We start from the raw sequence: 110035 nt of genomic DNA, 5'->3' as shown, positions 1-110035 counted from the left end.
TCTCTAAAAACCCCTCCCGACTTTTACAAAGTTTTTAAAAGGTATTTATAGATATTTATAGCTATTTATAGATATATAATCTGGCTTTGTCTGGCTTTGCAAGGAATCAGCCTCTGGTTCCTGGGGGTGTTTCTGGGTTGACCTGACAAGCGAACTGGATTGTTGTTGGTTTTGCTGGTGACGACAGGTGTGTGTGTGTGTGTGTGGGGGGGGAACGTGGGGGGGGTGCACGTGACGGCCACAATCAGCTGATCGATTTTGCTCATGAAAATTTTAAACAACAACAAACGTTTCCCAAACCGACCCACTCCCCCCAACCCCCCCGGAAACACTTGAAATGCAACTCAACCAAACGACACTTCATCTTCACATGGGTGCAGCGCCCCCCGGCCGTGGGCCGGACCCCTGCGCCAGTGCGCTGGGGGGGCGAGTGGGGGGGAGCGGGGCGCTAGTTTGCTCCAACCTGGGTACGAACGTCCGTCGCTGGGGGTCTGTAAACCAGCCCCAGCCGATCCCAGCGAGGGCTCCGTGCCCCCCGCAGAGCCAGCGGCCCCCTGGCAGTGCCCACGGGATCCACTTCTGATTCTACAGAGGAGTCCGTCACAAATCAACAGGGAAGCCATGGCCACGGCGTGTGCTGGTACGGACAGGAACGGGCTGGGGCCCGGGGCCCGGGGCGGGGGGTGGCCCGCGGCCGCGTCACCTCCTCCCCCTCCTCCTCGGCTTGCCATGCGGCCCTCGGGCCTGGCAGCAAAGAGCAAGAACGGCGTCCTGCCGCCGGCGCCGGCCGCGGCGTCACGGCGAGTGGGTGGCCGGGCTGCTTCTGTTGGAGCTGGGCGACAGGCTGGGGCTGCAGCTGCCGGGGGGCGGCGCCAGGCTGCTCACGCGGGAGGCGCCCGGCTGCCCGCCCAGCGTGTCCAGGCCCTCCGAGTTCTCCAGCATCTCCTGGATGAGGGGCGGCATGGAGCCGGGGATCTCCATCTTCAGCGTGATCACCCGCTCGGCGCCTGCGGGCAGACGGGGGCAGATGGCTCAGCGCGGCCCTGCCGGCTCCTAGCCTGGCCCCCCACAGGGGACGGCGCGGGGCCAGGCTCCGGGGGCCTGCCGTGGGGGGCAGAGGGTACACGGGGGTGGGGGATGCTTGGAGTCACCCTCTCTGCACTCAGCCTGCGCCCCCCTCCCTCGGACACACACACTTTGGGGGAGAAACCCGGCCCCACGGCCCGACTCCAGCCCAAATCAAAGTGCCCCACTGCCTGGTGGGAGGGAGAAGCACCAGCCCCAGCCCCTCCCCTCGGCACCCCCCCCCAGGCTCTCTCCCCTCACTCCCCCCAGCCCCTCCCCTTGGCCCCAGCCCCCCCAGGCTCTCACCCTTGGCGCTGATGCTGCGCAGGTCCGTGATCTTCATCAGCATCTTGGGGAACATGTGGGGCTTGGTGGGCCTCCTCTTCCTCACGTAGATCTTCAGCGCCTCCAGCAGCGGCTCCTGCAGCTTGTCCACCGTGTTGGCCTGCTCCAGGTCCTGGCGATCTGGGGGGAGCAGGGGGCGGGTCAGTGCCGGGGCCGAGCCCCCTCCCCAGGCACCGCAGTGCAAGGGGCCGGGATCCCAGCCATGAAGCCAGAGTCTAGTGCCCAGCTCCCCACCAGGGGGTGCTGTCGAGCAGGACTCGGGACCCCAGCGGAGGGAGCTGGTTTGTTGTGGGGGGGGGTTGTTAATCAGCCCCGAGAGGGCCCAGAGCCTGCTGGGAACCCAGCACCCATCCCCCCCCGGGCCCCCGGTTTGTTATTGTCGGGTCCCATCGGGACACTGGGGAGACTGCAACAGACCTCCCAGGGGTAGGGGAGCCCTGTCCTGGGCACCGCCAGCACCCCCCGGGCACCCCCCGCCCCGGCTCTCACCCCCGCAGATGAGGCAGATGGCGCTGAGCAGCCCGGTCTCCGCATCGTCCATCTCCAGCGGGAGCAGCTGGTTGGCGAAGGCGAAGACGAGGTCGGTGAGCGGCCCGAACCCGGCGTTGTGCATCTGGGTGCGGTTCAGGGTCAGCCCGTCCGAGAAGGTCATGGTGTCCTGCTCCGGCGTGTAGCGCGTACAGATCCGCAAGATCTGGGGGGAGCTGGGGTGAGTGCGGCCCTGGCCCTGTCCCCCACTGTCTCCCGGCCCTGCCCCCTGCCCTCCAGCGCTGCCCCCCCACTGTCCCCAAGCCCTGCCCCCTCTGCCCTCCAGCACTGCCTCCCAGCCCTGACCCCCAATACTCCCCAACCCTGCTCCCCACTGCCCCCTGGCATCAACCCCACCCCATGATCCCTGGTCTGCCCCATCTGTGCCCCCGGCACAACCCTCAGTGCCAAGAACCAGCCCTCCAGGGGACACTGCCTGCAGCTGGCCAGGCAGGGAACAACACAGTGCCCAGGGTCAGTGGTGCGGGGGGGAGCTGGGGGGCTCACCAGGATGTCCAGGCAGGCGGCCTTGAGCAGGGTGATCTGGTCGGCGATGGTGAGCGTGGTGAAGCCGGGCAGCTGCTTGGCGAACTCCACCGTCTTGATGATGCACTTGGTGGAGAGTTCACTGAACTTGTCCCACAGGTCGATGTCCAGCGAGACTCGCTGCTCCGAGCTGTTGTTCTGCAGGGACGTGCCGGCCACGGTGAGCGGGAAGGGGAGGGCCAGGGGTCGGTTCCATCAGCCTGTCACCCCACGGGGCGGCCCTCACGTACCCCCCTGTCCCCCGGCATGAACAGCGCTCTGCCCTCGCAGCACCTCTCAGTCAGCACTTAACTAAAGATGCAGGGGGCTCACTGTACAGCTGAGGAAACTGAGGCATGGGGCGGGGAAGCAAGTTGTTCAAGGGCATGCAGAGAATCAGGGACAGAGCTGGATAGAACCCAGGAGTCCTGGCTCCCAGCCCCCCTGCTCTAACCACTAGACCCCGCTCCCCTCCCGGAGCTGGGGATAGAACCCAGGAGTCCTGGCTCCCAGCCCCCTGCTCTAACCACTTCACCCCACTCCCCTCCCAGAGCTGGGGAGAGAACCCAGGAGTCCTGTCTCCCAGCCCCTCTGCTCTAATCACTAGATCCCGCCCCACTCCTGGAGCTGGGGAGAGAACCCAGGAGTCCTGGCTCCCAGCCCCCTGCACTTTTTGCTGTCAGCCCCCTGGGCACCCCAGGCCAAGGCAGCAGGGGGCTGGGAACACAGACCCTGGGTAGAGCGTGGAGCAAATGGGGCACTGGCAGGGATGTCAGGGGATGTCGGGCCGTGCTCACAGCTAGGCCAGCTGGGGGAGTGAAGCTTCCCAGATGCAGCCTGCCCCCCGGAGCTCCAGCCCCACTTCCGTGCACCCGAATCCTGATCCCAGCCCCCCAGGCTGCTGTCCCTCACTCCCGGCCCGCAGCAGTGTTCCCCCGAGGCTGGGGCGACAGCCGGGCACTCACCGTAGTGTATTTGCCGAGCTGGCACAGGGCGGGGAAGGTCTCCTGGTGGGCTTTGCGCACTTTCTCAATGAGATCCTCCACCTCGGGCGTGAGGACGTAGCTCTCCGAACACTCCTGCTTCGGCACCTCCTTCTTCTTCTTGTTCCTGTCGTTCCGGACGGCTGGGGGGGGAGGGCAGGCGGGTGAGCGGGCCGGCCCCGATGCCCCTCGGCGCACCCCCCCTTTCTCACCGCCATGACGGGGGGGGGGTCACTCGCTGGGCACCCCCCCGGCGCCGAGAGCTCAGCGATCACAGACTGTGGCGGGCAGCGAGCCCAGCCCCTCGGGGCGTCGGTATCAGCAGCCCCCCTAGCATAGGGGGGCGGGGCCTGGAGAGAAGCCCGGGAGGGGATTGGGGGGGCTGTATGGGGGGTGAACTGGGGGGACTGCATGGAGGGGGGAGGTGAGCCCCCTGCACGGTGAGGACCAACAGCAGACGCTGCCCCACAGCAAGACACAGGCTGTGCCCCAGGAGCCCCCGGGCTGCACAGACCCAGGCCCGGTGACCAGCCCCACACAGCAAGTGGCAGAGGCAGGAATTGAACCAGATTCCCCCAGTCGGATGCCCTAACCGCTAAGCCAGCCTGCCCCTGCCCTGTACAGAACAGACCCGATCTCCTCCCCTGGGGGCAGGGCGAGCACCGCTGGGTGGGCCAGGAGCTAGCTGGGGGCGAACTGGGGCGATCAGGCTCCTGGGGGCTGAGGCGAGCTGGAGGCGAGTTGGGGCCGCGGGGGGAGCTGGGGGACGGGCGAGTGGGGCCCGCGGCCTCAGGCGGTTGGAGCAGCCGAGCTGACAAATGGCAGCGAAGCCAGAAGCCGCGCACACGGCTCTTTAACAAGGCGCCGGGGCCATCAGCAGCCGATTACGGTGACAGGCCATCGCTCAGGCCGTGCGCCGAGGGAGGGGGACCGGGGCTGCGGGAACCACTCACGGCTGCTCGGCAAACCCAGCACCGTGGAGAGGAGCGAAACGCGGGGATCAGTCGGGGTGGGAACACTGCAGCTGTGACCCGGCGTTCATCATCGGGCCAGGGCACGGCCCAGAGCCAGCCGCACCGAGGCCTCAGCTCATCCCCCGCCCCGGCTCCATGACACCCGTCGCAGCCGGCGGCTAGCACCCCAGGGCGGGGCAGGCTGGGAAGGGCCCCCAGCTCCAAGCTGGCCCCCTCCCCACTCCCCGGGCAGGGTCCCCCCCAGCCGGTCTCTGAGCACACTCCCGCCCCGGCTCAGGGGCACGGCCGGGCCACCGCAGCGGATGGGGCAGGAACCTGGGGGGCAGGATGCCTGGGTTCTCCTGGCGGGCCCCACGAGGCGGGGGGCGGGGCCAGACAGCTGCACCCCCTTTGGGCTCTGCAGAGCCAGGCAGCCGCGAGGGCGGGTTTACAGGCGGGCGCCATGACAACTGGCCTGCAGACGCCGGGAGGCCCCTGTCAGCGTCATTTATCTCTGACATCATCAATCACGGGTTGCCGGGGCAACGGCCTGGATCCCGCAGGAAGGGAAGGGGCCCAGCTCTTGGACTGACTGGGAAGCCCCCGACCCTCAGCCTGGGGGGGGGGGGGGTCACCGGTGCCCCCCCACCCGCCCGGGCCGGCTCGGTGACTCCCACGCCGGCCTGCTCCCCGGAGGGTGCAACGCCGGCTTTCAGCCTCCCCGCCCCGGGCGCCCCCACGCTCCCCTGTGGCCCCCCGCGTGCTCGGAGGGGGGAGGATTTCAGACCCACGGGGGGGGGGGAAATCGGCTCTTTCCACCTCTCCCGCCTCCCGTGAAACGAGCCTGGGGTGGCTCAGCAAAGCGCTCGGGGGCCTGTCTCCACCCCCACCCCCCGGGGCCATAACCCCCCAGCCTGCCCCCCATGCCACGCCCCGCCGGGGCCATAACCCCCCAGCCTGCCCCCCATGCCACGCCCCGCCGGGGCCATAACCCCCAGCCTGCCCCCCATGCCACGCCCCGCCGGGGCCATAACCCCCCAGCCTGCCCCCCATGCCACGCCCCGCCGGGGCCATAACCCCCCAGCCTGTCCCCCATGCCACGCCCCGCCGGGGCCATAACCCCCCAGCCTGCCCCCCATGCCACGCCCCGCCGGGGCCATAACCCCCCAGCCTGCCCCCCATGCCACGCCCCGCCGGGGCCATAACCCCCAGTCTGCCCCCCATGCCACGTCCCCCCCCCAGCCTGCCCCCCATGCCACACACCGCCGGGGCCATAACCCCCAGTCTGCCCCCCATGCCACGCCCCGCCCCGCCGGGGCCATGACCCCCCCCCCGCACTCACACTCCTTGGACATGCCGACGTCGAAGCACTTCTGCAGGCGGCAGTACTGGCACCGGTTCCGCGTCACCTTGTTGACGACGCAGCTCCTGTCGCGGTGGCAGGTGTAGGCCATGTTCTTCTGGATGCTGCGGCGGAAGAAGCCCTGGAAGGGCCGGTCAGAGCCCCGGTGAGCGAGGGGGGGCAGCCGGGGCACCAGCTGCCCCCCCCCGCTCCGGTGCGGCGCCATGGCAGGATGAGGCCTCCCCCGCCCACGGGGTTTGGCTTTAATTACCATTAAAAAGGCCCCCCCCCGCCCCCACCCCTCCCGCCGGTCCAGACCCAGCGGCTCCCCCTGCTGGCTGCATGGCGGTAAAGCCGGACAGGGTCGGAGCTTCCGGGGGGCAAAGGAGCAGCAGGAGCCCGGAGCCAAGTCTGGAACCAAGTGTACAGCCCCTGGCGCCGGGGGCCCCCCGGACCCCGACCGAGATGGGGGCTCCCCTGGTGCCGGGGGCTCCCCAGACCCCGACCGAGATGGGGGCTCCCCTCGCGCCGGGGGCCCCCCGGACCCCGACCGAGATGGGGGCTCCCCTGGCGCCGGGGGCCCCCCGGACCCCGACCGAGATGGGGGCTTGCTATCAAGAACAGAAGCACCCCAGGCAGAAAATGGAAAGAGCGTCACCAGCTTTTCACGGATGGGGAAACTGAGGCACGGAGCGTCTGTGGCAGAGCTGGGAAGTGACCCACCCCCCAGCCCCAGCCCCACACCTAGGCCGCAAGGTCCCCTTCCTCTCCAGGAGCCAAGAGGAGAGCCAGGCCGGTGGGATGGGCCCAGGGGAGGGGAGATTGGCCCTGGGCGCTGGAGCCAGGAGACGTGTGCGACTCCGCAGCCAGACGCTCCTCCTCCCCCGCCCCCGGGCTGGCCCCGGCCCAGCCGCTGCTGGAATGTAACTCCGAGGTGCTGAGGGATGCAAAGCAGCTGAGCGAGGAACCCCGCACATCCGCGCTGAGGGATTAATCCCGGCTCCCATGCGCCCCCCTCCCGGGGTGGGACACACACACGCACAACGGGACACTCGGGGGCTCGGTGGGGGAGCTTTAACCGGCTGCGCTTGAGGGCACACGAGAGCAGGAGACTGCGTGTGAGCGACTCTGAGACACGCACCCAATCCGGCGCCCTTCACCCTGACCCCTACGCAGAGACGGTGACGCCAGCCGAACAGGGCCGGAGCCAGCGGCTGTTGCACTGTTTAGCGCTAATCCCCGGCAGAGCCAGGCTAAGCTCCACACTGCTCGCTGATCCGCGAGGCTGGGGCAGGGGGTGCTCTCCTGGGGGGCCCTGAGCTGCACGGACTGGGGCAGTGCCCCAGTGCAGATACACGGCATGCCACCCAGCGCAGCCCCACTGCAGGGCTGTAATGGGTGTGCGTGGGGGGTGTCTAGCAGTTAATACAAGGAATGGGGAGCCAGGACTCTGGGGTTTTATTCCTAGTGCAGACACACTGGCAGACCTTGGGGAGGGACTTCACTTCTCCCCATGCCTCAATTTCCCCCTCACCCAAGGAATGGTTTACGCTGCCCTCCAGCCTCAGGGCTGAACAGTCAGCAAAGCCCCTGGCCTGGAGGCTGCTGCCCAGCGGGGATGGAAGAGGGAGCCCCCTGCCCTGGCCAGCCACAGGCTGGGAGCGTTTTGCAGCAGGATGCAGAGCGCAGGGTGCCACGCCCAGGCCAACCACGGGTGATGGGCACTGGGGACAGGCGCCTGGCTGGCGGGGGCGGGGGGTCCTAGGTGTGAATTGGGTGGAACAGCCAGAGATACACCACAGCCGCCAGCCCCCCATGCCAGGTCCAGAGCGGGGTGGACACCTGGCGCCCCCTGGGGGCTGGGCTAGGAATGGGGTCACTGCTTTACGGGCAGGAAAACTGAGACTTCGAAGGCCTCGTTCAAGCGCGCGGGTTCCCGTGACTGAGCACGGAGCTGAGCACGTGGCCCGGGAGGCCCATCAGCAGCTGCTTTGAGGCGAAGTGACCCACGGCAGGAGTGGGGGCGCGACTGGAACCCAGGACTCCTCATCCCCTTGTCTGAACCAGACCTGGGGTCACCCCTCAGGGAGCTGTAACCTGTAACCATCAGCCCCCCCTCCATACCCGCTACCCGGGGCCCCCCAGCCCTGCCCCCCAAGCTCCCTGCTAGCCCCGCACTCACCTTGCAGCCCTCGCAGGCGCTCACCCCATAGTGGTAGCCCGAGGATTTGTCCTGGCACACAAAGCAGGGCTTGTAGATCCGGGGCAGCGGGGGTGGCGAGGGGGGGCTGGGGACGATCTCCTCGGAGCTGGTGCTCTGCGTCTCGATGGCTGTGGGGAGAAGGGGAGATGCGCTCAGGGGTCTGGCTGCTGCGTTTGGAGAGGCCTGTCCCCACCCACGGGCACCCAGAGGGACTCTGCCCCATGGCGGGCGCCCCACATGCAGCAGGGCATTGGGAGGAGACATCGGGGAGAGGGGAGTTGCGGCAGGAAATTGCGGGGCAGGGCAAAGTCACTGGCAGGGAGGACGACGAGCCAGAGTCTGCTCCCTCCCCACTTCACGGGACCCTGCCACACGGCTGGCTATGCTGGGCACAGAGGGGAGATGCCTACAAAGCAGCCATGGTCTGCTCTTGGCATGGGGGGCTGCCCCTGTGCTGGCCTGGCTGGCTGTGTGTGTGTGTGTGGTGGTGGGGGGTTTTATCTCCCTACTGGACGAACGCCAGCCCATGGCCCTGCCCCTGCGGTGCCCAGTGCTGCTGGAACCCAGCCCCACAGGCCCCGTCACGACAGTATCAGAGCGTCGCGAGAGAGACACCAGCCACAAGGACACGCGGCTCCCTCTGCTCCGCCCAGTGCCAGAAACGCCAGGGCAGCCTCCCCCCAGTGCCAGCGACACGCGGGTGGAAAGGAGCAGCCGGGTACAGGAAGCTCACGGTGCTCCGTCCCCTGCACGCCTGGCCGCCGCTGGGCGGCATTCCTGGCAGCAGGGTCCCCCCCTCGGGGCAGTCCCGGGGCCCCCAGGAGCCCATGTGCCCGCCAGGGAGCTGCCAGCCCTCAGCGCAAGGGAGGGGGGAGGAGGATTCCCAGCCTTGCAGATTCAGCTTGACGTTTCCAGGCCATAGGATGGAGCCTGGAATCGAGTCAGAGACAGCCTAACCCAGGAGCCGCTCGCTGCCTCTGATCAGCATCTGAAGGGACCTGCTGGCACCCCCCATCCACCTGGCACCCCGCCCCAGCAGCCCAGCACTCCCCACTGTCTGCCCGGCACCCCGCCCCAGCCGCCCTCGGAGCGGCCGGATCCCTCCACGGGACGGAGGGGTGGGCAGGACTGGCTTTGCCAGCCGCACCCTGGAACCAAAGTGGCCTGGGCTCCCCCAGGAGCTGAGAGCCTGCTGTCGGGAGATGACGGGGTTCGTCTGGACACCCCAGAGTGTCGGGGGTGTGCGTGCAATTGGGTGAGTGCAGGGGTGTGTGTGTCTGCAATTGGGGGGGTCTGCAAAGGGGTTGGGGGGGCCTGTCAGGATACGACCTTGAACTAGAAATTTGAAAACAAATCGACCCAGCCAAACCCTCCCGTCCCACCCAGGAGACATCCCAGCACCCAGGGCCCCAATGCCCCCTGCGACTGACCCTAACAGCAGCAATCGCCTGGCCGAGCGTCTGCTCCGGTGCTAAGGGAGCCTCCCGCATGCCGGGCACGGACGGCCACGCGCCCACCCGCACGGCCCACACACTCTGCACAAACAGAGGTTGGATGGGGAAACTGAGGCATGGAAAGCACAGTGACTTGCCTAGAGGCCAGCAAGGGGGCGAGACCAGAAGCCAACAGTCCTGCAGCTAGTTTCTCCCCGGAGTGCACAGAGCTCCCCTGGGCCCGGCTCTCTACCAGCCGACAGGCCTGCGCTGGGCCCATCTCGAGCTGCCCGTTCACGGAACCACAGTCCCCCAACCCGTCAGAGCACCAGGGAAACGGCACCACAGACACGCCCCCCGCCCGCCCCAGCCCAGCGCCGATGGGGCTTAGCCGGGGAACGCGGACCAGGCCCTCGCTCCCCGAAGGCTAGGCAAACGGGGGATGTTGCTGGACTCCCTGGAGTCAGAGCGGCACAGCTGCCCCCGGGCCACACCCTGAGCTCACCCTGCCAGCGAGCGGCAATACGGTGCCTATGACACAAGGCGGGGCAAGTCCGACTCCAGCCAGCAGAGGGTAGCGGCGCGCAAACCCTCCCCGCAGCACACTGCAATGCCCCCTCCCTGGGGGTGCTAGCACTGGGCGGGGGGGGGGGGGGGGAGACCCAGGGGCTGGCTCTGGGGGGGAGGCCCAGCAGTACCCCAACCCCACCTGCTCCCCGCGGGCACGGGGCCAGGAAGGGGTTAAGGCGGCGATGCCAGCCGCTCAGGGTGTTTGCACACGGTGGGAGCCAAGCGAACCAGTCGAACAGGATATGACGGGCCTGGCCCCGCGGGGTTAACACACCAGCCCCCACCCCCCAGGTCTGCTCTGCACAGGGAACAAGGGGGCCCTGCCTGCTGCCCATGCGGGGATCAGACCGCAAAGAGCAACGCGGCCCTGAGCACAGGGGAAGCCACCCCGGGCACTGCTAGCCCCTTCCAGACGGGCCCTGCTGGGGGATTCCTGGCCCCCAGCCACTGCGCAGCCGGGAAAAGAGGGGGGTCGTGGTTAGAGCAATGGGGGCTGGAGGCCAGGACTCCTGGGTTCTGTCCTTGCTGTGAGATAGGCCAGGGGCAGGGCTCCCATTCCCCCCCAGGGGCACGGAGCATCTCTCTCGGGCATTCACACGCCATCACGGGGCCGGCTGCTGCCGCTGCAGGTGGGCACCAGGCACACGAGGGCTAAAGAGACAGGACCTGGGGTGGGACACCTCCCATGGGGCACTCGACCAGAAGGGAAAGGGGGGCAATAGGTGGGGGAGTTACATGGCACTTGCTCCCCGCAGGGGGCTGCTGAGAGACGCCCCCAAAGCGGAGCCCCCAGAGAGTGGCTGTCTGGGAACGCCCAGGGACAGGGCAGCGCTGGATGGGCATTTCCCAGGCCCCCCACCCCAGCTCAGAGCCTTCTGGTCACAGCCACAGGGGAAGCCCCGGTTAAAAATGGGGGACCTGTTCCCATCACAGGTCCAGGCTGTCGCTTCTCCTGAGGGTAACGAGGGAGGCTGCGCTAATTACTCTGCAGTGAGGAAACCCAGGAGCTCGGGGCGGGCACAGTGGGCAAACATAGGCACCGTGCTACGACGAGTCCAGGCGGGCCCAGAGACAGGCAGAGGCAAGGGGAGATTCCCCGCAGGCCAGGGGCTCCCTGAACGACACCGACAAGGTGGGGACCCCAGAGCCCCCCGAAGGGGGCTGGGGCTCATACCGGCAGCTGCAGGGCACATCCTCATTGGCTGCATATGGGCAGTGCCAGGGCCCCTGTGGCAGACACAGGATTCCAGGCCTGAGGACCCCCCCACAGGCCACAGCCCCAGGAGACTGAGCCAGGCGCCCCACGGGCCAGCGGGTCAACCATGCTGTCAGTGGTCAGAGCAGTGGGGCTGGCAGCCAGGCCTCCTGGGGTTGCCCAAGGGCAAGGGGCTGTCGGGGCTGTGCTGTAAGCACTAGGCTGGCTGCAGATCTGCTGACACTGTCCGTCTGTCCATCCCCCCGGGCCTTGAGGGGAGGGAGTCAGGGGCTGGAGAGCAGCAAAACAAGCAGCCCCTCGCCAGCTTCCAGTGCCCACCAGGACGCAGCAGCTGCTCAGGAGCGTCTGGATCCCCAGCCCCCACGGCTGCAGGGGCTCCCTGAGGGGCAAGGTCCATTTGGGACAAGCAGCAGGAAAGAGATGGGCTCCCTACCCCAGCATCAGCTGGAGCCAGGCCCAGCAGCGCAGCCGGGGTGAGGGGCTGGGGAACAGGCCTCGGGCTGGGCTCAGAGCAGCGAGAACGCAGCTGCCCGACGCCCTCCTGCAGGGCAGGAAGGCGTCTCGGCCCAGGGCTTCCCCCGCTGCACGCCGGGATCCCTGGGCAAGCTCAGGGCCAGGCGCCAAGGAGCTGGGGCTTGGGCACTCTGTTCTGGCCCCTGGGAGGGAGTGGAGTCTAACGGTTAGAGGCGGGACCTGGGGCCAGGATTCCTGGCTTCTATTTTTGTAGCTGAGAGTGCAGCCTAGTGGGTGGAGCAGGGGCTGGGAGTCCAGGCCCAGCCCTGCCAGACTGTGCAATACCTTCGGAGAAGCACTGTGTTTGGGCCTCAGTTTCCCTCTCTACAAAGCAGAGAGAACACGGGTCACAGAGCCCCAGCCAGGGGTGTCCAGATGACTGCCATGGAGCCCAGCCAGGCCCCGCGAGCCCCCTGCCCTGAGCAAGCCACCCTCTGGCCCCAGGAGGAGTCCGCCTGCCCCGCTGCTTTGCGGGAAGAGCAGCTCCCCCCGCCCACACTGGGGTGCAAAGCCAGGCTGCAGTTCCTGGCCTGGTGTGGGGGGATCGGGGGGGGCTGACCTGGACGAGCTCAGAAGCTGGACAAACCAGTAAGCTACTGACAAGGACAGGCAGGGGGAGCAGGGGGCTGAGGCCGGAGGGGGGCAGTAGGGGGCAGAGCAGGAGGAAGCAGGGGGGCTGTGGGGGGAGCGGGGGGCTGAGGGGGAGACTCCAAAGGGCATGTGACAAAGGCGCCGGAGGATCGGCACAAAGGGGCCATTGTTGGGTTAGCTTCTGCCAAGACCCACATTCTTGACAATAGACAGCCCAGCCCGGGGGGGGGGATCCTTCCCCTTCGGCTCTCCCAGCCATTCCTCGCATGCCTGGCGTGGGGGGCTTGCGTTCCGGCAGGCGCGGGGTGGGTGCTCACACACACGGGGCCCAGGATGCACACAGGAGGGGCAAGGCCCATGGGAGCATGGGGGGGGGGGAGCCCGGGGGTGATGCCAACAGGAGTGCTGGTGGGGGCCCGGGAGAGGGGGAGGCCCGTGGGAGCAGCCCGGGGGTGATGCCAACAGGAGTGCTGGGGGGGCCCGGGAGGGGGGGCCACGGGAGCACGGGGTGCAACCCGGGGGTGATGCCAACAGGAGTGCTGGTGGGGGCCCGGGAGAGGGGGAGGCCCCGTGGGAGCAGCCCGGGGGTGATGCCAACAGGAGTGCTGGGGGGGCCCGGGAGGGGGGGCCATGGGAGCATGGGGTGCAGCCCGGGGGTGATGCCAACAGGAGTGCTGGGGGGGCCCGGGAGGGGGGGCCATGGGAGCATGGGGTGCAGCCCGGGGGTGATGCCAACAGGAGTGCTGGTGGGGGCCCGGGAGAGGGGGAGGCCCGTGGGAGCATGGGGGGCAGGCCAGGGCTCGCACTGGGGCCTCTGGGCAGACTCGCGCTGTTTCCGTGCCCAGCCCCTCCTCAGGCAGCCCAGCCCGGGAAACAGGCGCTCGGCCCCAGCCTGGGCAGCACCCGCTCCTCCTCCCCCCGCCTGACAGGCCCTGAGCTCTGTGGGGCAGGGGCTGAGGGACCAGCCGTGACGGCTCCCACGTCCTCCCGAACTTCTCCCCACAGGGACTTAAACAACACTTTGCCCCCCCGCCCCGCCGGCAGAGAGCGGGTCAGCCCCACGAGAGAAGGGGAAACCGTGCAGCCCGGCCAGGTGATCAGCTCCCCCAAAGAGCCCTGGGGTAGGAGACGCTGCTGGTGGCCCGGAAGGGTCCGGCCTGTGTCCCGCGCCCCCCACCTGGCTCCCCCCAGCCCCACGCCACTGCCAGCTACGCTCAGGCAATGGGGCTGGGATGCCACCGTGGGAGGGAGCAGGCCGGGCACGGAGGGAGAATGGGATCCCTACGGGGCAGGGGCTGGAGGCTGCAGGGAGCCTGAGGGACCCGATACCTGTCGGTGCCCATGGTCCTGTGACTGCAGCCCGAACCAGCACAGCCCCCTCGCTCTGCCAACACATGCTGGCACCAACTTTCCAGCGGGAGAGGAGCCGGCCTGTTCCAGCCCCACACCCCCCAGCTACGGGGCAACGAGACCCCACCCAGTCCTCACCCCACCCCCATCCACCCTGGCAACGCAGGCAGGTGCTGCCCATCTGGGGTGGGGGCTAACCCCTCCCTCGTTCCAGCCCAGCGTGGCGGCCAGTGCCCAGGGCTTCCCGGGACAGGCCCACTTGGCATCTGGCCCGGGCTGCGGGGCCAAGAGCCAGGGCAGGGGGCAGGAGATGCTGGCGTTCGTGACGAGCGCCGCACAGAACGTGCTGGGCACTGATCCCCAGCGGGCGTTGCCACTCCAGGGAGCGGAGCCAGCCGGGCACCAGCAGGCCGGGGTCCACCACCCTCCTCGGGGAGAGCGGCGCTCACCCAGCGCGGCTGACAGCCCGTGCCACATGCCACTGAGAGACAGACAGAGCTGCCCACGCCCCCCCCCACACGCATGTCCCCGCGCCCCCCCACACGTATCCCCACACGCATGTCCCCGCGCCCCCCCCACACGCATGTCCCCGCGCCCCCCCCACACGCATGTCCCCGCGCCCCCCCCACACGCAGCCACCCCTGCACGCACACGCACACACTCACTCCAAAGGGACCCTGGCAGCCGTGAGCACTCAAGGCGGCTGGGGCGAGGCTGACGCAGAGAGATCTGACGTAGCAGTGGGTGGGTGGGTGGGTGGGTGGGCATGGCACCAGTGCTGGCCTCCTGCCCCCTCACCCCCCATCAGACCACAGAGGGCCTTGCAGAGCCGAGCAGACAACTCCTCCCCCGCGTCCCGCCCATGCCAACACGATGGCAGCAGCTCCCGGCCTCCCTGCCCCAGCCCGGACCCCCGGGGCACATCTGCCGGGTGGGGGGGGATGTTAAGGGATAGGGGGGACACTGCCAGGGGAAAGCTGCCCACCCCAGCCTGGGCCCCGGCAGGGATGGGAAAGGAGGGCGGGGTGGGGCGGGCGCTCCTCACGGCCCAGGCCAGGCACAGCCTGGTTCCGGTTCCCCCAATGTGCCACTAGGGCAGGAGATTTTGGCGACACAGACCCAGGGCGCTGGACCAGTCGGGGGACCTGGTCAGCCCCCCCCCTCCCCCCCGGCCCCACATTCCCCAAGCCAGCTTTGCCCCGCCACCCGCGCCAAGCTCCAACAGGCCTGGCAGGGGGTCCCCGCTGCTCGAGCTTAGTCATGCACGGGGCACGGACGCCAGCTGCTGCCAGACGTGCAGAGCACCTACCGTGGCGGTGAGCTGGAGTCACTCACTGAGTCCCCCTGGCAGCCCCGACTGTGCCAGGCTCGCGCCATCTGACCGAGCGGCTGCGGGAGAGCAACACTGGTACCTGCCTGGCACAGAGACCTTGCAGAGCAAAGCGGGCACGTCCCTTCCTTCCCGGAGGCCCCTGCCCGATCCCAGGAGAGCAGAAAGCCGGGCAGCCCAGCCCGCTCCCCACAAGAGCTCCGGGCACATGGGGCCGGGGGCATCGGAGAGCAGCACCCCCTCCCCGACGTACCCTGGGGAGCAGGGGACGCTGCTCTTGGAGGGAGGGGCTGGCATGTGAAATAACCCAGGGGGCGGAGGGAGCAGGAATGGGGTGGTGGTGCAGGAGGGGCCCCACGAGAGGGGACGGTACAAAGGTGCCAGGAGGGGGGCTGCAGGCGACTAGAACCCAGGAGTCCTGACTCCCAGCCCCCCTGCCCTAACCACTAGACCCCCCTCCCCAGGAGTAAGAGGGGAAGCAGCTGCAAGCCAAATGCTGCAGCTCAGAGCTTCCCTGGGCAAACAGGATTTAAAAGCCCCCCACCCCCTCCCTTCCTCCCACAGCCCTGGCTCTATTTTCACTCCTCATGGGTTTGCTTTTCCTGAGTCGCTGCACAGGAAATCCAGCGAGACACGCCCCAGACCTCGCCCGGCTGCCCAGCCCCCAGGCAGTGCCCGGGCTACCAGCTCCGCCTGGCCAGGGAGCCCCCGGGCGGGCCAATGTCACCACCGCGCTGGCGTGGGAAACCAGGCTCCCGGGCAGCGGGGCCGGCCAGCATTCCAGAGACAGCTGGGGAGAACCCAGGAGTCTTGGCTCCCAGATGTCCCCCCCCCCGCCCCAATCTAACCACTGGACCCCTCTCTCCTCCCAGAGCTGGAGAGAGAGCCCAGGAGTCCTGGCTCCCAGCCTTCCCACTCAAAGGAAGAGACAAACACTCTCTGCCAAAGTCATCCTGCACTAACCCCTAGATGCCCCGTTAGGGGAATTCCCCATCCTGCAGCACTGCTCCCCCCACAGCCCCTGGCAGGCCCAGGCAAGCACCCCCTGTGAACCCCTTGGTGGCCTGACCCCTTCCTCCCCCCACGCCAAGGAGGGTGCATCTGAGCCATCTGTCCTGGAGGGCCCATATGATCCAGGGCAGCCTTGAACCCCATGACTTTAAAGGAGGGCAGCATCAGCCCCCCGGGTCTTGCCATGGACAGACAGACCCCTTCATGGCTTGGAGGGTGGCGGGGGGGCTGCAAGCTCAGCCATCGCTCTCCTGCCCTGAACTGCTGAGCAGCTGGAAGAGGGTGGCCCCTGGGCGCAAACAGCTTGGGGCCCACAGAGCCCCTCAGCTCTGGCCCCACAGCCCACACCCAGTGCAGACCCGGCCTGGCCTGCCCGAGGCAGGCTGGGCCACTGGGCAGGGCGACCCCCCCGAGAGACCCTGGCTGCAGCACCCCTGGGAGCCTGAATCAAGGTGGGGAGACCAGCCCCCTCCTGCCATGCTACCCCCTCCCCCAAAGCCTGGTACGCCCTGCCCAGCTGAGCCATGGGGGGGCCCTCGGGTGGGAGGTAGCATACAGCAGAGCCCTGCTCGCAGAGTGCCCTCGGGTTCCCCCACCTGCAAGGGGAGAAAGGTCCGAACTCACCAGGTGCCCCCGACCCCATCTGCCCGCGTCCCGCCTGCCTGCCTGGCACCGCCCGAGTGCTGCAGCGCCGGGGGCTGGCTGCGGCAGAGCCAGCCGGGGTGGGGGCGACGGAGCACGGCTAATGTGAGGAGACTGCGGGGCCGTCCCTGCGCCCGCCTGCCACGCTGCCCAGGAGAGCATCGCCCCCACCCCGCACTGGCTGCCGGGAGCGGCGAGTGTCCGTCACCCCCCCCCCCCCCCCGTGGGCACACACAGCCTCCCCCGGCTCCTGGAACCCCACAGGAGCCCACGCGGGGGGGGGGGGGGCTGCCTCCCCCTCCCCGGCTGAGTCTCAGCTGGAGAGCAGGGGGCAGTGCCCTTGGCAGGGTGGACGCAGGCTCTGAGGAGTGGGGCAAGGCAGGGGAGAAGGCTGGGAGTCAGGACTCCTGGGTTCCCTTCTTCGCTTGGACGCTGGGGAGCAGCAGCGGACCGGTCACGTGATCTCTCTGCACCACAGTCGGTACCATGGACATTCCCCGGGGGACAGATCTGCCCCGGCCCCCTACCAGCCCCACCGCCCCCAAAGGGAGGGATCCCAGCTCCCTGGCTAGAGAGAACCAGAGTAACCCTCGCAGAGAGCTCCACGCAAACCGAGGAGGAAACTGAGGCACAGAAGGAGGCAGTGACTTGCCCTCAGTCACACAGCAGGTCAGTGGCGCAGCCAGAGATAGAGAGCCCAGCCCACTGCTCTAACCACTAGCCCACGCTGCCTGCCGCAAATAACCATCCCCAGGGCTGGCCTGAAATGCTCTGGCCCAGCTGGGACTGGCAGGAGCTCGGGGGTGGGGTGGGAGGGCCTCGCGTGCCAGCTACATTACCCCCTCACCCAGCGTTCAGACCCAGCCGGAGTGGGGTGGAGGGTGTCGTATCGGCCTGGGCCAGCTACCCGCAGGGACCACTGCAGTGCTGCCAGCCGGGGGGAGCAACCCAGAGCAGACCCAGGATGGGCAAGGTCAGGGCACCCGTCATTTGTTGGCAATTCACCATGCGCCCTTCCATCCACCTCCACAGCAATGCCCGGCCCCTCCAGCCCCGTAGGGACTCCACGCCCCTCGCCCACCATGCAGGACAAGCACACCACGGCCGGACCACTGACGCCTGATCACACGCAGTGCTGGATCCCCCCCCCCCGCCTTTCCCACACGCTGCGCCGGATCCACCCCCCACGCACCACACCGGATCCACCCCCCACGGGTCACGCTTCCCCACACCGGCAGGTCATACGGACACCTCACACAGCACACCCCCAGGCCCTAGATGGGATGGGGGGGCAGGGAAAACTGGGGGGGCAGGGAGGGCAGCACCCCCAAATCAAGAGAGATACCTGATCCGCTTTGGGGCGCTGGGAGCTGCAGCTCCCCTGAACCAGCCATCAATGCCCAGAGAAAAGCCAGGCAAGCATGGGTGCAGGGCGCAGACCTCTTGGAGAGGGGCAGGCACCGGCATGGGGGGTCCCCAGCCCGCTGGGAGAAGACACTCCCCTGCAGGGGTGGGGATGTGGAAGCCACCCCGGCTGTACCAGCTTTACAAGGTTCCCGCCTGGCCAGAGGGTTACAGGTTGGACAAATTTTCCCCTCGCAAATTGGGGCAAAAAGTCAGAAGTTCAGAACATTTTCATGCCCTGATCAGTGATCCGGCTTGGGTCAATTAACACGTTTTGTTTCCATTTTAGCCGTTGTTAGGGGGTGTTTGAGAAACTACAATTAGCTCCCCATGTTAGGCAGGAAAGCTTTTTTTTTTTTTTAAATTAAAGTTTCTGAAGTCGAAATGGCTCTTTTCACAATTTCAAACCCTTTTTCTCTCCCTGCAAGTAAGTTTTTAGCGTTAAACCCAATAATAAATCGTGGGAACCGGCCCTCAGCCAAGTGTCTGGTTTCCATGAACTGGCACTGCCCAGAGACAAACGTCCGGCGGAAGAGTCGCGATCAGCCGCAGGAATCTGAGCAGGGCTCCCGCAGGGGTCTCGCCCACCCCCATAGCCTCTCCCCCGCCCCCCGGACAGGCCCCAGGGCCCATGGGGCAGGACTTGTGCCCCAGTCTGACCCGTCCCTGACTAGAAATCAGCAGGCTCCTGGCCCCAAGGGGCTGAGAGGTGTAGCCCTTCCTCCTCACAGCCCCCGGGCGAGAGCACAAGGGGGATCGGGGAAAGTGTTGCCCCCCCCTCCACCATGCCTGGACCAACAGGTTAAGAGAGGCTCTGGATTTGGCATGTTACTGGCTGCCAGTGCCAACGGGAGAACCCAGGAGCTGCCAGCCCCACTCCGCCAGGCACCCCAGGCTCCTCACCAGGCAGCCAGGTTTCTGCCACGACTTCTGAGGAGTGTGGGTCCAGCGCCCAGAGCGGCCCCGGGGCTGAGCGCCCGGAAGGGACACTGTCAACCAGGCTACTCCACACCCGTCCAGTGCGGGGCACCCTGACGCCTTCCTCACAGGCTGCCAGAGACCAGGCACTGGGACAGACAGAGCCTCCTCCCCAGCAGGCTCTGAATCCGTGCCCCCCTCCTATTCTGAAAGCCCACCCCCCAGCCAGACACCGGCAGTTATTAGATGGTGCTAATTCGCTTCGCCCGGCACCCGCCCCACCACCAGTGGCCTCCACATCCCGGCCTAGGCTTCTCGGAGCAGGACAAGCAGAGCACATCCCATTCCTGCAAGCTACCCCCACCCGACACCAGGGAGCCCCCGCGCACCCGGCCCAGGCCAGCCGAGATCAGGCCAGAGCTGCCAGTGCCAGGGAGGTGGCCAACTCACCCTTCCAAACCTGCATCCTATTTCCTGCACCAGCAGGCGCCTGAAAATAAACCCCATCAGCCCCAGGCTCTGGGGCGCAGCCAAGGCCCCCCCAGGGCCCAGCCCAGGCCTTTCGCAACACCTAGAGGGGGAGGGGAAGGCAAAAGGGCAGCCCCCCTCCGCCCTCTGGACACAAACCTTTTAGAAGCTTTAAGCCAAAAAACCAACAAGCTGCCCAAGGAGCTTCCCACCCCCCTTGCTGACAAAGGCCCCGGAGGAGGGTCCTGTTGACTCCCTGATAAGAGCAAAAGGTCAAAGGGCCCCACAGACAATGGCAAAAAGGGACTTTGTTCTCTGGAGATTGGGTCGGGGAGGCGGGTGTTAGGAGACCAGGAGGGCAGGCAGCGCCCAGGGGCTGGGCATCGGGGAGGGGGGGTCGTGTCTGGGCGACCAGGAGGGCAGGCTGGGCACGGCGGGTTTGGATGGACCGGGGCTGCACTCCAGGCCCAGCGCTGGCCTTGGGAGGTTTTATTTAACGGGCCCAGTTCAGGTGGCAGCTAACAGCTCCAATGCCAGGCAGGGTCTCGGGCATCGCTTTGGCTCAGTAGTACAGGCCAACCCAGCTGGGGGGGTCCCCCCATCCTTGCCCCTCGTGGATCCCCCAGCTCAGGCTGCCGCCCTGACACTGGAAGACAAGAGAGTCCCCCGGGTGCACTTGCTCAGCGCCTCGGGGCTCTGCCCTCCTGCACAGCCCGGGGAAGGGGGAGGCGACTGGCCCGGAAGAGGCTGCCCGCCCCAGAAAGCTGGCATCCAAGGGGGTGTCACTTTCACCCTCCATAACAAAGTCCTGGAAAGCCGCCCCGCTCGGCAAGGACTTTCCCCCAGCATGGCGCCGGCTGTTTGCCATCCAGACCAGTATCCCCGGGGAGCCGGGCAGGGCAGATCATTCTGCAGGGAGGGCCCCAGAGCCCCCCCCAGGCGAAAACAATCTACAAAGAGCCCAGACACAGAGCAGGGCGGCACGTTCGCCCTGCGTCCAGCCCAGCGCCTCACAAAGGGGGGGATTGTCCCTCCCAAAGGACGGGCCTCTCATCCCACTAACCGGGCCGAAGGCTCTGACCTCAGCAGTGCTGCTGGCTCCAAAGGGCCTTGGACCGGATGCAGACGCACCAGGCCCAGAACCCCGGGTCCCACCAAGGAACCCAGCTCCCAGCCCCTCTGCTCCCCACACGTCTCTGTGCCTGTGTGTCTCGGTTTGTTTTTCTCTCCGGTTTCGCTCCGATCCCAGCTAGCCTGTTCGGAGCAGGCGATAGCTGCCTCTTGGGGGACTGAGCCGATTTCTAACCCACTCCGCCCCAGTCTGCGTTTCAAACACCCCCCCCAACACACACACACACCCCCATTCCAAGCCTCCTCCTTGCCCTGCCTGGCGCTGGGAAAGAACCAGCAGCCTTAAACTCACTCTGTTTCAACTATGTCTTGACCCCACGCGCTCCAAAGGGGCCCGGGACAGTTCCTGGGGGGCTGCATGGGGGCAGGGTGCGAGGAATGCATCCCTTGGCACCCTGGCTGTCCCACACTGCTGTTCGCCTGCCGGGGGCGTATGGACTCTTGGCAGATCTGGTGGCCCCAGGCAAACTGAAGTTTTGGTCTCTACTCCCCCAGCCCCAGGAGCGGTGGAGCCCTGATGGGCTTTGACAACCCTGCTCCCTGGGCTGGTGCGAGCCACCGAGGGCGGGGGGAGAAATGGGTTCAGCTCCCTGGCTGCCCTTCGGAAAACAGGGCACCCGGCCTCTTCGTGTTAGGCCTGGGATGTGAATGGGTATGGGGGGGGGTGGCTTTCCAGGAAACAATGATCCCTCCTGGGAGCTCCACCCTGCCTCCACACACGGCCCCCCACACATACCTCGGATAAAGCCACAGCAGACTATTTAGTTAATTGGATTTGGTCAGAGAGCTGATCATGGGCAGTAAATACCCCGCTCATCCCCCTCCACACACCTCCCGGGCCAGGGAGCCGCTTTTCAACCCCAGGCTCTTCCCAGAAAGCCCAGTGCAGCCGGGGACCCCCAGCACCCCACCAGCCGCCTGCCCAGGCGAGGCAAGGCAGGGGGAGGCGGGAATTAACTAGGCCAAGGGTTGCTTATGGCGACGGCGCGGGGCATTAGCCCTAGCAGTAATCAGGAGGGATGTGCAGCGAGGAGCCGCAGAGGCCCGGCGAGGGGAAGCCCGTTCCCAGCCCAGCCCTTGGATTACAGCCGGATTTTCAGGAGGCTGCTCCCAGCCAGGAGCCGAATCTACTTCTGGCCCCAACCCCAAAGGCCACACAACGCTCCCCTTGCACACCGCTGCCTCCAGCCAGTGCCCTGCCATCCCCCATGCAGAGCAGGGCGGCCCCTGGGGCCAGGAAACCAAGGGGGGCTGGCAGGACCTTGGAGGCCTGGCAGAGATCAGGGCCCCCTACGCCCAAGCACCCGATCGCTCTCCACACGCTCAGGGGATGATACCTACAGTGGCTGGAGCTGCTCCAGGGCTGGCTCCGGAGCGGGGGGCCGTACGGGGTGGGGGGGCCGATCCCTTTGTCCTGGAGCAAGCAGGCCCGAGTCTGGCTGTAAAAATCCATCATGAGGAAGGGGTTGGGGCTGGGGGTTAGCCCGGCGACGTCCACGCTCTCGTACATCTTCCCGGGGGCTCCTTCACCCGGCCCAGAGTCGGGGTCAGGCGGGTCAAGCCCCTCAGCAGGCTGCCGTCCAGGCGCTCATCTCCCACGCAGGGGCCATGGGGGGCCCCGGACCCCGCTTCCGCTCGCCGCACTCGGAGACCCACACCTGGGGCCCGGGCCCCGCAGCGTGCGAAGGGGACTTCCCCAGCCCAGGACCGGCCCCAAATCCACGGCCGGGGGCGCTGGGGAACAAACCCCCCCGCCCCAGCCGGGGCCCCTCAGACGTGGGCGCAGCAGCTAGTTCCCCGGCGAGGAGCCCATCGCTCCGTGCGCTCCCGGGGGCGCGGCAGCCTCCAGCCGGCCGCGGGCTGAGAACCGCGCGGGGCAGGAGGGGCGCTCCCGGCCCGGCCGGCCTCCAGGGGGCCCCTCCCGGGCTCGGCTCCGCGGCTCGGCCGCCCGCAGCGCGCTGCGCCCCCGGAGAGCCGGGCTGCGGCCGGCGCGTCTGCTCTGCGCACGGAGCCGCGGCTGAAAATCCCTCCTGCCACGCGGCGCCTCCCAGCGGCCTTAACCCCTTGGCTGCCTGCGCGGGGCCGCCGCGCTGCGCCACGGCCCGGCCCCGGGGCGCCCCTCGCCGGAAGGGCCTTTTCCGGCGCGGCAGCGCCCGCCTCATTTGCCTAATGGCATGCGGCTGAACTCCGGCTGAACCCGCCGCAAGCGCCTCACCTCCCCGTGACCCCCGGCCCCAGACCCCGCCGCCCCCGGGCCCCCCACCCCCGCTCCAGCCACAGCGACGTGGGTGCGCCCCGCGCCGAGCTGCGCCCCAGCGGTTCCACCCGCGCACGGGCCCCGATCCTGCGCACCCCCCCCCCCCGCCGCTTCCTGCGCGCTCACGGCACCTACCGCGGGCCCCAGAGTTTGCAAGCTCCTAATTACCTACCCCCCGGAGGATTACATCACATCACACAACATAACACAACCTAGCTCCTCCCCAGCACGGAGCAGGAGCGCTCACAGCCCCTCCCCTCCTGACTGTGTTTACCCTCCACCCCCTGTGCGGCAGGGCAGGGCTGCTGGCCTCGCTGGACAGCGGGGAAACTGAGGCAGGCAGAGCCTAAGCCACATGGGGAGCCTGTGGAAAAGCTGGGAACTAGGCCCAGACCTCCCCAAGCCCAGGCTAGCGGCCGAACCGCATCCTGGCTCCCCGCCACCTGGATTCACACCATCTCCCTCTCCCATTAATACGTGTGACACCCCCCCACACCCCCCATTCGTATCTGCAGCTACAGAGTCTGAACTGCCAGGTGCCTCAGAGCCCCCAGCCCTGCACCCAGCGGCCCGAGAGCAGAGGCCAGCGCCCAGCGCAGGATCAGGGGGTCACGATTCACATGGGGCACGGACACGGCCCAGCTCAGCATTTCGGTCTGCTTTGTATTAAGGTAGCACCGGGCGCCCCCGTCATGTCCAGGACGCCCCCCCCCCGGTGTCCGGCTGCACAAACACCTGACAGACAGAAAGGGGCGGGGGAGGGGAACTTGACTTTGTAAGCGCCCAGTGCTGGGTCCCGTTCCAGTTCGTGCAGCGGCAGAGGGGGTGCGAGGGGCGGTGACGGATAGTCCAGCCCTGCTGCGGCTCCAGCCAGCTCCAGCCATACAAGGCAGACAGCGAATTTCTTCAGGGGTAGAAATCTATAGAAACACCCCCCCCCCCATTGTATGCTTTCCCCAGATTTTTGCAGTCCTTGACCCTGGCCAGGCCCCTGCTGCCCGTCCTAGTGCGCGGCCGTGCCGGCTCATGGAGCACTGTACCCCCACGCGCCTGCCCCCTTGCAGGAGGGGCTCAGGGGCACCAGCCCCATCTTTGCAGAAGAGGAAACGGAGCCCGGGGTATTGCCCTGTTGCTCAGCCCTGTCCACACCCGAGTGCCACCATTACACCAACCGAACCCCCGGCGCTGCTCCCGCCCCTCGGGGAGGTGGGTGAGTGAACTCCACTGACGGGAGACACTCTCCCCTCGGTTGGGGCTTTGCTGAACCGAGCCCCTGTGCGGGGCTGTAAGTGCAGAGCTGCCCTAGATGCGGCCCAGGGAAGAGACTTGATCCCCACACCCAGGCCAGGCAATAAGGCCGGGGCAGAGACAAGAACCCAGGAGTCCTGGCTCTGCCCCCCCCATTGCACCCACACACATCGACTGGGGATACAGCAGCAATGCAGACTGCAAAGCCATTTGCAAGCTACAACCTGCCCTCTCCCCTCTTCTCCGTTTCCAAGCCAGGCCAGGCAGTGTGCCCCTGGGTCCTGCTACCTTCTGCAGAAAGCAGCCGCCTGGCAGGGGCACCACCAGCCCGCCTTGGCACGAGGTGCGACAGGCAGGGAAGAGCTCACAGGCATTTCAGTTCCTTGCCCAGTCCAGGCTGAACCCCCTTCCCCGAGCCGGCTGCCCTTGCCTCACGGAGCAGTTCACAGGGGGGAACCACTAGGAGGGGATGGAGAGTCCTGCTCCGGGGCCCAGGGAAAACGCAGGCTCCTTAAACTGCAAGTTTGAATCCTGCCAAGCTCCGCTCGGCTGCCCCATGCAGCGGCACAGCAAGCGAGCGCCACCCTGCGACTTGTGCTGCCCGGCGAGTCTTGAAACAGCACGGAGACTTCACCGTTCTTCCCAGCACGGGGCGCCCCCACCAAGATCAAGGCCCCTGCCTCAAAGAGCTTCCATTGAAAGAGACAAAGGGCAAGAAGGGAAACTGAGTCACAAAGGGGAAGGGACTTGGCTAGGGCCAGCGGCAGAGCCTAAAACTCCTGGGTCCCTGGCCAGCACCTGACACAGTGCTCACCCCAGCTGCCTCGTCTCCCTGGACTTTGAGGATCATGGCCTAGGAAAGGTCTCGCCAGAAGAAGACCAGCTGCTCACCCCACACCAGAACTGGAGCTGGGGGGGTGGGTGGGTGGGGAAGCTGTGGGATCTTGCCCCCTTCCCCACAGCGCCCCACCCCACCCCTCCCCCACCCCGGGCCAGCTGGGCCTTCAGAAGTGGTCCGGGGCCAGACTCCAGCACGTCCCAGACAGCAGAGCAGGGCGACACCCAATCCCCCCTCCTCGCTCCCTGTCCTCCGGGAGGAATCCGGCAGGACGCCAGGTCCAGGAAGCTGTGGGCGCGTCCACAGGACGGCACCGCTCGCTGGTCAGTTGAGTCGGGATTCCCCCACCCAGGCAGCCGCTGCCCCTCCAGCAGCCGCACGGCTGCCGGGGCTGATGTGCGGGCCGCAGGATCGGCACCGTCAGTGCCCCGTGGCGAGGCATCCCAGCCAAGTCCCCCGCTCAGAAATCTCCCTCCTTCTCTCCGGGGGGGGGGCTCACAGTGGATTTCAGCGATGCCAGGGTCTCGCACGTCTGTTTGGAGACCCCGGGGCTTTGTCACGGGCGCTGGGTGCTTCGCTGGACCTGCGAGCTGCGAGAAAGCCTTTTTATAACCTTCCCCCCCTCCCCCTCTGCCCTGAAAGCTGCAATCGCGTGGCCATGGGGCGCAGTAAAAACCCACCCCCATCTCCTTCCGAGGAGCAGGGGGCCTGCGGGAATTCAGCTGAGATATACAACCTGACAAGGGCCTTTATGGTGGGCGTGTGGCGGAGGAGGGTATCTCCCAGTTTCTTTCCACCCCACTCCCCTTAAGGGAACAATGCAACTCCCCCAGAGTGACCCAGGCTGGGGTGGGAGGTAGGATGGGGTGTAAGGCACTCCCCCCCAAAAGGTCAGAGAGGCACAACCTAACTCCAGTGCCAGCCCCCACATCACTGCCAGGCCCCTGGGGTCCCTGCCCCCGCCCCAAAGCCTCCTGGTTAGTTTCGACCTCCCAAAGCAACCTGATGAGTCCTGGGGTTTTTAGCAGCCATGCTGGGCCCATTGGCCTCCTGCAGGCTCCATGCAGCTGAGTGAAAGAAACCAGGTCCCCTTCCTCTCTGATCTCTCGGCCTTATCTGCATGTGACAGGGCTGGGCTCCCCATGCATTACCCCGCCCCCCTGCAACTCCCGCTCCCTTCCCCGCTGGCCTAAAAAAGTGAACAGTTGGGCTGAGCAGGCTTGTCTGAAATCTGCCCCTGAAAAACCTGGAGGCATGTGTGCGCCTGAGAGAGAGCAAGGCATCAGCAGCGCCTGTTTAAATAATAATAGAAAGTCAAAGGTTTTGCTTAGCCAGCAGGTTTCTGAACAAAAGCCCAGCACTCTTCCAACTTCCTGCAGCGAACATGACAAATGTCTGCTTTGACTCATTTACTGGGGCTGGAAGGAAAGCTGGCTTCAAACACACGCCGGGAAAGAACCAAACAGGCCGGCCTGCGGTAGGAATGCTTCACCTTGGGGGGAGACGCACACACAGAGCCCCCCGTCCCCCGTACCCCCCCAAATCTCTCCTCCTCGCACGCATGCCGTCAGCCGCTGCCCACTTCGGTCCCGGGGTTCTGGAGTCCTTCCCCCCTCCCCCGACAACAGGAAAAACGAGTAAAAATTGTGTTAAAGATTTCAACGCGAAAGCCAAACTCAATTGGGCAACTGGGAGCGACCGGCCAGCCAGGCCCAACTGCGCTCCTCATTTGCTGGCACACAGAGCTGGCCCCCCCGGGTGAGCCTGGTACAGGGCCAGGGGCTGACCAGCCTACGGCAGAGCCAAGCCCCGGGCCTGGCCCCTCACACCCAGGGCTTGCAAAGGCCCTTTGGGATGCTCCCTAGCGCATATGACCCCCGAGCGCTTTTGCTTTTAAAAACCCCCTCAATCATTTCCGGCCCCCCGGAAGCCCCGCTGCGCTCTAGGAGGCAGCTCTCGGACCCCCCGGCTGCAGGGGCACTGGTGGGTTTGGGGGTGTGGTTTTTTTTGGATTATTTCTGGGGCTGGTGCTCGGCCCTTTGCCAGGAGTTAGCACTCTCCCGGCGCTTCGCTTGGGAAAATCTTGGGCCCCTTGTTTATTCTGTCACCAGCTTCCCCCCCCCCCCCCCCGAGGTCCGGCAGCGTGCCAAGCAGGCTCAGACAGTGCCACCTTCACGGACCCCGGCCTGCCGCTTGCGCTGGGGAGCAGCTGCCAAGCCCCGTCGAGGAGGAAGGGGCTGCTCGGCCCGAGCACAGCGGCAGAATTTGGCACCCAGGTTTCTGGCTGGGAGATGAGTATCAATCTGGGTTACGCAACCCCCCCCCGGCCACAGAATCCCGGAGCCCTGACTTGTGGAGCCGGACCCGGAAGGGCTGCTAGAAACCTGCCTTGTGGCAACAAATTGAGCAGTCACAGCTCAGAAAACAGCCCGCAGGCCCGCCCTGTTTCTCACCATAGCCAGGCCGGCCACGGAGCCTAGTCCAGAACAGGGCTGACTTCTTCATCACTCCTCACAGGCAGCCCTGCTCCCGAGCAAAGGGCCCTGGAATTAGATGGGCTTCCCTCGCCACCCCACGGCTGCAGACAAGGGAAACCCACTAACTGCCGGGAACGACGCAAACCCACAGGCTCCAACCAGAGCCGCCCCAAACATGCAATTTGCTAATCACACACCAGTGCGACGGTGAAAAACCTGCTCGCACGCGCCGTGCAAATGCCTCTAAAGCAGAGGGCCATGTCCCGGCTGTTCGCTGCTCTACCCTGCATCAGCCAGGAGAGCCGCCGGTCAGAGTATGGCAGTCCCAGCAGGGGCCACAGAAACAGTCGGAGGAACTGGGCATTTTCCATAAAGCACTTAACATCGAGCAGGGGAATGCACTCCCCTGGCCGGCTGGCTGCACACGTGTGTGCATGCGCACACTCATTCACACACACATGCACGCACACGAACTTCTCTTCCCAAAATAAAACCGCTAGCCCCCCAGTGTTTAATCTGGAACCTGACCCTGGACGTGTGAAACATGGTGAGAAAACATTTCTCTGGTTCTCACCAGGCTGTTAGTCATGCAAAGTCCCTGTTGCAAAGGCAGACTGAGCAGAAGGGGGGGTGGGCTGGGGAAGGAGAGAAGAGAAAGAAAACAAGCAGAGAAGGGAAGAGTGGAAGAACCCCCAGCCTCTCTGGACTCCTCTGAGGCCAGTCGCGCCCTAGGGCATGCGGGAAAGTTGGGATCTTGCAGGTGATAAGCCCCCTAGAGATGCACCTTCCTTAAGGCCCCGCTGCAGAGCCCTGGGTGCAGCATCGGCCCAAAGCACCCCCCCGGGGCGTTCAGTCCCGCCCCGGTATCACTCCTGCTCTTGCGCCCATAACATTGTGCCACAGGCAACATCTCCACGGAGGGGCTCTGCTTACGGGGCCTGAGCAGGCCCCGTTTGGTCTGGTGCTGGGCGTCTCCAGCCCTGGCGCCGGGGGCAGAACACGGCCCCGGCCAAACCCAGGGCACAGGCTGCCCCCCTCCCCAGCCACCACTTTCGAAAACGGTACCAGCTGTCTAGTCGCTCATCACAACGCATGCGATTGGCTGCCTAAAGTCAGGTGGGTGCGTTTCCATTCCCTGATTGGATGGCAAAGGAGGGGGAATCAGCCTCATTTGCATTATACACGGGGTCGGCCTCAAGGACTTTTTCTAACCGAAGATTCTTTGAAGAAAACCTGGATGGGAAAGTTCCCGCTCTGCCGTTTGCCATCGCCTGGCGCTCAAACATTCAGCTACTTACAGCCAAAGAACTACCCGTGGTCCGAGCCCCCACAACCACCTCGGCCAGTGACCCAGGGCAGAGATTTTCTTCCGATTTTTGGTTCAAAACATTTTTGAAACTTTCATTTTTCCCCCTGATTTGGGGCAGAAAAATCCTTCGATACACTGAAAATTTTGGCAGGCCGGGAAAACTGCTCCCACGTGTGAGCTCACTCGGGCGGGAGGCTGCCAGGGCATTGCCCGCTGCTGTGCCCAGTACCACAGGCAGTTGCTACCCAGGGCCAGAGTCTCCCAAGCACTGAGCGCCCACATGCAGCCCTGAGGGGTCAGCACCCGCCAGGCCGAGGGCATTGGAGAACAGGAGCGGAGACCCTGGGATCACTCTGGGTCCAGCGAGGCGGCCCGGGGCAATCACTAAGCAGAGCCGGTCGGCTTTTTATTTGTAACGTGACAGGATCAGAGCCCTGGATCGGTGCTTTCCCGCTGCCCCTTCCCAGCCCCACGGCGCGAACGCGCACTGCCCAACAAGCAGCTATTTGAAGCGGGCGCCCCACTTCCCCAGTGACCGGCCCTCGCAGGCAGACAGACGGTTTCTCCTACAGACCGGGCCGGGCCAGGTGTGGGACTTGTGACCATTGGCACCGGCAGAGGTTCTCGCTTGCCTGCATCTCAGCTGGTCCCCCCCGACTTAGCACAGCCCAGAGCACCAGGAGACAAGACCCCCCTCCCCAGTAGCACCCGCTGGGCTGAACAAGGGCCCCAAGCCCACTCCTGCAGCCTTTGGAGAGTTGGCTCCCGCAAGCGACCCCAGCGGGGCTGGTGCCCAGAGCCCGCCCTGTGCAACCAGAGGGGATCCCCAGAGAGAAGGGGACACCCCAACCCAGCCCCAGGAAAGGCAGGCATTCCAGAGCAGGGCAGGTCACCAGAGTGTAACATCCAGCCGATCACCCCGAATTCCCCAGGGGAGTCTGCGACTTCCACTGCAAGAGACCCCCCCACCCCCAATACTATCTAACCCAGGGGAACCGGACAGCAGAACGCCCTGTCCCCTTCCCCTCACTGCAGGCAGGGCCATTGTCTTGCGCTATTCACCTCCCTCCTTTCCCTCGCTCGGCTTTTGTTTCTCCCTGCAGCTCCCCCCACCCCCCAAAGGGGATCATTTATCCAGCTGGGCAGGCCTTTTTGAGAGGCACATTCCAGGCTCTCCCCAAACCCGCCCGTGACAGGATGATGGAGAAGCAGCCTAGTTAATGGGCTTTCCCATCCGCTGGCGGTGCAGCCGGGCGCTCGTTAATCTCCCCGCCCCGGCAAAGGGGGTGTGCGGAGAGAAAGGACAGTCCAAGGGAGTCCTGGCAGGCACGGCCCGGTTCTCCCCGGCCCCTGCGATGATTATTAACCAGGGTAGTTAGGGTGGCACCGGGGACACCAGGGAGGTTCAGGTCCTGCTGCACAGAGCTGGCCGGCCAGGCACAGGTAACCAGCAGCGAGGACGGCACAGACCTTGGGGGCACACTGCTGGCATTCCCCACGCTGGCTGGACTCCTCGGGCGTGCCCAGCTCGGCTGTTGGACAAACCCGGAAGTGCCCGGGCGAGCAGCCAGCTGCAGGCTGAGCTCCGGGAGTTCTGGGCTGTGGCTGGTTCTTTACATGATGCCAGCAGGGCCGGGCTTGGAGATCAGCTCCGCCCGCCATGTCCAGACTAACTCGCGCAGAGGTGCTGGCCTGGCAGGTTGGCACCAGGGCCGTCCCCATGGTGACACGGGCCTGGGCTGTGCCCTCAGGGAAGGGACCCAATGGCTGATGGGGTCATGCCCCCGCAACCATCACCCTCAGATTCCTGCCTCTCTGGGCTGGGGTCTTCCACCCTGCCCCCAGCCCACCCCACACCGGCTAGGATGGGATGGGGGGGGATTTCAAACACAGCAACTGCATGGTACCTTCCCCCCACACACATCGCGTGAGGCTGGGCTCAGGTAATTTGAATAAACTGCTAAACTAACACACAGGGCTCCCCCAGGCCTAATTTATGGGGCTCCCAACACCCCCCCGCAAAGACACAAGCGCCTGAACCCCAAAGGTGACACCCCTCCCCCACCGCTTCCCAAAATCACCCCACTTAGCAGGGGTCCCCCATAATCACAGCCATGGGCATGTGGGGAAGGGAAACTGAGGCACAGAGCCGGGAAATAATTGGCCCACAGTCACCCAACAGGTCAGTGGCAGAGACGGGAATAGAACCCAGGTGTCCCGGCTCCCCGGCCAATGCCCTACCCTCTAGACCAGGCTGCCCTGTGTATTGGGGCATGGCCCAGGGTCCAGCCCCAAAGCGCAGTCACAGCCCAGCTGGTGAGGGGACATGGGGGGACGGGGCTGGGGCTTCCAGCCGGGCCCCCCATGGGGTGCCCAGCGCTCCCTGGGATGAGCAGAGGGACTCAGCCAAGGACGGAGCCATCTCGAGGCAGCCCCCACCCCCCGCAACAAGGAGGGGAGGGGGGCAAACGACCTGAACCCACACTTTAAACAGAGGGAAAATGTCAAGTGATTTTGCTAAGAGCCATCTAATGATTGAGGGGGGTGTCATTTGGAGAGAGACTACATATCCCAGCATGCAGCACTCCTGCCCCCCCCCCCACTGCGTCCTGGCCCAGGGCACGCTGGGAGATGTATTCTCTGCAGCCTGTCATGCGCGTGGCTTTGCTGGGAGCACGGGTGGACGTGCTGCCATAAGGAGTCCACTATGCACCCCCGCCCCGGAGCTGGCAGGGCCCCCCCTGGGGCAGCAGCGCTGAGCACAGAGCTCCGCAGCACCTGTGGACCGTGCCAGGGCACTGATGGCATCCAGGGTCTGGGCAATGGAGGGCTGCCCCCTAAGCTAGACAGGCTGGGGATAACCCCCGGTGCCTGGAGGTCCCCCAGTGGGCATTTAAACCTGCCCCCCCCCACACACACACCCCCCACGGCTGCCGCAGCGGGTCTGGCCAGCAGGCTGCACCATGAAGCCGGATGGATGCGTGGGGCCTGAGGACCACAACAGCTCCTCGAACCAGGGCCCGAGCTCCACCCGAGGGACCAGGCTGCCCCAGAGCCAGGGTGGGAGGGGATGGGGCTACAGAGGTGAGTGCCCCGCCCCCCACAGCACACGGGTTGCACAGGACCCACCCATGCTCCCCCGCCGCCAGGGTCGGGGTTTTGGCTCGAACGCTGCTGAATGTGGCAGACCTGGGCCAGCGGGGGCGATGGGGCCTGGTGCAGAGCGGGCGAGGCGGCTGGGATCACCGAGCAGTTAGAGGGCTTCAGCTGAGCCACCAGCCCAGACAAAGGTCAGGGAACATTTCTAGGTGGCTGTCGGGAGAGCCCCCCACAGCCCCCCTGCCAGGGCACGGGACTGGGGGCCAGCGGGGGAGGTCATGCCCCAGCTCTGCCACCCCCCATGAGGCCTCAGACACGTCTCCTCCCTGCCTTGTGCCTCAGTTTCCCCACCAGGGAGCTGTAAATGTCCCATCCCCCTGCCAGGCAGGGCAAGGTGCTCGCATCCCCTCCCGGGACATCCTGGTGGCTGCAGGCCAGTTTCGCCCTCACCCAGCGCCCACGCTGACGGCCCCACCCCTTCCCTTCCCCAAAACCCACAATACCGCAAGCTCTTGTGGCAACCGGATTGGGGGGAGGGTGGGGGGAAGAGACTCCCTCCAGGTGGTCAGCAGTGAGCCCCAGGCCCAGGTCTCGGGAAAGGCGGCTCTTGGCTGGGCATTGCTGGGATGGGTGTCCTCCCAGCTCCGGCCAACACAGGCTCGGTTCCCCTTTTCTGGGGGCCCTTACGAAACTGCACAAACCAGGTCACAGGAACCTGCCAACGCCCTGGCCTGGGAGCGGCCTGGGCAGGAGGTTCTCAGAGCGGCGGGGCCCGGGTGGGAGATGCTGGGGGCCTCTGACACTCGCAGTGCCCTGACCCCTGCAGCCCTGCCAAGTCCCCTTGCCCCTTACAGCATGACACCCCCTTCCTGCCCCCCTCACCGCAGCCCCCTGGATTTTCCTGAGCTGGGCCGGCCCCACTGGCCGTATCCTCAGAGCCCTGGGGCGACCGGCACGAAGGTCTCATGCAGGCCGGTGGGCTCAGCTCGACTATCCCCTCTGCCAGGGGGCTGGTCACAGCCACCAGGACCACACGCTCCAGCCAGGTACCAAGGGGCAGGGACCCAGGAAGCTGGCAGGGCACGGGCCCCCTGGCTCCGCTCCTTCACAGCCAGAGCAGGGGGCGGGGGCCAGGACTTCTGGGTTCTATTCCTAGCTCTGCCACCTACTGCCCGTGTGACCTTGCGCAAGTCCCTGCCCCTCTCTGTGCCTCAGTTTCCCCCCCAGAGGTGGAGGAGAGTGCCAGGTGGGGCAGGGGCTCTGGGAGCTGTGGCAGGCCCCCAGGGACAGAAACTGGGTTGGATTTCTGCGCCTTTCCCACCCAGCCAGAGACGAACTGCTCACTTTGTGGCAGGGGTCAGCCCGGGATCCCTGGAGGAAGGTACCGGCTGGCCATTGTGTGTGTGTGTGGGGTTACGAGCCACTGCCGTCAGCCTCCCCTCCCCTGGGCCAGACCAGCATGCAGCCAGGGGGCCCCCCTTCGGCCATGCCCGGGGCACTGGTGCGAGGCAGTGGGAAGTGATACGGCTGGAATCCGATTTCCTGCCCCGTCACTCAGCGCGGGGACAAAGCCCTACAACCCCCCAGGCCGGATCCACTGCCGGCAGCTCCCTCCGGCCCCGAAAGGTTCATGGAGACAACGGACCCTCCCCCTGACACACTGATCTCAATACACCAGTGGCTGAGCTGGGCAAAGAGCTTAGCTGGGGGGGCCCCTCGCTCTGTGTCCATGCAGCATCTGACATGATGTGGGGGCCGCGGCACCCAGCACAAAGGGGCCCCCCCATCAGCCTGGCCAGAGGGGTCTGAGCTGTGCCCAGCCCAGCAGGGCCGGCTCGGCCTGGTGCCAGGCTCCTGGGGCGGGAGAGGCTCGGGGGTCCCAGCTCTGAGTTGTCTGTCAGCCGCCCAAGGACAGAACAAACCCAGAGGCCGCCAGGCCAGCTGCAGCACAGCTGGGCCGCGGGGGAACGACCACGCACCCGCCCGGAGCAGGAGCACAGGATGTGCCGGGTCATGTTAGGGCTTGTATGGGGGGGAGGGACACAGGACAGAGGGACGGCTACTTACCCCCCCCCCCCCCCTGCACCGGGCCCCCTGCTCCGGGGGACAGCAGCAGCTGGGCCACATGGGGCTGGCACAACGCCCCAGACCCAGGGGCTGCCCAGCTGCGGGCGTGAGGGAGAGGGTTCAGGCCCAGGAATGGGAAAGGCCAGAGTCCTGGGTTCCCGCCCCCTGGAGAGTGCCACACATGGGCAGCGTGTACTCCACCTACAAAATAGTGTAGGTCCTACCTAAACGAGGATCCTCCCTCCCCACCAAACTTCCTTGGCAACCAAGTGTTTCATCACCTAGAGACAGGGCCTGTGACAACAGGCGCTGCCCAGACCCAGCCTGGAGCAGGGGCCCCCCATGGCGGCTGGCACTGCCCAGACATTGTGAGTCACCCCCTGACCCAAAGAGCTCACAGTGTAAATATACAAAGGATTGGAGAGGAAACCGAGGTATAGAGTGTGAAGGGACTTGGCCAAGGCCACAGGGCAGGTAGTGGCAGAGCCAGGGACAGAACCCAGGAGTCCTGACTCCCAGCCCCCGGCAAAACCACAAGAGACACACACAGGAAAGGGGCTTCACCCCTGCACCCCATAAACACCCGCCCGGCTGAATGTGGGGTGACGCGGAGGCAGCTGGCATCATCGATGGAGTTGCCCACTTACGCCGGTGCCATGGCTCGGCGCCAAGCCTGCACTGCCCACGGCCCCACCCACAGCCCCAGGTGGTCTGTTTAAAGCAACTGCATGAAATATTCAGCCATCACTTTCAGCGGCACATTAAAAGTGCAGGGCTGGCAGGCGGGGGGGGAGGGGGGGGAAATGGGGCCACTGGTGATATGTTCAGAGAGCTTCCCTGCCCCATGGGCACTGCCAGCCAGGAGAGCCCCCAAGGACCCCACACCTGGCCAGAGCCTCAGCCTCTGGAGGAGCGCAAGCAAGCAGCCCCCCTCGCCCCCAGCACCTTCCAACGGCTCCTGCGCCCACAAATTAACGCCCCGGCTCATGGCGAAGAGCCCCTGCCCCCCAGCACAGGGGGATGTCTGGGCGCACGCAGCGGCCAGCCAGACCCCACAACAGGAACATGACGAGCACCAGAGCAGGGCCCCCACGGGAGCTCCCCGCACCCCGAGGCTCTGCAGTCATAGCCCACAAAGCTCCCACGAGCAGGCTGGGCACTGGCCTGGGAGCGAAAAGAGGCAGCCGCACTCGAATTTGGACACAAGCCCCCGCCCCGGTCCCAGGCTCCCCCGTCCCCCCCGCGGCGGGTGTTTGTGATTATCCGGGGCCGGGTGATGAACGAGCCTGTCAGGGTAAATCGCAGCCGCAGCCGAGAGGCCGATTCGATTTGTCACTTTCCCTGAGCCGCAGCTCGGGGGCCAGGAGCCGCCGCGAGGGGCTGAACAAAGGGCCCATTAATAACCCGGCCAGGCCCGGGGCACCGGAATTTCGCCTCCATCCCCCACCCCGCTGAGCCACTTGGTCAACCCTCCCCCCCTCCCCCCCCCCAGCCCGGAGAATGGGGGGAGGGGGCGTCTTTCGTTGTAGTTTGTTTTTAAATCGCATGAGGGGCCGTGGAAGAATCGGCCCCGATGGTGGAGAGACCTGGGGGTCAAAGCCAGGCCCCAGAGCAGAATGGGGGTGAGGGAACCCAGCCCAGGGGGAGGGGCACTTCCAGGGAAACAGCAGGGGTGTGAAAGAGGGAAGGGTCCTGTGGGTCAGGAGTGAGGGACACCGGCAGAGCTGGGGAGGGGGAGCCCAGGGCTGGGCTAGCTGGGGGCTGCGGGTTGGGAGCAAGGGGAACCGGCAGAGCTGGGGAGGGGGAGGAAATAGGTCAGCTGATGGCTGAATCCCACTGGAGCAGGATCTGGCCAGCCAGTTCAGGCAGGGGGAGCCACGCGCTGTGCCCAGCCACCTCCCGCCCCAGGAGTGGGGGACAGTTTGCAGCCTGAGGAAGGAACTTCATACAGGGGAGTGGGGACCCCCCTCCACGCCCCCATCCCAGTGCCACACGCTGATCGGGAAATTAAACTGGAGCCACGCAGGCAGGTCCCCGCGAGAGCGAATGCTGCTGCAGCTCCGGGCCCCAGCAGGCCTCTGTGGACCCCTCCCTTCCCCAGGGGGCTCTGCAGTGACTAAGCTGGGGCGCTGAAGCCCGAGACCCCAGGATCTGGCCCCCCCAGAAAAGTGGGGCATGGGGGACAGAGACAAGCAGGCCTCCTTTGCAACTGCTCACACGATGGATGGGGAAACCGAGGCAGAGGTCTCCCATTCCATGGCAGAGTGGGGAATAGGACCCAGAAAGGGGGACTTGGCTGAGGGGGGAGGGGTGCAGGCAGGAAGGGGACTGGTCAGACATCTGCCCCCCCACCCCCCATCAGGCCAGCAGCACCCCCCCCTTCCCAGCCAGGCGTAACGGGCTCACAGCAGGGCCACACTAATTGAAGCAAGATTCCCCCTAAGCAGAGCCAGCTGGGCAGCTGACGGGTGCGGGGCATAAACACGGCAATTATCAACTCTCCGCGAGCGGCTCCAATTAACACCCCGCCCCGGCTGCAGGCAAGGAGCACCCACCAGCCTCGGCACGGCACAGCACTCGCCCCCCCACCCCCCCAGAGGGGTCCCCAGCCATGCTGCACCCCCCGGGGCCAGTGTCAAGGGTCCCAGCCAGACTCCAGCCACCCAGGGCCTCGTCCTGGCTTCAGCACAGCCCTGCAGGCTGCCCACACCGGGTGAGCCCACGGCCCAGCCTCCAGGAGGAACAAGCCACAGCAACCACACTGTGGCTGCCCTTTGCCCCAGGGCAGTGCCCAACCCCCTGCAGACAGCCCAGGGGGCACCCCACAGCACAGGGCTGGGGGCCTGGAGGTCTGCAGGGTCCTCGATCGGCACGAAGCACCAGCTGCTCTGGCAGGGAAAACGCTCTGGCCAAGAGATGGGGTCAATATTGGGGGTGGGGTAGGGGGCAGATCCCCCCCAGGCCAGCCGATGGCTCTGTACCCCTCCACTCCCCCCCCGGGGGAGCCCCCCAGCTCCTGGCACCACGGACAGGCCGTGAGAGCGTGAGCCACTGGGGGCTTCCCAGGGCGGCCCCCCCCTTGTCTGGGCCCTGGGGCTGCGCTCAGAGCGCCCCCGGCATGGGGGCTGGGTGCGGCGGCCCCCCGGGCAGGGCAGCACTCAAGGTTTGTTCACCCTTCGGTTCCTGCCGCGAGGCTCTTCACCAACCCTCTCCAGGCGGGCACGGCCCGGAGCCGGATCACGAGGCACCGACATGCCGAGGGGCCCCAGTGCCACCGAGTCACCAGGCCGGGCACTGCCCATGCCTGGCACGGCACCAGTGCCCGGGCGGGGACCAACCGATCTAACTCAGTATTCCTGCCCCCCGGAGCCGCCCCAGCCCTCCCCCCTTCCCCGCCCGGCCGCCCCCCGCCCCCGGAGCCGACCCAGCCCTCCCCCCTTCCCCACCCGGCCGCCCCCCGCCCCCGGAGCCGACCCAGCCCTCCCCCCTTCCCCACCCGGCCGCCCCCCCGGAGCCGACCCAGCCCTCCCCCCTTCCCCACCCGGCCGCCCCCCGGAGCCGACCCAGCCCTCCTCCCTTCCCCACCCGGCCGCCCCCGGAGCCGACCCAGCCCTCCCCCCTTCCCCGCCCGGCCGCCCCCGGAGCCGACCCAGCCCTCCCCCCTTCCCCGCCCAGCCGCCCCCCCCCCCCGTAGCCGACCCAGCCCTCCTCCCTTCCCCGCCCGGCCGCCCCCCCCCCCCCCCCCCCCCCCCGTAGCCGACCCAGCCCTCCCCCCTTCCCCGCCCAGCCGCCCCCCCCCCCCGTAGCCGACCCAGCCCTCCTCCCTTCCCCGCCCGGCCGCCCACCCCCCTCCCCCCGGAGCCGACCCAGCCCTCCCCCCTTCCCCGCCCGGCCGCCCCCGGGAGCCGACCCAGCCCTCCTCCCCGCCCCCACGGAGCCGACGCAGGCTAACGCCAGCCCCGGGACAGTGGCCCCCCACCCCCAGCTGGGCTTACCGGCGGGTCCGGGGCCTGTGGGGGAGGGAAGGGGTGCTGCCTTACAAATGGTGGGGGTGGGGTCTGTGCAGCCAGACACTCCCCCAGCCAGAGGTGCCGAGCCCCTAACTCCAGATGCCGGGCATGGCCCAGCGGGCACCGACTTTTTGCCCAGGCTCTGCTCTGACCAGCTGCGAGTTCCAGCCCCCCGAGCTCCCGGTCCCCCAACTCTGCTCCCTGAGGATCTGAGGCAGGGTCTGTCTCTGGCCAGGCAGCGCCCGGTGCCAGCTGGCACCTCCTGGCACTGCCGCAGAGCCGTAGCTGGCTCGAGCTGGCAGCCCAGCCCAGGAGCTCACCTGCCCCAGCTGCTGGCAAAGCCGACGCCAGGATCCCCCTTAATTTCCCACCTCATTCCAAAGAGCAGCCTGGCACGCTGACCCCCAGCACCAGCTGCAGAGTCATCGTGCCAGGGTCCTTGCACAGGAGGGCAGCGTACTTCAGAGCTCCGTGCCCTGAGAGCAGCCCCCCATGGGGTGCCCAGGGCCAGCGCCCCACAGCACCCAGTCAGCGGGGGGACCCCGCAAGGACAGCCCCGGAGTGGCTGGCGCAGGTGGACACAGCCTGGCTGCAGGACGGGCTCTGTGCTCCCAGGCGGGCACCTGGCCCCCGGCTCCTCCCCAGACACAGCAGCTCGGCCCCGAGCACCACCCAGCCGATCAGCAGCTCGGCCCCAAGGCCCCCCCCCCCCACCCGCTTTCCTGCTCTGAGCCCCAATTGGCCAGCACGGACCTGACATCACAGCTAGGGTGAAGGGTCCCTTTAACCCTTTGAGCACTGGAAGGGAGTGAGGGAGGGCGAGGCCCTGGGCCCTAGCCAGTCGTGGATGCCCCAGTCAAGGCCCTGTGGGCAGGCGCAGGGGGGAAGCATATGCTGGGATGGGAAGGGGGCGGAGGGAGAGGGGGTTAGCTATAAACAGGCATGTCCCCAGCCGGGCAGCATTTCCTGGTGCTGAACACGACGATTTCCCCTCCCCTAAAAGGGGCCAGGACAAGGGGGCAGAGCGACCCAGAGACCCCCACCCCACCCCACCAAGTCTCCCCCTGGCCTTTCAGCCCAGCCTCACAAACCAGCACCCCACTCATTGGCAAATGGGGGAAACTGAGGCACAGAGAGGCGCAAGGAACGCGCCCGAGACACATGGCATGTGGCCAGCAGAACCAGGAGTCCTGGCTCCCAGCCCCCCCTGCTCTAACCACTAGACTCCACTCCCCTCTCGGAGCTGGGAACAGAACCCAGGAGCCCTGGCTCCCAGTCCCCCTGCTCACAGATGACATCGCTCCGCCAGTGCCCCAAAATGTGCATCACGGCAGCTGCGCCCGGCGTTCCCCGGGGCGACAGAGGGCACGACCCGGGCACGGTACTCACTGGCTGGCGAGGGGGTGCTGTATCCACTCACAGGCAGCTGGTGCTGCATGCCCGCCAGCGCGCCCGGCGGCGAGAGGCCCCCAATCATGTGCGGGAAGAAGAAGGCGTAGTGGGGCACCGGGTACCCATTGAGGTGCCCGCCCCCCGGCGCGGGGCAGGAGCTGCTGTTGCTGGCCATGGCGTGGATGCACAGTCCTGGCAGAGTCACATGCGGGCAGCTCGCAGCACCACGGGCAGCTCCATGGGGCTGCCCCGGGAAACAGGGCCTTGCTGCCTCCCCGGGACGCAGCGCTCTGCGGGGCTAGGCCGGCGCCCACCGGGGCCCAGGAGCCAGGGCAGCCTCCCCACTCCTTCCACGAGGCCTCTGGGGCTGCAGGCAGGTTCTGGCACCAGCGGGCAGGGTCCACGCCACGTGCGTGGCGTCCTCTTGGCGGCTCCTGGCCCACGTCGGCGCTGCAGCTGTAAGGGAAGCAGAGACAAACGAGGGCTGGTTAGCGAGGGGGCAAGGGCAAGGGCTGAGGTGCTGCAGGAACCCAGCCTGATAAACGGCCACAGGACACCTGGGTTCCAGCCCTGGCTCCCAGGCAAACCCCTCCCCCTTCTCTGTGCCTCAGTTTCCCTGCTGCAGACACGGATGTGAAGCACCATGTGAATGAAAACTATCAGTATCCCAGGACAGAGATCACAGGTGCCCCAGGCCTGGCCCGGGCAAAGGAACAGGGATACCAGGGGGAGGGATCTGGGGCAACAAAACGGGGGTGCTGGGGCCAGGAGGGCTCCCGGGCGACAGAACCGGGGCGCAGGGGGTTAAGAACGAGACAGAACCCCCACCCCTCCAGCCAGGTCAGCACCCAGAGGCCAGGCTGCCCCAGCCAGCACTGAACAGGAGCATGGGGGGAGGGGGTGGAACCAGGACACCTGGGTCCCACCCCCAGGTCTGCTGCTGGCTGCCAGCCTTGGCCCTGCCCCAGCCTCCAGAGCCCTTTGGTCCCAGCGCTAAGGGACAAAGGCACAGAGCTGCTACCCTCAGGCCACAGCCCTGGCAGCCTGGGCGGCAGGGGCCGGGCCCAGCGCAGACGGCAGGGCCCGGGCCCCTCTTCCGGGTGCCCCCGACCCCCAGGCTCCCTCCTCCCCCAGCACCTCTCGACCGTGACCCGCAGCCCCGCCCCCGGCTCTGACCCACAGCCTCGCTGCTGGGCACAGGGTGGGCACAGGATGGCAGCGGGTTGGCAGCTGTGCTCAGCCCCGCCTGGCACGATGGGCTCTGCCCACCAAGCGCACACAGGCGTATCCTGTCCAGGCCCCGGGGACTCGGCTGCAGCCGCCCAAGCGCAGGGGGCTGGGCAGGGGCCGTTTCTATTTTCTGGTGCCAAGTGCTGCCGGACAATGCGTCAGGCTCAGCCAGAGCCGGACCCCTCAGCGCTGCTCAGGCCTCCTGGGCTCCAGCCAGCCATTCCCCGCCCGCAGCCCCGCCAAGGATTCCTCCTCCGCCCCCCGGAGCCGCCCCAGCGCGAGTCACCCAGCACATCAGCGACTGAACCCAGGAGTCCTGGTTCCCAGGCCGCCGCCCCTCTTTCCCCCTGGGCCAGCCCTGGCTCCCCACTGTGACCACTGGGCCACGCTCCCTTGAGAGCCAGGCGAGGGGCAGAGCCGTGGGCTGGGGGAGGGGAGCCCACAGCTGGGGCCAGGGTGGGCACCCACTCTGTCCCCTGCTGGAGCTGGCCGGGGCGGGGCCGGAGCCGGAGCCTTTTCCTCCAATCCCACAGCAGGGCCTGGCTGGGACCCGCCGCTTCCTAGAATCCAGAGCTGGGTGCCAGGAGCCACGGCCAAGTCCCAGCCAGCCCCGGAGTCCCCCAGCCCAGGCCCCACCGGCTCTGCCCCCAAGGCACTGGGCTCAGGACATGGCAGGAGGGCACCCCCGCACCAAGGGGCACGTGCCCCCCAGAGCCCTGTCCCCGGCCCACCCCATGAGCCATTGGGCCAGCTGCCAGGGGGACGTTCAAAGGGGTGGGAAGGCAGGGCCCAGCTGTGACCCAGGAGGGCCCCACCCTGACCTGCCTGGCACAGGAGCTGCTGAGAGGGTACCCCATGGCGCTGCCCCGAGTGCGAGACCTGGGGGGAAGGGGGCAGGAAGGAACCCAAGTAGAGCCAGGAACAGAACCCAGGAGTCCTGGCTCCCAGCCCGGTGTCCTAGCCCTGGGCCAGACTGCCAGGGGCAACACAGCCCTTCAGCGAGTTCGAGACCCATTAGCCCCAGGACACCTGCTGGCACCTGTGCGTGGCTGCCTGGCCAGGGAGAGCCTGGGGCCACACCAGCCCAACGGGGCACCGCCCTGCCGTGCCCGTCGCTGCTTTGCCTGCACCTTCCCGGGGCGCCCCAGCGCAGATGCAGGCTGGATCGTGTTCTGCACTGGCAGAAGGGACTGTCACCCCCGGATGTGACACACGCCCTGCGGGCACGCGCCACACGGCAGGAAGGCAGCCCCATGTGACAGGGCGGGCCTGGCACAGGGGCAAGCCGGTGGGGGCACCGAGCCAGGCCTGCGCCCGGGACGGCAGCTGCAAATCCTGGAGGCTCTTCTGCTGCGGGAGAAGCCCTGACCGCACACTTCCCGTCACGCCTGCGACCGCAGCTTCCCCTTCAGCGCTCTCGATTCCTGGCCGGGGCAGAGCCAGGGCGGCTCGCGGCCGGGCTGGGCGCCCTGGTGCACTCCGGGAAAGGAGGCACTTAGCCTGACGCCCCCTCCCGACCAGCTGTTTATGGGGCCGTTGATATGGCAGCCGCCCCCCCTCCCCGGGATGGAGGGACAGCAGTGCAGGAAGTGCCCCGACAATCTGAGGTGTGGTCACAGCCTGTGGCTTCCTCTCTCCTCTCGGCTATGCCAGCCTCACGCGCACGGGCAGGTGCTGCCCAGCCAGGGGCATGGGCAGGACAGGGGAGCCCAAGGCTGGCAGAGCAGGGGGCTGCAGGTCGGGCCTGAGGGGCTCCCTCCCACCCCGACTGGGGCAAACCACAGCAGCTGAGACCCCTCCAGTCCCAGGGGCTGTTGCACCCGGAGCCTCACGCCAGCCGGGGGGGGGGGGGGGCAGCACCCCGAGCAGCCTCCAGGCTCTGAGTCACCTGCACATTTGTTACATCCGATGGGGATGAATCACGCCCCCGGGCAGGAGGGGGCCCAGGCAGCTGCTAAAGCGGCTCCCGCGAGACCCACCCTGGTGGCATTGCCGGGGCAGGGATCCAGCTGCCTGTGCCCAGAGCTGCCGCTGCCGCCCCCACCCGTTAAATCCAACCAGGTCAGGAGCCCCTCCCGCCCCACTCCTGCCCTCAGGAAACAGGGCTGGGGGCCAGCTGAGGCCCCCACCCCAGCCATCAACCAGCAGCTGGCACACAGAGACACCCGCCGACAGCGCCCAAAGACAGAGGGTGAAAATCCTGCAGCAGGCTCGCACCCCGGGGCAGCGCCCGCTGGAGGGGCAAGGCGGAGGTACGATCTGCCAGAGCGACCGGGGGGGGGGGGGGGGAGGGCTGCTCCCCTCCCACACGGGCTCCAGCAGGCCCAGAGCCAGCCTGGCAAGGCTCCCCAGCCCCCGCGCCCCACCCACCCAGCACAGATCCTGCCCCCGCCTCCTGAGGCTGAAGCTGCAAAATGAAATTCCACCTGTCCCCGGCTCCAGTTACTGCCAGGAATGCGCCCCCCCCTCCAGCGCCCCCCCCCCCAGCGCCCCATTCTTCTCCAGCGACAGGTGCTGCCCCCGCCAGCAGCTACAGCCACTGCTCCGGCCCAAGGAAGAGGAACCGTGTGGGGCCCAGCCAGAGCCCCCAGCCTCGGCTGGGGCGGCAGGGGGCTGCGGGTCAGGAGTGAGGGGCACCGGAGAGCTGAGGGGGCCCAAGGCTGGGCTAGCAGAGGGCTGCAGGCTGGGGGGCGGGAGAGGGGAGCAGCCCTGCAGCTGCCCCTTCTCGCCTGGCCCTTGGAATCACTTGTCCGGGCTCCGAATCTGTGGTTTTAAATCGGAGAGTTACTGACCCCCGCCCCCCCACCCCCCTAAGCCCGACCCAAGGCCCCTTCCCGGGGGACACTGGGCTGGGGGGCAGCTCGGTGCAGCGTCACCCCGGCTGGGTTTGCTGCCCACACAAGCCCAGCGCCCCGATCTCCCCCAGATGAGGGTCGGGGCTGGGCCATGTGGACGGTTCCCTGCAAGGCTGGGGCCTGAGGGACGCAGGATCCCGACCTCTGGGGCCAGGGCCCTCCAGGTCATACCAGAATACGACAAATACCAAAGACTCCGAAACTGAGGGGGGGGCCCTACCCCATGTCCCGGCTTGGGCTGCTGCTGCGTTTCCCATGGGGGCCCCGGGCTGGGGTCTCCGCAGCCTGGCGCAATAGGCGGGGGGGGACACCACCATTCGCACCCAGCTTGAGGGAGGAGCAAACGGCAGCTCAGCACCCCAGGCACAAGGCAGACCCTGCTTTGCCCCGTCCCTCAGCCTGCAGCCCCCCCAGCACACCAGGCCCGGCTCCCGCTCGATGACTGGGTCAGGGACCCGCGGCCCCTGGAGAGGGCAGGACTCCTGGGTTCCCTTCCCAGCTCTGCCAGCCATCTCCTCCCACGGCCGAGCGCGCCCATACTCACCCAGCTGGCATTGCCGCAGCGCCCGACGGCCAGACGCAACCCACCACGCCTTTGGTCAGACAGGGAGGGTGAGGCAGAGCTGGGAACCGCCCCCCTGCCCCATCTCCCAAGTCCCTGCCCAGCCTTCCCCTCGCAGGGACCCTAGGCTGGCAGAGGGCAAGCGACAGCCCGGCAAGCTAGCATCCATCCATCAGCTGCAGCATGGGGGGCCAGCAGGCCAAGCCCCGCAGCACAGACACCGGACACGCTGCCCTGGTCCCATGCCAGCCCTGCTCATTCAGCGAGCTGGGCAGGAGCCCCAATGCAAAGTGGGGGGACAAGGGTCTCCAGCCAAGCTGGGGGGTGGGATTCTCAGCGCCAGCGATCTGGATGCAGCCCCCGCGCTCCCCACCCCCGCTGGACCCCAGCCCCACAGCAGTGGCTAATGTAGATCCAGGGACGCCCCGGGGCGGAAAAGGAGAAACAGAGCAAACAAACCCAGCTGCCAATCAGCTCCTGTGGCTGGCGGAGCCTGCCCGGGCACTGCCCACGGGGTCCTGGGAGCTCCCAACCTGGGGCCCATTGCGCCAGGCCTTGCACAGGGCGCGAGTGCCCCTGGGCCAGAGAGCTCACCAGCCAGGCGGGGCCATGATCCCCATTGCAAACGGGGGGGGGGTGGAACTGAGGCACAGAGCAATTGAGTGACTTGCCCAAGGTGACACAGCAAGCCTGCAGCAAAGCCTGGGGCTCCCCCGCCCGAGCCCAGCTCCATGCAAGGGGTTAAAACACTTTTATTTATTCCCCCGCCCCCACACTAAGCTGCCTCCTGCGGCGGGAGAGATTAACCCATTTTCTTTAATCAGCACATTTGTCATCTCGATGTGTTCACACCCGGAGGCAGGCGCAGTGGCCGGCAGCGTCATTACTTCAGCCCCAATCCTGGGGCGGCCGCACCTCCTGCCAGGGCAACTCCAGCTGGCACAGCCCCACCTGCTCCATGGGGTGGGGGGGGGAGACCATGCCCATGGCTGCTGCTAGCCAGCCCCCCAGCCCACAAGGGGGAAAGGTCTAGGCAGAGCCCCTGGGCGAACCCGGCCTGGGCTCTGCTCCAGAGGGGATCACAGGCAGCCCTGGGGACGTGGCCGCCCCTGCTCCATGCGGGCAGAGAGTCACAGGAGGGAGAACCCAGCCCAGCACAGGGTCAGCAGGGCAGGGAGCATCCCTGGCATTAAAACGCCCAGCACCTCCACTCAACCCCCACAACACGGGGCCACTGTCAGCCCCGTTCTATAGGTAAACTAAGGCATATGGTGGCACCCCCTGCTCTACCCACTAGTCACTACTCCCCTCCCAGAGCCGGCAGAGAACCCAGGAGTCCTGGCTCCCCACCTGCCCTTGCCCAGGGCTGGCCGTCAGGCCGGGGAGAGGTCGGGGGCCAGGCCAAGGCAGGGAGCAGGGGGAAGTGAAATAGCTGGTTATAAATAGAATGGAGCCAAGCCAGCACAGGGTCTGGAGACACCAGCGGTGCAGCCCGGGGGAAGGCAGTGCCAGACAGCTCCAGCCGGGCCCTTTCCAATGCCGGGGACACTGGCCAGTCCCGACCTGAACGCCGGCTGCCCGGCCAGCTGACGGCTCCGGGCAGGGCTAAGCCACAGTGGCCGGCTTCCCGAGTGTGGCTGAGCTGGACGGTACGACGGGGACGGGGCGCTGAGCCCTGGTGTTATGCCTGCAGAGAGCGCCCCCAGCCGAACCTGAGAGCGGGGCGGGCAGAGGAGGAGCAGACGGAGGGTCCAGACCCTCAGGGGACAGACATGCGCCGCTGCTGGGCCCTAGAGCAACGGGACACCCATCAAACCAAAAGGCAGCTCAACCCTCAGTTACCCCGTGGAACTCCCCGCTGCTAGAACCTGACGGGACTGGGGAGGCCTGGCCCTGCAGTAGGCGGCAGCGGATCCCAGGAACCCACCTCCCCCATGACAGCCAGGGCCAGCCCCAGTCCAGTAGGATATGGGGTGGCACTTCCCACAGGCAGGGCAAGCCAGCGGCTGCCAGATGGGATGCCGGGCTAGAGGGGGCCCTGGTGATGACGTCCATTCTCACCTCCGCCAATGAGGTGCTGGGGCTCCCTGCTGCCCCGCAGACCCCCCCCCATAGCACGGGGAGGAGCTGTTCCTATGGCGTGGAGCAGGCATGCGGCAGAGGGGCGCAAACCCCTGGCTTAAAGCCAGTCTTCTGGGGTGGGGGGGGTGGGGAGAAGAGAGGCAGCGAGGGGGGCGGGGGGCAGCTTAACAGCCTTATCTCGGAAATCCTCTCAGAGCAGATCGAGGGATTACCGAAGCCAGGTGTGAACCAAGCTGCGGCCAGTGCTGGGTGGGGACCGGGCACCCCCAAAGAGAGCCCCTCTCCCCCGGCCCAGCCAGCGGAGTCAGAGCCCACCTCCTCAAAGACAGGGGGGATACCCGGCCACAGAGCTGGGGGGTGGGGAGGAGAGAAACACTCAGCAGTCCCTTTCCCCAGTGTCCTGCCAGAACAGAGACCCCAATGCCTCCCCGGGAGGGCAGAGGGGACAGGGTGAAAATTGGCTGCCTAGACCCCCACCCCATGGCAATCTACTGAGGCTCCGACCCCAACCCCGGGCCAGTGCTACCTGTCCACCAGAGGGGCACGTGGGGGTCACTTCACTGCATCCTCAGCCCGGCAAGAGACGCTTGGATTCTGTCCCAGCCACCTGGGGCTGGGCCCCCCACCTGCACGCAGACAGGCCGGGGATGAGGGATAGGCAGCCCCTCACTCCCAACCCGCAGCCCCCGGCTGTCCCAGCCCCGTGGAGTGCTGGGGTGGGTGCGTGTTGGAGGAGGGACAAGGCAGGCAGGAGGGTCCCGGCTGGTTCCCCCGGCAGTTCAGCACCTTCCCCCAAGGCCCCTGCTTGGAGCGTGGCCAGGCACCCGCAGCCCAGACTCATGACTCCACAGACTCGTCTGTAGTGTCGGGACTGGCACTGGGCAGGCACCAGGCCCACCCTCGCTACCGCTGCCCCGGCCCACGGGGCTACCCCAGGCAATGGAGTCTGGGGCAGGGCTGGCACAGAGCCCAGGGGGGCTGGGAAAAGCAGGGTCTTCTCTCCCGCCCCCATCCCGCCCAAAACAAACTGCATTTATATCCCACTGGGAGCACTTCTCTTCCCACCCCCTCCCAGAATGCAGCCACTTCTGGGGCAGAGCACAGTGCCAGCAGCACATGGACATACCCCCCTGCATACAGAGGAAGCAGGCCAGACAGCCATCAGTCCGGCTGCCCCTCCAAGGGCAGGAAGGGCTGCTGCCGGGAGTGACAGCCCCCTCCCTGGCAGGGGGAGCCCCCATGAGAGCCCCGAGTCAGGAATGGAGCACGGTGCCATTCCCAGCTCCAGGCTCGCCCTGCAGGGGAGGGTCCTGCCAGGCAGCCGCTGAGTGGGAGCCAGGGACAGACGATGAACAGAACATGGACTACGGGGACTAATGCCACACTTGAGTCTGCAGACAGCCTGAGCCAATCGCTCCAGGGCTCACGCCCCTCTTCATCCCAGCTGGTGGTTGACTCTGAAACCTAACGACAATGCTGATGTTGACAATAACGACGTCACTGCTGATCACTTTGGCAAGACATATTCAGTCAATCCCAGTGTGTCCAGCCCCCTTCCTCTTTGGCCAGGAGCATCCACACAAAGACCACAACAACGATTTATTATCTGGGCCGCGGCTATCACAGACCCCGTTGTGCTACGAGCCAAGATCCGCAGCTCACTAGCACCTGGGCATTCAGGGGTCACGGAAAATAAATGAAGAGAAAGAGCAGAGGGGCCCTCTGCTCCCTCACTCCGAGAGCTCAGTAAATACCATCCATGCTCCCATGCACACGCAGGAATCTGAAAAGGTCCAGGGTCTAATGGCCAGGGCATCTGGGTTCTGTTCCCAGCACTACAGGACTTAAGGGAATTCGCTCCCCCCCATGCCTCAGTTTCCCCATCAGCACAGCAGAGATCGCACTGGGGCTTGTTGGAAAGTGCGTGGAGACCCTCGCTCGAGGAAGTGGCACAGGGGTCTCACCACAGGGGATGCTCACTCAGATCCACCCTCCCTGCGGCCCAGGGAGTCGGCACCTACCGGGCAGGGTAAGGCCACAGCAGCCTCTGCTGTTCTGCCAAGAATTGCTGTGGCCACGGAAACGCAGTGGGCTAGTTCACACCTACCCAGGGTCCCAGCACTGTCCGTCCAGGGGGCTGCAGGCTCCACAGGGCGGGGGGAGGACACCCACTGCACTGGCGTTGCCCGGGACCCACCCCCCCGGGCTGGAGAGCGCCATGCTCACACCTCGAGTGCGGCGACGAATTTGCTGTTCTCAGCAGCGCGCCAGACAGACAGAGACCAGGACGCAGGTAACACACAAGGGCTCCCCCCAGCCCCAGGCCAGGCTCCCGGCTTCTGCCACACAGGAACGGACCTGCTGCAGCGGCCCACGAGTGACGCAAACACCCCCCCGCCCCCCCATGGGAGGGAACTAAGGGAGGGTGCCGGGTGTGAAGCTGTGCCAGCGGGTTGTCTGTCGGCAAAGAGAGGACTTCCTCCTTGGAGGATCACCTCCTCCAGTCCTGAGCCATGCCAGGAACCACCCCGGCCCCCCCCCGACCGCAGCAGGACAACGAGAGCAAGCGTAGCGCAATCCCCCACCAGCGGGAAGGTGGCCACCATCAGCCCCCCGGTGCCACGCCGGAGAGCAGAGACACGGCAGGGAGCGCCCGGACCAGCCCATGCCACTGCCTGGGGCATTCGGACATCCCGCTCCTGGGGCATGAACCGGCCTAACCGCGCAGCTCCGAGCGCATGGACCGCGCCCGACACCGGGCTTATGGTAACGGCCAAGCCAAACGCGGGTCCCAGCAGGGAGTGCCCAACACCGGCCCCCCAGCCGAGACCTCCACATGGCCCCAGGTCCCGCAGCTCCGAGGGCATTGTCCACGCCGCAGAGCCGAACGATGCATCCCAACAGTCTTGCGGTAACTGTCAAGCCAAATGCGGTGTCCCAGCAGGAGGTGCCCGACACCAGCCCCCAGCCCTGGCCGAGCGCCACGCACCGGTCCCCGCAACACACGCAGCTCCGAGTTCAGACCCACACCCCCAGATGCTGCAAAACCACAGCCTGGACAGATCCTCTTACCCTGACCCACGGGCTGGGTTCGCTGCCCCGGTTCTCTCACCCCCACCCACGGCTGTTCCCAAGTCCAGGCCCCAGGCCCGGCTGCAGGACACCTGTTGATGGATCGCAGCACACGGGGGAAGGGAGCGGGCCGGGGCCCCATGCTCGTCGCCGTGCAGACGCCTTTTGGAAGCCGCGTCGAGCCCTTTAAAGATCGCGCCAGGCCAGGGAAAGTGACACACAAACGAAAGTGTCTTTTTGAAATCTTCCAAAGCAGGCGGCCCCCTGGCACGGCACCAGCACGGGCCCCTGGAAAGGCCAGAGCACAGCAACTACCCACCACTTCGCCTCAGATAACACCAGCTAAAGGGGAAGCAGCCCAGTGCTCTCCGGATGGGGCCTGGCAAACAAATCTGAAGGAGTGAAAAGCTGTGTGTGAAAGCGCTCAGTGCAGCAGGGCGAGCCAGCTGGCCAAACCCACGCCCACCCGCTCACCCCGGCGCCCCTGGACCGTCTGGGAGCAACGGGGATTCCCCACAAAAGGCCCCGGTTCTCTCCCAAACGAGGACACAGCTCGAGCAAGGTGCAGGCGAGGAAGGAAGCCAGAGGTTACCAGTGGTCCCTGGGCAAAGGACGCGCTCCCCAGCCTGGCCTGGAAGCTGCCCTGGGGCGGTTACCCCTTGGCAGGGACGGAGCTGGGGGCGGATCCGGTGACAGCTGGGAATGCTCCCAGCCTGGAGCAACTTCTGCAACAGTTGGGTTCAGACATTTCCAGCTGGGGAGGGGAGGGGAGGGGAGACAAGAAAAGGATCTGCCCCCCCCACCCCCCAGCTGTTCTAGCTCAGAGGCATCGAAGTACCCCACAGCCCCCGGGGTACCGGGCACGGCAGGATCCCCGCCCCTCGACACAAGCTTACTAGGGGCCGGGGGGAGATCAGCGAGAGACAGGGGCCTGCAACGGGCGCTGCCGTCGGGGGGGGGGGGGAGGGCGGGCGGAAGGAGACCCCCCAATCCCCCTTCTCCGCAAGTACACCTAGTACCCCCAGACTCCCCACCCCCCCCAAACACACCCGCCCCGCAGCACCCCCGCCCCACAAACACACCGAGCACCCCCAGACTCCCCATCCCCCCCGAACACCCCCGCCCCGCAGCACCCCCTCCCCGAAAGCACCCCCAGCACCCCGAGAGCGCCCCCAAACACCCCGGCAGCGCCCCGTACCCCCCGCCCCGCAGCAAACACCCCCGCCCCGCAGCCCCCCCAGCGCACGCAGCCCCCCGCGCCGCTGCGGGCGGTACCTGGGCCGGGCGGTGGAACGTTGCGCGGGGCCAGGCGCGCGCTCAGCGCTCGGCGGCCATGGCCGGTCATGTGCTCGGGGAAACTTTACACGGGGCGGGGGGAGGGGAGCGGCCGGGCCACGCCCCCTGCGCCAGCCGGCCAATGGCGCGCGGGGGGCGGGGCGGCGGCTCCGGAGCAGCCCTTTGAAGTGCCTGGCGGGTTGGGGGAGGGAGAGGGCTCTTAAAGGGACAGGGGCCCCGCCTTGGTGGGCGAGCGGGGCGGGGCCTGTAGGGGGCCGGGGCCTGTAGGGGGCGGGGGCCGGGGCCTGTAGGGGGCCGGGCAGGAAGCCAGGACTCCTGGGTTCTACCCACAGCTCCGCCCCTGACCGCCCTGCGTGCCCGTGGGCAAGTCCCTGCCCCTGCCTCAGTTTCCCCTCTCCAGCCATGCCAGGGGGTGGTGTGTGGGGAGAGGAGCTGGCGGGCGCTAGCCTGGGTAGCCAAGACGGCAGGAAACCCCAGTGAAAATCCCACCGCCGGATTCACAGAGAGAGCTGCAGTGTGCGGAGATGGACAGATAGACGGACAGATGGCTAGACAGACGGATAGACAGACTGACAGGCAGAAAGATGGACGGACAGACAGACAGATAGATGGACAGGCAGCTACTTCGCAGCATCCCGTGGCGCTGGGATTTTCCGAGCTGGGGCCCCGAACGCCCAGCGTCGAGCTAGCGGAGGAGTCATGCGAGCGATCGCGAAGCGCCGAGTCTTGTTACCGACCCTGGCCCCCATCGGCCTGAGGGAGTCGCTGGGCCCTGCTCAGTGCACGCAGCTGCCGAGCAAAGGCCCACAGCGAGCGCGGAGCCGAGCGAGACGCAAACCACAGAGCGGTCGCTCTCGGCTGCAGCACGCGCCTGCCGGCCGTCGGACCCTGCACAACTCCAGGCCTGGCTGGGGCTGAATTAATGACTTATGCCAGGGCCGGACAGCCTGGGAATTTGTCTCACTCAGAAAGGGGAAAGAAGAAAAGAATCCAATGGGTTCCCTCCCGCCAGGCCGGCCCCAGAGCCAGCTGCTCTGCCGGGGAGCCCCCCCACCCTGTCCTGGGGCTGCCTGGGGCTGGCTGTGCCCCCCGGGACGGAGTGCAAGACGCACTGTTCTCGGATCTTAATGGCTGGCCAAGGATCGGAAACGCATCCGAGCAGGGGAGGGGGAGGGCTTCGAGGAGCAGGCCCTGATTTATGGGCTGCCTCTGCTGGGAGCTCCCCCCAAGGCAGGGGGGCTGGGTGAAGCTCACTTCCGGCTCATGGCTGCCCACCTCTAACTCATCCCACGTGGGGAGCAAAGGCCGAAGGACCCCCCGGCCTCAGTTTGGGCATCCCTGGGGTCTGCAGTGCCTGCAGTTCGGACCCTGGCTGGCTCCATGCCAGGGGAGGGGAATCAGGCTGCCCTGGCAGCATGTTGCAGGGGTCCCGGCCCCTGGAGCCCAAGACGTCAGACGAGAGCAAGGTGCCAGCCGTGTGACACGATGGCAGCTCCCCTGGCACGTTCACACGAGTCAGGGCGTTGGCCCTGGTTCAGATCAGCCCTCTCCCTGAACTCCCCCAGCCGGTTCTGCTGCCTCCCACACTCGGCCCTAAGCCAGCACCACGCAGCTGTACACAGCAGCCACTTTCCACCCCAGAGCTGGCTGCATTTCACTGACTGGTGAGTGAACCCCCCCCGCACACACACACAGACAACATAAAAAGACCCTCATTTGGGGTGCAGTCGGGCTCTCCACTGTCAGGACATGCCAGAATGCTGGCTGCCATGGTACGAGACGTGTGGGGCAACCTTCCTACCAGGCCCCCAGAGCCAGGGGAGGGCGGGATGTGGCAGTTCTGTGCATTATGGTGCCACCCGTGGGGCAGGGCAGATGCCAGCACTCTCACCAAGGCCGGGACCCAGCTGCCAGCACCAGCCTCCTTCCTGCTGCACCGGACCCGCCACCCCAGAGAGGCTGGAGGTGCTTGGAGTCACGACCCCAGGGCCTGAGCCCGCCGCCCTCACTCCCAGGGTGACAGATTGATCAGTTCCTACAAATGAAACCTCCTGGAGCCTTTTAACCTGCCCGGTGAGGGGGCCGGGCATCCAGCGGTCTGGAGTTGGGCCCCACACCCCAGCAATTCACCCAGACCCCCCAGGCTTCCTGCTCACATCTAAGTCACACACACCCCCCCCGGGATTCTTTGCAATCGGAACTCGAACCCGACCATTCTGTCATGAGACTGCTTCATTGCACACAACCAGCAACAGCCCCCCAGGGACCCCCAAACCCCAGCGTGTGTCGGAGACACCAGCAACGTCCCTCGCCCCGCAGGCTGGGATCACAGGAGCCTTTTCACAGAGCGGGGAAACTGAGGCATGGAGCAGGGCAGTCACACGCCGAGTTGAGGACGGGGCTGGAACAGAACCCGGGGGCCTATCTAGCATCCCCCTGCTCTAACTGCTTGACCCTGCACCCCTGCCGAGCACGGCCTGGGGCAGCGAGATTGGGGGGAGATGATTTCATTCAACTGAGATGAAAAAGGCACCAGCAGACCAAGTCACAAACCTGTGCGTGTGCACGTGTGTGCATGTTTGTGTGTGCATGTGTGCACATGAACCTGCTCCCGTATGCCTGCATGCAAACACATGCACATCTGTGTATGCGCTCACACCTGTGCACATGCGTGTGCATTAGGACCCCTGCTGTGTCTTGCACTGCTCCTGTCGGTGGGGGGGGTCCCTGGGGTGCAGTGCTGGGTAACACCCAGTGGGACGAGTTTGGGAGGCTCTGTGGAGAATGGCCCCGGCTGGGAGTCACCTAGACACAGGTCGCGGGGGGTAGAAGCCGGGGGAGCCAGGCACCCGGATGCCTGGGTTCATTCCTGACTCACTGCTTGACTTTGGGCACCTGGGTCTCTGTGCCTCAGTTTCCCCAGGGGGAGGGCAATGGAGCCTGAGTCCGTTCAGGGCAGGGGAACTGTACAGCGGCAGCGCAGCCCCCAGGAACCAAGGCACAAGGTCCCATGGCCCCCCGACGCAGTGAAGACCTGGAAGGCGCTGGCTCCATGTGGGGGGGTGGGGAGACACGGCGGGGGGTCCCTATTGTCGAGGTGACCCCCCTGCACTGTGCTGGGAGCTGCCCGGGCGCTGCACCGCTGCATGCGCTCAGCCTGCAGGAATGTCCCAGATCACTCCCAGATGTGAGGCAGCCCCGGCAGCTCCCGCGCCAGCCGCCCCCGCCCCCCTCAGCAATCCCGGCCCGCAGCCCCCCGTGGGAATCCAGGCCACGTGCCACACAGACCCCGGGCACGGCCGTGGGTCAGTTCCTGAACGAGTCCCTGGGCAAGCGCCCCCCACGGCCCCAGCAGCTCAGGCCCCAGGCATCTCTGGGTGGGCTCCAGCTGCTGGGCCTGGGGCGGGCACGGAGCCTGGCAGCGAGGCCAGTCAGTGCCAGCAGGGGGCAGAGGGACACACCTGGCCCCGGCCCAGCGAGTTTGGCCCGGAGTCCCCCACACCAGCTGGGAGGGATTGACAGCCAGCTGGAGCGGGACAAAGCACGAACACGCAGCCCAGGGAGCCGGCCCAAGTGAGGCCTGGGCGCCCCAACTCCCTCCCGCTGCTGGGGGACACGCCCCAGGACCCCACGCACGCAGCCACCCCCACCACCCCCACTGCACCGCAAGCTCCCCCCAGCAGCCACAGGGGGCTGCGGGTTGGGAGTGAGGGGCACCGGCAGAGCTTGGGTTAGGGGAGGAACCCAGGGTTGTACCATGGCCCAGGTGCAGCCAGGTAGACGCCGTCAGATGCCAACGGTTACAGCCGGCGCAGGGCGCCACCCTCCCCCCGCGCTGGTCCGGAGGAGGGGCACAGAGCTGGGGCCATGCCCAGCATGGATCCCACTAGCCCTGCACTTCCCACCTTCTGGGGCCCTGGGGGAGGTCGGGGGGGGGGGGGTTTGGCAACTGGCATTTTTAGGGGGGTGGAAAGGATCCCCCCAAATCCAGCAGCAACCTGCATGGCCACAGGCCATTCCCTGTCACCCCCCAAGTCCTGGCTCCCCTCAACCTGGGGGGCACACATGGCATCTGTGCCTCACAACCGCCAGGGGGCAGGAATGGAGCCAAAAGGGAAAACACAAAGAGAAGCAACTCCCCCCCCCCCCCGCTATTAACCCAGGTGATGGGGCAGGGGGGCGATTTCCCAGTGTCCTACCAGCTGCCCCATTAACCCCAGTGGTCCCCCCACCATCGTGCCGGGGGCTGCCCAGGCCCCGACCTGGATCCCCCATGGTGCCAGGCGCTGCACACACAGCAGGGGACAGGCCCTGCCCCGCGAACCCATGGTCCTGAGGGCACCTGGAGCTTGGGGCGTCAGGCCAGGGGGCCAGGTGCCAGGCAGACTGGCCCGTTTCAGACACAGGCCCAGCTCCCGTCCGGGCGGCAAGAGGCCACAGCTGCTCCTGACACATCCCTTGAGATTGGCAGAGCAGGGCCCTCCCCCGTGCCCCTCACTCCCGACCTGCAGCCCCCCATGATCCCAACCCTGGGCTCCCTGCTCCAGCTCTGCTCCATCCCATCCCTTCCTCCTCCCCCATTCCCCATGTCACCCCCCAGCTGGGCACCGCCATCTCACACACAGATCACACGCAAAGCTCCCCCCCCCCACCCCATGGCTCCTTCTTGGCGCAGGACTGGCCAGGGCCACACTCAACAGGGTCACGCGGGGTCGTCCCCCCCCCCGGCGCCCACAGCTCCGGTGCCCGGCAGAAGCCCAGCCGTGTGGAAAACGCTCCCTGTCAGATGGAATCTGGGTGCAGCCAGTGACGGCCACGTGTGGGCTTATGTAAGGAGAGTGCAAAGGAGGACAGGCCGTGCTGGGGTGGGGACGGAGCACCGGAGCCCCCAGCACAGCCGCAGCCGGGGAAGGAGCTGTCGGAACCTGTGGGGAAGGGGGGTCCCTGGACTTTGCTCCCCGCAACCCAGGCAGCAGCCTGGAGAAACTCAGAAGGGAGGGAAGGTCCTGCGATGCCCAGCCACATGTGCACACACGTGTGGAAGCGGTCTCAGGCATGTGCACACGTGTGTGGAAGAGGGCTTGGGTGTGTGCGCATGGAGCCAGGCACGCCCCCCCCCCATGCAGCAACATACACACTAGTGAACGCACACCTGCCCCATCCATGCACACGTGTGTGCAGTCACACTAATACATATGTCCAGTTGCACACATGTCATGCTCAGTACCCCACATCCTGCCCAGACACGGCCTGTCCTGCCCCGAAGCCTCCCCGACTCCTGGCTGGGGCCAAGCTGCCACCATGTTCCCTTGGCAGCTCTGCCGGTGCCCTTCACTCTCAACCCGCAGCCCTCTGCTAGCCCAGCCCCGGGCTCTGTCTATTCTGACATGGCTGTGCTGGGATTCCTGGGGGGGGCTGGGCTGGGGGTGTCCCTGCAGCAGCCTGCCCTGGGGCCTGGGAGCCATCACTGAGGCTGGGGGTTCCCCTCTCCCCAGAGCTGGGGGCAGCCCCCTGGCAGCCAGGGGAATAAGGTATCCCGCTGTGTTCAGTCACCCCCCGCGGGATCCGTTAGCGCGGGCAGCCCGGCCCCCCCGCGGCCGGTGATTAACGGCTCTGGCAGGAGGCTCCGGCGCCACCAGGAGTGAATCAATTTGCGCCATCGATTTTTCATCCACTGCGGCAGAAAGTGGGATCTGAAGGGCCGTGGAGATGACAAATCCGCCTCCCGTGGCCCAGCATGCATGCCCCCCCACCCCGGTGCCCGAGTCCCCCTGGTGTCAGCCCCCCGGTGCCTGCATCCCCATAGGCCAGCCTCCTCCCCCTGTGTGCCACCCCCTAGTGCCCAGCTCCCCCATGTGCCAGCATCCTTCCCCTATGTGCCACCCCGCATGTGCCTGGCTTCCCCCAGTGCCATCCCCCTGCCCGCCCCCGTACACCAGGCTCCCCCCACCCACATCTGGGACAAAGGCCCACGGGATCTGGAGAGTGAGGAATCGATCTGGGACCCTGACATGCTGCTCTGGGGGACCCCCAGGGTGAGCCGCAGCCCCCCACCCCACCCCAAGGAGTTCACAGGCTCCATTGGCCACACCCACGCCAGCCACACCCAGCCCTGATACGGGCATCGGTGCCGACACTCTGCCTTGTCTATGCCATGGCAACACCATGCCTGCACCCGTCCATGCCAACGCCCGGACAATGCCATGCCCTGTGCCAGTCCATGCCACCCAACGTCCCTTGCCCTGAGGGACTGGCCCCGGCCCCGCCAGTAGCAGGGGGTCCTCACCAAGATTCTGCGCCCCCCGTGCCCATGGCAGGGTCCCAGACTGCCAGCACCGTGCCCCCAGTGAGGCGTGATGGGGAAGGACACGGGGGGCCTTTGTGCCGTCCTGGGGGGGGAAGTCTCCCATTTCCAACCACCCCTGATACCAGAGCTGGGCAAACATGGGCTCCGAGTGCCCCCTTCGGCAGGCAGACACTCCCTGAGCTGCCTGGTGGCCCCAAGAGCAGGGAGCCCACAGCGCATGTTGGGCAGGGCGGCTCCTTCCCCTGCGCTGGCAGCCGCGGGTCAACGCTGGGCACAGGGACCCCTCGGGGCCAGCTGCTGGGCTCCCCCAGAGGTGGCTGCATGTCAGTGCTGGGACAGGCCAGCCCGACAGAGCCCCTCATTTGAGCTGGGCCTGGGGAGTGGATCAGGGCCTATCGTCCACCAGGTAACAGCATAAGTCCCTGTAGTACAGACCCTGGGAGTCCGGGCTCCCAGCCTCCCTGCTCTAACCACTATACCCCACTCCCCTCCCAGAGTCAGGGATAGAACCCAGGTGTCCTGGCTTCCCCCCGACCAGTCCCTGGGCCCCGCTGTCTCTCTGTCCCCTCCACGTTCACATCCCCCTTCCTAGGCGGGCCCCAACAGCCTGTTTAACCCCTTAGTGGCTGGGAGGTGGGCACCACGGGGAGGGGGAGGCCTGGCTCATTCGAACACAGCAAAGAGCTCATGTCCCCCGCCTCCCCCCCCCAAGTGACCTTTACCAGGCAGCCCCAGAGGGGCAGGCTGCAGGGAGCCCCCTGCCCATGTCAGCCCCAATCAGGCTCAGGCAAAGGGCTGGCAGCCCAGCAGGCACCTGGGAGCAGCCAGCTGGGGATGGGGGAGGCTTCGTTGGGGGGGGTGCTGCTGAGGTCCCCAACTGCCCCCCAGTGCCCATTCAGGGTGTTCTCCCAGGGGGTGGCGCTGCCCAGATGGCACCAGCACCTGAGCCAACCCCATTCCCCAAATTTGTTCCCCCGACACCCCACGGAGCCGGAGCAGCAGGACCCCACTCCCAGACAGGCCTCAGGATGCCAGGGCAGAGCTGGGGGCTTGTCCCAGGCCCCCCCCCGCTCTGTCTGGAAATTAACCCGGGAGGAACGGGCATGACAGGTTTCCCTAGTCTATTTTTAGCACCGGCAGCCATTACCCACAATGCCTGGGGGGCTCCTGCTGGGCATAGCAGCACCATGGGGGGGGGGGGCAGCACCATGGGGGAGGGGGCAGGACAGTGTCAGGGTCTCCTCCAGATTGTGACGGGACCGGGGGGGCAGCCCCCCAAACACCTCCTGTAGCACCTGCCGGCGCAGCGTGAACCCAGGAGTCCGGGCAGCCAACAAGGCTGTTTCTCACCTCTGCTTGGCATTGCCCCCCCCCCCCCTATGACAGCAACCCTACAATCAACAAGCCCTCCAGCCCGGGCAGGGTACACAGATTGGAGCCTGCGGGGCACATCCCGGTCACCCCTGCAAAGTGGGGGGGCGGGACTGGGGGGCCCTGTGCAGGCAGGGGGGATCCCCCAATCTGAACAGCTCCCCGATCTGTCTTGAAGGTTTCCCTTTCCTGGGAGCTGGCGGGGGCCAGGGCCCTGGCAGACTCGCCCTCCCCCGTCACACCGGCGTCACTGCGGTTGGCAGAAACCCCACGGCCTTTTCCTTCCTACTGGCGTCATGGGGCCCGCGTTTCGTACCAGAGCCAGGACGATGCTGGGGATGAGTCATGGCAGAGACTTGGGGCAGGGGCATCCCAGCTCCTGTCACCCTGGGGAGAGCTGAGCCCCGGCTCAGCCAGAGTGACACCAGCATGGCTGTGCAGCACCTGGGTATGCCGCGGTGCCAGGGGAGGAGCTCCCAGGGCTCCCCAAGGATGCCAGCAGCCCCGCGTGGGATGAGGCCGCCCCAGCTGCCCCGAAAGCTCCCCAGCCCCACCCCAGCCTCCAGGGGCAGGATCTGGGAGGGCGGAGCCCAGAGGGTCCCCTGGGTAGGGGAGGGGCAGAGCCTGGGGCCACCCGCTGCCTCTCCCGCTCCCCTCTCCATCAATGCTGTCCCGTCACCCCCCAGCTCAGCCCCTCGCTGCCTCAGACAGAGACCAGCAGCCTCAGCTGAACCCTCCCCAGAGCTCCCCCACGTCCCCCCCGCGCTCTGCACGTCCACACATGCCAGGGAATGCACAGCTATAAATAGCCCTGGCGCATTATCTGCTTAACTCCTGCTCCCAGGCAGCGCACGGGGGTGGGAGGCTTCCTGGTAAAGCAGGGACCATGGGCAGCAGGGACAGGAGAGACAAGGGGGGCAAGGGCCGGGGAGCCAGGACACCTGGGTTCAGTCTCCCCAGCTCTGCCACCAACTCGCCCTGTGACGTCAAGGCCTGACCTGCCCTCGCTGGGTGCCTCAGTTTCCCCCCACACCCAGTAAAATGGGGGTGATGAGAGCAGCCCAAATCCTTACTATACAAGAACGGTCAGACTGGGTCAGACCAAAGGTCCGTCAAGCCCAGTGTCCTGTCTGCCGAGCGCAGCCCGGGCCAGCTGCCCCAGAGGGAATGAACCGAACAGGGAATCATGCAGTGACCCATTCCCAGCCTCTGGCAACACTCCAGGACTGGGCAGCACTGGGAAAAGGGCAGGCACTTCCCTCCCGCCCAACCAGACACAGCTCTCCCCGTCCCCGCCCAACTGCTGAAGCATTTCCTAGCATGCGTGGGGAGCCCAGGGCTGGGACAGCAGGGGGCTGCGGGTCGGGAGCAAGGGGCACAAGCAGCTCAGCAGTTGCCCTGGTGGGTGATTCTGGGCAAGACTCTGCCTCACTTCCCACATGCGCCCTCCGCGCAGGGACCCACAAACACTGAACGATTCCTGTAGGTCAGGCATCAGCCCCAGGGGATGGAGGGAAACTGAGGCACGGCAGGGAGAGAAATGATCCACACCCCCTTCACAGCCAGAGAGTGTCAGAGCCAGGGCTGGAACCCAGGAGTCCTGGCTCCCAGCCCCCCTGCTCTGGCTCCTCTCACCCTCCCAGGGGACACTGGCTAGTTCACGCCAATGCTGGTAACAGGGAATCTCAGTGATGAGGGGGGCTGGGGAGGCCCCTCCCCTTTCCTGCCTGCCCCTCCCTCACCCGGGGGAGCTTCCCACCTTTGGGTCGGTGCCCAAGGCCCGGCCGGTCGCTGGCGAAGGCCCTGGCCAGGCGCCAGGCGCGGGAGGATGGAGCTGGGAGCAGGCGCCCGGAGGCCCCTCCGCCACCCACTCCCAGCCAACTTGGCGAAAGGTCAGGAGCTAAGGAGCCAGCCAAGAGCAACCCCCCCCCCCGCCCCCACCAGGCAGCGGGACCGGCCCTGGCTGCACCAGGCCTGTGGGGGGGGCCAGCGGAGGGGCAGCAGGCAGGGCCTGTCCCAGCTCACAGGGCTCCTGGCTGAAGGTGCCAGGGGTCCATTGGGGGTGAGGGGGGGCTGGCTCAGAGCCCTAGAGCCCCCCCCCAACATGGGGCCTCCCAGCACTGAGCAGCAGCGACACCTAGCGGCCAGTGGGATGAATGACAAGGTTATTCGTCAACATGCCAGTGCCCCTCACTCCTGACCTGCAGCCCCGTTAGCCCCGTGCTGGGGTCCCTGCCCCCCACTCTGATGGTGCCCCTCACTCCTGACCTGCAGCCCCTGACACCTGGGGGGCTGAGCAGGCAGGTGAAGCGCATGGAGAGACAAGGCCAGCTGGCACATGGCTTGCTCCCGGGGCCCACTTGGGAAATGACTCTGGCCGGCTCGGGTCAGCAGTGACCCAGGGAGCTGAGCCATCCTCCACTGCTCCCCAGTTCCCCCGCACAGGCCCCTCCTCCTATTGGGCCATAGTGCGGGCCTGCCAAGCGCAGGGCTCTCGCGGGGATGGGGATGGCCGGAGCCTGTGGAACTACCTGCTGCTGGACAGCGGGAATGGCAGAGGCCTTGCTGTGCTCAGCACCAAGTGCCCACCTGGCTCAGCACATCCCTTACGCAGGGGGTGGGTTTCACCATAGGCCCATCCAGCCCCTGTAAGATCAGCTGGCACCCCCATCCCCCGCACCCCCCCCCATCCCCGACTCTCGGCCTAAAAGCCAACGTGGTATTTCTCAGCTGTCAGATCCGATTAGCTCCCTCGGGCGCCCGATGGGCCGTGGAGCCATAGAGCAAGAAATGAGAATGGGGGGGGTGCTCAGGGGGGAGGGGGAGGGGGATGGAACCGGGAGACTCACTCTGGCATTGGGGAGCACGAGAAGGGAGACAGCACTGTAGGGGGAGAAGCTGGTCCCAGCTTTGGGAGGGGTGATAGTCAGGGGGGTAACCTCACCTGTCTGCGCTGTGGGGACATGGCCAGTGGGGGAAACCACAGCAAAGTCCCCCCGCCCCCCCAATGACAGCGGGGGAAAACTGAGGCACACAGAAGGGATTCACCCAGGGTCACACAGGGAGTCTGAAGCAGAGCTGGGAAAAGAACCCAGGAGTCCTAACTCCCAGCTCCCACCCCCACTCCGAAAGGCCCCACTCAGCCACACAAATCTAATCAAGTCCCCTTGACCCACCCTGATTTCAGTACTGGAGGCTGCTGGAGATCAGAGGGTGCGGCCATTACAGGGGGCTGGGAGGGGGAAGGAGAAGCAGGGACAGCATGGGGCTGAGGGGGCAGGACTGACAGGCACCATGACCGGCTGAGCTGGGGGTGCATTTTCAGAAGGCCCCCTCCCAGGCTGCTGGAAGGTTTGCGCTTCCGAGGCCAGGCCGGGGACAGCCCAGGCCCCCATCTTCTCCAGTTTCCATCCCCCCATCTGCCCTGGGGAGGGTGGAGCCCATCCAGACCCAACTGGCAGACAGGCCCCTTTCCCTGCCAGACACATGGAGCTTAGTCTAGTGCAATCTTGCCAACGATCTCAAAGCCTCTCTCCTCCCAATTGTCATTATACATCTGGGAAACTGAGGCACAGAGAGTGAACCTCCAGCTCACACAGTGAGTCACTGGCAGAGTCAGGGATCGAACCCAGGAGTCCTGGCTCCCAGCCCCTCCCCAGTCTAGACCCCACTGCCCCCCATCACCCCAAACTGCCAAGAGGTCTGATTCCGGGCTCCAGTCAAATGAACACGACAGCAGAGGATGCTCCTCTGCCCACCCCCAAATCTGGTCAATACCTCTCCCCCGCCCATTACTCAGCCAGGAGGGGGGGCTGTTGAGCTCTGGACACCACCCCGCTCCTATCACTCTGGACTGGGAGGTGAATCCACTTCTCCCACCAGCCCGCGGAGGGTGTTAGCCCCCAGGATGGCTGGATGGGGTCCCCACGCTGAGTGCTAACCCCTAGGCCAGCCAGTCCTGCAGCAGGAGGGAGAGAGATGGACCAGGCAAGAAGGGCTGGCTGGTGCCACGGCACTGAACGAGCCGCCCTCCCCGTCCCCCTGCATGCTCTAATTGATGGAAATCCAGGACTCACCCATCTGCATGACCTACATTCGCTCAGCAGCCAGCGGAGCCGTGAGATAATTACACGGGGCCGGGGAGAGTACCCGCAACGTATAGCCAGGGAGCTGGCAAGCCGCATGTCAGGCAGAGCAACACCCCCCACACACCGCCAATAAATGGGGACACCCAGGTGCTCCCCAACAGCACCAAGTGTTGCACTCCTCCCCCTCCCCCAGGCCCGGGGACCGATGGGGATCACAGGGCAGAGACGGCAGCAGGGACCGAGTCCCCACCCCACCTCTGGGCGCAATGCACCCCCTGCCTCAGGCAGCTGCCCGGCCCAGCCCTGGCACCATGGCTGCTTTGAGATCCAACCCCTGGGCACGCACACAGCAGCTGGCAATGCCTGGCAGGGTGCCCACACACAGACCCACTCAGAGCAGGTCCTGGCAGATCTCCAGTGCTGTCGGCGGGGGCGGGCAGGGAGGAGGCAAACATTGGTCAGGGCAAGACAATGGCGGCTCGTTTACAGGACACAACTGGAGTCAGGACTCCTGGGTTCTGTTCCCAGCGCAGCCACTGACTGGCTGTGCAACCTGAGGCATGTCCATGCCACTTTGTGCTTCGGTTTCCCCATCCACAGCACAGAGACAATGCCCCCCCCGCCCTTTGCAAAGCCCAGGTTTGGGACACATGCACAATGGCAGAGGGCTCCCTGGCCCGGCACCCGCAGCACACTGGGGCCCTGGCGGGGGAGAGTCCTGGAACCTGGGGGGCACTGCCTGGCGCGGGTCTGGCCTTGCAGCTGGTTGTGCCACCAGGCCCGGTTCCTCCCCCTCGTCAGGCCCACAGGAAGGCTGGGGTGTAGCGAGGATGCCTGCCCCATTTCTCTGCCCCCCAGCCCTGGGTACAACAGCCGCGCAACCAGAAAACAGCCAGTTAGCCTCCCTTCACTGGCCAGATGTCCGGCTGCTCTAACCACCGCCAGAGCCCAGGGGCCTGACTCCCAGCCACTGGGAACTCAAGAGTCTGTGCCGGGGACCCCAAAAAACAGCCTAGTCCGTGTCTAACCAGAACCCTTCAACTTGTCCCATCGTCAGGCCTGCGCGTGCGTCGCCATAGGCAGGATCGGGGCCATCTTGGCTTTCAGTCTGAGAGCAGCAAACACAGCCCTTGGCACACAGATATCTGCAGTTTTGTTCCAGGCTTTAATCTCTTCTGTTGCTCAAAAAGCCCCCAACATCCTGCTTTGGCTTTTGGAATGAATCGGAAAAAGTGGAGATTTTGCCCCTGCCCCTAATTCAGAATTACCCAGCTCCCATTTCAAGCCTTCCAGGTTCTGCTGGAAATCTCTCTCTCGGCCAACCCTGAAATGCAGCCACCTCTAGGGTGGAGCTGGCAGGAGGCTTTTAGCAACGGCACAACAGGGAAGCCGGAGCCGAAGCCCGGCACCGGCGAAACTTTGATCCAAGTCTCCCAGGCGCTCGGCTCAGCCGAGAGCAGAAAGCGGAGTTGTACAGACAGGGCCATTTATGTTGCATTGGGGAGTGGGGGGGACACACACAGATCCAGCTGGCAGACAACAGCTGTAACGAACATCACGTGGCTTCAGGGCTCTGCCCCTGCCTTTCATGTCTCGTTTCCACCTCGCCCCCCCGGGCCCTGCAGCCCCCGTGCCCGGCTGGCAGCCGGCAAACAGAGCCCTGGCCCCGGGACTCTGGAGAGCAAGACAGGGCTGGAGACGGGACTGCCTAGCCCCAGCCCTGGACGTGGGGAAAGTTCACATCAGCTCCTCCTCCGGCTTGGCAGCGAGAGCCCAGCCCTGCCCGTGCAGACGGCGGGTACAGCCCCCCCGCCCCAGGGCCCTGCCCCTGTGGGAGCCAGCCCAGGCTCCGAGCTGGATTTCCTGCCAGCCCAGGCCGGCGGCTCGCCCCAGCCTTTCCCACTTCTCCTTCCCCGCAGCAGCAGTTTGCAGCTCCCCGCGCTCGGGGGCTGCCGGAGAGTTTGCAAAGCTCGGGGGTGCGGGGGGCGGCAGTTTGCAGAGACAAGCTCGCCCCGCCCACTCCCACCCGGGACAAAGTGCAGCCGCCGGGGTGGGGCGGACACGAGCAAAGGCACGAAAGGGAAGGAGCCCCCCCGCCCCCACCCCGGACACAACTTTCTGGGGCTCAGGGGCCCTGCAGCAGCTGCCCCGCGGCCGGGCTGGGGGCGCCCCGGGGCAGAGGCGCTACAAAGCGGGAAGCTCGCCTTTGAGGGGTCGGCGGGGCTCGCTTACCTGGCGGGGGTCAGGGGGCCGCTGGGGGAAGCCCTCCTGGAAGCCAGCAGCCAGGATTCCCCTGCTGCTGGGGGAGTGAGTGTTTGCACCGTCTGCGGCTGCAACAGGAACTGGACTGCCCCGGGTCCTAGCGCCTACCCGGCTCCGCGCCAGGGTGGCCCATCTGGGGCCTTGGCGGCTCATTGCCAGGCGGGCTCGGGGAGCAGTCTAAGGGCCCCCCAAATCCCCAGCAATAAGGGGGCTAAGCTCAACCCGGGGGGGGGGCCTCAGATGCGATGCTACCCCCACTATAGACCGGGGGAAGGAGGCCAAGGAGATAATCAGAGGGGAGATATGCACAGGCCCACGTAGACATGGGGAGAGGGAGGCCTTGGGAGGGAGGCTTTCAGGCTCAGGAGAGTGTTAAAAAGCCAACCCACCCCCCTTCCTTCCCCTCCTGTTTCCATCCCATTCCTGCCTCTTCTCTACCCCCCCCCCCAGCCCCCAGGGAACTGGGCCATCTCCCCAGGGTCCAGGCAGCTTCCCATGCTGGCAGCAAGGATGTTTTTATTGGCTTCCAGCGGATTAAATAAATATGTGAAAGGAAACAATCTGCAGGGAGTTTCCCTACAACACTTCTGCTCGGAGCCATCACCTGGCCACCCCATGTGGGACTCTCTGCTGCCAGGCGCTGGGGTGGAAGTGGTGGGGTTTTGAGGGAGGGGCTTCCCCGATCCTGTCACGGAGTCCCCGGGCGATGCTCTGGAACTGCTCCCCATGAAGCCAGGCAGGACTCTGGGGAAGTCTCCTCTCTGGGAGCAGCCTGTCTGCAGGACACACAGCTCCCCCGGCTTCCACCTTCCTGGGTCTGACCTCGGAGCATTCAGCATCCTCTGCCCCTCCGTGCGCTTCCCCCAGCGAGTCCGCCCAGGTGGGGTCCTGGGGAAGCCAGAGGGTCCTGCCCCCCAACTCCGCAGTCAGATGGGACTCTCAGCCAGCCAGTAAAACAGAGGTTTATTAGACAACAGGAACATGGTCTAACACAAGAGTTTGTAGGTGCAGAGAACAGGACCCCTCAGCTGGGTCCATTCTGGGGGCAGTGAGCCCGACAACCATGTCTGCACTTCACTCCTGGTCCCCAGCCAGCCCCAAACTGCCTCCCCCTCCAGCCCATCCTCCTCCGGGATTTGTCCCTTTCCAGGCCAGGAGGTCACCTGGTTCCTTTGTTCTCCAACCCTTTAGCTCTCACCTTGCAGGGGGAAAGGGCTCAGGCCATCAGTTGCCAGGAAACAGGGTGTTGGCCATTCTCTGTGTCCAGACCCCTGCACACACCTGCCCTCTAGGGCTCTGCAACAATCATACACCCTTATCCTCCCACCTAGATACTTAAGAACTGCATAGGGGAAACTGAGGCACCCCCAGAATATTCAGAGGAAACATTAAGAACAGTCCCGCTTCATCAAACAGCCCCACAGCTTGCCCATCACCTGCTCTGCCCTTGACCTCACCCGCACCGCATGTCACCACCGCTGTCATCCTCAAGCACCCAGGCTGCTGCCAGGAGTCAAATGCACCTGCTCCGTTCCTGAAGCGACTGTAAAACCAAAAGGTTCATAAGGATCCCCTTGTAACAGCAGGGCTCCCTCTGGGGCACCCATCCCAGGCTGGGGGCACAGCCCTGCTGTAAACAAAGGCATCTTTGGGGGACCAGGGAGCTAGGGGGTGCGGAGGGGTAAGAGCAGAGATGAGAACAATCCACACTCTCTCGCTCCTTTCTTTGCCCAAAGTGCTCTGCAGATCCTGTAAACTGCTCCAGGAGGCTGGATCCTGGTGCCCATGCCCCAGCCGTGCAGAGGTCCAACCACGCAGATAGATCAGGACCTACCTACACACAGGAATTACTGTGCCTGCTGCTGATCTGCAATCTCCTCTGGGGTGGAACAGAACCAGTGTTTGACCATCACACAGATATGACTCTAGGGAAGGGGCGTTGGATTCAGGGAGGCAGAGTGTAATGACCCACGGTGGACCGTGCTCCAGACCTTGGCAGTACCACCCTGACTCCTGGGGATCTCCAATGACCACATGTAGCAGGACAGGTTCAACCTGTTAATGAGCATTGTTAAAAGGGTTCCATCCATTGCCAAAGGGCAGCAGGGAAAACAGGCTCTACCGGCTGCCTGCGAGGGGCTTGGGTTCAAGTCTCACAGGCAGATGGCACTAATGCAGTACAGCCGCTCTGCTGCCTGGCCAGAAGGGGGCACCCCTCTGCACTCAGAGGCACGGCAGTCATGCTGGGGCGCCTGACCCCCCAGGCATGTAAGAAATACAGACTACACCTCCCAGGGTCATTGCCAAGCAGTGCAGGGGGGTGGTACCGGGCCTAATAGGCAGGGATGGGAGGGGTGGAAGAGGGCCTAGAGGAGACGGTCGGGCCCCCTCATTAGAAATTGCTGATGAGGCTGTTGCAGGCTGTGTGGGAAATGGTTGAGAGATCAAAGCAGTCTAGCGTGATTCAGAACCCAATTAGTGCCTTTAAAATAAAAAGGGAGCCCTATTGCCAGGGCACAGTCAGCTGTTGTGTGAAGCTAGGCTGAGGGCCCTGCATATGCACCACTGACTGCGGGAGCCCGGCCTTCGTCCCACAGCCATCAATTGTTGAGAAAAGGGGCCACTAGGTCTGTACTCCAGGCCAAGGCGGGGAGGGAGGGGGTGTTGGGACCATGCCCAGCCATGGTGCCAAACTATCTGCTCTTCTTAGACACCCCAGAGCTTCCCTCCTATGCCAGAGCCGCTCAGCACGGCCCTGCCCAGAGCCTCCCAGCAGCAGCCCCTCCTCCATTAGCAAGCAGCAGTACAGGGCCTATGCCACATAGCTGAACAATTCAAATCCGACTGGCAGAGGGCAGCTGCACGCTAGCCCCATCAGGACAATTGGTTCAAACGGACGAGCCTGTTTTACGCACAGGCCGAGCTTGGAGGCACGACTAAGAGGCAAGTCTGAAAGGGGTCTGTACCCTAGGTCACTTCAGCCTCCTCCTCTGCACCTTGCCAGCCCCCGCTGCTTCCAGGACAAACATGGTCTCCCCCGCACTTCCACGTCCCTTTCCCCTCAGAGTAGCTTCAAGCCCAGTAGCCAACAGCCCAGCAAGGTGACATGCAGCCAGGCTGTTGGAAATTAGTGCCACTTCATCCCATTGCTTGCCAGCTCTGCTCCAGCTCTGTGCCAGTTACTTGGGGCTAGCCCCTAAGGCACGCCAGGCCTCTAACCTTCACTGGGGGAAAGAACGAAAGAAACAGCTGCATTTTTCTCTAGTGTAGGTGTGGTGCCTCGGTCACAGAGGCACCTGGCTCTCCTCTTGACATCAGCTGCCAGGTGCAGACCTGCTCTGGAAGTGCTCGGCTCAAGCCCTGTCTCCGATTAATAGCAGCAAAGTCCTCACTCAAGGGGATTAAAGCCTGCACTTAGAAAGGGCCAGGTCTCGGTGGGCTTTAATTTCTACGCAGAGGATTTCTTTCAGGCGCCATCCCCTCCATGAGCACAGCACAGCCCCACTCCGCTGCTGCATGGACACCACACCCTCTTTGCAGCCTGGAGAGTGAGTGATCAGCAGCAGTAAGGAGCTGTTGCCTTTTCTGACAGCAGTCCTCATTCTCAAGGCCCTGCAGGTGCCATTAGCACTAGGGAAGACCAAGCTGGAGTCTTTTCTACCCTGGATAGCAACCTGCCATGACAGGAGAGGAACCAAAGGGATTCTCAGATCCCACTGGGAGGCTGCAGCAGGGGTGGTTAAAAATAAATCAGCTTTCAGCTTGCCAGCACAGCAAGCTGGTGCTGGGAGCTGCAGAGGGTAAGAAGGAAACAGCAGCCCACAAGGCCGTATCTGTTGTGGTGGCTCTGGCTGACCCGTATCTTGCTGCCAGCATCTTTGCAAATTTGCGAATAGTTTGGCCCATCTGGCACTGGACCCAGTACAGACAGTAGCTGCAGGAACAACTGTCTCTCTCAAGGTCTCCACAGCCAATAAAATGCCATTTAAATCAAGGCTCCCATCTGTTCTCAATCCTGCTCTGAGCCTGCTTCTTATTAGGCCACAGCTCATCTTCACCAGCAGCCCTTTAACTTTGCCCACTGGCGTTTTCCACACTGGGTGACTGTTAGAGGGGCACAGATCCTAGAAAAGGTAGTAGCTATCCACACACCCCTTCCCCTTAAGCGTTGATAGCAGGAACAGGGGGGCTCCAGCATTCACTGTACAGCCAGTCAGCCTACTTCAGGCCACCTCCCCTTTCTTTATTCACCTGCTATGAGAATGGCAAAGGCTAATGGACTAGACTGGGTGAACAGCACCACAGAAACTCCTTGTAGCGCAGGGCCTAGATGGGTTCCAGTAGCCAGGAACCTGGGTTGCTTGGGGACCATACATCCCACTCCATTTAAAACAGTGGGCATCAGAGAGTTCCCACTGATTACACCACATGCTGCACTGGCCATGCGTGGTAGCAGCTTACCCCTCCCTGCAATGTGCGTGGAGAATCGGAGCACCCCATGGGATAGCAGAGGGGCTCCAGACAAGTTAGCAACAGTCTCACATCCCCACTGAACCCCTTTTGAGGACGGCACCAGAAGGGGGAGGAATAGCTGGCCTATCAAGCAAGCTATGATTTTGTCAAAGCCTGTATTATTTTTAACATAAGCTGCAGAAAATGTAATTGTGTCTTCTCAGCACTGGAGGATAGTTTCAATGTGTCTGTCGAGCTGGTCAGAGAGTGCCACACATCAGTGAGAGTGGAGGCTTTTTTACGTTTCCCAACCTGTAAATACAGCTGGGCCTGTCTCTCAGTGGAGTTGTGTCCTTGCACCTGCCTTTCAAAACACATCTGCTACAGGAGTGAGTCCACCCAAGGGCAGCTCTAACCTGGGAGATGTGGGGACAGAGAGGTTAGGGAGGGACATAACACATGCCAAATGTTCACTGCATTGGCACACATTTGTCTGGTCTATGCTCTCACAAGAGGCTCATTACAAACAGATGACACTGTGTGCAGACAATAAGTCATTTTCAACCCAGAAAGGCTACTTTTTAATTTAAAAATAGATAGGAGAAGGGGTTGCCCAGAATCCCCACGCTGTTTGGCCTCACACACGCAATACAGCTTCCTCAAACTTTACAAACTTGATCCAGGCGACAGAAGCACCGGTCATGGTACTACAAGAATGCCCCCTGCTGGAGAAACCTTGCTCCAAGGGCGAATACATCACAATGTCTGAAGTGGGTCATTCCTTCGGGACAAGGGGTCGGGGGAGGGATGGAAGAGGAAAGAGTAGATCAAATTAAAAACCAACGGTGAGATTAGGAACCTCCGATGTGCAGAGCAGGATGCAGGCTGGGTGGGGTCATAGGACAGATGTTCTGTTCTACTGCGCAGGAAAGGGGAGAAGAAACCAGGTCTTTTGGAAGAGGCCTAACGTGACTCTTCATAATGCCACAAACAAGTAGGAATAAATGTATCCACAGCTTGAACAGTAAGATACACACAGCCCTCAGGGCTTCATACTAAGCCCTGATCGAGCCCCAGAGACATTAAACCTCACTAAGAGCGACATCTGCTACGCGGAAATAACCAGACTTCAAAGGAGCCTGGGTTGGGAGCGCAGCGCCTGCCATCTCATTTCCTCCTGCAGCCTCTCGCACTGCTAATGGTTTCGTTTCTCCAAACAGACTCTTGCTGCCTGAGCACCATCTCTTTGATCTCCAGCTGTTCAAAAAGGGCAACATGATGGCGTACGTGCAGGTTGTGGGGAAAGGATGTCAGGATGGCCAGCAAACATCCTGGATCCAAGAGGGAGATGAAGCCCTGCAAGAGGCTGAGGATAGGGCCTGCAGCCATTCCCAAACAGTTCAAAATCCACCACAAGGAAGGTCAGTTTGGCTTTGTCTCCGACACAGGGCATTATCCACCTCAGCCGGCAGCATGTTTAAAAACAAGTATACAGTTAAAAACAAACGAGGCAGCTTTATAGCAAGATGCCGTGAGATGAAGGCAGATCAAATTCATCCTTTTAAACGCTCCACTGCCATGGCTCAGCGTGACCTTCAGCAAAGGTTGTTACCGCGGACAACGGAGCCCATGCAGTTATTTGTATAAGATACGGAGAGAGCCACATCCCTTTGAAAAAGAGGCATCAAGGTAGATGAGTCTAGAGCCGCCCCCCTGCCAAGATGTTTCCAACCAAGACGCCGTCCTTGAGGGCATGTTCCACATCCCTCTCCTCTATCTTCAGGGAAACCTGGAGGAGAGACAAGGCTCCTTACTACACAGACCTGCCCAGCATCCATGGTAGCCAATGAGCACGGCCCAGGCTACTCAAACCCTCACCCAATGTTACAGAGTCCATAGAAGCAGCAGCACCAACAGGAACTGCCCCCGTGCAGCTGACCAACAATAGCCTGCTATCCTGCCACTCCCGCACTGGCCCACCTAGCCCACCACCAGAGCAAAGCACAAGTGCCTTCCGTCCGTAGCCCGCCTCCGAGAACGGTCAGTGTCAGATCCTCCAGGAGTTAAAATGTCCCCACGACAGAGCTTACTGGTCTGGGAACCTAACTGTAAGGTCAGGGCAGCCCTCCGCTGCTGTACACGCCCCCTTCAGGGTTCTCCTCGACCCTGCTGGCTCCCCAGCTAACCCTGCATTTTCCAGTGCTCTCCTCCGCTCGCCCTCCAGGCCTGTGTCTCACAGCCACGCCCCTTCTGCAGCGGCTCCCTTTGGAGCCTGTCCATGGGTAAAAAGCAGCATGGTTTGTAGGGGTACCTTTGTGAGCCTGGCTTCCTTGGCTTTCTTCAGTGCCAGGATGCCCCTGGATTCCAAGAGGGTGGCGAGGGAGAGGCATTCGGAGTGGGCTACAGCTGCCATCTGCTGCTGCCGGCAGACTCTGCTGTAGGCTTCATGTAGCTGCAAGAGGAGGGAGGGAGCAGACATTACCCACAGCCACTGAATGCAGGTGAGGGAGACGCACAGGTGCCAGCAAGCCTCAGCACCCTCCCCGGGCTGACCATCTCCAGGTGTGTGGCTAGACCTAATTCCCCCTCCAGAATGTGTCAACATCACTCTGAGCACCTGCCGGGGAGTTGCTAGAGAGCAAACAAGACTGGCCCACATCATATGCCCAGTGGGGCTCACGACTGGACCAGCGAGGTGGAAGAGACTGTCCTTCCCAGGGATTTGCAACCCCCAACCTACTGCCGTTGGACTAGGGCACGAGGCAAAGAGCTCAGCTTCTGCTGCAGGATCGTCTAGCCGTACAACCCAATGGTCTGACTCACCTTCCCCAGTGTCACCTCCTTGGCTTTCAGCTGCCTGGCTAGGAGCAGCAGGGAGCAGACCAGGATCTTCTGCTGCAGGGGGAAGGAGTCACTGGCCCTATCATTTCCCAGGGCCATCCTGTCACCATACACATCTGAGATCACCTGGGATATGTGTGGGAGCCCAACTCTCCTAGGAACTGGGGAAACCGAGGCAGATGTAGTGGGCGATTTACCTGTAGGCCAGACAATGCTGAGTCAGAGGAGTTGGGGTTTGATCAATATAGAAGCAATACAAGACTAAGGACAGGAAATAGGTCAGGGCAGAACACACAGTGTATTGGCTACTGCTAAAGGCAACTCAGTCAAGTCCGAGTTGTCAGACGCCATGGGTTTGAGTGGGATGTAACTATCCCTTCCTCCCCCATTGCATTGGGAACCCAAATCCTGCAGCCCTGGGCCAGTGCGTGGGAACCAGGAAGTGAAACTGATCCATCTAGTTTCGCTGTTAGGACATGGCAGGGCAAAATGCCAGCGGCATAAAATGGTGCAAAGAAAAGCGGATTTTTAAAGCAAACTTCATCTTATTATAGTCTGAAGCACCAGGAGTAGAGGGAGAGAGACTCATATTCTATATATATGGTCACAAAATTGATGAGGACCCAAGAGTGGGGGATGTTTTAGCCACCCCTAAGAGCAGCACATCCTGCATATGGCAGCCAAAAATCCAAGGGGAAGGGCTGAAGTCCTTTGGAACACGGGCTGAGACACGGCTGTGCTAATACCCCCCCCCCACGCACAGTCCCTATGTACAGCTTGCACTTGGAAAGGTTCCACGGCTCCTATCCCAAGCTGAACTCCCGCCCACTCTATCGCCCCCTTTTGGGAGCTGCTATTTCACACCTACACTTAAGTGCTTTCATTCTAGTTAAAGCCAGCCCCAGAGACGAGAGCAGGTGTGACCTTCACATCCAGGGCTTTTGCTTCCAGAGAGCTGGAAGGAAAGCTCCTTGCGTGCCAGGCGTTTGTTCAATCTCTTGGGGAGTTCCATTCCAGTAATGCGCAAAACACGCCATTGGCAAGGAAGGCTACAATTAAGGTCGAGGAGACTGACAGAAAAATAAAAGCCAAGAGTGCAGAGCTTCCTGACTCAGGCTGGCGGCAACTACTTACAGCCAGGCAGTGGTTTGAGGACAGTCTGGCTTCTCACGTCCAACTCCACAATCTCAATGGCTCGCCTAGGACACAGATTTACGCAAGCTACTTTAGACTGAGCCTTTGGGGCTTGTCAAAACCTAACGACGCCCCAGACCTGCCAGCAGCACCCTTGCCCCTCTGCACTGAAACAGAGCAGCTTGGAACATGAAGGGTTTGCATGGACTCGGGTAAATCCCCATGGCATGCCCCACACCTGGACCCCCCTGACTGCCCCACTAAAGAATGGTCCCCTAACAACAACGGGGCATCCATTCGTCTCCAAGCAGGGATGCTCACTGCTAGCTGCAGCCTGGGTCATGCTGCTATGGGACTGCTGCACCCCCTCCTTCAGCTGTGATCACTTTTTAGGCACCAACTCACCCCACCCCACTCCCAGAAGGCTGGACCCAATCTCCCAAGAATTCCCGGGCAGGCAGTATCACAGCCAGTAAGTAATAAGCCCTGCACCCAGGGAGAGAAGCTAAACCAGCATGAATACAGAAGTTGTGGGATACAAACAGCAGCACACAGCCCATTAACAGGAGCTCATTTTCATCTCTAAACATGGCCCTAATGAGACAAAATCCTCTAGTTGCTGCAGGGTCACTGACGGATGGAGACTGGGAGAGGAGGCGCCCAGGAAATCATTTGATTTTAAGAAGTGGACCACAAAAGGAAGCAAGAGAACCACTGCATGCCTGGCAAGATGATGCGGCATTTGAGTGGCCAGCATAGCAGGGGAAGGTTCAGATCTGAGTGGGGGGAGCAACCTGACTTCTACAGCATTCTAGTGTAAGTTTTTCCTAGTCCCTCCCAGCCCAAATTCTGGGCCCAAACTGGTGGCCAATGTCCCTCCAATACAGCTGTTTTCCTATTGGGACAGCCCTGCTTCTCCCACACTCCCAGCTCAGGATGGCACCTGTCCTTGTGCCAGTGCAGAAGCCCCAAGCAACAGGATAGTCCAGAATGTACCCTTTGGCACAGGCTTAACTGGCACCCCTTTCTGGAAGTGATGTGCCCCACCAAAGGAAGTGTCCCCAGTGCGGTAGAGAAGTCCCACCTACAATGAAACTGGAGGAGGAAAACAGCCCCAGAAAGAAAGAACGAGGAGAGAAAAAAATTCTGAAGGAAAAACTGGTTCAGCTTCATAAAGAAACCTGCTTGAGAGCTGCTAATGGGGCCTTCTGCAATACAAATGTAATTAACCAATCTCTAGTCACAGCGGGGAGGGCTGGCAGCAGCCAGTTGTCTCACCCTCCATAGGTAATGGACTGCGAACGTCTCAGACATTAACATGGTCAGGAGGCAGCATGCCTGGAGTGATGCAAGCCCTCCTTTCAATGCCAGGGAAGCAGCGGCATAATGGAGCCTTAAGTCACATTCGCTCAAAGGACACTGGGTAAGGAGCCTGCCTTCAGAGGCAGCAGGGCAAGGCGGCGGCATTTACCTGCATACATCCAGTGCCTTGCGAGCATCTCCCGAAACGGCAGAGACTTTCCGGGCACAGAACTGGACAGCAGTGCTGTCCAGGACCTGATCACCAGACACCTGCCAAGAAAACAGGGCACAGGGCAGTTATGGAGAGGTCTCCACTGCAGAAGCCTCAGGTGGTCCAATACGGTTCAAGACAGCACCAGAAAGCTGCTCGTGTGGTTCCAGATCTCTGTGTATAACGGCTCAGGAGTCTAAGCTTGTTCCCCAGAGAAGGGGATGAGCCCATGTGGACTTGGTCCCTGGGTTCTTACCTGTCTCAGCCGTTCCTGCAGGATTGAGGCAATCTGCTCCTTTGTGTAAGGTGGGAAGTTTAGTAGCTGGGGTTTGCACTTGGGCCGGGCCTGTAGCCTGGCCAGGATCCGGTCCGTGAGGTCCAGGGCATTGGCCACTCCTGTGAAGCACATTGAGGCTATTGAGAATGGCAGCCTAGGCTAACAGGGAGTGGGGAGATCTTCCAAAGCCCAGGGTCATGTGCAAGGCCCTGCATCGATCATGCATCCTGGGGTTGGGCAAGGGCAGTTTTTAAACACACCTATCAGGCGATAGGTTTGCTACTATAACTAGACTGATTTCTGTTGCCAGAAACCAGCTTCATAATCTTCCCCAGCTTTCTCCAAGAGGAAAAATGTCAGGGCACCTCCTGCAGGAGGGTGGATACGTGCCATCCCCTCAGGGCACTCCGACACAAAGCTTCTGCAGCCACAGGGCATTTCAATGGCAGCACCAGGCCAAAGCATTGTCACAGCACAACTGACACACTTACCGATGAGGACAAGCCTGGAGCCAATGAGCCAGGGCCACTCGAACACTGTGTAGAGCACGTCCTGTCCTTTGCTGTCCAGCTGGTCCATCTCATCCAGCACCAGCACGCTATGCAAAGGTAGGAAAGAAAGCCCAGCTCAGCACCGAGGCTTTACCCTGGGGGCATGGAGACTAACCAGCCCCTGCTGAGGCATGGCGGGGCACTCCCCTTCTGTGATGGGGCATGGCAGAGGCAGGGTGCAATCCTTCCCTGACACAGCCTGTACTTAGTAACAAAATAAGGGCCTGGTTATCCCAAGATGCCAAGCACCCACATCTCCTCCTGACTTCCACTGCAGCTGGCAGTGCTCTGCACCTCTGGAAAATCAAGCCCTCAGCCCCTGGGTGCAGAGAGGCACCGATCAGCTCCCTCTTCTGGCAGTTAACCAGCTGCAATGACTAGGGGAATCTTGGCTGGGAACACAGCTATCACACAGGCCCAGCCTCTGGCTCACAACACTTCAGGAGAGTTTCGGAACAGGGTACTCACATCATGGGCGTCCCCTCTGCTGTCAGCTGCTTCTCCAGCTTCCTCACCAAGTCTCTCCCAGCTACCTTGGATGCCCCCTGCTGGCCCATCTGCTCAGCTATGGCTGGGAACACAGCCTGGGAGCTGCTGAGGGACATGCAGTTCAGGACAATGGTTTTGCTGCCCGGGAGTTCATTCTGCCACAGGGAGAAAAGGGAGAGTTAGAGAGCAAGTGAGCCACAGTTCAGATCCCATCCCACTCACCCTCCTGCGCCAGGCAAAGGCTCAGGCGAGCCAAGCAGATCAGCGCACCGGAGCACAGGACAACGCAGCTCAGCTGACCCAGGCTTTGACAGTCTGTCCAGAGCGGAGACTGGCTAGCAGCCAGCTCCCTTTCCCAGTGCACCAGTCCCACAGCATCATCACAGCAAATTCATGCCTCCCAACCTCACTTTCAAGGTGTTGTATTTGTCTCTCTTTCTCTCCCCATTATGTCCCTCGGCCTCAGGCCTGGTCTACACCTAAAACTCAGGCTGTGTGCACACACAGGAACTTCAGTCGGTATAAGTTATGTTGCTCAGGGATGTGAATAAGCCACCCCCCTGAGCAATGTAAGTCACACTGACCTAAGCGCTGTTGTGGTCAGTGTTACGTTGATGGAAGAACCTCTTCTGCCAACAGAGCTACCACCGCTCACGAGGACTGGGGTAATTAAGTTGACAGGAGAACTCTCTCCTGTCGGCTTAGAGCGTCTGCATTAGCAGTGCTGCAGCCGTGCTGCTTTAAGCTCTGTAGCATAGCCATCGCCTTAGATCAAGCTGGCTACATCACTCAGGGGGATGAAAAATTCATCCACAAGAGATGTAATTAAGCCGAGCAAAGCTCCCGTGTAGACAGTGCTAGGGCAGGGGAAGAATTCTTCCCTCAATCCAGCTACTGCTTCTCAAAGACATGGATTAACTAAAGCGATGGACGAAGCCCTTCCATCTCTGTAGGAAGAGTCTACTCTACAGTGGTGCACCTGAAGCGTATCTAGTGCACACTTACTCCTTTCTCCTACTCCAATTCTCATGGCATCTTCCCCTCTTCTTGAGGAAATGCCCTCAACTATCTCCTCCTCAAACCCCACTCTGCACATGCTCTATCTCGTTATTCCCCCTCCACATGCACTGCATTTAACTGCCTGAACCAGACTAAGCATCACACAACAGGGACCAGGGTAAGCGTTCGTAGATTACTCTGCACGTACATGGAGCTACGACATGCCCAAACTGCAGTAATCAGAGGTGCTAATGCTGACTGGGGATGGCAGATTAAACCAAACATGAAGCATTAAGGGCAAAGTGTTTGAGCTGTGGTGAGACAGAAGAGCAGCCTTAAGGAGGGGCCGGAGAACCAAAGTCACCCCATTGTTTGCTCCCTTCCCTGTATTCTCCGAACCACTTGTGTGATTTGCCTCACGCTTCCCAGGAAAATCCATCCCACGTAAGATCACCCAAGAAAGATTTCAGGGGGATCAGATTTTGTTTGTCAAAGGTAGGGAGTACACTGGGCTTATAGCAAGTAGGCATGTTCCTGCTGTAGCTACAGAAGAGACACTGACATCGATAACAGAGCATCTGAGACAGGTGTCTGAACCTCCAAGCACAGCCATACCTGGAAGTCTTGCAGGATTCTGCTCAGACAGGCAGTTTTTCCAGTGCCAGGAGCACCAGAGATGTAAAGACTGCCAGGTTTCTCCCCACAGACATGCTCTTTCAGGAACCGCCTGATGGCATCAGTCTCCTTCTCCCTGGCAAGAAGCCGGTCAGGGACAGCCGTGTGCAGAACACTCTTCGCCTGCTGATAACAAGTGCCTATGCCAGATAAAGAAACACATCAGAGAAGGTTGCGGAGCTGCCCTGGGGCTTGTTCTCCACCAGACATTGCATCAACACCTACTTTCCTGCTTGAACAGCTGGTTGCACACAGGTTCCTTGTTGAGACGAGAGCGCTCCGAGCTTCTTGGGGTCTCCTGCCGCTTGTGGAGCAGGGATGGCACCAAGTTTTTCCTCTTGCCAGGAGACTCAGTCGTTGGCTGCTCGCTGAAGAACAAGCATCGCCCCTTGTGAGAGGCAGATAGGAGCTCATTCTCCTTCTTGCTCTGTTTTGTTGGGGAGCAGGGCAGTGATTGAGGGATGTTGCACAGGTTGTCATCACCTACAGGAGAGAAGCGTCAAGTTCAATAGGTAGCAGGGGCCAATGGAGAGGTAAATGGCTGGAGGAAGGTCTGGCATCTGGATGCCGTGACAAGGGACCAACTTACATTGCAGGATTAAGGCACGCTCTGAAAGACAGGCTAGGATGTCAACCCCTTGAGAAATTTAGAATGGCACCCAGCGGTGGTAACTACAATTAATGGGCCAAGGGGAAAATTTAGCCCCAATATTAGCAAAAGGTTCGTGAGACAGACTTATCCAGCTGTGGGCCAGCCTCCCAGGGGAGCAGTTTCATCTGTTGCTTGGGATCCTTCATATTTGGCTGGGTAAGACAATAAAACAATCCTGCATTGGCCTCAGGGAGGGGGAAACTTCCCTTAGTCTACAGAGCCCAGGAAAAGCCTGCTGGGTCTAACATAGGTGTTAACTTTCATTGCAATCCCTGGGCAGTGGTTTCCATTTAGGACCACATCTCACTTCTGACCTCAGCAGAGGCTGGCACAGATTAAAAGCGTAACAGCATTTATGCAGTGACTAAGCTTTCAGTCACCCTGGCTTATTTGTTCAGAGTCTTGTCATTTTCATCATCACTTAGTGGAAAAACTTGCTCCCCTTTAGGAACAGCACTATTCCTGCTTCATTTCCTTCCTTCCCCATCTTCCTCTCCCCCTTCTCTGATCTCTTTGCCCTGCAGCAACTCCTAGGTACCACTAGGGTTGCCAACTTTCTACTTGCACAAAACCGAAAACTCTTGCCGCGCCGCGCCGCCCCCCCCACTCCCATCTGCTCATTTTCACCATGCTGGCTCAGGAGGTTGGGGTTCAAGAGGGGGTGAGGGCTCCAAATGGGGGTGCGGGCTCTGGTGTGGGGTGAGGGATTTGGGGTTCAGGAGGGGGCTCCGACATGGGGCTGAGGGGCTCAGAGTGCAGAAGGGGGCTCCGGGCTGAGTGGGTTGGGATGCGGGAGGGGGTGAGGCCTCTGACTGGAGGTGCAGCAAGGGATGAGGGGTTTGGTGTGCAGGAGGGGGCTCTGAGGTGGCACCGAGGGGTTCGGAGTATGGGAGGGGGCTCTGGGCTGAGGCAGGGAGTTGGGGTATGGGAGGGGGTACAGGTTCTGGGGGGGCTGCAGGTTCCAGGGTGAAGCCAGAAATGAGGGGTTCAGGGTGCACGAGGAGGCTCCGAGCTGGGTCAGGGGATTGGGGTGAAGGAGGGGGGTCAAGGTGCAGGCTCCAGGCAGCGCTTACCTCAAGCAGCTCCCAGAAGCAGCGGCATGTTCCCACTCTGGTTCCTAGGCGGAGGGGCAGCCAGGGGGCTCTGGCCAATGGGAGCTGCAGAGCTGGTGCTTGGGACAGGGGCAGCACATGGAGCCCCCTGGCTGTCCCTACACATAGGATCAAGAGGGGGGACATGCTGCTGCTTCCAGTAGCCGCAGGGAGCCTGCCTTGTCCTGCTGCGTTGTCAACCAGACTTTTAATGCTGACCGGAGCTGCCAGGGTCCTTTTCTGACCAGGCGTTCCGGTCGAAAACCGGACACCTGGCAACCCTAGATCCCACCTCCACATCCCTGGGCTCCATTTCCACTCCCCTATTCCACCCACTAAAATAATCTTAGGGTCCTAGAGTGATTATTTCAGTGATGAGTGGAGTGGGGAATGGACACCTCTGGTCCAGGCTGTCTTGAGACCTGAGTCAGTACTGCCTTAGTTACACACAGTTCATAATTGACACGCTCTTAGGTATTTGGGGGGGGGGGGGGGGGGGTTGGAAATAAAAGTTTTACCGATATAATTGTGTCAGTTAGGAGCATGATATTTTACTGACATGGTTATACAGGTCTAAGCTCCTGTGTGGCTGAAGTTGCACCAGTGTAGAAGTGCCTTATATATGCAGCCACATGAGGAGGCTTGCATCACTCTAACTATACTGACATACTTAAAGGGGCAAAATTTTCTAGCGTTGACAAGCCCTTGGATTCTGGAGATGCAAAAGAACTGGACTTGGCCCATGGGCTGAGTGTTTGCCACCCCTCCCCCAGGATGACCAACCAGGTAGTTATTTGCTACCCAAGAAACAAGGCCCAGTTCTCAGGCATTTAGCAATCACAGTGCCTCCTTTTTCCAGGTGGAAAGGAAAAGAAAGGCCTGCTGTCTGTGGGGTGTAGGGGACAGCCTGGTAATGCCTGTGGGAACGGTGAGCTCCAAGCATGGGGCTGGGAGCCAGGAACCCTGAACTCATTAAGGTTCTGGCCCTGCAAGAGGTGGGGGGGCAGGGTAAGTCTCCTGGCAGTACCTCACCTAGGCGTTTGCGGGGGCTCAGCGGCAGGACCGTCTCCCCGGGTGAGAGCGGCAGGAGGGTCACCCTGGTGGGGTTCGATGTGGCATCTCTGTAAGCCCCAGCAGGTGCGACAGGCGTCCTGGGCTGTTTCCTCCGGGGGAAGTCAATAGCAGCCTGGGTCTGGGACCTGGTGCTGGGCATGGCTGCCACACGATACCTGGGAGGCAGGGGAACCACTGGCCTCAGACTCATCCCCTCCCCATAAGGGGCACCGGCCCCCCTCACAACGCTGGGCGGGGAAGGCTCAGCAGCTAGATGGGAAACCCCAGACCCTCCGGGGCAGCTGGAAGAGCTGCCCCCGGCCACCCCCTTCACAGGAGCGGGCTGGAGCCCGGGGACTCAGCCAAGAACACACTCGCCAGGAATACTCCCCCCGCCCCCACAACCAGGCACCACGCCCCCCAGCCACCCCCCTTTGTCACCTCAGCCCCCCCAAACCAGACACCACGCCCCCCGCCACCCCCCTTTCTCACCTCAGCCCCCCACCCAGACACCACGCCCCCCGCCACCCCCCTTTCTCACCTCAGCCCCCCACCCAGACACCACGCCCCCCGCCACCCCCCTTTCTCACCTCAGCCCCCCCACCCAGCCACCACGCCCCCCCGCCACCCCCCTTTCTCACCTCAGCCCCCCACCCAGACACCACGCCCCCCACCACCCCCCTTTCTCACCTCAGCCCCCCACCCAGACACCACGCCCCCCGCCACCCCCTTTCTCACCTCAGCCCCCCACCCAGCCACCACGCCACCCCCTTTTCTCACCTCAGCCCCCCACCCAGCCACCACGCCCCCCCGCCACCCCCCTTTCTCACCTCAGCCCCCCACCCAGACACCACGCCCCCCACCACCCCCCTTTCTCACCTCAGCCCCCCACCCAGACACCACGCCCCCCGCCACCCCCTTTCTCACCTCAGCCCCCCACCCAGCCACCACGCCACCCCCTTTCTCACCTCAGCCCCCCACCCAGACACCACGACCCCCCCGCTTTCTCACCTCAGCCCCCCCAAACCGGGCCCCAACCCAGCCCCTCGGGCCCCCCCCAGACCCGGCCCCGCGCCTCTCTCACCCGGCTCCAGCCGCTCGGCGCCAAACACCTCAGCGTTCTCCCTCTCACTTCGCGCCACCGGCCCGAACCAGCCCCGCCCACGCGCCCCATAGGCTCCTCTGCCCGGCGTCTCCACCAATCGCGCGCCTCCGCGCCAAGCCAAGTCACGGCCCGAGCCGCCCGGCAGCCAATCAGCGCCCAGGGAGCCGCCGCGACCCCTCCCCCTTCCCTCCCGGAAACCGAGGCCCCCGCGGAGGACTACGGCTCCCAGCAGCCTATGCGGCAGAGCTGAGGCCGCATCGCGTGCTCACGGGGCGTAGTGCATGCCGGGAGATGGAGTCCCCGGGGAAAGACACGTGCTGGGACTGACGGACAGCCCGCGCGGGACAGGAGCTGGAGGCTGCGATACGCCCTGGAGCCGGGGGGCCCAGGGACAGCCCGGCCCGGAGCGGCGCCAGGCAGGAGCGGACTCAGCCACGGCCTCGGGCCAGCAGCTCCAGGGGCCCCTGCTGTTGGGGAGGGAGGCAGACGCTCCCTGCCCCCCCCCCCCAAGCCACGCGCGGGGGGGTTTGCAAACGCCCGGGGCTGGACGCTGGGGCTGAGGGCCAGAGAGGGAAAATGCAGGCCTGGGAGCAGCAGGAGCCGGCCCCTGGCCTGGCAGGTCTTGCTGGGGGGGGCGCAGGGAGCCCTGTGTTTGGGGAGCAAGTGGGGGCTGAGCCACAGAGAGACTCGTCAGAGCACCTGGGGTGGAGGGTTTTTAGAACATAGGAACTGCCCGACGGGGTCAGAGCCAAGGCCCATCTCGCCCAGCGTCCTCTCTGCTGCCAGTGGCCAATGCCAGGTGCCCCAGAGGGAATGAACAGATAGGTTATCAGGCCGTGATCCATCCCCTGTTGCCCATTCCTAGCTTCAGGCACACAGAGGCTAGGGCCACTATTCCTGCCCATCCTGGCTAATAGCTATTGATGGACCTGTCCTCCATGAACTTATCTAGTTCTTTTTTGAACCCTGTTATGGTCTTGGCCTTGTCCATATCCTCTAGCAAGGAGTTCCACAGGTTGACTGTGCGTTGTGCAAAGACCTGCTGCCTATTTTCCCAGTGTGAGATGAATCACAGCTCTAACAGCCACCCAGGAGCAGGATTACTTCCTGCAGCAAGGCTCGGCCCTTGGTGAGCCCCGCCAAGGAACACAGCAGGTTAGCCCCAGCCTGTTAGAAGGGCGGTATCTGTAACTCCTGGATCAGTTCCGGCAGGTGAGTTAGCAGGATAGGAAGGCACAGGCAGGTCTCAAGCTTTGGAAGATCTGACCATCCAACCGCCACTGGAAATGGTAGTGCTCTCTTCTTCTTCAGGGACCAGAGCCAGACCATACCATTAGCAATACACACACATCCATCTCCTTCAACGAAAAGCAAAGGCATGAGCACGTAGCCCCAACAAAGTGAGAAAACATTTGCACTCACTGCTGAGGAAAAAGGACAGTCCCTACAATTAACTATATCACTAATTAATTAGGAACAGGACAGGGAGGCAGAAGGCTGCTTAAGGAAACTCCACGGGTGGTGCAGATCGAGCCCCGACTGCTATGGCATGATAGTTATGGTGATCAAGTATCCATAGCCTACCTCAGCAGGCATAACGGCAGCAGAGAAGCCAGTGACTGAAGCCTCTTCTCTGTGGCTGAGGAGCTAGGCTGGAAATTTATACCACTCCTACCTGCACTATCGCTGGAGGGCCGTTACCACTAAAAAAAACAAACAGAAAAACCCACTCAGGTATTTTTTGTAAGCATGCTTAAACCTACCCTTTTAACAAATCTAAGTCTCTCTCCAAGGCTGATGGGCAGGGTGTCAGCAGCCCTGGGTGTATTATTAAAGAAGCCTGCTAAATGCAAACTGGGACAAGGTGCCCAGAGATAAGAGTTAATATTAACCAAGTTTTCTCTTTGGCCCACCTCCACTCCTCTTCTCCCCACAGACCAGAAAATAAAGAGAACTGATAACATTACATCTTCCTCTTATGAACTCTAGTAGTGAGGTTCAGAGAACTGAGAACAGAGCCCCGGTGTACTAGGTACCTTACAAACACAATGCATGAGACAGCTCCTGCCCAGCCAGGGTTTATAATCTAAACAGATGCGGGGGAGAGGCACAGAGGGACTTGCCCAGGTCACAGAGCTGAGACTAGACCCTAGGTCTCCGGGATCAAAAGGCAGTACCGTACCGCTTATACAGCACAGCTTCTCAACCCCGTGAGAAAAATGGCAGCCAGCTCTAAGCACCTACTACTGGAGAATCAAACCTGCTGCAGCCGGCCACAAGCCGTGGAGTTATGGGGATCAGAAAGTAGCGGATTTTTAAAATCTGAAGACAGTACTGCAAACTGGGCAGGCAGTGATGGTGCCAGTTGGCTCTGTGCTCATCTGCACTAATGATTAGCATTCCACAGAACATTTACCTTAATTATGGTGAAGCAGCCACGCGCAGACTTCATGGAAGCCCTAGTTCGAGGAGAATTTAGAATGACAAGCTCCGGGAGCTGCGACAGAGCTGGGTTCAGGGCACGCACTGGGTCAGAATTCCTCTACTCAGAGGAAGTGGGGTTCTTACTCATTCAGCCACTAGGCCCGAGGCTGCTGCCCTGCAAGCCGGGAGTCCTTGGGTAGTGCCCAGCTCTGAGAAGTTTCCTAAGCAGAATTTTCAGAAAGGGAGTGGGGGGACAGGACTTGACTCTAGCTTCAATGCCATTGTTGCGTCCACTCAGCCCTGCCACCTCTGGACTCTGCAGAGAAGCTCCCAGACTGATGTAGGTAACTCAGGTGAAGGTCTGGCCAGGGCAAGCAGCCCATCTGAATCGCTGTCATGTTACAAAAACAGGCAGGGGCAACATTTGCTAATAAGACCTTCCAGCCAAGCCAGTAGCAAGTTGCAGGTCAGCTGCCTGTTCCATTGGATACACAGCAGGCTCTTGGCATCCTCTGCCTTGGAGATAGCTTGATTGCAAACTTCAGGGCTGCTGAAGCCTTGGGATTTTCCCTCGTTCCTTCCTATCTGAGAATTCAATGCACTTCACAGACCCAGAACACTGAGATAGGGAAAAATCCCCCAGTAGAGAAATGGGGAAATCGAGGCACGGAGCTCTAAAGCCACCCTTTTTCAAATGTCTGTAGACACCCCCCATTTCAGAAGGGCTGAGCTGCTGCATGTCCCACTGAAATCCATGGGGTTGGGGGCACTCCGCACCTCTGAGAAAAATCCCATCCAGGGCCTCTCAGTCCAGGCAGCCGTGACCTCTGATTTGGCAGCCTGACACCAGCTGAGGAGCTGCACAGAACAGGACACAATACTTGGCACTTAGCTAGCAAGCTACAAGGGAACAGCTCAGAGCGCTTCAGGAAAGGCAGGTCTGAGTCACCCCATTTTACAGATGTGGACTGTGAAAACCCAGGCAGGTGAAATGACCTGCCACAAGTGATTCCTCCATCCAGCTGTTGTTTCCGCTGGGAGATGGGAGAGTGGGGGATTCACTAACCTGGCCAGCAGCTCCTTGGGGCCTCAGGGTAAGAATCTGAAGCACGACAGAACATTGGGATTATTATTTTAATAGTGAGGTTTAAAGAATTGCATGTAGCAGAGACAGGAAGAAACATACAAAATTAGACCAGAATCTGAGCTACAGTACACATCCCTCCAAGGGAGAAGTCAAACCTTTAGAGATGGCTACAGTCTTGCAGCAAAATGTAACAAAAAAATCATCATACAATAAATTATAAAAATCATGCGGACTCCACACACAGGTCAGATCTGGTCCATTTATACAACGGGCTGTCGAATACTTGAGCTCTTCCAAGCTGAGGAGCGGCTGCAGTGGGAGAGACTCAAGAAACTGGAACCCTTCCTCCCAGTGGCGCTGCAGTCAAGACGAACTTGGGATTTAAAATAGGACCAAACAGGTGAAAGGAAAAACAAATCTCAGTGGTGGGAATATGCATGCTGAATTGTTTCAGTCCGCGAAGCGCAAGGAGAGGAGTCCGAAATGCTTTGGACACAGGTAAGGCACCGTAAGCATGAATGGAGAACGTTTTTCGTTTTCTTTACATCCATTGACTGGTCTCTCACTGAAGACCCACTGAGCCTCTCCCTTCTGCAGCCCTTCGGAGCTGCTCCAGGTACAATGCAAGACTACGAAAAACAGGACTGTTAGGAAGTTTGTTTCCAGCCGATCCCTGTGATCCCAAAGAGGGCACAGCAGAGCCTTGCTAGCTGGAGCATCCAAACTGATTGCTCACCTCTTGGGGGTGGACACACCTCCTCGTTGGTGCAGTGTCTATTACTACAAAAAGCCCAGGCTCAAGGGCCCCATTTCAAGCAGTCAGGAAAAAAAAAAATCAAGCAAACCCCATGTTACGTTAAGCAAAGCTGACATTAAGCACACTTAAGTCAGGCTAGTTGAGGAAGCATCACATTGCCATACAGTGGTATCTTCCTGTTCTTCCTTCTGCCCCTCTTCCCCACCCAAACAAGTCTATGCCTCCTTTAAGGGCTCCCTGTGATCTACCATTAGCAGCATCCTTTGATGAGTCACAGACCAGTTTGGCCGAACCATCTTGGATACTCCCCGCATTGCTACAAAGCTGGTTCCGTCTGCGTTTCCCCACCGACCGATAAATGACCAAGGCATACAGACACCACAGCAGGGTGATGAAGGAAACGCTAACAGGTCTCCGACGAGCAGTGGAAGTACCACAAAACATATACAAGACAACATTCGAAACACCTAATAGCAAAGTGCTTTGGCCCAGAAGTTGCGATTTGAACAGAGGTGCATCTTTATTATTTTTATTTAAATGCAATTTCAAGCTTATTGGTTTTTATTTTTTCCTTTAAAAAAAACCCCCTCTGCTTCCAAAACAAGACTCACAGGAAGCGAACATTACAGGGAAATACTTTTTTTCCTTTTTTAAAATTTATTTAAACAAAAATGCACAGTGCATTAACTTCTCTTCCAACCAGCTAAGCTGGGCAGATATTTTTCCTCCAGAAAAACAAAAAACAAACCCAAAATTTCCTGTAACCGGGCAGTGGTCCTCAACATGAGTGCTGCCTAGTTCTAACATAAAAAGGATACATTTCCATCATCATAGAAAAAGAGCAGTTTAAAGGTGAGGATTTTAGTATACTTGCAACAAGCCCACCTTAATCCTATATTACAAGCTTTTTACAACATACAAAATAGATCAGTAACTATGATTAATGTAACCCCTCCTGGTTAGAGAGTAAATATACAGAATAATCATCAATCTGGTACCAACAGGAGGACAGAAGTAGTGTATAAGGCAAAACAACAGCTAGGTACTGGATTATTGTTAGAAACCATGGAATCTGAACAGTCATTAGCTAGTTTGGCCAAACGAGGCAATCCCCCCCATTAGAAATAGTGTGAAAACACTCTCTCTAGCCAGGCAACCCACAGTCAGAGCACGAGGACCCTGATCTCCCCACCACAGATTAAAACCTATTTAGCAGGGTTTCCATATTTTTTGCTTATTAACATTACAACGATGATAGTCTTCCTGTTCAAATGATAAATCTGGTCATTTAGCATTAAAATCAGAGTACCCAGCAGGGCATGAAGGGCCATGCCACCCATCGGGAGCAGAGACAGCATTTCGCAGGAACCCATCGGTCTGATTAAACTGACCGCTCCCAATACAGCAAGCTCCGACACCACAGGCCGCTAGCTACCATCCGTCTCGTAACCAGGGGGCAAGCTGGAGATGCTTGCAGCTGCTGTTACCAGGTTAAAAAACCAGGAATGATTAGCCTTGTCAAATTCTCTTCCGGGGGGAGGAGGGGAAATCTAGCAGTGCCCTATTTGTTACAACAATGCGCTCTGAGGAAGGGCCACGCAGCCATGGACAGCATCCCCAGACAGAACACGGCCCACAAACAGCCTGCATGTTCCAGCCAGGGGTCAGTCCCTCTGGAACGGCTGGGATAGCATGCCCTGAGCTAGCATTTGCTCCGCCCAGTGTGCCCGTGTTCCTTTGGGACAGTAGGGTCCCCTTCGCTGTATCCATGGGGGGAAATGGCAGTTGCTGTGTCTGGGTAAATAACCATGTTAGTTTAAACTCTTCCTGCACCCTGTTGCTTTAGCTGACCTGATCAGTATATAGTGTTCTCAGCCAATAGTGTTCTAGACATTCCGCTTTTCAAAAACCCATCCCTTTTCCTACACTCCCGTCTCCAAATCTGACACCCCCCTCCCCCCCGGGCCCTTTCCCGCCCTCCCTTCTCCAAATCTGACGCCCCACCCCACATGCCCCTGCCCTAGCATGGAGCACCGGGGGGTACTGGCCACACCACGCTGGTTTCTGGCCCCAAAGCCATCACACACTGGCTTTCTTGCTTGGAGTTCACCCTACGTTATATTAACTTTGTGGACCAGGAGAGTCTTTTTGCACAGATCTGCAGAGTGGCGCAGGAAGCCTCTTTCCAGCGCGGCCCGTGGATCTGCAGCTATAAAGTGGAGGAAGGGACTCACCCAGGTAAGTCCAGGTATGAATGCATAGATGGAGGTGAGAGGGGATTCATCCGGGTTTGTTTGTTCCTTGCACCATTGGAAAAACAAAACAAGACACTGGGAGCTTCTCATGCAGGTTCCTAGGGGCAGGAGGGAAAGTCCATTCAAGGAAAGGAGAGGAGGTCTGTCTCCTCGCCAAGGAGCAACCAGGCAGTGCAGCTGGACTTCACCTGGGGATGGGAGGCAGCGGCGGGGCCCCCCGTGTTGCTGCAAGGCAAGGAAGCCGGGTTAGTTAGGCTGTAACAGGAAGAGCAGGAGTTTCCTGGCCAAGACACTCAGTTCAAAGGTCTCCTCACCAGCTGCCGTGTCAAGTATCGGTCCTTGGACACCAGCCTGGCCAACGGCTGCCGAGTCTGTGCACTCATGGGCCACTTCCCCCAGGGAATTCCCAAAACCTGGGATCCCTGTCCAGCAACCACAGACCCAGCCGTCACTGGTGCACGGGCTCGTTATCATCCCAGCTTCCAGCACTGCCCCCTGGGGCTCCAGCTTCCACCCACCCAGGGGATGCAAAGAGCCACCGCCCCCGAACGAGCCATGGAGGAGCCCAGTGTGAGGCCTGGGGTTTTGCAGGAGCGGGGGGGGGGGGGGGGGGGAGGAAATTAGGACTGCATCTCCAGCCAGTGCCTGTCAGCAGCAGGCTCCCAGGGAGCTCAGGTGGGGAGGCCAGAGCCCTGGAAGCTCTGCACTGACGGAGGCAGGTCTCTGGGGGGTGCTATTAGAAGGCACAATATTGCCACAGGCCATGAGCTTAATCAAGGCACCTTTGGGGTTAGACCCCATGTGTGAACAGGGGCAAAGACCCATCGCGCGGGCCTGGAGAAGCCTAGCAAGGGAAGACAACGGGCTGATAGAAAGGCAAAAGCCCATTGCTCGCTGCACAGACAGCCGGTGGACAGCAGTGCTCAGCAGTGGCTTTAGCCCTCCTGCTCTGAAGAGGTAGGTGCCACCCAGGTGGCTTAGCGGGACAGGCGCTGCGGAGTCCTCCACCAACCAGGCGCAGATGTTTTAGCGGCGAGACGCATTGGCTAGGTCCGTCACCTACCTCGGTTCGTTTTGCTGGGATAAGTTCTCTGGAAGTGTTTATACTCCTCTGGAGCTGGAAAGTCTTCGACTGGATGAAAGGAATATTTGGACTCAAAGTCATCTGGGAAGAAGGGAAAAGGGTGAACTAAGACAACTGAAGAGAGGAATCAGAAAAGGTCAGCTTGCACCCCGATTTCTCGGAGCTCCCAATCGGAGCCAGTGACGCAGAAGCGCTCTACTGCTGGGGGGGAGCACGGAGAACCTCTCCCCACTCGCGGGAGCTGCTGGGCATGTTGGAGATCCAGCTGTGCGAGTCTGAGCAGCTGGGGATGGAGATACCCATCCTGGTCATGCTCTGGGTGTCACGGGGGAGCGGAGTCAAACAGTGTCTGGCTAAGCAAGTCAGTACAAATGAACCAGAGGAGAATTTTTCCCTCCCCTTGTAAGTTCCCATTTCTCTCTGTGCCATGCTGCCTGGCTGGCTGACAAAGGAGAATGGCTCCAGACACACGGCTGAATTTCCACCTGGAACCCGATCAGCGGGTGTTAATCACGCAGTTAGAGACACGATCCCATTGATGGGGGCCCTCCATTCACTGCACTAGCTGCAAAGCCACTCTGCAAGCATTAGGGAGTGCTGCGCGAGTGGAAATCAGGCCTTAGCCTTATCGAATAGTTGGGCCCCAGTACCTGTTAACTGGAACATGCTCCCTCCCCACCCTCTGTTCCTAGTGGGCCTGGACCCGATTCAGACAGGAGCCAAATGGTTCACGAGGCTCAAGTTCCAGTCAATGATGGTTAGGTTTTCTGAGTGGGGCCCATGACTCCAAGCCAGGGGGCAAATACAGAACCTGATCACTTCAGCCTCCATCAAATCCGGTTCCAGAGCAACGCACAGGGAGTTTGCCCACCCCAGCATGTCTCATGCCTGGCACTGCCCAAGGCCGGCAAGTTTTCATTCAATAGTTAAGGCCAGTGCTCTGCAGGAGTGGGGATTCCTGAAGGTTTCCCACCCCTGTAGCCAGCATAGACACCACAGCCAGGGAACACAGGGCTTCCCGCCACCCCCTAAAGCCTTCATAAGACCCTGAAATTCATCCATTTTATCCTCCCTTGTCTCCAAAGGAGCTAGAATTCTACCACAACATGGTATCAGAAGCCAGGCTGCTACGGGCTAGAGAGACACGAGGCAATGAATGCCCTGGGGGGAACAGAATTCCTCTCTGAACTGAAGGAGGACAGCAATAGCGGGGTTCCACCCCGGAAGCGGGGAAGGGCAGAGTCAGTCCTGCAATAACACCCTTCGGAAGAAAGCATCTGGCTGTTAAGGGCAGGGAGGGAGGGAGCATTGTGCTCTCCTCCCAAGAGCCAGCCACAGCAGAGGCACTGTACTGGAGACAGACCCAGGAACGCTCGAGCTGCCGGAGAGTCGTGCGCCCACCCATGAAGATTCCTGAACTGCTGCAGCGTCAGCAGGGAGTGGCTCACACCTTGTTTACGTAGGACCTACAAGAACAGCAGTTTTCCATGCGCCTCCCCAACGCAGCGTCTGTAGAGAGCTGTTTGGAACCTGGACTGCATTGCCCAAGCAGGCCGAGGCAGGTTCTGTCTGGGGTCTAACATCATCTACTCACCCAAGAAAGATCTCATGGTGGCAATGGAATCTCTGTGCCCATTTCGCACGGGCGGAGGTGGAGGGGGCGGCCCAGCAGGTGTCCTGGTAGGTGGGGGCGGAGGTTTCCCTCGACTCGGAGGCTCCGATGACCCATGCATTCTGTAGGGGGGCGGGGGCGGGGGAGCATCACGACCACCATTCCGCATCAGCGGGGGCGGGGGTGGGGGGGCTGCAACAGAAACCCTGATCAGCACAGATAAGGACATAGGAACGGTCAGACCCATGGCCCAGCCGCCAACACCAGGTGCCCCTGAGCGAATGAACAGAACAACACAGCCATCGAGCGATCCAGCCCGTCGCCCACTCCCAGCTTTCAGCAAACAAGGGCCCGGGAGACTCTTGGATCATCGTGTCCATCCACGCAGCCTGGGCAGGACTGTGCCTCCCCCAGCACTCTCCAGTGAGGCATCCTCCAGCAACGGGGCACTGAGGGTTATTCCACCGCTTGGAAGGTACTGCCCAGTTCTCCAGTGGGCAGCCCAGCGGGGGACAGAACGCCAGACCTAACCCTCCTCTGGCCGGCTGGGGAGCCCACGTTCAACAAGACTGGTCGTTACCATTGCAAAATCCCAGCATACAGCTCACCCGTCAGGCTCTGGACATTTTTCAAGCCAGTATTTTCAGGGGCCCACTCTACCCCCTCATGCCAGCCGAGACTCCAGGTTAGGCAGAGATGCCAGGCTAGAGCACACCAGGATCAGGGCTCGGCAAGTACCTACTAGAGCCTTTCTGCTGTTTCGTGCCCCAATGAGACATTTTCAGCTCATGTTCCTAATTAGGTTAATGAGACAGAATAATGCACCAGCTCTGTAGCGGTGACTCAACTGAGGGACTCCAGCAGGGCCACAAGGGGCTGGAGCTGGCAACTAACCGAGGCAGAACTGCAGCCTTGTGGCGCATTCGAAGAGCCCGATAAAATACGAGTGCTGTGCTTTCCCGACTCCAGGGGCTGACCACAGGCGGATGCTCGCACGGCCACGGAGCCACGTGCGAGGGGGAAGCTGAGGGCATCCGGGAGAAAACGCAAAGAGCTTGAAGAGAAAATGTTGCCTTAAGTCGTGCTCGGAAAGGCTGACATCAGACCCTGAAGCTCTGACTTTCTCCCAGGAAGCTCCTGCAAACGAGGGCTCTAACGCAAGGGACAAGTTCCAGGAGGAGGCTGAACCCCCTCAGGGATCAGACAAACACATCGGTAAACCTGACAAACGAACGCCCCTTACCCGCAGCAGGCACTGGGGATTCCACCCCGCCCCCTTGTCTCTCCTCACACCTGGGGAGCCACGCGGCTACACCGCTGCAAACCATCAGGAGCCGGCAGCCGCGTCTCGCGTGGCTGCCTGACGGCCACACTAGCTCCGGCGCTGCTGACCAGGGTGCGCTGGAGGGGCTCTTACCTGCTCCCCTGCTTGGAGGGTCTCGGGCTGGCGGAGGGGGTCGATTGCTCTGGAGTGACGGGGAGGCCGAAGAGGGTGGAGGAGGGGCCATGCCCCTCACGGAGCCCGGGGTTTTCCTATGCAAAGAGTTGTGTCTCTGGGGCAGCTCCGGGGCCAGCTCGTTGATAGGGCTGGAAGGGCCATTGTGAACGCCGGGGGGCTGCCGATAGGGGGGCGGAGGGGGAGCTAGAGACTGGTTCTGAGAACTTGGCCCCGTTCGGACATTCACTGGGGATGGGGGGGGCTTGATGGGGGGCGGTGCTGGGGGGCCATCCCGGCCTGCGGTGAGCCGCTGTCCTGGAGTTGGTGGTAACGGCTTCTCCCGGTTGTAGGAAGGCGCTTTGCTGCCATGCATCGGAGGAGGTGCGGGGGGTGCGTTGGCTCGGCGGCCTGGAGGCGGGGGCGGAGGGGCAGACGAGCTGTGTTTCATGCCAGTACTGCCTGCGCTGTTGGGCCGGGAAAGGTCAGGCAAGGAGGGTCTCTGCATCCGGGGAAGCTCGGGAGGGGAAGCCCGGTTGTTGTCGGAGTCATCATGAGGTCGGCTGTTGGTCACAAGCACCGGGGGTCTTGGGGCTGCTGATCTGGAGCCAGGAACCTGAAGCGACTGCTTGCCAGAGGAGCTGTCTGTGACGGACAGAAAGCTGGGTTACTTGCCAAGGGAGGAAAAGGGTCCCAGCCGGCCTAGGGCTTGAGTTGAGGGAGATCGATGGGCCCAGCTTGGTCTGAAGGGACACACTGGAGCCAGTGCCCGGCACACAATTCGGCGGAGCCAGAGCGCTCAGCTCAGCAGAGTGCCAGGACGGGGGAATGGCAAGCACAGGGATCTCCAGAGGGAGTGGAAAGCTCCCCTCCCAGGCAGCACTAATTAACCCTCGCAGGTTCTGAAGGCCAAGGTTATGCACAGAAGAAAGGCAAAGTAACATTCTTCTGTTAACACTTGGTGCACCTAGGGCCATTCCCAAAGCACGAGACAAGACAAGCCTCATCCCACCCCGGGAAATAAACTATCCTTAATGGGACAGATGGGGGAAACTGAGGCACAGAGGGATGCACTGGTTTACCCAAAGTCCCAGACAGGATGGCTGTAAAAACTGGGATTATCGCCTGGCTCATAGGCCTGTGTTCAGACCATTCTCCCGTCTGGGCCAGCCTGGTAACCCTGGTTTCATGCAGTGAGAACCCCCAGCCCTTCTGAGACCAGATCAGGTGCCAGAGCCTAGCGAGGGCGGGGGGCCACGGAGGGACTGGTGCATTGCAACGTGCTGTGATGCGCCCCCGCACCCCAGCAGCATTTCAGACCCCCCTGCTCGACGCTGGTGACCAGTAAGCAACGGCAGCGAGCGATTTACTGGGTACCTGAGTTGTCCTTCGCTCCTACGGGTCTGAGCTTAGGGACGCCCCCTTGGAAGAGGCCCCCTTTGGGCTGGAGCGCTGCTGAACTGGACCCGCTGCTGCCGCCGCCGCCTCCTCCCTTGGGCTCTGAAACAAGAGGGGTCCAAACTCAGCCCCTAACACAGCCTCCCTCCCAAGGGGCCCCTTTCCTTCTCGCAGCTTTGATTTGAAGCATCCCAGCTCCAGGTGCAGCATGCCTCAGATTAGGCAGCACCGGGCGCGTATGCGGGGCATTAGCAGTTCTGTTCACCCCCACTCGCTGTCGCTCCAGGACCACTAACTGAACGGTGCCTCTCACGTCTGCAGCTGGAGCACCAATATTCCCCCAGGCCTTGGCTCAGGAGTGAGTGCGTGTTCACAGAACGAGGACTGTACGCCTAGGAGCATGGGGCCTCAAAAGTTTCTAAGGGAAGGTGGGGGAGAAACCAACTCGGCCAGTCCGGAGCAGCCATGGGGCTGCCGCAGTTTCACAACAAACGCCCTTCCCAGCAACGGCAGCAATTTGGAGGAACACCTACGGGTGGGGCTGGAATTGCAGTTAGAGGTGGACAGGAGGCTTTGGGGCCAAGAGGCACCGCACGGCGCTTTGGACGCAAACGCCTAGGATACTCACTCTCCAGGACTGGAGCGCTCCGGTCATTGACCTGCGTCACCTTTTTCAGTTTGGGCCCTTTGCAGATATCTTGGAGCAGGGCTCCTCTACCTCGCTGCTCATCTCGGCTCAGCTTCGGGAGCTCGGTGTTTGCCTAGAGACAAGAGGGACATTACAGAGAGAAAGCAAGTCAGTACCAGGCACGTTCCCAGCCCTGCTGGTACAGACGGGCTGGCTGGAAGTCTCATTACAAACCAACCCCAATCCCCCCATTCCAACCCTGACTGCAGCCCCTGACAGCAATGCACTGTCCCTTCCCGCCACAAGGCAGCTCTGCTTCAATCCCTCCCTTCCAGACGGAGCATCGCGCCAGACCCAAACCAAGGCACACGCAGAGTTCTCAGGTAGTACCGGGCAGGTTCCTCCTATGCCCAAGAGGAGCGTCGCTACAGTCCTCGTCCCCTTACCCCACACAAGTATCCCCATCTCCGCTGGGTCAAAGGGGCATAAGAACCACACCTGAGATTCTTTGCTCTCCCTCTGGGGCCATTTGGGAGGGAAGGGGGCAGCAGCCCCACATCACAGGATCTCAGCCCTCCCCTATCGCGCCTCAAATTGGCTTTGGTGGAGGAAGCGCCACTCCCAACTGACAGGTGATGGCAACCGTTAGCCCACCAGCAACTTCACTTCCCCTGTTCCCTCGTCTCATCCCCTGCTTCTGACCAGCTCCACTTCCCCCGCTGCCCAAAACGCGCCTAGCTCTCGCTGCTGAGCAGGGCCCTGTCTCACACCAGAACTTCTGCTAGTGACACGTCCATAGGGCTGGTCATGCTGCCCAGCTGAGCCCTGAGGGGACACTGCAGCAGGCAGTAACCACACAGTGCCAGATCAGAATCATGCACACAGGGCACAATCTCACAGCATCACCTAATTAATCAACACGTCTCCAGCACTTAGCATCGTCCGTGTCACATGGGCATTCACTGATCCCCACCACACAGCCAGGGAAACTGAGGGCAGGAGTCAGGTGACTTATCCACAGTTACACACAGTCTCTGGAGTCCCATTCAAGCTGCCGCCAACAGCTCCAGCAACGCACCAGGGTGTCCAGCCAGAGAAAATGAAGCTGTGAAAAAAGCACCCCATGTACATGAGCCACCCCAGGAAAAGGGAAGTGGCAGGGCAGAGTAGCCACTAGCCCCAGAGAGAGGGGGCGAGCGGGGCCGTACCTGATTAAAGGTTGGCGGTGGAGGGGGGCCAGGAGGCGGTGGAGGGGGAGGAGGTATTGGCATCCTTTCCCACTCCTGGCTGGCTCAGTCTGCTTAGCGTCCGTGGAGCGTTTGGTCCCTCATATACCTGCAATTCAGACAGAACCAGTCAGGGACCCGCAGGCTGTTTCAACACAACTGTGCAAGTCCCAGGGCAAGGAACGGCAACTGGCACGAGCGGGCCACGCTGTCTGAAACACCCCACTTCAGCAGCTCCGCCTTTCTGAGAGTCCTCAACGACGCGGATCCTGGGAGCGAATCACAGGCGGACGCTGAGCACAGAGCTTTAGGATACAGCACCACACAGACGTCCGTCGGTACAGAGACTTCTCCAAGGCTTGGCTTCAGGAGAGCAATACCTGTGAGCTTCGAGCGCCACCTCCTGGCCAGCTTAAGGTGCGAGATTCCTTGAGAGGCAACTACTTCAATCACACCTGGAAGAGCAGTCTGGGGGCAGCTACTATCTGTAGGAACCCAGGGTATCCCCCAGACCCTGTATCTGGACCCGCTTTTAGGTCCCTAGCAAGGAAGGCTCAGCACTTGCCCAGGAAGCATGGCTGGCGAGAGCTGCAAAGCATCCAGAATTCAATTTATTTTTAACCCAATCATCTCACTTGAGAAAGGAACAAACCAGCTACCTTGATCCTACACTCCATCAATCCACACCACTTCAGCCACAGCAGGCGGCTGCTAACGCCAGGATTTAACGGGCCCATGACATCTACAGCTCATCAGTGGAAATCAAGAGCTAACGCTGCAGAATTCCCAGGCGGGAGCCACAAGCCATAAATGTATCTACATCTTTTATCGTGTAAATCATCATCAAGAACCATTTGAGATGGAAGAGACCTGGAGCCTGCACCCCTGGGTCACAGCAGGGGAGAATCTCTTCTTCCTGAACCATCCCTGAGAAGGAGGCATTAACGGCCAGATTTTCAAAAAGGTTCAGATCCCACACAGGCGCCAATGCAAAGGGCCAGCGGAGTACCTGAAAATCTGGCCCAGTGTCTAGGTTATTTCTAACAGTGACTCCAAAGTGCCCCATGGGAGCGTATTTCACTGTCTGAACTGTTCATATAGAAATATCCTAATAATGTATCTGAGTTCTACCTTACCTAGCACAGCCACCACCAGCCGCTGTTAGGCCTTTGAATAACCTGGGTACTGAACAGCCTGTACAAACCATCCACTGTCACAAATGAAACATTTCCGTGGAGGAAATAGATAAAGGCACAAGATGGTGAATCACCAGGTGACTGCAAGACACCGATACCTGTCAGAGCCATTAGTCTGACAACATGAAATTACAAAATTAAAACTCTCAAGCAGTAGCGGCTAATGGGATTGGAATGTGATGAACACCAGGACTCACTGGTCAAAGCAGGAGTTACATGTGCTCCAGATCCCTTGCCCAGATCCCATCATAAGCAAACCAAGGAGTTTAACAGGCAGCTACATGACCTAGCAAGACGGTACCAGTCCACATTCTTTATAATGCAGAAAATAAACCCTGGCCAACCTTTGAGAGGTGGGACGTCAGCAACAGAGGCTGCAACGGGGGCTTGTCATAAGACTTCATCATTCCTACAAGATAAACTACGGAACAATTTACTAGCGAGGCAACCCACATTGTCTGAAGAAATCAATCATGTGCATTTCAGGTTATCAAAGCAGCTTGTTTTTAAGCTGTGTCCATTTCCTTTCATGCTAATTCACAGAATCCCGCCATTCCCACAGTACTCCTTCCACGATCAGAGCAAATTAGGGAGGTTCTAGTCTCATCATTTATATGTATTGCCTTGTTTAAAGGGACACCAGCAGACAAAGAGTCAATTTAAAAAAACAGAGTTCAAAATAATGTAAAGGACTTTCCTTGCCCTAGAGCCCACATCCCAATATTTGTGGTTTTACAACCCCTTCTCTAAAAATGTCCCTCTCTTGCTGGTGGGTGAAAGAGCCATACAGACAGCGGGAAAGAGTGAAACTGGCCCTACACAAACTGCTGTTAAATACATAAATAAACCGAAGAAAAATATTTGTCTAAGTCTTTTGTTTAGTGTGATACTAAGTAGCACTTGAAACATTACTAGGAAAAAAATTCAGATAGAAACATCTCTTTAAATAACGAGGCTCCCTGTTTGAACACGGCACACCAAGTGAGCGCTGCAATCCAGCTACCCAAGAGCCCTTTCAGACAACAGCTCTTCATTTTGACACCGCTGTGGAATTCTGTTCGGGATGAGATCCTGCTTTTAAATAAAATCTAGACCTCATCTACAGCTATTACTCGTCTCAGCACTTTCCAGACTCTAATCCCAGACCTGAAGAAGAGCTCTGCGTAAACTCAAAAGCTTGTCTCTTTCACCAACAGAAGTTGGTCCAATAAGACACTACCTTACCCACCTTGTCCTCACAACAATCGAGAAGGCAAGTGAATTGGAGTAAGACATCAAATCCACTCAGATAGGAACTCGCACACAAGAACAGATCTGAAAGAGAACAAATTTCTCGGCTGGGGTTTGTCTGCGCTGCCTTCACTGCCTTCGGTGTGTCTGAACAGGAGCTCGCTCCCTGAGTAGCATCACGTGTGCTCCCACTCCTTCCTGCGATGAACTCATGCTTTCGTGTTGATGTTCGCACCGCCTGTTGCCACAGAAGCGACTGTGATGTCACAAGGCCAATACTGTGATTTCATAGCTCGGCGGAGAAGATGAAAATAGCTTGGGGTAATTAGCTTACACTAACAGCTGGGAAATGCGCACGGGGTAAAGATTTATGATTCAGTCTGAGGTATTTGAAAGCCATGCCTGGCACCCAACTTCCTCTTTAAAAATATCAAAGCCATGAAGAACTGCTCCCCATCCTCTTGACGCGTGGCCTGTAGGAGCATTCAGATGATTAGAGGAGTTATCAGCAAGGTAACGGATCTCCACTGAGCGGAAATCAAAGTTCAGCAGCTTGCTACGAGCATGATCAGGCCTGATGGAATCCCGATCGCAGTCCATGCAAAGGAAGGTGTTGCTATCTAGCCCTGTACTTACACAACAGCACTTCCCATAGATCCTGAACATTACATACACCAATCCTGCCCAACCGTGCGAGTACCAGCCGTGCTCAGATGCTACGGAAGTAATACGCGGACGACTGTGATAGGCACCCTAGACCAAGAGCTGCAACCACCATTCCACAGACACCGAGTACGTGATTTGTTTACGGTCACAAAGCAAGTCACTGGCAAAGTCCAGGATAGAATCAGGGCACACCTGCTTCCACATCCTACTTCAGACCCCTGGGACCTCACTGTACCTCGAAGATCATTACTCAACTTTCATCAGTTTGACGTGCAATCGTTCAGTGGAACAGAGGGGAAAATCCCGCAGAATTAAACTGAGTGACTGTGGGGCTGGTTGGGGAAAGATTCTCACAGTACTTATGGATGCACTTTAATCTCTGAACGCTTTACATTGAGCAGAAGTCCCAGTCTACTGAAACAGGCGTTCAAATAAAGGTTCTGCCCTAGAAGAAAAAAAGCAGAAAGAGTCTAAGCTAAAGCAGCTCAGAGAGAAAAGGGAGCTAGATTTCTAATGACCAGGTCACTTCATTTTAACGTGTGGCCCAATGCACATTACGGATGAACCACTTGGCAAGGTGGGCAAGGGAATATCTTTTATTGGACCAGCTTCTGTTGGTGGAAGAGAGAAGCTTTCAAGCGACACGGCACTCTTCCTCAGATCTGGGAAAGGTCTCTCGTATATCCTGCAACTAAACACGGCTACAAACCCCTCAGCAAAGGTCAGGTTTAAAATTAAGAGCCAATGAATTCAACTGAGCTCAAAAAACAGCCCCTATTGGAGCGCGTTACTTTATACCGAGAGAAACCAGAAGAAAACTCCAAAGGAAGGCTGAAGTAATCTAGATCTTGGAATCTTAAAAAAACAAAAAACAAAAAAAACCCACATCTTTTGTTAGGTTCATGAAGACAGTCAACACAGCTGATAAATTTCAGAGTAACAGCCGTGTTAGTCTGTATTCGCAAAAAGAAAAGGAGTTCTTGTGGCACCTTAGAGACTAACCCATTTATCTGAGCGTGAGCTACAGCTCACTTCATCGGATGCATACCGTGGAAACTGCAGAAGAGTCTCTCACAGCAACACTTACAGGCCCTTCCCGTTGAGTCTGCACCTTATGGGAAACGCGCCCCTTTGACACAATGCAGTTAAGACAGCCGATGCCCAGCATTTCATTTGCTTTGTCCTTTATTAACCAGGATTTTTACCTGGAAACAGATCTTAATGTTCAAGGGTTTTATACGCTCCGGCGGTTTAGCCTCTGGTTTGTGGTGGAAGCAATTTGAAAGACCCAGAGCAGGGCAGCATGCAAAAGGCACCGTAATAGACTAAAGCACAGAACACAGCCAGGCTCTTTGGGTAAACCAGAGGAAAAAGACATTTGCCATTTAGTGGGTCTTTTATACATAAAAATAAAGGAAGCATCTTCTTCCCAGTTTCTTCAGTTGAAGAGCTCAGAAGGAGGCAAGTGGTTTTTGGATGGCAAGGTAACCAGGCCTCCTTTGACAGAGATCCTTTATAGTAGCCATTCAGAACTCAGCTTGTGTCCCACCCACTGGAAAACTTATACACTAGTTCATCCGCCCAATAAACCCAGATCAGAAGTGGTCTATTTGCAAGCACTTCTATTGAGCGTAAGAACAAGTCCTTTCCCCCACCCTTTTAAAGAATAACTAAGCCAAACTTCATGCTCAGAAGCTGGATTGTAGTGACCAACTGTGCTTAGCCTTCGAAAATCCACACAGATCAAACCCATGCTGGAAGTAGTTTAAACTTTCTAAAAAAGAAAAGGAGTACTTGTGGCACCTTAGAGACTAACCAATTTATTTGAGCATGAGCTTTCGTGAGCTACAGCTCACTTCATCGGATGCATACCGTGGAAACTGCAGCAGACTTTATATACACACAGAGAATATGAAACAATACCTCCTCCCACCCCACTGTCCTGCTGGTAATAGCTTATCTAAAGTGATCATCAGGTTGGGCCATTTCCAGCACAAATCCAGGTTTTCTCACCCTCCACCCCCCCACACAAATTCACTCTCCTGCTGGTGATAGCCCATCCAAAGTGACAACTCTTTACACAATGTGCATGATAATCAAGTTAGGCCATTTCCTGCACAAATACAGGTTCTCTCACCCCCTCACCCCCCTCCCAAAAACCACACACACAAACTCACTATCCTGCTGGTAATAGCTCATCCAAAGTGACCACTCTCCCTACAATGTGCATGATAATCAAGGTGGGCCATTTCCAGCACAAATCCAGGTTTTCTCACACACACCCCCACCCCCATACACACACAAACTCACTCTCCTGCTGGTAATAGCTCATCCAAACTGACCACTCTCCCAAGTTTAAATCCAAGTTAAACCAGAACATCTGGGGGGGGGGGGGGGGGGAGATAGGAAAAAACAAGGGGAAATAGGCTACCTTTGGATGGGCTATCACCAGCAGGAGAGTGAATTTGTGTGGGGGGGTGGAGGGTGAGAAAACCTGGATTTGTGCTGGAAATGGCCCAACTTGATGATCACTTTAGATAAGCTATTACCAGCAGGACAGTGGGGTGGGAGGAGGTATTGTTTCATATTCTCTGTGTGTATATAAAGTCTGCTGCAGTTTCCACAGTATGCATCCGATGAAGTGAGCTGTAGCTCACGAAAGCTCATGCTCAAATAAATTGGTTAGTCTCTAAGGTGCCACAAGTCCTCCTTTTCTTTTTGCGAATACAGACTAACACGGCTGTTACTCTGAAACCTGTCATTAAACTTTCTAGACATTTGTGAAATCCAGATGTGCTGTAAAGGGAAATAACTTGTTTTCTAAAGCATTCAGTATTGATCCAGTCAGGACTTTTCATTGGAGATGCAGCAGTGCCTTTCACAGGTCAGGAGCACATTTCCTCACCTTTCAAAGGGATTTGGGTACCGTGCCAGATTCATATTTCATAGTTACAATGCTTCTACGGCTAGTTTGCATTTGCAAACCAAGATGAAGAAAACATTTCATCCTCACAAAGGGCAGTGGCTTTGAACTGCAGATTGGAGTGGAATTTCCAATCCTTATGATGCCGGACTGATTGCTGGATGTAGCTATAGTAGCTTTTAGACTATACACAAGATTAGAGCACTTCCATAATTTCCTTCTTCAGCATCCCGAAAGTATTCCAGATCCTGGACTCAGTATCCCAGACCCAACCCTGAAGTGCGACATTCCTGAGTCTCTGTTTCTGAAGAGCACAGAGGTTGCTACATAACTAATTTACTCTGCAAAATATCTCATAATTGAGGGTCAGTCAGGCTTTTAAAAATGTACCATAAATGTTTTAAGAGAGCAAGCTGCCATCTCAATTCAGAGCTTCTCGGACACATGGCCCATCTCTGAGTGCAAACAGACATACCTGCTTCAGTTTGCAGGACTCAGACACTCATCATGAATTATTAACAACCCACGGGCCCTGACAGTGCATTTTTAACAAACCTTGAACAAAAGTTTCAGATGCCTCAGGGCCAAATTCCAGGGTCCTCAATGGAGCAAGACCCCGCTTTGCAACTCAGTGGGAGCTTTGCTCCATTGGAGGGCTGCCAAGTTGGGCCGTGCATTAACAGCTTTCCAGAAATCTTAACTTTCTTCATTTGGCAAAGGAAGAGTGTCAGCAGGATCAAGGAATCCTGTCATCACATCAAACTGAAGCAAAGGAAACAGTGATCTGGCAAGGAGGAAACACCCCTCCCATAAAAGCTTAGGGATTTCCCTCCCCCTCCCGCCACAGAACAACCCATGAGGTGCAGAGAGGGATGGGGACGCATGTGACGAAAACTAACAAGAGGACTTTTCTTATCAACATTTTATTTTAAAAAATCCTCTACTGATCATTTAACTGACAACAGTAAATAGAGACTGAATCAAGGGCTTTCTGAGGCTTTAGAATGTGACCCCATAAAGGCATTTGGGGAGGGGAAAGGGGGATGCATTCAACTGCACCACCCACGCCTCCAACCAAACAATATGCTGCAAGAGGAAAAAGGACCCCAGTGCCTTTGTTTGATTGACGTTAGTAGCTTATAGTTCAAATAAAAGTTACATTTCTTTAGCAACGGCCAGTAATCCAACATCCCCGTCCACTAAGAGCTCAAATAGCTGCTTGTACGTTCCAAGTAAATTAAACTCTCACAATTGAAAAGAAAAAAGGGCTATGGTTTAGTTCATAGAATCATATCATAGAATCATAGAATATAAGGGTTGGAAGGGACCCCAGAAGGTCATCTAGTCCAACCCCCTGCTCAAAGCAGGACCAATTCCCAGTTAGTTCATCTCATATAGGCCAGGAGAACGGTCTCAGAGCAGAATTTAGGTGCAACAACAGAATGTACTAGGCAAGGAGAACGTCCAATGAAATTAGACTCAGCACTGAGCAATGCAGAAGCGGAGGAGACGTCACTGGCTAGGCTGATAGCATTTTCAAAAGGTGCTAAGGGTCTGTAAGAGTGCATCTTCACCTCTAGGGCACCCCCTCATGCCTGGACGCGGTGCTGCAGGGAACTTTGCCTCTCGCGCCCTAACCGGTGGCCACTTCCTTGGCCCCACGATGGCCAGTCCCAGCCCGTGTCTTCTCCTGACTCCCTCTCTGAGTGTGTCCACACTGTAATAAAACACCAGGGCTGCTCCATCTCAGCTGACTCGGGCTGCAGGGCTATGAAGTTACAGAGCAGACATTTGGGCTCAGGGCTGTCCAGACTGCTCTTCTTTATTCCCATGAGTTCTACGTTCTTCACAGTTTGAGTCATTCCCACCCATCCTTACTTATTAACGGACCAGCTGTCTGTGGAGCACTCCTCAAAGATACCTTCTCAGCCCTTCTTGTTCCATGGAAGTCTCTGGCCTTTAACTTGTTCCTTTTGCTATCCTTTGTTTTTTCCCCTGTAGGCCACAAGGGACTGGACGTACTGGTTTGCCTGCCTCCTCCACTTTCTAGGAGGGATTCTTTCACAGGCTGGGATCTCTGAGCACTGCCTTGGGAGGCAGCACTGGCCACAACAGTCCCTTGCATTCTTCTCTTTCAGTGTGGGGAGAGATCTCTCGTCCTTCCTTGCGATCTAGCGAAAGCAGGCTCCTGGGCCCAGGGACATAGCCAAGTATTCGCAGGGTTTTCCTAGGCACGGGCCAAGCAGAGATGGACCAATTTATAATCCAGACTATGCAGGGCAAGGAACAGGCATGCAGTGCAAGTTATTTTGCGTAGCTACCACAAATGGCCAATCCTTGCTGTAACAATGTGGGAACCGTTTAATGGAATTCCACCAGGAGAGTCTGGTTACCCCGAGCTGAGCCAAAGCCAGGATGACCTCACAGAGAGAAGAGATGCAGTCAGGAAACCGTTTGCTGTATGTTTTTTTAAACCTAAGTGGCTAAAAACGCTGCTGCTTCTAACCAGTTCTGCAGTTCACGAGCAATTAGGAGCAAGTTTACAAGCCCAATGCCCATCTATTCAGTGCTTGCGAGTGATATTGGGTCATTTATACAATCGCTCAATGTTTGTACACAGTTCTGAAGACACAAAAGCATTACACATGGGCCCAGTGTTATGCTGGAAGAGCCATATGGGTGCTTTATGGCATAAATATGCAATTCTACTGCCAATGGCAAGACTATAACATCGCTCTCTCTGCAATCCAGCCTGCAAGGCATTCTGCTATCCCCACCACTACCTATGCACTCTGGGAAAGACGTCAAATGGAAGCATCTTCCTGCCAGGTGTGGTGGATAGTCCATGTGGATCCCCAAATCATTTTATTAATGCCATGTCTTAGCCATAGGCCATTGTGCATAACCCGGGATCACTAGATTAAGACAATCTTGCAGTCCTTACTCAGGCAAGGCTCCCACTGAAGTCAACAGGAGCTGAAGGAGCAGGTGTTAGGGCCTTCACCACAACAGCTCCAGTTGCAGGGGCGTGTGTGTTTTGCAAGGGTTGGGTAAGTGTAAGAAAGGTCTTGTGTCAACACGGGGGTGAAACTGACACACCTGCAGACTAGAGCTCAGTACCCAGCCCCGTGGACTGATTTAATCACTCAATGCAAAGCCTCCAGTTCACTGGCTGATTTAACCTGAGTTTTCCACTGGGACTTTAGAAAATAACTGAACAAAAGCACATTCTAATTGATTGATCTAACCAGTTAAACATGTTGATTTACAACTAAATAGAGCCTTTACACGAGATCTGCTCCATTGCTTGGCCGCCTAGGAGGAGCCGCTGTAGCTATCCACATTTATTTAAGCAATTATCTAGCTTACACCTGAGAATTTGTAAAATGTTACGAAGTGGTGAATGATACATTGCTTACTTACCAGCTAATTCACTTTTTGTTCCTGATTTGTATCAAGCCGCGCTAGGGTGGTAACTGGAATTACAGACAACACCATGTTTATTTTATAGGGAAACGTTTTGAGAGATTATAATCAATGTATAGTATCTATAGCACATTATAATAAATAGTCCGTACTAAATTCAAATTTTAAACAGGTTTATTTTTAAACAAGAAAATTTCAACCTTGGCAGAGTCATCCCCGGGGTGGTCTACACTACAGAGTGAGGTTGGCTTAACTACATCGCTCAGGACTGTGAAAAATGTCACCCCCCCCATATGGTGTCATTAAGCCGACCTACACCCGCGTGTAGACACCACGAGGTGGATGGACGAATTCCTCCCTCAATCTAGCTACAACATCTGGATTTATTACAGGGACGGAGAAGCCCCTCCCAGTACTGTCGTGTCTACACTGCAGCTGTCGCGCTACAGTTGTGCCATTGTAGCACTTCCAGTGGGACCCGAAAGTCACCCTGGGTCCGTTCTGGCCACGCATCGCCAGCAAGAAAGCTTCTGTCCTGTTCTGCCTCGTGCACGGAGACAAGTAATAGCCTCCCAGAGCTGCCAGCGCTTCCAAGGGAGCTGCTGCTCTGGTGTCCAAGGACGGGCTCTGGAGAACCAGGAGTAGGGCTAATGGGAGGTGAGAAGCCAAGACTGCTTGTCAGGGGCAATGGCAGCATCTCATTCATCCTGACCATGCAACCAGAGTGTCTCCAAATCACAATCCCAATTCCACCACTGAGTGTATGACCCATGGCAAGTCACAGCCACTAAGAGCCTCAGTTTTCCCTTCTGCAAAATGGGGGCCACGAAACGGACTCACCTTTGTGAAACGCTCCAGTACTAAGTGCTGTTACTGTGCCCCAGAAGCACAGAGAGGGAATTGATTCAGTAAGTGCTACTGGGAAGCCAGGAGATGAAAGAAGACAGTTTGTTTTCGTGGGATGTCTAACTAGGGACCATTTTCCCCCAGGCAACGTCTGTTTCGCAGTGAAAACCCTACTTTTATTTTGAAGAATGGCTCTGTCTTGCCCTCTGAAAGAGCGAGAAGTAAGTAGGTCAGACAGACTTGAGGACCAAACGCCCTGACAGAATCGCTTGAAAGCGAAGAGAGCCCGGCGGCGAGAGCCCCGCTCTGGAGCAAGCGCCCTCACCTCTCCACTGGCATGCAGGTGACTGTCACGCCTCACTTCAAAGATAATGCATGAAGAGCCAATCCAGTCAGAACAGAAAATCCAATAACGGAGTGGAAATCTCGAGCAGCGACTCTCATTGCTGGCGCTAATGCCCTGGGGCCAGAGCCACAGAGACAGCTCGCTTCTGAGCAGCTTCAGAAATTCACACATTGCCATGACTTGATGGCCGACAACATAAAGTAGGGCTTTGATTTAGCACCAAGTTATGAACACCAGTCAAACGGACCCAGTGAAAGGGGAAGATAGTAAATCAAGCCAGCCTGTCTGGCTCTGAAGAGCAACGGCCCAGCTGCAAAGAAATAATGTCTGGAGAGAGGGGGGCAATTTGTGTGCAGATCCGATGGACAGCCTGCTCTCCCCCCAGCTGTGTGGTGCAGCTCACATGTCGAACGTATGCAAAGTTGCTGGATGCGACACTTTGTATTTGTTCAGGAAGCGACCGGTCTGGGCAGTTTCTGGCCCAATGCACAGCTCACTGTCATGCGGGGGGGCTGGGCCCCTTCAGAGCCCTAAGCAGCGAAGCAATACAGCGAGAGAGCTGAAACTAGGCAGAATCTTGCAACGTCATTCGACAATTTGCAGCAAGAACCTAACTGACGACGTTTCCGATAAACTCTCCATGAGCGAGCCGAGAGGCCTAGCGGGTGTGCCAAACTACCCAGGAGTGTGACAACCGCAATAAGCCCTGGCACTAAAACACTAACGCAGGCATCAGCCCAGCACCGCAGGAGACATTCTTGGCAGGTGGGTCTGCCTCAGAGAGCACATTCAAATCAGCTCTCCTGCATGATGCCGGACAAATTCACGCCTTGCCTGAAACTGCATCGGCTCCTTCAGCAGCGGTCAAGGCACTACCGTGAAGGGGAATCAGCTTCACCAAGCGCCTCTGGCGTTCTCTAGCAGGGCCACCACGGGCCACACCAAAGAGATCAGTAGCAGGCAGAGCAGAATCCAAGGCTGCTGACAGCTAAACGAGGGGCCTCAGACAAAGCCACTGGGGCCTCAGACAAAGCCACGGCATCTTTCCAAACATTCCCACCCGCATGCAGTACATGAAATATGCTCTCTGCAGTGGTTCCTTTAAATGACTCCCCCATGTGATGCTTCTATCCTCGGCACAGCCCAATTTTAGGACACCTGCACAACCCCACGGAAGAAGCTATAACATCCCCGTCCTGGCGCGCTTAAGCTGCACTTCGTCCTTGGCCTGAAGGTGTCTCTTTGCCTCCCTCCATGTACAACACCTGCATTTCAGCAAAGAACGACTTCCATGCCGATACCAGCTGGCTGCAAGAAACTGTTGGTAACGCCTGTGAAGTGCTCTCAAGGTGCCAGGAGCGGTGCATTCATTTATCTGCTGATCACTACATGCAATTCACATCTGCTTCCACAACATCCCGTCGGGCGACACTAAAATAACTGCTTGCCAAGGCTCCTGAACAGTTGCAAAGGGGGCCATTGTCTCTCTCTAAATGAATTTGGTTCTCAGAGCTACTGAATCAGAGATGGATTATTCATAGCTTATTAACTGCAAATGGATTTGTGTGAGATACTCATTTCAGATGCATCAGCTTGGAAGCTAGCTCAAGCTGCGGTTTGGAAAATACTCACTACGGACCCCAGAACACCAGTAATAACCTAGCTCTTACCCAGCACTTGCCATCAGCAGGTCACAAGCGCTTTACAAAGCGGACGAGTATTACCACCTCATTTGCTAGATGAGGAAACAGGCACAAAGAGGGGCAGTGACTTTCCCAGTCACCCAGAAAAAGTAGTAGAACGGTAGTACTGTTCTAACATCAGCAGTAGAACCCAGGTCTGCTGAATCCCAGTCTAGTGCTTTAGCCATCAGGCCACACTGCCTGTAACACACTGCTTGCTGATGGCTGAGAATCCCTCCCTAATTCAGTCCCGGGCTACCCACCCCCAGCTCTGCTGCTGCCGCCTCTACACCTGACCTGTCGTTCCAGACCCAGTTCCCACATGAGATTTGGCCAAAGCCCCTCAAAACCTGACATGCAGTTTCCCTGGCTCTTCCAGTACAAGACATTCCCTGTACAGTCTTGTGCTGGGACTGAATAGCCGAGTGAGAGAGCGCCCATCAATTAGGTGACAGTAGATGAGCAAGCCAACAGAATGCAGTGACAAGAGAAAATTCAATGCCAAGACACCTGGCACACACTCCGGCTGTGCAGAGATATTCTTCCCATACACAGCCCCCAACACGCAGCCAGTTCTGGAGCCCTGAAGATTATCTGGGGGCACCAAGATACCACACAGACAAATGCCTATAACAGACTAAGAGTCACAGTCTCTGTGCAGGCGAAACCTGAGCCTGGAAAAGCAGGAGAATAATAAAGGACAGGAATAAGCCATATTACTTCTGCAGAGCAAGGGGGTTGGAAAGGACAGTGCTTATACCATGGCACATTGGCCTGACACCAGTTTCTTTCAAGCCATGATAAGACAATTATCAGCTGCCTTCTCGTTTGTTTGTTAAAACAAGGACTTTGCACGGGGAACCCCAAAGATTTACAATGGAAGCACAGAGCAGGAAGCTGGGGGAGCATACATTAAGGATTAATGCTGAGCATTTCCTTGCAGGAGCCAGGTTATCACATGATCAGTTAGAACCACGGCAATGCACAATTTACCAGATCAGATCAGACTATTGGTCCTCCCCAGCTGTTACCCTGCCTCTAACTGCAGCCAAGAGCTGATGCTTAAGAGGAAAGCAAGAAACCCCATCATGCACCTGACCAGTTGGGCAATTCTGTACATGGCCCAGGAGGAGAGTTCCCTGGCTGCAATTGGCTTGTCAGATTCCCCCAGACTACAGATGAAACTGAGGTGTTCTCTTGCAGCCCGTTCCTTAAAATCCAGCAACAGAGACAAACCCATCACACGCTAGCCAAGTTCTCAAGTATGTTGCTGGCAGTCTGTTTGCCTGTTTTTCCTCATCTGCACATAAACCTAGCTTTGAGAAGGCTAAAGGCTGGGCAGGTAACAGCCTGAGCAGGGATAAACACCTGGGTCAAGATGCTTGTGAGAGTCTGAGAACGGGTAATCCTCTGCCCCAAGACTGACGCTCCCTTGGCTGACCGTCCAAGTCCTTCATGGGAGAGTGGCCACACGTCGGAGAGGGCTCCGGGGGACCCCTGGCAGGCGCACGCGTTCAGGAGTGGGGGATGACTGGGAGACGGACGAGGAATTTGGAAGAACTCTGTGTCTCTTCTCAGAGAAGAAGGGGCAATTTAAGATTCGGCAGCACAAGCAGCTTGTCAGGCAGAGGCAGGTGCTTTGGCGATGCCGATAAGGCCGCAGCCTCCTTCCCAACTAGTGCGACGGGAGCGACACGAACAGCGTCCCACAGGGGCAGGGATGCCACGCACCGCCGGTGCTGCCAGGGCGTGGGAGAGAAGCACCGACACAGCGGGCCGAGAGGAACGAGCCCCCCCCTGGAAAGGGAAATCCCACCTGCCTCATGCAGGGAGCAACACGGAGCCTTGGAACAGCTGGCAAGAGCCCCCCGACCCGCACCGAGCCCGCGGCCATTCACAAGGGCAAGACACATCCAGGAGGGGCTGAACCAGGGAGTGCGGGGCGGGGGGCGGCACCCCACTGGGCTGCAGGGAATCGGAGCCACCCCGTTCGCTGCAAGGGCTCCCCGTCCGGATCTTCGGCCCCCAGGCCCCAGCCCCAGACGACCCCCCCGCGGGCCCCAGCCTCCCGCAGACGCCCCCCCCCGGGCCCCAGCCCCAGAACCCCCCGCCCGGCCGCCCCCGGGCCCAGCCCCCCCAGCAGACGCCGCCCGCCCGCCCCCGGGCCCAGCCCCCCCGGCAGACCCCCGCACCAGAACCCCCCGCCCGGCCGCCCCCGGGCCCAGCCCCCCCGGCGCCTGTGGGCTCTGGCACGTCGCAGCCCCCAGCAGCGCAGGGCCCCGCCCACCCGGGGCTCCTGCTCACCCGGAGCCGCCGCCGCCGCCGCTCGCTCCGCACCGGGGCCTCCTGCCTCCGCCAACCCGGAAATGAGCGAACCTCCCCGGCCCCCAGCCGCGGCGGCCAAACAAAATGGCGGCCGGGGAACCCTCTGCGCATGGGCAGAGGACACGCCCCCCCCCATCCGGTTTTAGCGCGACGGGACGCTCAACGCTTTGGACAGGTTGAAGACGCCATGTTGGGAAGGTCATATGGCCTGCCAGAATGCGGCCATGTTGGCGAGGTCACTCGGTCACACAGCAGCCCGCTGCCCTGTTGGGAAGGTCAAGCGAAACCATCTTTGTGGCCATTTTAGGAAGGTC

The 110035-nt window shown here is 61.0% G+C and overlaps 3 protein-coding genes across 6 annotated transcripts; all 3 read right to left on the bottom strand.

Moving 5' to 3' along the window:
* Positions 1 to 226: 226 nt before the first annotated feature.
* Positions 227 to 64404, bottom strand: RARA (retinoic acid receptor alpha). 3 transcript variants are annotated; one of them, XM_048829869.2, is made up of 9 exons: positions 64314 to 64404; positions 39216 to 39674; positions 7924 to 8072; positions 5742 to 5883; positions 3429 to 3589; positions 2446 to 2622; positions 1900 to 2104; positions 1372 to 1530; positions 227 to 1007 (listed from the first exon to the last, which is right to left on the bottom strand). In XM_048829869.2, exons 2-9 carry the CDS (start codon positions 39391 to 39393, stop codon positions 796 to 798), a joined length of 1383 nt encoding a protein of 460 aa, XP_048685826.1. In that variant the 5' UTR covers positions 39394 to 39674; positions 64314 to 64404; the 3' UTR covers positions 227 to 795. The 3 variants fall into 3 exon arrangements, with proteins under 3 accessions (XP_048685826.1, XP_074979646.1, XP_074979647.1); XM_075123545.1 differs by lacking the exon at positions 64314 to 64404 and adding an exon at positions 50295 to 50378; XM_075123546.1 differs by lacking the exons at positions 39216 to 39674; positions 64314 to 64404 and adding an exon at positions 21863 to 22456.
* A 4945-nt stretch (positions 64405 to 69349) lies between these two features.
* Positions 69350 to 81218, bottom strand: CDC6 (cell division cycle 6). The gene is made up of 12 exons (XM_048830417.2): positions 81155 to 81218; positions 80050 to 80246; positions 77500 to 77757; positions 77215 to 77414; positions 75580 to 75755; positions 75052 to 75158; positions 74540 to 74679; positions 74242 to 74342; positions 72771 to 72835; positions 71619 to 71833; positions 71107 to 71247; positions 69350 to 70584 (listed from the first exon to the last, which is right to left on the bottom strand). Exons 2-12 carry the CDS (start codon positions 80228 to 80230, stop codon positions 70495 to 70497), a joined length of 1674 nt encoding a protein of 557 aa, XP_048686374.1. The 5' UTR covers positions 80231 to 80246; positions 81155 to 81218; the 3' UTR covers positions 69350 to 70494.
* A 3501-nt stretch (positions 81219 to 84719) lies between these two features.
* On the bottom strand, positions 84720 to 109835 carry WIPF2 (WAS/WASL interacting protein family member 2). 2 transcript variants are annotated; one of them, XM_048830206.2, is made up of 9 exons: positions 109701 to 109826; positions 104520 to 104572; positions 95064 to 95190; positions 93856 to 93988; positions 93207 to 93329; positions 91812 to 92474; positions 90377 to 90586; positions 88762 to 88863; positions 84720 to 87923 (listed from the first exon to the last, which is right to left on the bottom strand). In XM_048830206.2, exons 3-9 carry the CDS (start codon positions 95124 to 95126, stop codon positions 87883 to 87885), a joined length of 1335 nt encoding a protein of 444 aa, XP_048686163.2. In that variant the 5' UTR covers positions 95127 to 95190; positions 104520 to 104572; positions 109701 to 109826; the 3' UTR covers positions 84720 to 87882. The 2 variants fall into 2 exon arrangements, with proteins under 2 accessions (XP_048686163.2, XP_048686164.2); XM_048830207.2 differs by lacking the exon at positions 104520 to 104572 and having other exon boundaries at positions 109701 to 109835.
* Positions 109836 to 110035: the final 200 nt, after the last annotated feature.

The sequence above is a fragment of the Caretta caretta genome, chromosome 27 (genome assembly GCF_965140235.1).
Source record: "Caretta caretta isolate rCarCar2 chromosome 27, rCarCar1.hap1, whole genome shotgun sequence".
NCBI classification, from domain to species: Eukaryota; Metazoa; Chordata; order Testudines; family Cheloniidae; genus Caretta; species Caretta caretta.
Note: the sequence above shows the minus strand (reverse complement) of the source record. Positions and strands in the feature narration are given on the sequence as shown.

Bases quoted from the DNA above. Each gene is read 5' to 3' on its own strand.
- RARA (XM_048829869.2), bottom strand. From the start codon at position 39,393: ATGGCCAGCAACAGCAGCTCCTGCCCCGCGCCGGGGGGCGGGCACCTC. The intron at 8,073-39,215 runs GTGAGTACCGTG...TTCTCCCCACAG, and splicing joins CAGCACCCCCTCGCCAGCCA to CCATCGAGACGCAGAGCACC. The intron at 3,590-5,741 runs GTGAGTGCGGGG...CTCCCCCCCCAG, and splicing joins CGTCGGCATGTCCAAGGAGT to CCGTCCGGAACGACAGGAAC.
- CDC6 (XM_048830417.2), bottom strand. From the start codon at position 80,230: ATGCCCAGCACCAGGTCCCAGACCCAGGCTGCTATTGACTTCCCCCGG. The intron at 77,415-77,499 runs GTAGGTGTTGAT...TATCTGGCATAG, and splicing joins CCAGCTGTTCAAGCAGGAAA to GCACTTGTTATCAGCAGGCG. The intron at 71,248-71,618 runs GTGAGTCAGACC...CTCCTCTTGCAG, and splicing joins AGGAGGTGACACTGGGGAAG to CTACATGAAGCCTACAGCAG.
- WIPF2 (XM_048830207.2), bottom strand. From the start codon at position 95,126: ATGCCAATACCTCCTCCCCCTCCACCGCCTCCTGGCCCCCCTCCACCG. The intron at 93,330-93,855 runs GTGAGTATCCTA...CTCTTGTTTCAG, and splicing joins GAGCGCTCCAGTCCTGGAGA to AGCCCAAGGGAGGAGGCGGC. The intron at 90,587-91,811 runs GTAAGAGCCCCT...TTTCTGTTGCAG, and splicing joins CCCTCCAAGCAGGGGAGCAG to CCCCCCCACCCCCGCCCCCG.